The 144,179-nt window shown below is 47.1% G+C and overlaps 1 protein-coding gene across 1 annotated transcript; it reads right to left on the reverse strand.

The window, feature by feature from the left end:
* Nucleotides 1-2,008: 2,008 nt before the first annotated feature.
* LOC135185793 (vasoactive intestinal polypeptide receptor 1-like) lies at nt 2,009-54,853 on the reverse strand. Its single transcript, XM_064162924.1, has 16 exons — nt 54,817-54,853; nt 54,537-54,616; nt 44,501-44,661; nt 44,304-44,386; nt 29,490-29,589; nt 25,656-25,763; nt 23,092-23,201; nt 21,743-21,840; nt 18,543-18,675; nt 17,404-17,557; nt 11,569-11,629; nt 10,048-10,117; nt 8,568-8,659; nt 6,615-6,744; nt 3,917-3,958; nt 2,009-2,506 (listed from the first exon to the last, which is right to left on the reverse strand). Exons 3-16 carry the CDS (start codon nt 44,541-44,543, stop codon nt 2,318-2,320), a joined length of 1,413 nt encoding a protein of 470 aa, XP_064018994.1. The 5' UTR covers nt 44,544-44,661; nt 54,537-54,616; nt 54,817-54,853; the 3' UTR covers nt 2,009-2,317.
* Between the last annotated feature and the right edge of the window lie 89,326 nt (nt 54,854-144,179).

Here is a 144,179-nt window from a genome sequence, read left to right on the forward strand (position 1 = left end):
GACCCACTTTTAGTAGTGGGAAAGCACTACAAAGTCTAAAGATGAACAGCAGAAAGTCTCTTGGGCTGTCCTCACAGCAGAGGAATTCCAGTTACCTGGTCATTTTTGTGGCCTCCTCTGGACCCACTCAAGAAGGTAAAGGGTTGGACTTGGTGATCTGTGAGGCCTCTTCCAACCCTGATGATACTGTGAAGAAGGTCCAAGTCTATCTCACACTGGAAGCCCAGAGCTGACCACAGCACTGCAGGCAGGAGCAGTGGAGTATTCCATCCCTTAATGCATACTGCGGCTGTCCATTTGTAGCCGTTTAAATGGCACTCACAGCCAGCCCTTCTCAGACTGGTGCTGGCTGGGAGCAGGGCAATGCTTCACAGCAGCCAGTGCCCAACTTTCCCCACTGCACACACGCAGAGAATGCTGCAGCAAGCCCAGCCAGGCAGCACACCACGAGATGGCAGTGCCTCCACACAGCACTGCCCAGCAAAGCTGCAGACAACTTTTCTGCTGCCTTCACAGGCTCCACCGAAGCAGCTTTGCTCTGAAGCCTTCCCTACACCTACATACCGCATCCAATCCTCAGGTGTGCTACCACAAGGGACCAGCAGCCTTTTCACTGTGACAAATGGATTGAAGCAGGTTACCAAAGTACCAAAATCTGAAGCAATAGTGATGGTGTCTTGGAAAGGGAATAGAGCATTAAGTCATAGAATCATAGAATCAGCCAGGTTGGAAGAGACCTCCAAGCTCATCCAGGCCAACCTAGCACCCAGCCCTGGCCAATCAACCAGACCATGGCACTAAGTGTGCTTCAACACCTCCAGGCACAGTGACTCCACCACCTCCCTGGGCAGCCCATTCCAATGCCAATCACTCTCTCTGACAACAACTTCCTCCTAACATCCAGACTAGACCTGCCCTGGCACAGCTTGAGACTGTGTCCCCTTCTTCTGTTGCTGCTTGCCTGAGAGAAGAGCCCAACCTCACCTGGCTACAGCCTCCAGGTCACAGGATCATGTAACAGAAATCTTGGAACAAAAAGTCAAAATGGTACATCTCCATTGCCTTCAAAACTCTACCCATAGTGAGGACAGCTACAAAAATGTCCATTTTTTCATGAAGTCTCAAATGAAATATCCCAACTGCCATCATTAAAACTTACAAGCTCAGAACAGTTGTCATTATCACTCACATTTCATAGATGCACATCATATAAATGTGTTCATCTGTATATGCAAGGGAACAAACTTCACAGGAACAAAGGTTACTTCTACAAAGAAAACTAATAAGAAGGTCAGAATCGACAAAATTACAACTCACAGAGGACATCTGATTCATTGGGACAGGAAAACTGAGTGTCTAATTCATAGAAGACTGACTTGAATTATGTTTATAGAAATCTGGATAATTCCTCTCTGCTCTAAGAGTGGAAATGGAGAAGAACCTGTCAAGAATTTCCTCCTAACATCCAGCCTAGACCTCTCCCAGCACAACTTGAGACTGTGTCCTCTTGTTCTGCTGCTGCTTGCCTGGCAGAAGAGCCCAACCCCACCTGGCTACAGCCTCCCTTCAGGTAGTTGTAGACAGCAGTGAGCTCTGCCCTAAGCCTGCTCTTCTCCAGGCTGCACACCCTCAGCTCCCTCAGCCTCTCCTCACAGGGCTGTGCTCCAGGACCCTCAGCAGCTTTTTTTGCCCTTCTCTGGGGGCACTTTCCAGCACCTCAGCATCTCTCTTGAATGGAGGAGCCCAGAAATGGACACAGCACTCAAGGTGTGGCCTGAGCAGTGCTGTGCACAGGGGAGCAATGACCTCCTATGTCCTATTGGCCAAACTGTTCCTGAGCCAGGCCAGGGTGCCACTGGCTCTCCTGCCCACCTGAGCACACTGCTAGGTCATATTCAGCTACTCTCTACCAGTACTCCCAGCTCCCTTTCTTCCTGACTGCTCTCAGCCACTCTGTCTCCAGCCTGTAGCACTGCTTGGGATTGTTGTGGCCAAAGTGTAGAACCCTGCACAAACAGATATGACAAACATGATGAACCTGGCAGAAGTTAGCATTTTCTGGGGGATGCTAACCTATTGATTTACACAAGCTCAAAATCTGGATTCTCAAGACAAAACAAGTGGAATTCATATGCTTAAGGGAAGAGAGAACTTGGGTTGAAATACTGATGTGACCCAGTGAGGAAAAGCAGCTCACATTCATAACAACAAATTCACAGAAGGCTCTTAATGCTATAGAAAAGTGTAAAAGCTCCAAGCTGGCCAGCTCTTAGGTAGTGTGTTAGGATCTCACAGCAACTCCTCCTCACAGAAGAGCTCAGACAGAGGTGACACCATTCTGGCACACAGATGTTTTTCTTGTTGGACTGATTTTTTCAAGCAATGACAACTGAGTGACATAGTTGACTGGACTGTTTTCTCTGGACAAAGCCCTGTGTTTGTGTATGAAGTTCAGGTATTCTTGATACTGCCATTTGCACAGCTGTTTCTTCAGCTCGCTTTGAACCTACAGAAAAGGAATGTAAAACCCAAAGAGTCAGCACATTCCAACTTAGGTGACATTGAAGGTAAAATATGCCACAACACCTGCCTGATTTCTTAACTCAGATGCACAGAAGCACCCAAATCAGTCAGGATTAAGCCTCAATACATTTTTAGAAGAACCTGAACTATGCCTCTATTGAGTTTTGAAAATAAGCAGACTTAATTTCCAAAATTCAGAGGAGGACAGAATCATAGAATCATAGAATCAACCAGGTTGGAAAAGACCTCCAAGATCATCCACTCCAACCTAGCACCCAGCCCTAGCCAGTCAACCAGACCATGGCACTAAGTGCCCCATCCAGGCTTTTCTTGAACACCTCCAGGGATGGTGCCTCCACCACCTCCCTGGGCAGCCCATTCCAATGCCAATCACTCTCTCTGTGAAGAACTTCCTCCTAACATCCAGCCTATACTTTCCCTGGCACAACTTGAGGCTGTGTCCCCTTGTTCTGCTGCTGCTTGCCTGGGAGAAGAGACCAACCCTCACCTGGCTACAGCCTCCCTTCAGGTAGTTGCAGACAGCAATGAGGTCACCCCTAAGCCTCCTCTTCTGCAGGCTAAACACTCCCAGCTCCCTCAGCCTCACCTCATAGGATTTGTGCTCCAGGCCCCTCACCAGCTTTGTTGCCCTTCTTTGGACATGTTCCAGCACCTCAACATCTCTCTTGAATTGAGGAGCCCAGAACTGGACACAGCACTCAAGGTGTGGCCTGAGCAATGCTGAGCACAGGGGCAGAAGAACCTCCCTTGTCCTGCTGGTCACACTGCTCCTGAGCCAGCCCAGGATGCCATTGGCTCTCTTGGCCACCTGGGCACACTGCTGCCTCATCTTCAGCCTACTATCTACCAGTACCCCCAGGTCCTTTTCCTCTTGGCTGCTCTCAGCCAGTATATCCCCAGCCTGTAGCACTGCTTGGGGTTGTTGTGGCCAAAGTGCAGAACCCTGCACTTGGCCTTGTTCAATCTCATCCCATTGGCCTCTGCCCACCTATCCAGCCTGGCCAGGTCCCTCTGCAGGGCTCTCCTACCTTCCAACAGATCAACACCTGCTCCTAGCTCGGTGTCATCTGCAAACTTGCTGATGCTGGACTCATCATGGTAACTATCAGACACAAAGCAGAAAAGTCCCCTGGCAGGAAAGTCACCAATCATTCATAAAGGGTCATTGTTTCAAAGCTTATTTGGTGTCCTTCTGCATGAATACAAATAAAGCCAACAAAGGTACTGAGGAAGAAAGATACTTGGGTATTTCATGCTTTCAGCAGTAGATCAAAGCACAGATCTGTTCTGGAAATAGGGGATAATAAAATGCAAACTAAGAGATGCCCAGGAGTTTAATATGCTTTGATAATCTTATCTGCTAGCTACTCACCTCTGCGTTTGAGAAGCAATACAGGAGAGCTACAACGAAACCCTAAGATGGGGAAAGTAGGGAGGGAAAAAACAACCATCAGGATTTAAAGCAGAAAATCAGAGAAAGACATTGGATTTTGTTAAAGGTTTGACTAAGGCAGAAAAAGAAACAACTACTTTCCACTGTTCTGTTGCAATTTAGGTGATATGGCACTCCTGGGTTTTTGTAGTAGGATTCAATTCCTCAGTGGACTGGCAGTGTTATATCTGTACTGCTGCCCTTGGATGGAGACACTGAGGACTTTTTACTGTATCCTACAAAGATGCAGTCCATCAGGTAAGGTAGTCTGTATTTGCAATATTGTATAAGCTGAGTGAGGACTACCTTTTTTACTGCTAAATTATCTCCTTTCACTCACAAGAGTGTGGCTGTGTTCAGCCAACAGCTTACTGGGAACTTTGGGTTCTATTCACCCCTTGGGTTCTATTCCCCCAAACTAGTCAGCCATTGCCTGGGGAAATGGTAGTGAACTGGGAACCAAGTCATCTCACAGGCTGTGCTAACACAGGCAGTGCTAGGCTACATCTGTGCTAGTGAACTGAGCAAGACACAGCCCTGAGGACTGGCCTTGGCTCCTCCATATTATTCAAATGTCAATGTGGTGCAAGACACAGCTTTGGCTTGGATCAGTAAATATTTTCCCACACAGACTCTGGCTGTGGTTGAGAGGTAAGCATGGAAGAAGCATCATATTCAACCCATTTCAACATGGACAAGTCATTATAGAGTACAGGGGAAAAGGGGATGGAAAATGATCTCAGCTGTCTATTACAAAGTGTGGCCGTTTGAGCTGATCCTCTAGCTCAGACATAGGGGAGAGACAGTCGGTAGAGCATGAGACTCTTAATCTCAGGGTCGTGGGTTTGAGCCCCACGTTGGGCGCCAAAAAATTCTGTCCCGGGTTTGGGCTGATCCCTCCCCTGGGAAGAAAATTCACAACACAAACCCCCTTTTTTTTGAAAGTCAGGGAAAGATGAAATTGTATTTTCTTATAGTATAACAATGTAAAGAGAGATAATAACTACAGAAGGAAAGAAGGGGGAAAAAAATACAATAACCTTAAGGGAGATGGGGGAGGGATCAAGCGGCGGCGAAAGCAGCAAAGCAGCAGTAGCCAAAACAGCAGCCAGGGGACGACAGGTGAAGCTGCAGCAGCAGAAGCCAGTGGGAGAAGGGCAGAACAAACTGTGCTTCTGGACATTAAGTTCTTGATGCTCCAATGAAATTATATTAATTTATCTATTGTTGCCATTTATGTGACCTATCCCTGGAATGTTCATCTCTCCGCTATGTCTGAGCTAGAGGATCAGCTCAAACGGCCACACAAAGGACACCATACCCAGGCCCTGGCTCCCTCAAAGCTGAGATATTGCTCTTAACAGACATGTGGAAAAGTGGAAGAAACAAAGAAGTTATTAACTTGATGGATTCACTACTTCTTAACAGTAAGGGCAGAAGAGGTTGTTATATATTATCCTTACTTGTCATCACCTTTATCATATGTGTAATTACTTTCCATCAATTTACCTTAATCCATAGACTGATCTTCATGGCACTCTGTCATTGTTGTTCAATAAGGGTAGAAACTGTAATCTTTTTTGTGATTATTAATGTGGGGGCTGAGTCAGAACTCAAAAGCAGTGTGAGATTCCAAACAATAGGATAAGGCAATGACCTTGACTGCCTGGACAGATGGGCAGAGTCCAAGGGGATGGTGTTCAATAGCTCCAAGTGCAGGGTGCTGCACATTGGCCACAGCAACCCCATGCAGAGATACAGGCTGGGGTTGGAGTGGCTGGAGAGCAGCCAGACAGAGAGGGATCTGGGGGTGCTGATTGATACCTGCCTGAACATGAGCCAGCAGTGTGCCCAGGTGGCCAAGAGAGCCAGTGGCATCCTGGCCTGCATCAGGAATGGTGTGGCCAGCAGGAGCAGGGAGGTCATTCTGCCCCTGTACTCTGCACTGCTTAGACCACACCTTGAGTGCTGTGTTCAGTTCTGGGCCCCCCAGTTTAGGAGGGACATTGAGATGCTTGAGCGTGTCCAGAGAAGGGCAACGAGGCTGGGGAGAGGCCTTGAGCACAGCCCTACGAGGAGAGGCTGAGGGAGCTGGGATTGGTTAGCCTGGAGAAGAGGAGGCTCAGGGGAGACCTCATTGCTGTCTGCAACTACCTGAGGGGAGGTTGTGGCCAGGAGGAGGTTGCTCTCTTCTCTCAGGTGGCCAGCACCAGAACAAGAGGACACAGCCTCAGGCTGTGCCAGGGGAGATTTAGGCTGGAGGTGAGGAGAAAGTTCTTCCCTGAGAGAGTCATTGGACACTGGAATGGGCTGCCCGGGGAGGTGGTGGAGTCGCCGTCCCTGGAGCTGTTCAAGGCAGGCCTGGACGTGGCACTTGGTGCCATGGTCTGGCCTTGAGCTCTGTGGTAAAGGGTTGGACTTGATGATCTGTGAGGTCTCTTCCAACCCTGATGATACTGTGGTACTGTGATGCTGTGATACAACAGAAAGAGCTTGTGAAGGAGTAAGATGGAATGTGTGTGTTGAATGCAGGCATGTAACTAACTCCTCTACTGACCAGCCCAAAATGTGAAACTCCTGAGAGCATGGCCCTTCAGAGCAAACCTCTTGGGAGTGAGGAACATTTTGTCCAGCTTACCTGGAAAGAACCCAAGCCCAGCTCAATATAAAGGCGAGCTTCCAGACCAGTGCTTTCTGGGAAAAACGCAAACACAACGTAGTGCACTCCAAAGAGGGGGATTAAGAGCAGGGTGGATTTAGCAAGTCTCCTGGCAGAGCAAGAATTAGAGAGCAATGCACTGTTAGAAGTACAGAATTAAGGGTAGCCACGTTGAAACAAAGTTTAGTACTGAGGGCAGCTTCAGAGCGGAGATAGCTACACCCAAGGAGGTTAATGGAGAGATTGCTTTCTGCTGCTCCAACTGTCAATACCTGGTGTTGTGGTAGGCCTGGCAGGCCCAAAATAGGCTTACATATGTCCTGCCTTGCCTAGGCATGTTCTTCTGCTCCTCTAGAGAGGCAAGTGTGGAAATGGACACAAAAGGACCTGTTATCATTGAGTCTGGCTTGCCCAGGGTCCTGTGGTGTAAGGCACACACTCAGCTTGTGCCTGCCTAGTGCCAGGCCTGTGCTTTGCCCAGGTTAGGCAAAAGTGAGCCTGTGGCTTTGCCTCATATGGTAAGGTTTGGCTAACTGCCATCCTGAGTGGCTGTTCTGTGTCCAAAGGGCAATGAATCTCAGCCCACATTGATAAAAGGAGATATGCAGGTGAACAACCTGCTTTGCTTCCCTGCTTTGCTCCCCTGCTCTGTGCCTGCTCTCTCTGCTGTGCCCAGCCCTGCTGGCATTGCACACTGCCTTAGTGCTGCCTGCTAAACTCCACTGCTGCAGTTACCAGGAGCAGACCCTGGATGCCTGCACATGATCAGCCTGTGTGGCCAGCGTGACACCGTGCTGAGACTGCACCACATCTGCCTCTGCACCTGAAGGTCCTGCCTAGAATCCCTGCACATATACACAGATGGTCCAGGAGCAGCCAGGAGACAAGGGCAGAGATTGTCTGCGTCCTGTCCCCAGGAGCCAGGAAGATTCAAGCCTCAATGTCCAACAAGACAGAGTCCCCTGAGAGCATTTGGGCACTGTCTGGGCTGTGGCCAGCCCCCACGAGGGGAATAATAATAACCTGTGAGTAAATGCTCAGTGCCTCTTTGTGATTCTCTGCTGCCTTCTGCCATAGAGCAGAGAGAGCTCCTTGAGCCCAGCTACTGGACAAGCAGCACATTGACTGCAAGCAGCGTTTGACTGAGGGAACCTTCTCTTCCAGTTCAATTACTGTTCATGTATTTTGCTGGTTATATCAGATGTAGATATTATCCACAGAATGTTTCCATGACTGTGTAAGAACCAAAATATTATTAAAATTAGTAGTGGGGAGTGGCAGAGTTCTGAATAGCACAAATAATAAACAGTATTAATTTTGGAAAATAGCATCTCACATCAATTGATTTCCCCTCCCCAACACCTGGTGAACAAAGATGAACAGGTCAGAGTGCAATTCATCTGGACTGACCATTAAAGGTTCTTCTGCCTGTTGTAAATGCAAAGCCAGGGGCACCAAACTAACTAATTGCCACCTACACTCCTGAGACTAATCTCAATTACACATAGATATCCCTGATTGAAGCATCTCAGCTTCCAAAATGATGGAGAGCTGATCATCACCATCCCTAAGGATTGATTCAGCTGCTTAATCAGCAGTGAGGCATTACCTGACATTTAGCATTTACAGTTTCAAGATGAGCTATTTGGGAGTTGTAATATTTTATGGTTTACTTTTCTCCTTGTTCCAAATACATCCACCCCACCCTTCTTCCCCTGAGGAAGACCAACAAACAAAAAGTGACATTTGGGATGCAAAGGAAAGTTTTACATTGTTGTTTCTTCTTGGAATTTTTCTTCCAATCAGTAAGGAGTATTACACTTTCTGCTCCTGCCCATAAAACATTTCTTATAGAAGGCAGAAGAATATTAGTATCAAAAGACCCAGAAATGGCAGAAGAATATTAGTATCAAAAGACCCAGAAATGCTTACACAAAGTGGCTTGAATGGCTCCATCCTCCCTCTTGAGTCTTCAATTTATGGACTAGAATCCTGATCACATTAATAAATATAATGAAGTTAATCTAAGGAGAACAAGACAAAAACCTGTAAACACACTAAAAATCAGAATGTTTCTTCAGGCACAAATTAACCAAAACTCCCCAGTCACAGGAGCTTCACTGCCATAAACCAGCACAGCTCTGCTCTCAGATTGAATCAATAACATCAGAAATAGAATTAATTTTCCCCACAGATATAGAGTTATACATAAAGACATGATGAAATTATGTTGAATTCATGTAGATCTACATATCTCAATAGATCTACATATCTCAATGTGATTTGATGTCTGATGTTAAACCCTTGTACTTATCAAAATCATAGATTCATAGAATCAAGCAGGTTGGAAGAGACCTCCAAGATCATCCAGGCCAACCTAGCACCCAGCCCTGGCCAATCAACCAGACCATGGCACTAAGTGCCCCAGCCAGGCTTGGCTTCAACACCTCCAGGGATGGTGACTCCACCACCTCCCTGGGCAGCCCATTCCAATGCCAATCACTCTCTCTGCCAACAACTTCCTCCTAACATCCAGCCTAGACCCGCCCTGGCACAACTTGAGACTGTGTCCTCTTCTTCTGTTGCTGGTTGCTTGGTAGAAGAAACCTACCCCACCTGGCTACAGCCTCCCTTCAGGGAGTTGTAGACAGCAATGAGGTCTGCCCTGAGCCTCTTCTTCTGCAGGCTGCACACCCCCAGCTCCCTCAGCCTCTCCTCACAGGGGTGATCTTATTACTGTCTACAACTACCTGAAGGGGCATTGTAGCCAGGTGGGGGGTGGCCTCTTCTCCCAGGTAACCAGCAATAGAACAAGGGGACACAGCCTCAAGTTGTGCCAGGGCAGGTCTAGGCTGGATATTAGAAGGAAGTTCGTCACAGAGAGAGCGATTGGCATTGGAATGGGCTGCCCAGGGAGGTGGTGGAGGCACCATCCCTGGAGGTGTTCAAGAAAAGCCTGGATGGGGCACTTAGTGCCATGGTCTGGTTGACTGGATAGGGCTGGGTGCTAGGTTGGACTGGATGATCTTGGAGGTCTCTTCCAACCTGGTTGATTCTATGATTCTATGATTCTGCTCCAGGTCCCTCATCAGCTTCGTTGCCCTTCTCTGGACATGTTCCAGTATCTCAACATCTCGAATTGAGGAGCCAGAACTGCACACAAAAGGACATTATGTCCTGGGATGACTCTAGAAATTCCAGGATTTACTCTTTAGTTTGTGGTTTCTGGTGCTTTGAGAGGGAAAAACCCAACAAACCCAAGAAAATCAAGAAGAAATCCACATGCTATACAGTAATTCCCAACTGCCTAAAATCCCATGTGCTATTCTTTTTCTCCCAGTTTGCTGGAAAGAGACACTAACTGAGCTTTCACATTTCAAAAGACACTTAAGACAATATGAACACAACATACTAATACAGTTAGCAGAATGGGACCTTTGATGATCCATAACACCACTCCATTTTCATCATCATCCCAACACCTGAAACAGCAAACAAAACCAGTGGCATTATCTGTCTTGGGTGAGCTTTCCACAACACATCAATGTATTTCTGTCACAGAGCAGGAAAGTGATGGATGCTAAGTTTGACATCACTATTTAAAGGCTACTGCCTGTACTGGTACTCTGATACCAGTACCTCAGAAGGCAGCAAGAGTTGAAGAATCAAAGCAAAGTCAAGAAATGAACATTTGTGTCTTCAGGCTTATTTCTTGCTTTTCTGTGAAAAAGGTGACTAAGGTTCTGTTCATACACAAATACAGTGACTTTGAGGTCATGAGGTTTTGGCAGGGTGCTGGGCCATCTTATTTAAACTATATTCTTACCTCAAAAGGTTGGACTAGATGAAACTTGAGGTCCCTTCCAACCTGGTATGATATAAATCTATGAAAGAACCTACTTACAAGGACATAATATGCTTTTTTCTAGGGAGGTGCTTGTTTGAATAGATTAAGGTTACCAATTTGTGGCTGGTTTTGCACAGAAGCAGTGATTTCCTAAAAATATAGTTATTTCAAAGGCTGGACATTAGGAAACTAAATGACATTTTGATGGTTACTGTAATATTTCCAGGTTTATCACTCTGTTACACTTAAAACTGCTTTCTCATTTGCATATGGAGTGTAAAGACCAGAGGCTCAAATTTCATAGAATCAAGCAGGTTGGAAGAGACCTCCAAGATCATCCAGGCCAACCTAGCACCCAGCCCTAGACAATCAACCAGACCATGGCACTAAGTGCTCCATCCAGAGTTTGCTTCAACACCTCCAGGGATGGCAACTCCACCACCTCCCTGGGCAGCCCATTCCAATGCCAATCACTCTCTCTGCCAACAACTTCCTCCTAACATCCAGCCTAGACCTCTCCTGCCACAACTTGAGACTGTGTCCCCTTCTTCTGTTGCTGGTTGCTTGGTAGAAGAAACCTACCCCACCTGGCTACAGCTTCCCTTCAGGCAGTTGCAGACAGCAATGAGGTCTGCCCTGAGCCTCCTCTTCTGCAGGCAGCACACCCCCAGCTCCCACAACCTCTCCTCACAGGGCTGTGCTCCAGGCCCCTCAGCAGCTTTGTTGCCCTTCTCCAGACACCTTCCAGTGTCTCAACATCTCTCTTGAATTGAGGAGCCCAGAACTGGACACAGCACTCAAGGTGTGGCCTGAGCAGTGCTGAGTACAGGGGCAGAAGAACCTCCCTTGTCCTGCTGGCCACACTGCTCCTGAGCCAGGCCAGGATGCCATTGTCCCTCCTGGCCATCTGGGCACACTGCTGGCTTATGCTCAGCTACTGTCTACCAGTACCCCCAGGTCCCTTTCTTCCTGGCTGCTCTCAGCCACTCTGAGGTTTGTACCTAATTTTTTTATTTCTCCAGCATAAAATCAAAATACACCACAAAACATCATGCTCTTGGATTCCTTTTCCAAGCTCTGACTTACCCTGTATTTTGTTGGTGGATTCTGGTTAGGACCCAAGTAAATATCACAGCAGTGGGAGCTCCTGGAGAAATCAACACAGAATACAACACAATTGTTTTCATAGAATCATAGAATCAGCCAGGTTGGAAGAGACCTCCAAGATCATCCAGTCCAACCTAGCACCCAGCCCTAACCAATCAACTAGACCATGGCACTAAGTACTGTGTCCCATGGAAGCTTTGTTCCAATAAAGTTCACAGTGTTGCAGTTTGGATGGACATTGGAGGTCACACATTAGGTCAGATAATTTAAACTGAAAAAAAAACCAACCCCACAAAACATTATGAAATATCTTGGACTACAGGAAGAAAGAAAAAAGGAAAAATAAATGCAATGAAAAATGGCAGGAGAATGAAAGCAAAATGAAGGAAAATTGGGGATGTTTTGAAACTGTGTTTTAAAACAATAACAGTTAAGAGCTATTGAATGGTTTGGATATGAATTTGAAGCACTGGCACTTATTTAGCTAGAGCTTTTTTATCTGGCCAGCATACAGCTTATTGTATACTAGCTGGAAAGGCTCACACTTCTCCTGGGGACCAATTCCACTATATTTACCAGTTTCTTCCTGAGGACCAATTCCATTATATTTATCAGTTTCTGAGCATTCCACAAAATTCCAGCTAAATCCAGGAATTAGTGATCTTTATCCTCACTTTATAACTGCTTAGAATTCTACCTTAATAGCCAAGAAGTTATTCCTTTTTACAGTCCTATCCATTAGCAATTGTGTTTGTTCTTCTTTTGCACAACTGAATTGCCAAAGATCAAATGATTTTCAAGTTGCCACAAAAAGGATTCTAATCTGAAGCATTTTCTGAGTATTCCATAAAATCCAGCTAAATCCAGGAGTTAGTGATCCCTATACTCACTTTATAACTGCTTGTAATTCTACCTTTATGGCCAAAAAGTTACTTCCCTTTTATAGTCCTATAAATTAGCAATTGTGTTTGCTTCTCTTCTGTGCAATCGAATTGCCAAAGTCTAAATGATTTTCAAGTTGCCACAAAGAAAAGATTCTCATCTGAAGCATTTTCTGAGCATTCCACAAAATTCCAGCTAAAGCCAGGAGTTAGTGATCTCTGTACTCACTTTATAACTGCTTAGAATTCTACCTTTATGGCCAAAAAGTTATTACCTTTTCACAGTCCTATCAATTAGCAATTGTGTTTGTTCTTCTTTTGTGCAATTGAATTGCCAAAGACCAAATGATCTTCAATCTGCCACACAAAGGATTCTAATCTGAAGCATTTTCTGAGTATTCCATAAAATCCAGCTAAATCCAGGAGTTAGTGATCCCTATACTCACTTTATAACTGCTTGTAATTCTACCTTTATGGCCAAAAAGTTACTTCCCTTTTATAGTCCTATAAATTAGCAACTGTGTTTGCTTCTCTTCTGTGCAATCGAATTGCCAAAGTCTAAATGATTTTCAAGTTGCCCCCAAAAAAAGATTCTCATCTGAAGCATTTTCTGAGCATTCCACAAAATTCCAGCTAAAGCCAGGAGTTAGTGATCTCTGTACTCACTTTATAACTGCTTAGAATTCTACCTTTATGGCCAAAAAGTTATGTCCTTTTCACAGTCCTATAAATTATCAATTGTGTTTGCTCTTCTTTTGTGCAATTGAATTGCCAAAGACCAAATGATCTTCAATCTGCCACACAAAGGATTCTAATCTGAAGCATTTTCTGAGTATTCCATAAAATCCAGCTAAATCCAGGAGTTAGTGATCCCTATACTCACTTTATAACTGCTTGTAATTCTACCTTTATGGCCAAAAAGTTACTTCCCTTTTATAGTCCTATAAATTAGCAATTGTGTTTGCTTCTCTTCTGTGCAATCGAATTGCCAAAGTCTAAATGATTTTCAAGTCACCACAAAAAAAAGATTCTCATCTGAAGCATTTTCTGAGCATTCCACGAAATTCCAGCTAAAGCCAGGAGTTAGTGATCTCTGTACTCACTTTATAACTGCTTAGAATTCTACCTTTATGGCCAAAAAGTTATGTCCTTTTCACAGTCCTATAAATTATCAATTGTGTTTGCTCTTCTTTTGTGCAATTGAATTGCCAAAGACCAAATGATTTTCAAGTTGCCACCAAAAAAAAGATTCTCATCTGAAGCATTTTCTGAGCATTCCACAAAATTCCAGCTAAAGCCAGGAGTTAGTGATCTCTGTACTCACTTTATAACTGCTTAGAATTCTACCTTTATGGCCAAAAAGTTATTTCCTTTTCACATTCCTATAAATTATCAATTGTGTTTGCTCTTCCTTTGTGCAATTGAATTGCCAAAGACCAAATGATTTTCAGGCTGTCACACAAAGGATTCTAATCTGAAGCATTTTCTGAGCATTCCACAAAATTCCAGCTAAAGCCAGGAGTTAGTGATCTCTATACTCACTATATAACTGCTTAGAATTCTACCTTTATAGCCAAAAAGTTATTTCCTTCTTGTTTTTTTTTTCCTGAGCAGTCCTATAAATTAGCAATTATTAGCAATTGTGTTTGCTCCTCTTTTGTGCAATTGAATTGTCAAAGACTAAATGATTTTCAAGCTGCCACAAAAAGGATTCTGATCTGAAGCAGGTGACATTTTGACTGATAAATCTATTGAAATAATACAGCTAATATCTTTCTAAGTATCATTTGAGATCTGTAGGAAAGACCCAGAAGTTTCCTTCTTAATTTAGACCTTTGTTTAAGGCATTTAAACTGAGACTACATTCAGATCAAGCTGTCTTAAGGCATTTAAACTGAGACTATCTTCAGATCAAGTTGTCTTTTTAATTAACAAAGAGAAATATTTATACCCATATTATCTGAGGTACCCTTGAGATGACTCACTTGATGTTGATTACAAAAGCAGATGAGGATTAGTAGGTTATTGAGATGGTTCCTTTATTATCTCAAGTTAGCTGTGATTAATCATAGAATCATAGAATCAAGCAGGTTGGAAGAGACCTACAAGATCATCCAGTCCAACCTAGCACCCAGCCCTGTCCAGTCAATTAGACCATGGCACTGAGTGCCTCATCCAGTAAAATTAGGAGAGGCTGAGGGAGCTGGGATTGGTTAGCCTGGAGAAGAGGAGACCCAGGGCAGACCTTATTGCTGTCTACAACTACCTGAGGGGAGGTTGTGGCCAGGAGGAGGTTGCTCTCTTCTCTCAGGTGGCCAGCACCAGAACAAGAGGACACAGCCTCAAGCTGTGCCAGGGGAAATTTAGGCTGGAGGTGAGGAGAAAGTTCTTCCCTGAGAGAGTCATTGGGCACTGGAATGGGCTGCCCGGGGAGGTGGTGGAGTCGCCGTCCCTGGAGCTGTTCAAGGCAGGACTGGACGTGGCACTTGGTGCCATGGTCTGGCCTTGAGCTCTGTGGTAAAGGGTTGGACTTGATGATCTGTGAGGTCTCTTCCAACCTTGGTGATACTGTGATACTGTGAAGTGTCTAGTTTCAGGCAATCTACTTGGAATAGCTCCAAATCAACATCTCCTTTATAAAATGCAGACTTTTCAAATTTGATTACATGATAAAGAAAAGTCTCAGACTCTGAAGATGAAGGAGAGCTTAGATTTCACTCCTAAGGCAACAAATGTCAATGTAACTACTCAATTTGGGTGCCTCTACTTTAAAACAGACAGGCTGAGATGCAAGGATATCTGAGAGCCACAAGGAACAATTCTCAGCAGCAAAAGGAATTTTGGGTCTAACATGTACACATTCTGACAACTACAAATCATTTTAACTACTGTGCAATCTTGAAAGATTCTTTAGAGCCAGAAAAGCTCAGAAAACAAAACCAAACCAAAAATCCCCTAACCCAGAATCGTTTGATTCTGTCCTCACATTGTTTAAGGTTAATTTATCTAATTAGAATCCTAGAATCACAGAATCAGTCAGGGTTGGAAGGGACCACAAGGACCAGGGGAAATTTCGGCTCGAGGTGAGGAGAAAGTTCTTCACTGAGAGAGTCATTGGGCACTGGAATGGGCTGCCTGGGGAGGTGGTGGAGTCGTCGTCCCTGGGGCAGTTCAAGGCAAGGTTGGATGTGGCACTTGGTGCCATGGTCTAGCCTTGGGCACTGTGGTAAAGGGTTGGACTCGATGATCTGTGAGGTCTCTTCCAACCTTGGTGATACTGTGATACTGTGACCACCTAGTTCCAACCCCCCTGCCATGGGCAGGGACTTCTTTTTAATAAAAATCAACCTTTTTTATTTTGCAATAAACCAATCTGCAGCAAGAATAAAGTGAACTCAAATCTAAGTTTGGATCTGGCTCATCTTGGAGTGCTTGCCTGCATGCTGACCATCTGCTCATGCATGCTTTTTGAGAGCCCCATTTTGCCAAGAGGTGGTGGTGGTTAAAGGAACCCAAGTAACTGGGCAATCTGACAGTGGTCACATCCATTGAGACCAAACGGCCACAGTGACCTTTCCTTCCAGATGTACAACCACAGCCTCGGCTGCTCCACACTTGAGGACACAGAAATGGAATTATTCAAGAGTAGCCACACGAAAAACACTTCCCAGCACTGCTGTTCCCTCTCTGCCTTGCTCCTGCCTTGCCCACTGCCCCTTTGCTTTAGCAGGTGAGGCACCTGCAGAGAAAATCATCAGCACATGCCCCAGGAACGCTGTTCCTGCTTCTTGTCTGTCTCAAGCAGGCATTCTCCTGACTAAAAGCAAAATGTTGACTTAAAGTTAGCCACCCAACTACTTTAATCATTGAAAGAAGTCAACAGGTTTCCAGGGTGCTGCCCAGTCACAATACTCATCTTCTGGAGGACTGGATTAATGACTACTTCTCTCTACTCTCTGCAGGAGAGACCTGAAGAGATAGTTTAGATTAGATGGCTTTTACATTAGTTTAGTTGCATGACTTTAATTTCAGTCCTAAAGAGGAATCCTGTGGTCTTTCAAATAGATGTATCATAATGCTTCCAGTAACCCATCCTATCCTCCCCTTTAAAGATGTGAGTGGTTAAATATCTAACAAGATACAGAGACAGAATAATGCTATGGTTTTGATGCAGTATTACTGCAGGAGGGACCTAGAGAGATAGTTCAGTTTAGATTAGATGGCTTTTACATTGCTTTAGCTCAAGGTATAGAATCATAGAATCATAGGTATGCTGTAGTCTTTCAAATAGATGTATCAAAGTGCTTCCAGTAACCCATCCTATCCTCCCCTTTAAAGATTTAAATGGTTAAATAACTAACAAGATACAGAGACAGAATAATGCTATGGTTTTGATGCAGTAGTACTGCAGGAGAGATAGTTCAGTTTAGATTAGATGGCTTTTACATTGCTTTAGCTCAAGGTATGGAATTATAGAATCATAGGAATGCTGTAGTCTTTCAAACAGATGTATCAAAGTGCTTCCAGTAACCCATCCTACCCTCCCCTTTAAAGATTTGAATGGTTAAATATCTAACAAGATACAGAGACAGAATATTGCTATGGTTTTGATGCAGTAGTACTGCAGGAGAGATAGTTTAGTTTAGATTAGAGGGCTTTTACATTACTTTACTTGCATGACTTTAATATCAATTCTAAAGAGGAATGATGCAGACTTTCAAATAGTGCTTCCAGTTCCCCTTCAAAGTTTTGAATGGTTAAATATCTAACAAGATACATACAGAGAGAGAATAATGGTATGGCTTTGATGCAGTAGCACTGGATGAATGGGCAGTTAGCATCAGAGAAGTGGCACCTTTCATCTCAGAACAAGTGTTTTATTTAGTTCTGAATGTAAATACTAAATAGTGTGAAGGGGGAAAAGAGTACTAACCCCAGCCAGTAACTATGAACCACCATACATACTGCTTGTCTGAGACAAAGGTCAGCAGAAGCAGTGTTTGCAGGTATATCCCTTCTATAAGAAGCCAGAAGAAATTTGCTAAAATGCTGAACTGGAAGAATGCCACAGCAGCCTTACAAGCAACCTGGAAATGAAGAGGAAGGAAAAAAACCAGTTAGATCTGCTCTTCATTGTGTGAGGTTTCTCTACAAGTACAGACAACACTCAGTGTTACCACACAAGAATGAAGAAATTAGGACAGGCTTTCAGTAGGTTTGAGATTCCATCATTTAAACTGGTTTTGTTTCACTTTGTTTTATGAAAGGGGAAAATGGACTCTCTCTTACAGTCGAAATTCCTTACTGATAGGCAGTTCTGTTGTGTCATTCGAGTCAACAGACCTGTACTTTAAATATCAAAGCTCCTAGAACTAGGAGCTCCTATGTGGCTCCTAGTATTTGGGTTTGTGTGGTGTTAAGATTTCAGTTATGGCAAACTGAAGGGAAATGAAATGAAGGGGTAGCTATTGTCTCTTCAGGTAAAGAATGGAATGTTACATCTATGAGAGATAAGAGAGACAGGAAGCTGTCTTGGGTTCAAATGCAAGTTCCCAGAGACTCTAATAAATTTAGTAGACCCAATGACAATTTATAGAATTTATAGAGTGCCCTCCCCTCTTCCCCCTCCTTTTCCCAAAAGACAGGGAGAGAGAGAAAGGAAAGGACACCCAAATAAATCAATCTCACTCAATTTGGAAGTTAAAAAGGAAAAGTTTAACAATAACTTAGAAAAGGTATTGGAGGTAGGGGAGTTTACAAAGGATAAGGAAGGGAAAACAGCAAAATACAAACAGGGATGGATACAACCCGAGCAAGGTGATGGTGTCTCTGCCTCGTGGCTGCCACGTGGTGTGCTGGTATGCAGGATGAGTGTGTGGGTCAAGAGGGAGCCAAGGAAAGAGAGAGAGATGAGGAGCAGGAAGTGCTCCTCTTTTATACCACAGGAAGTGGGGGGAGTGGGCTAACCATCACCTGGAGTGTGGCCCACCCCTGGGGAGGGGCCAAGACCCCTAGGGTCAGGTTCAGGGTTACGCCCCCCTGGAGTGTTAACCCTATACAGAAGCTTAGTACCGTTGACATTAGGCAATGGTCCATAGTTTCGTCTGCAAACAAAACAGCATCTTTGGTGAAAACAGCAACTGCTCTCAGGATAAAGGAGACAAAGAGGTGCATGTGGATGTAGTTCCGTGTACAGTGGAATTTCCTGGTGTGGAAAGAGAAAATAAAAGCTGTTCTTCAATTGCATCAGGAACAGTGTGGCCAGCAGGACAAGGGAGGTTATTCTTCCCCTGTGCTCAGCACTGGTCAGACCACACCTTGAGTACTGTGTTCAGTTCTGGGCCCCTCAATTCAAGAAAGATGTTGAGGTGCTGGAACATGTCCAGAGAAGGGCAACAAAGCTGGTGAGGGGCCTGGAGCACAAATCCTATGAGGACAGGCTGAGGGAGCTGGGCCTGTTTAGCCTGGAGAAGAGGAGGCTCAGGGGTGATCTTATTACTGTCTACAACTACCTGAAGGGGCATTGTAGCCAGGTGGGGGTGGCCTCTTCTCCCAGGCAACCAGCAATAGAACAAGGGGACACAGTCTCAAGTTGTGCCAGGGTAGGTATAGGCTGGATATTAGGAGGAAGTTCTTCACAGAGAGAGTGATTGGCATTGGAATGGGCTGCCCAGGGAGGTGGTGGAGGCACCGTCCCAGGGGGTCATCAAGAAAAGCCTGGATGAGGCACTTAGTGCCATGGTCTGGTTGACTGGCTAGGGCTGGGTGCTAGGTTGGACTGGATGATCTTGGAGGTCTCTTCCAACCTGGTTGATTCTATGATTCTATGAATTCAATCCAAAATTCAGACAGGAATACAGGGTGACTTCAAACAGCTTCCAAAGGAAGTAAATAATTTGTCACTGTTTGAGAGGGAGTCAGGCACAAGGGATCTGCTTAGTTATTATCTGTTCAAGTTAATAAAAGTGTCAGTATAATTGTCCTTGAATCTCCACATGTTGAAAAGAGTTGCCAGAACCAGTAGCTAACTTTGGGACTCTTGGGCTGTGTAATGTCTTTGAATTATTCTAAATAGCACTTCTTATTTTTTTGGCTGAAGTTTGTAACAGGATTTTCAGTCCTTTTTTTGGCCAGAGAAGAACATAATATTGAGTGGTTGTTAGTCACATACTGAGGGATGGCTTCCAGAGAAGAATTTGCCCTACCCTAGAGAATATTTTGCCCTACCCTAGACTGCATTAGTGTTCTGAGAACTGGCTAAGGGATTTGGGGTTGTTTAGCCTGGAGCAAAGGATGCTCAGGGGAGACCATCTCACTCTCTGTAAGTCTGAGAGGAGGTTGTAGCAAGACAGAGTTGGTCTCCTATCCCACCATAGCACAAGAGGAACCAACCTCAAGTTGCATCAGAGGTTGAGGCAGGGCATTAAAAAAATTCTTCACTGAAATTGTCATCAAGCACTGGAATAGGCTGCATAGGGCACTGGTGGAATTACCATCCATGGAGGGATCTAAAAGCTGTGTAGATGTGATGCTGAGGCACATGGTTTAGTGGTGAACTGCCAGTGCTGGGTTAATAGCTGGACTTCATGATTTAAAGGTCTTTTCCAACCTAATTGACTCTACATTCCTAGCCTGCCCTGCCCCGTTTTACCTTGAGCTAAAGGAATCTCTCACAGTTTAGAAATATTAGTCTCTTGTTCTTGGCTTTCTCTCTGAGATATGACATTTGAGACTGTCAATCCACTCCAGACAGGAAGCTGCTTCTATGCTCCTGTCTGCAGGCTGCTGTCTGCAGAGTAAGATTAGAGCTTTTGTCCAAGTGCATCGGAAGCAATTAAACCCAGGCTCCATTTCCTAATATCCAACATCATCAAGCAGGACATGTAAATGTCTTTAAATCTCTTTCCATAGCTCCCCATTAAGGAAGCAATGGTCTTTCATAGAGGGAATGGACAGTCTGGAATTACTGCAGGTTCAGGGGAATGAGACACTCAGGTTTCTGCAGAGCATGTCCTGCTATGCCCTGTTGTTCTGTATTGTTAATGGTAAGAGGCTGGAGCATTTGCACTGCATTAAAGTGGAATTAAAGAGACCAAGACTGATTGCCCAGCCAGCTTTACTGCTTTAATTGCCCTGGTTTTTTACTGGTTTAACATCTGCAAGAAAATCCTGCAACACAAATAGAGAGGGACCCCTTGTCACCAACAGTGTTACGTCTGAGAAAGATCATAGGATGGTTTAGGTTGGATAGGACCTGAAAAAGATCATCCAGTTCAAATCCCCTGCCATAGGCAGGGACACCTCCCACTAGAACAGGATGCTCAAGGCCTCATCCAACCTGGCCTTGAACACCTCCAGGCAGGGAGCAGCCACAACCTCCCTGGGCAACCTGTGCCAGTGTCTCACCACCCTCATTGCAAAGAAGCCTTTCCTAACATCTAGTTTGAATCTCCCCTCTGCCAGTTTAAACCCATTTGCCCTTGTCCTATCATTACAAGACCTTGTCAATAGTCCCTCCCCAGCCTTCCTTCTTCTCCAGGCTGCAGAGCTCCAACTCTCTCAGTCTGTCCTCAGAGCTGAGCTGCTGCAGCCCTCTCAGCATCCTCATGGCCTCCTCTGGAGTGGCTCCAATACTTCCATGTCCTTCTTGTGCTGGGGGCTCCAGAACTGCACCCAGGACTGCAGGTGGGGTCTGAGGAGACCAGAGCCAAGGGGCAGAATCCCCTCCCTTGCCCTGCTGCCCACACTGCTCTTGCTGCAGCCCAGCACAGGGTTGTGTCTGGGCTGCACTCACCCTGCAGGCTCCTGTTGAGCTTTTCACCAGCCCAGACCCCCAGGTCCTGTTCCTCAGGGATGCTCTCAGCCATTTCCCACCCAGCCTGGAGTTGTGCTTGGGATTGCTGTGACTCAGGTGCAGGACCTTACACTTGGCCTTGTTGAATGTCATGAGGTTGGCCTGGGCAAACCTCTGCAGCCTGTCCAGCTTCCTCTGTAGGAATCCCTGCCCTCTAGCAAGTCAACTGTGCCTCACAGCTTGGTGTCATCTGCACACTTGCTGAGGGTGCACTGATTCCTCTGTCCATATCAGTGACAAAGATGCTACACAACACTGCTGCCAGCACTGACCCCTGAGGGAGCCACTTGGCACTGGTCTCCAGATGTGAAAATAAGAACGTTTAGAACCCCATAGAACAAAACCACATAGAGCTTGAAAGGAATTAGAGCGAATCTGTTCTCAAGACATCCTGAAAATGATACCATTGAGTTTTTACCTGAAGGCAGCAAAGACAATTAGAGCTGTAATGAGTGAAGCCACAGATGCTGCATAGCCAGCAGTGTAGACACTCCAAAATGCAGAATAATATGATTTCTATGAGAAAAAGAGAACACAGACCAGTGCTGGTGGTTATGCAGCATGCATGCTGGTGTGCTTATTTTACTCAAGTACATTTTGCTTCCCTAGTCAGTCCCATCACCTATGTGCTATTTTGTGTGCTTTGGGTTTTACTTTCCATCATTAAAACAGCTTTCTTTTCTACTGAATCATCCTTAACCTTGTACATGAGACAAGTTTCATAGCCCACAAGCACATCTGCAATATTCACCCCATAGAACATTTCCTTTTCAACAGGAAAATGTTCATTTGGTCACCTCCTTATAGTTTCTCCTATAGGTACACATTTTCTCCAATAGGTACACAAAATCCCAAGGCACTGATGACTTCCTGATGAGAGTTTTGTGAATCCATCCATTTTTACCCAAACCACATTCAATAAATACTGGTTTTCACAAACAGAAGAAATAAAACTTACACTTTGAAGGCGAAGAAAGACACTCTGTGCAAAAGTCACATCATATTGTGGAGGTAAGAAAGTTAAAGCCAAGGGAAAAAAGCCCTTAATTTGCTGGAGAAACAGTTCATTGAGTTTCCATATACTGTAACAGTGTAGATTCTTTCTAGTTTGTTTGCTTTACATTTAAATATCCTATATCCTAAGAAAAATGATGCATGCTTATCTTGCTTTATGTATGCAAATTTCATTCCCATTCACTACAAAATTACCTAATTATTTAGAATGCCAAGAAACTAAATTCTCATTCTCCTATTAAGATGCGAGTGATAAAGAAATGCTGCTGGAGACAAAGTGAGTACCAGTGATGATCATCACAGAGGCACAAGAGATGTTCACATCCTAGTCCACTGCACACCTGAGTGTGGAAATAGTGACATCCAGGAGCTCCCTCTTGAAGATGTACATTGAAAGCAATGCTGTGAGGTTAAGGACAGGTTGGTAAGGCATGCTGGGGGAGATGGCTGTGTGCATGCTGGGGATCCAAGTCACATTTACCACAGAACCAAAGGCTTTGTTAGGCAGGACAAGTGAATTAATGGTGAGTCTGCTCATTAACACCAAGAGGAGGCAATTAGATGGAGAGGAAAGTACCACCTACTACTCTTTTGCTTTATATCAAACCTAATCTGTTAACCAGACTCTAAATACACTGAAAGTTGGGCAATTACTAGAGTCTGACAGGGCTCATAGGTGTGGAAGCATCCAACTACACAACATGTTCAGACCATACCCTAGAGATGTCTATGAACAGCAAATAAAAAACTCACCTGCTCCTCAGGCCCTTTACTGGAACTTTCATCAAATCCACAAGCAACAGTGTAGGGTGGGAATGGTTCTGACCAGTATCCCTCCTCTGTACAGTTTCTCAGAAGGAAGCCTTTAATGGTGAAATATATCAGAATGAATGGGGTGAGGAAGATGTTGATGAGAAAAACAAACAAATATTTATTCTTACATGATTCTTAATGTGGGCACTTACAGGTCTAGTCACGTTCAGCTGAGATGTATAAGAAGAACATAAACATAGATAAGGGAGTCTGTCTCTGGGGCTGCATGAACTTCTCTCTAACCTAACCTGCCATCTGTGTGACTAATCCATTTGCTTCCTAAGCCCCCTGGCTGATCCTCCAAACTCACCCTGAGCATAAGGAAAAGTCTGGGGCAAGACAGTGGGGTGGGGAGAAGGCAGAAGGATAGTTGAGAGCCCTACCTGGGGACTCTGCTTTCTGGGAGGGCTGTTGTGTTTCTGTATTACCTTTTTAACTTGTATATTTCTGTCTGTAGCTGTATAGATTGTAAATATCTGCTTGTATATTGTGCTAAGCTGTAAATGTAAAGCTTCATTCAATTTCCAGAGCTGCTAAGTCTAGTCTGGGTGATTTTTCATAGGGGGGGGGGGGGCCGGTAACACCCAAACCATCACAAACTAGTTGTATTTCTCAGCAGAAGAATCATAGAATCAACCAGGTTGGAAGAGACCTCCAAGATCAGCCAGGGCAATCTAGCATCCAGCCCTGTCCAATCAACCAGGCTATGGCACTAAGTGCCCCATCCAGGCTCTTCTGGAACACCTCCAGGCATGGTGACTCCACCACCTCCCTGGGCAGCCCATTCCAATGGCAAATGGGTGATATAGGTACATGTAATTTTCTTTCCTTTCCTCTCACAGCTAAGGATTTAATTCCTCTCAGAAAATATTCCAGTTATCCTCAAACCAGCACAATTCTACATGTGCCTCATTTGAAAATGTCCAGATGCAGTAAAACATCAATGTTTCAGGACTCCTTGTCACCAACAGTGTTATGTCTGAGAAAGATCATAGAATGGTTTAGGTTGGAAGGGACCTCAAAGATCATCCAGTTCAAATCCCCTGCCATAGGCAGGGACACCTCCCACTAGAACAGGTTGCTCAAGGCCTCATCCAACCTGGCTATTCAAGGCAAGGTTGGACATGGCACTTGGTGCCATGGTCTGGCCTTGAGCTCTGTGGCAAAGGGTTGGACTTGATGATCTGTGAGGTCTCTTCCAACCCTGATGATACTGTGATACTGTATTTCTTCCACACAAGTCTCTTTTTATCCGGTGGTCTCTCTGGTGGTCTTCAGTGATGAAGTAAGGGGTCTTCTTCCAGTGTCCTTTCCATGAACTCCAACCTCCTTTGTATTCCTCTGTTTGCTCATGCAAGGAGGAATGCAGCTCCATTCAAATCCCCCTTTCCTCCCTTTGTTTATGCAAAAAGGTTGTCTCTTCCAGAGACCTCTCTCTCCACCAACCTTTCTAGTTTCTAGTTACTTATTACTGATATCTTAAGCCTATTGCATACCTTTGCAACGGTGGTCCAAAGAAGAATGTAGCTCCATTCAAAGTCCCCCTTCCTCCCTGTCTGTGACCTCTTGCCACAAATTACAGTATCACAGTATCACCAAGGTTGGAAGAGACCTCACAGATCATCAAGTCCAACCCTTTAGCACAGAGCTCAAGGCCAGACCATGGCACCAAGTGCCACGTCCAATCCTACCTTGAACAGCTCCAGGGACGGCGACTCCACCACCTCCCCGGGCAGCCCATTCCAGTGTCCAATGACTCTCTCAGGGAAGAAATTTCTCCTCACCTCCAGCCTAAATCTCCCCTGGCATAGCTTGAGGCTGTGTCCTCTCGTTCTGGTGCTGGCCACCTGAGAGAAGAGAGCAACCTCCTCCTGGCCACAACCTCCCCTCAGGTAGTTGTAGACAGCAATAAAGGTCACCCCTGAGCCTTCTCTTCTCCAGGCTAACCAATCCCAGCTCCCTCAGCCTCTCCTCGTAGGGCTGTGCTCAAGGCCTCTCCCCAGCCTCGTCGCCCTTCTCTGGACAATTGATTGGATCAAACATATATTTCTCACAGGGAAAGAGGATTTAATCTTTATCTGTGTTGATGAACGAGAGGATTTAGACTCTCACACAGCCCTAGGACCCTGACCTTTGTTTGTCACCAAATAAAGCAAGTTGCAAAACAAGGCCAAACATGGGGTCTGGGAGAGACTGAGAGACTCCAAAGCTTTTGTCTGCTTTTCTGCTTCTTCCACCTGGGCAAGAGAAGCAGGAAGGGGGGCAAAATGGGTATTTGGGCAGGCGTGTAGGGCATGGGATGGATGTGTGCTCTGGGCATCATTTGGACCTTCCCCCACAGATTCGCACCTTGGTTGATGGTCTAAATAATTACTGTCTGTGAAGTGATAGGAGTTAGTGTTGTGAACCAGAACAATACACAAGTTACTGAATCTTATATCTATTAGATGTTTGGGTTCTTTTTATTTTTAGAGATAAAAAGAGTAGGACAAAAGAAGTCTTGCCATGGATGTTGGTGATTTCTTCAAAAAATGTTGGACAGGGAACTTGAACCACTTCCCCAGAAGCAGCTCTGGGCCAGCAGGTTAGACCATCCCAATCTCTGGCACATCCTGAAAAAGAAAGTGCCTCTAAATAAAGAACCACACAGGGAGCAGCACATCATTATCTTCCATCCTGAGATTGCCTCTGGCTTTCCCACTAATTCCCACTGGAGCCATAGCAGGACACGCAGTTCTGCCAATGAAAGAGTGTATTGTTTCCCTCTCCTCTTTGAGTACTTTGGTGCTCACACAGGCATCTGGCACTCCAGATGGACCTCCCCCACCTTGTCTCAGAGAAGGCACCTGAAATACAAGCAGACACTGTCTGAAAGCCAAGCAAAGCAGAGTTCTTTCTATTGTCAAAACAGAAGTCATCAAAATAAAAATGCTGCACTATTAACACTTGAGATGTCTTATTACTGGTTTCAGAATCTGACTGAAAAACCTCAGACTTAAAAATTCAGATTTAATCTCTTGATTCCATGCTTTGTGTCTTCCAATTTCAGAAGAGATACAGGAAATATAGTGCTAAGTTTAGGCAATCAGTGTCATTTTTACAGTGGGCTTGTTCTCAGTGTACCTGTGTCAGGAGGAGGGTTGGAGTAAGTGATCTCCAGAGGTCCCTTCCACCCTCCTGTGTTCTGTGATTTCAACAGGGATTAGCTTCATCTCAAGATAGAAGGACAGCTCCCAGCATCATGTAAAGCAGCCATCACCAGGAATAGATCATAGAATCAACCATGTTGGAAGAGACCTCCAACATCACCCAGTGCAACCTAGCACCTAGCCCTGTCCAGTCAACATGACCATGGCACTAAGTGCCCCATCTAGTCTTTTCTTGAATGCCTCCAGGGATGATGACTCCACCACCTCCCTGGGCAGCCCCTTCCAACAGCAAATCACTCTCCCTGTGATCTGACCAATTGGCATTCATGAGGTTTTTTTAAACCAGAGATTGCAGGTGATGACTCAGGACAAGTTGTGCGGGGGGAAGGTATAAGCTGGATGTAAGGAGGAAGCTCTTCACAGAGAGAGTGATTTCTCCAGGCTGCCCAGGGAGGTGGTGGAGTTGCTGTCCCTGGAGGTGTTGAAGAAAAGAGTGGATGAGGCACTTAGTGTCATGGTCTAGTTGATTGGACAGGGCTGGGTTGGAGTGGATGATCTTGGAGGTCTCTTCCAACCTGGTTGATTCTATGCTTCTATGTGTTGACATTCTATGCTTCTTTGTGTTGACATGCTACTAGCTATAAGGCATTAAGAAGGGTCTTCAGAAGTTATAGGTAATCACAGTATTGCCACAGATGCATCACAGTGAGTCTCAAGCTGTGGTCACAAAGTGTCTGTTGGCATGTAGGTGTGGGTGCAGCTCAGAAAAATAATCAGTGTGTAAAGGTTGTCTGAAGCAAGAGAAAAAAAACCAGCATGATGTAACTGGAACTGATCTCCAGGTAGTCGTAAAGTGGATATAAAGCAGTGCATGAGTTTCATTTTAGAGGTGTTATTTTCTTTCACTGATGCTTTTTTGTTTCCTCTGTGACTGATGACAAGGCAAATCTAAACTTGTCAAGAGCTGAAATGTGGAAGCAATATTACTGAGGAGTTACTCTCTGACTTCCAAAAGGACAGTCCTGTTAATAACCCAGAGTGTTACATCATCTTTGGAGGATGAAGTTCCTGGTATCCCAAATTTTCCAGATGGGTAAATAGAAACCCTGACTCATTATCTTTAATTTTAATTGTCTGAAATATGTTAGCTAATCTTAACTGTGTTCCCTCTGTAATCAGTAGAAAGGGACGGGGACTTCAAACACATGATTCAGCCCATGTATTAGTGGTGCCTTTCTGAGGACAGGATGAATCACTCACTGCAAATACTCAGGTCTCTCTGATGTTTGTAGCCTAAATTAGGCTGCTAATTTTTGGATGAATAAAGTCAGGTAATGTAAGTCCCACTTAGAATCATAGAACCAAGCAGGTTGGAAGAGACCTCCAAGCTCATCCAGTCCAACCCACCACATAGCCCTATCCAGTCAACCAGACCACTGCACCAGGTGCCTCATCCAGTCTTTTCTTGAACACCTCCAGGGACAGTGACTCCACCACCTCCCTGGGCAACTCATTCACTTACACATGGCCTGGCCCACACATTTAGACTAAAAGACTTCAGAGTTCTCTCTTAGAGGGACTACAGCACCTCTAAGGAGATAGGTCTAAAAATGTAACCTGTTTGAAAATGGGGTTAAAAATGTGAATCAGGTGACCTTATGTAGGAGTGGAATGTATATGTCTGAAGTCTTCTTAAACCTGGCTTCATTTCCAGTGACACCTTCAGCTTAGATCAAATAAACCACTTTGTCCAGAGGGAGAAAGAGCATTTTACATGCTGAGGATTTCAAGAAACAAGTGGTTGCCCAAGACACCTGGCAGTCCATAAAAACAACTAGAGCAGAAATTACATCAAGAAGTGTCACCATCAGAGACATTTAAGTCTTTGTTCAACAACTCAGGAGTGTCTCTTTTAGACAGTGGGGAAAATAAAAGGTTTTTAGAACTTGATTCTACTGGCTTGTTTTACACATCTACTTCATGATGAGAGGAACTGCACCTTGGGCTCTACTGATGACACTCATTAGGCACAACTCTGCACCATTGCAAGAACGTGGAACTACTTCAGATTGAGACATTTGCATGCTGAATGAGTTCGTGTTTTTCAGTGTCTTCTGTGGATGATTCTTAGGAGGTTTGAATATCAATTAAACAGGACACACAAATTATTTCAGCAATGTGAAGACATTTCAAGCAGGTTTTTCCTGCCCTAACTGAGCATCTAAACTTGTCAGTGTCTGAATTTATCATTCTGTAGTTTGCAAAGAAAAATAAGACTCCAGAAAATTATTAATCTCATTCTAAAGGAAGAATCTTAACCAGAGGCAATTAAATATGTTCTAAGGGCAACCATCTTCCTCCATTTACTTTAAGGGAATCTAGGAAGGCAAACTGACTTTGACATTGAGCATTTAAAGATAACTAAAATAGATGAGGCAAAGTCCCAGTTCAAATATTAAGAAACCAAATGAAACAGAAATCAAATTTTGACTCAGGAAAACAAATGGTATTATAAAATCATAGAATCACTCAGGTTGGAAGAGACCTCCAAGATCATCCAGGCCAACCTAGCACCCAGCCCTGGACAAGCAACCAGACCATGGCACCAAGTGCCCCAGCCAGGCTTGGCTTCAACACTTCCAGGGATGGTGACTCCACCACCTCCCTGGGCAGCCCATTCCAATGCCAATCACTCTCTCTGCCAACAACTTCCTCCTAACATCTAGCCCAGACCTCCTCTGGCACAACTTGAAACTGTGTCCCCTTGTTCTATTGCTGCTTGCCTGGGAGAAGAGCCCAACCCCACATGGCTACAACCTTTCTTCAGGTGGCTGTAGACAGCAATGAGCTCTGCCCTGAGCCTCCTCTTCTGCAGGCTGCACACCCCCAGCTCCCTCAGCCTCTCCTCACAGGGCTGTGCCCCAGGCCTCTCACCAGCTTCATCTCCCTTCTCCAGACACGTTCCAGTTTCTCAACATCTCTCTTGAATTGAGGAGCCCAGAACTGCACACAATACCCAAGATGTGACCAGCCCAGTGCTGAGGACAAGGGAGGTTATTCCTCCCCTGTACTACAGGCCACACTGTTCCTGATACAGGCCAGGATGCCATTGTCTGTGTCTAGACATGATGTCTCTGAAATAATATACATGAGATATTCATATCAGACCTTGAAAGCCAGGAGAGTTACCTTTAAGATCAGCTGAAACAGATTCATTCTTTTCTAAGCAGAGTGCCTCCTCTTTCACCACCTGCTGGAATATCTTGCATTCTGGATGGATTCCCGCAACCTTAGTAAAATACAAACCAAACCAAGAAGTTCTATGATTATCACAATGAGAAGAGGCAAATTTCCTTCTAGTTTTTACCTCGTGGTACTTGATATTTCAAGGTGTAAGAATGTGAAAACTCCAGCTGAAGTTATTTCTGCAAGTAGGATAAGTGGCAGAGCGAAGATGTGATCTCATACATTGATCAGTTTATATATGTCTGGAGATGCACACTCAGGTGGATTCTCCAGTGCACCATAACAGTCAAGTTCATAGAACAATAGAATAGTTCTGATTGAAAAGTTATTTAAAATGATCAAGTAATGTAACACCTCCTCTCCAGTCACAGGTTCACAGGATATTAGGGGTTGGAAAGGACCCAAGGAGTTCATCCAGTCCAATCCCCTGCCAGAGCAGGACCACACAATCTAGCACAGATCACAGAGGAACACATCCAGACAGGCCTGGAAAGGCTCCAGAGAATAAGACTCCACAACCTCTTTGGGGAGCCTGTGCCAGGGCTCTGGGACCCTTACAGTAAAGAAGTTCTCCCTTGTGTTGAGCTGGAACCTCTTTTTCTGCAACTTACATCTATTGTTCCTTGTCCTATCCCAGGGAGCAGTGAGCAGAGCCTGTCCCCCTGCCGCCCCCCCAGCAGCCTTCAGATACTTAAAAATATTTATCAAAGCCTCTCTAAGTCTTGTCTTCTCTTCTCCAGACTAAGTAGCCCCAGGTCCCTCAGCCTCTCCTCATCAGCCATGCCCTCCAGTCCTCTAATCATCCTCATAGCCCTCTGCTGGATCCCCTCCAGCAGATCCCTGCAGTATTCAAGATGAGGTCTCACCAAGGCAGAGTAGAGGGGGAGGAGAACCTCCCCTGATCTGCTGGACACACTCCTCCTAATACACCCCAGGATCCCATTGGCCTTCTTGGCCACAAGGACACATTGCTGTGCCATGGATGTTATCCACCAGGACCCCCAGGTCCCTCTCCACAGGGCTGCTCTCCAGCAATCACATCCCAGCCTGTATTGGTCATTGATGAATATGTTGAACAGAACTGGTCCCAGTACTGACCCCTGTGGGACCCCACTAGCTTCCAACTAGACTCCATCCCATTGACCACAACTTTCTGGCTTCTTTCCTTCAACTGGTTCCCAGTCCACCTCACTACCTGATCACCCAGACCACACAGCCTCAGTTTAGCCAGAAGGATGCTGTGGGAGGCAGTGTCAAATGCTTTACTGAAATGAAGACAGAGTTGTACATGGACCAGAGCACAAAGTTTGCTCTTTTACAAGCTATGCTCTTCAAGGCAAAGCCAAGGGCTCAGCAGGTAGTGGTTTTAATTGAAGTGATGTATTGGAGGCTTTCTGAGACATCTCTGATGAAGACCCTAAGCCATTCTAAACCTCTAATGATTTTGAAAACACAGAACAGATGAACACATCACTGCTACATTGGATGCTCAGGAAACTGATTTACTGTCCATAATGTTTTCAGCAACCAGTTGTGCTGGAGCTGTGAATATCCCCAAATTCCTCTTCCTCCATGGTTTAAATGGCAGAGGAAATGCATGGAGTAAGCTGAAGATGAGCCAGCAGTGTGCCCAGGTGGCCAAGAGAGCCAATAGCATCCTGGCCTGCATCAGGAACAGTGTGGCCAGTAGGACAAGGGAGGTTCTTCTTCCCCTATACTCAGCACTGCTCAGGCCACACCTTGAGTACTGTGTCCAGTTCTGGGCTCCTCAATTCAAGAGAGATGTTGAGGTGTTGGAACATGTCCAGAGGAGGGCAACAAAGCTGGTGAGGGGCCTGGAACACAAATCCTATGAGGAGAGGTTGAGGGAGCTGGGCCTGTTTAGCCTGGAGAAGAGGAGGCTCAGGGGTGATCTTATTACTGTCTACAACTACCTGAAGGGACATTGTAGCCAGGTGGGGGGTGGCCTCTTCTCCCAGGTAACCAGCAATAGAACAAGGGGACACAGTCTCAAGTTGTGCCAGGGTAGGTCTAGGCTGGATGTTAGGAAGAAGTTCTTCACAGAGAGAGTGATTGGCATTGGAATGGGCTGCCCAGGGAGGTGGTGGAGGCACCGTCCCTGGGGGTCTTCAAGAAAAGCCTGGATGAGGCACTTAGTGCCATGGTCTGGTTGACTGGATAGGGCTGGGTGCTAGGTTGGAGTGGATGATCTTGGAGGTCTCTTCCAACCTGGTAGATTCTATGATTCTATAAAACCTGTTCCCCTCCCCTGCCCTGCAGGCTTGAAGCAGGGGGAGCAAAGAGTCCTTCTTGCACAAGGGGTGCCCGTGCAGTGCCCACGCTGGGATTGGGTCAGGGATTGGCTGTGGACTTCATGCCTAGGCAGTGGTAACTCTGCTCTTTGTCTAGGAAAGGGATAAATATTGGGGTGCTTCCTGCCTTAGAGTTCTCCCCCACCTGGATAATTCCTGCAGAGAGTCCCCTGGCGCTGCAAAGGACAAGCTCCTGAGGGACCAGACCGTCCCTGCTTTGAGCAGCTTCCCACCATAAGCACCCTTTGTGCAAACCTAATAGGCCTAAGGAGGCTCAGATGTCTTTTGAAGGAGAGAGCTGACAAACATCTGCACTGCCTTTTCTCTCAGACCTGTGAGTAGTAAACTGTCTGCTCAGCCTGATTGGCACTGGGAAAGCTGTGTTTATAGCTTAGCCTTTTCCATTCCCTGACTTCTAGAATAGCCAAATTTATCTCTAGCATCCTTTGTAAGATGTTCTCAATGAAACTGAGTCTGCTAATTAAACTGAATTAATTTCTGTGTATAGTTTTGGGGGTGGGGGTTCAGGAACATAGAATAAATCTATTTGTATATGTATTCCTGATTCAGCCACATTAATTCCCTGCCTCCACAACATCCAGGACTTCTTTGAGCCTCCACAGAAACCTCAGTGGAAGTGATGTAGAGTATTGTACCTTAGTAATAATATCTGCCATGGGGGGGGAGGGGGAAAATTAGAACCCAACTTTAAATACCTTCAAAGATTCTACTTAAATTTGAGGTTTTAAGTAGCACAGACTGACTGCTTTTAATGATGAGGCCCCAGACATGGCTCATCCATCCTAACATTAGAACAGAAAGCAGGTTAAGAACACTAATTGAGAAGAAAATTAAGACATGGCTTTCATGATTTATATTCCTCCAGTGGGGAACTCCAAATGCATTGCATAAATCATCATGAATGACCTCTAAAATAGTCCTTCTTGCTGTTCAGCTGTAGCAACACAATTCCAAATTGCAGATTTTCAGGTATTAATCTGTTCCCTGCTCATTGCTTTATCTTTTAACATATTTCATTTCACTTTTGACCTACTTAAATGAATTGTTTCAGTAAGAAAAAAAATTGCTTCATAAATCTCTCACTGTTTCAGTTCATAGAGTGAGATTCATCTGAACAAGAAAGAGGTAAATTTTCTCCTTTCTGGGATTTCTGCTCTCTGTTACTGCTGACAATCTTTATATCTGGAATATTCTTAGGCTTGATATTTGAAAGTCATGGCCACTTGATATCATAGAATCAGTCAAGGTTGTAAGGAACCACAAGGAGCAGACAGTTCCAACCCCCCTGCCATGCCCAGGGACACCCTACCCTAGAGCAGGCTGCACACAGCCTCAGCCAGCCTGGCCTCAAACACCTCCAGCCATGGGTCCTCAACCACCTCCCTGGGCAACCCAGTCCAGCCTCTCACCACTCTCATCATGAACAACTTCCTTCTCACATCCAGGCTGACTCTCCCCACCTCCAGCTTTGCTCCATTCCCCCCAGTCCTGTCATTCCCTGACAGCCTCAAAAGTCCCTCCCCAGATTTTTTGTAGCCCCCTTCAGATCCTGGAAGGCCACAAGAAGGTCACCTGGGAGCCTCCTCTGCTCCAGCCTGCACAGCCCCAACTCTTTCAGTCTGTGCTCACAGCAGAGCTGCTGCAGCCTCTCAGCATCCTCCTGGCCCTGCTCTGGACACACTCCAGCATCTCCACATCCTTCTTGTAATAGGGACTCCAGAACTGCAGTACTCCAGGTGGGGTCTCAGCAGAGTGATGTAGAGGGATAGAATCACCTCCCTGGCCCTGCTGGCCACACTTCTGCTGCTGCAGCCCAGGCTCTGCTTGGCTTGTCTGGGCTGCAAGTGCACACTGCACTTACATTATGTAAATTAATCATTGCTAGAGTCTTCTCATTAAAGACTTGAAAATAATGGCCAGTCAGAACTAAAAATTAAATCAAAACCACACAAACACACACACAAAGGGGAAAAAAAAAAAAGACCAAAAATAGAAACCAAAACCAAAACCAATCTACACATTAAAAAGGAAAAAGACAAAAAACCCACCAGGGAGGTGCATTTCCTTGGTCTGACACAGAGCAACAGAGGGTGATGCATTTTAAGTTTTAAATGAGGCACTTTCACAGAATTATAGAATGGCTTAGGTTGGAAGGGACCTCAAAGCTCAGCCACTTCCATCCCCCTGCCATAGGCAGGGACACCTCCCACTAGAACAGATTGCCCAAGGCCTCATCCAACCTGGCCCTGAACACTTCCAGGGAGGGAGCAGCCACAACCTCCCTGGGCAACCTGTGCCAGTGTCTCACCACCCTCACTGCAAAGAACCCTTTCCTAACATCTATTTTGAATCTCCCCTCTGCCAGTTTAAACCCATCACTCCTTGTCCTGTCATTACAAGAGCTTGTCAATAGTCCCTCCCCAGCCTCCCTGTAGCCTCCTTCCGAACCTGGAAGGCCACTCCAAGGTCTCCTGGAAGCCTTCTCTTCTCCAGGCTGCACAGCCCCAGCTCCTGTAGCCTGTCCTCATAGCAGAGCTGCACCAGCTTTCTGAGCATCTTCATGGCCCTCCCCTGGACTCACTCCAAAAGTTCCTTCTTGTTCTGGAGTCCCCAGCACAGCACACAGTACTCCAGGTGGGGTCTCAGGAGAGCAGAGTAAAGAGGGAGAGTCATCTCCCTTACCCTGCTGTCCTTACACTGCTCTTGGTGGGTTAACTTAACTCCCTGCTCACGCCAGAAGTGTTGGGAATGGTGGAAACAAACACAAAATGAGTTATGTGAAGTTTCAGAGAAGAAAGGGTTATCTTTCTCCAAAAGTCAATGTAGCAACACATTCAGCTGATGCAAGTGGAATATAAATGAGGAGCTAAGCAGGGGAGCTGTCCCAAATGCTAAATGCGTGTGCCAGACTGCCTGCTGCTTGATGTAAGATGTACCTCTTTTTTTTTCCCTCTTTCCTGTGGTACATCTACACCTGCTGAATCAGACTCTCAGTCACCATAATTCAGCACTGAAATCAGTGACATTCATTTGCAGTGGCTGGGGAAGCCCATATCCTACCTGACATGTGGTCTGACACACAGCAGAGCAATTACTGTAAGAGATCAGAACCCAAGTCCAGGTAGTCATAGAATCATGAAATCATAGAATCAGCTAGTTTGGAAGAGAGCTCCAAGCTCAACCAGGCCAACCTAGCACCCAGCCCTGGCCAAGCAACCAGACCATGGCACTAAGTGCCTCAGCCAGGCTTGGCTTCAACACCTCCAGGGACAGCAACTCCACCACCTCCCTGGGCAGCCCATTCCAATGCCAATCACTCTCTCTGACAACAACTTCCTCCTAACATCCAGCCTAGACCTCCCCTGCCACAACTTGAGGCTCTGTCTGTCCCCTTGTTCCATTTCTGGTTGCCTAGGAGCAGCAGAGCCCAACCCCACCTGGCTACAGCCTCCCTTCAGGCAGCTGCAGACAGCAATGAGCTCTGCCTGGAGCCTCCTCTTCTGCAGGCTGCACACCCCCAGCTCCCTCAGCCTCTCCTCACAGGGCTGTGCTCCAGGCCCCTCACCAGCTTCGTTGCCCTTCTCCGGACACCTTCCAGCACCTCAACATCTCTCTTGAATTGAGGAGCCCAGAACTGGACACAGCACTCAAGCTGTGGCCTGAGCAGAGCTGAGCACAGGGGCAGAAGAACCTCCCTTGTCCCACTGGCCACACTGCTCCTGAGCCAGTCTGGACTGCAGCCTCTGCAAGCAGTGATGAATCACCAGAAAAGATGATTTTTGTGGCTTGCTCTAAAAATCCTGACTAACTGCTGGTCACAGTCACCAGTGCTGAGACTGCATTCAATCTCACTGCCACCAACAGGTAAGCAATTGACCAGCAGGCTCACATTTCATCTGATACTGGCTTACTGGCCGTGGGGTGGGGGTGGCTATAGCCATCAGTGTCCAGAGTTTTTGTTATGTCCCAGTTAATACATCAACTATTTTCAGTCCTTCAGTCTCCAAAAAACATCAAATGCAATTCCAGATGTAACCTGCAGCCAATCCCATCAGAAGCAAAAGCAAAGCTGGTGATGTTAGTTTGCATCCATGTAGGTAATCCTGCTATTTAGAGAAACAAAATGGGGGGAGGGAAAAGACATAAAAAAAAGAAATGGAATACTGTGAGGATGCTTCAGTGTGTTGGTTTTCCTCAGGCTTAAAGAAAAAGAAGAACACTAAACTATTTTACAGTTAACCAAAAGCCTCCTGGGCAGAATATTACTCTTGATTTGTTGGTTATGGCTTACTTATGTTTTGTTATAAATCTCACAATGCCTTGAGGGGGAAAAAAAAGCACCTGTTGTTGGTCTCATCTGCCTGCAGAGGATAGGTGGTGTGCTTTCCAGAAAGCAAGGGCTCTGCATTTGTTGCAGGGACAGAGAGCTGCAGTTTGTGAAGCATCTGCTGTAACAACTCAGCTGTTGTAGAAGAGCAGCTCCTGTTCAGCCTAGGAAAGGATCATTTAGAAAGCCAAACAGAGCAGTGATTCCTGAGACGAGAATGTCCAATGTGCCAGAGTCTGCCTTAATAACTACAACAGTCTGGTTTAAAATGTTACTTTTCAAATCAGCATTTCACAGTACCACAGTATCATCAGGGTTGGAAGAGACCTCACAGATCATCAAGTCCAACCCTTTACCACAGAGCTCAAGGCCAGACCATGGCACCAAGTGCCACGTCCAATCCTGCCTTGAACAGCTCCAGGGACGGCGACTCCACCACCTCCCCGGGCAGCCCATTCCAGTGTCCAATGACTCTCTCAGGGAAGAACTTTCTCCTCACCTCCAGCCTAAATCTCCCCTGGTGCAGCCTGAGGCTGTGTCCTCTTGTTCTGGTGCTGGCCACCTGAGAAAAGAGAGCAACCTCCTCCTGGCCACAACTACCCTTCAGGTAGTTGTAGACAGCAATGAGGTCTCCCCTGAGCCTCCTCTTCTCCAGGCTAACCAATCCCAGCTCCCTCAGCCTCTCCTCGTAGGGCTGTGCTCAAGGCCTCTCCCCAGCCTCGTCGCCCTTCTCTGGACACGCTCAAGCATCTCAATGACCCTCCTAAACTGGGGGGCCCAGAACTGAACACAGTACTCAAGGTGTGGTCTAACCAGTGCAGAGTGCAGTAACCTGGCATGAACCTTACTGAAAAGCACAGTGAGTGGTTTTCACCCCACGGCTTACACAAAAAACCATGGAGGTCTTCAATACTTTCAGGGATGAGGCATCCAGGGTTCCTCTGGGCAAACCCAGTGTCTCACTACCCACACAGTAAAGAAACTCTTCATAATATTTAACACCCTGCTTTAGCTTAAAACCATTGCCTCTTGTCCTACCACCATAGGTCCTTCCAAAAGTCCCTCACCAGCTTTGCTATTAGACCTTTTCAAGTACTGGAAGGCAGCTATAAGGTCTCCCCAGAGCCTTTTCTTCTCCAGGCTGAACAAAACCAATTCCCTCAGCCTTTTCTCATAGCTGAGGTGCTCCAGCCCTCTGATAATCTTTGTGGCCCTGCTCTGGATGCTCCCCAACATATCCATGTCCTTCTTGCATTGGGGACTCCAGAGCTGGATACAATACTCCAGGTGGGATCTCACCTATTACAAGAGGGCTGTGCAGATGCTGGAGCATGTCCAGAGCAGGGCCAGGAGGATGCTCAGAGGCTGCAGCAGCTCTGCTGTGAGCACAGACTGAAAGAGTTGGGGCTGTGCAGGCTGGAGCAGAGGAGGCTCCCAGGTGACCTTCTTGTGGCTTTCCAGGATCTGAAGGGGACTACAAAAAAGCTGGGGAGGGACTTTTTAGGCTGTCAGGGAGTGACAGGACTGGGGGGAATGGAGCAAAGCTGGAGGTGGGGAGATTCAGCCTGGAGGTGAGGAGGAAGTTATTGAGCAGGAGAGTGGTGCGAGGCTGGAATGGGTTGCCCAGGGAGGTGGTTGAGGCCCCATGGCTGGAGGTGTTTCAGGCCAGGCTGGCTGAGGCTGTGGGCAGCCTGCTCTAGGGTAGGGTGTCCCTGTCCATGTCAGAGGGATTGGAACTGTCTGATCCTTGTGGTCCCTTCCAACCCTGACTGATTTTATGATTCTATGATCATGTCCAACCATTAGCCCAACTGCCAAGACTGCCTGAATCAAAACAGGAAAACCAAGCTAATGACAGTTTGGGCTTACACTAGAGCACATCACTTAGCAAGCACTGGGAAGAGAAGTTTTCTAGCAACATCCTGCTGCCTTACTGAGTGCAGCCTAGTTCAAAGCACTTTTCTCCTCAGAGCCCATCCAAAGATGGTGCCCCTAGGCTGTGGCAGTGGTGGAAAAACTGTAATTTAGAAGTCACATAAAAGACAGATCTTCACTCATTAAGAAGTCCATTAACACACTTGGGGAAACGCAAGGACATTTCCTATGCTCTCTGAAAACAAGGGGAATGTTTCAAAGATGGGCATCAAATACATTAGTCCCTATTGAAAAAAAGAGCAATTCTGTGGGATCAAAGAGACAGAATTAAATTGGTAACACTTAGGCTTTTTGAAAATTAATATAAAAAAAAAAAATCAAAGAAGTGACTGAGTTCATTGCCAGGATAAGAAGGTTTCAAAACTTGAAGGGTCTTTCCAGAGATGTGGTTCAGTGTCCAATGCTGTATAATCCTGAAGACCTCATTAATAGGTTTTGCATTGAGTGTATCAATCATTTCCTGAGAGTAGTCATCACTGTTCTTTCTGTCTCTGTCTCTGCAGCTTGCATTCATGCCTCAGATCTCATCTCGGACCTGCTCTGAAGTCAGCTCTGCACTCCCTGCTCTCACTGACTGCGCCTCCTCCGCTCAGTTTTTGTGATACAACTCTGGTGCCTGAATATTTCCCCTCTCTTCATACAAAACTAGAGTCTTCTGCCATTCGTGTCAGACACTGACTCCCAGCTTGGAAGATGAAAACTCACCTGGCATTTCAGGATACAGAAAAGCACAGCAAAGACATCAAAACCTCCTGCATCCTCTGCCCGTGTTTGGCCATGGAATGAAGTGGACAGTCAGTGCTGAAAGCTGCCCATTGATGCCACAGGCATTGTGGAGAGAGCCAGGATGTGCACTGAAATGTATGCCTATTTTCCAGCTGAAATTCTGATGAACAGGAAGGGCTTATAAAGATGGAAGAAGGCTCATGAAAAGTGTTGAACACAGGTTGAAGAACTGAAGGAGACAAAGAAATTCTCAGCCTTTTTCATGAACTTTTCAGTCTTTTGTATATCTCTCTGAAAAATCTTCCATAAAGTCTGCTTCTTTCCATCTGCTTAACAACTTTTCTCACAAAGCCAAGTGCTAGTCAGGAAATCTTCAGTCTGAGAAGGCAAGGGTCACCAGGTCAATTTGCACATGGGCTTTGAGGGGACCTGGAACTGACCTCAACCTCCAGAAGCTCTTCTCCATTCAGCGCAGCTACTTTCACAGTCAGTGCACTACAGACCACCCTCCCCACGGTGCACTAGAAGCAATTCTGTGATATTCACAATGTAATTTAGGTAGTCTCATGCCCTGCCAGAAAACTACACAAAGCAATAAAAAATAATCAAAGATTTCTCATGCAACAAAAAAAAATCCACCAGTCAAATGTGCTTGTAAGAATAGATGAAGATCCAAGTCATTTCTACCTTATCAAAGCCATGTAGACCACTCTTGAGTCTGGGTAACTGTAAAGCTTGAGGGCATCACAGCAGGAACATAATTCTGATCATCAGCAGCTTATTTCATAGAATCATAGAAGCAACCAGGTTGGAAGAGACCTCCAAGCTCAGCCAGGCCAACCTAGCACCCAGCCCTGGCCAATCAACCAGACCATGGCACTAAGTGCCTCATCCAGGCTTGGCTTCAACACCTCCAGGCACAGCAACTCCACCACCTCCCTGGGCAGCCCATTCCAATGCCAATCACTCTCTCTGACAACAACTTCCTAACAACATCTAGCCTAGACCTTGCCTGGCACAACTTCAGGCTGTGTCCCCTTCTTCTGTTGCCTGGCAGCAGAGCCCAACCCTACCTGGCTACAGCCTCCCTTCAGGTAGTTGTAGACAGCAGTGAGCTCTGCCCTGAGCCTCCCTTTATCCAGGCTTTTTTACCATAAATAATCCTACCCTCTATTCACAAGCTCTGGCAGTCTTGAACTCAGAAGCTTTCAAGCCCAATGGTAAAGACTTATTTCCAGTCTTTCTCTTCACCCAGTTAAACAGATTATTTCAGAAGTATTTTGGCTGAAAATGACTACCTAGAGGCCATTTTCAGTGCTTGTTTTCTCTTTCTAACTCAATTACCTATGGAAAAAGAGAAGCTGAGACACTGATTGCCTTGCAGTCATTTAGAGGTATATCTCTGTCAGGCTTGTTTTTAAAGCATTGAAGTGATGCTTGAATGCTCCTCTGTGTCTTGGATTGTATTTATCTGACTGTATTTAACTGCAGAGTGTTACACAGAACAGCAGATGCTGTACATACACATCCATGTATATCACTAAATGCATAGGGAGGTGGTGGAGGCACTGTCCCTGGAGGTCTTCAAGAAGAGACTGGATGAGGCACTTAGTGCCATGGTCTGGTTGACTGGATAGGGCTGGGGGATAGGTTGGACTGGATGAGCTTGGAGGTCTCTTCCAACCTGCTTGATTCTATGATTCTATATACAACCATACTGCTTCTTGTTCTTGTTTATAAACCCTGTGGAATGAATATTATGTTGATAAAGATGAAAATTAATCAATTAGCTCTGTGCTAAATTTGGTAGGCCATTTAATTATCACTAGCACTTAGAAAACAACAGAACACAAGTAGCTGAGTCTCTTCATTTTCTACTGTCATCACTTTCCCTTCAAATTTAAGGGAAAATTCTCCCTTTCTGAGACTGCAGAATTTCTGTCTAAAGGTGGGGTTCATGCCACCTAATCCCTAACACCTAGGTGTCCAACCAGCAAATTCACTCCAGTCACAGCCATTCTTCTTGGAGTGTTTCCATCTCTCCCCAGTAGTACTGAGAGAAGGCTAAATGAGTTGCTTTAGACTCAATTCCTAATTTTAGAGAGGTGATTTTTGATGATTAATCTAAACTCCCCCATCAAGCTCTCCTTAATGATCAATAAAGGCAGACAAGTAGTTCCAGGGAAGGATTCCTCCTACCTCTCTCAGTCCCCTGTTTGAAGACAGTGACTCACTGTACAGGAGGGTGTCTCCCTCCATTAACTCCCTGCAGGCTAATGAAACACCTAAACAGACAGATACTTCCACACCTTCAGCTCCCTGTGGAATGGAAGTTCAGGTCTTCAGGGACCAGATTCATAGAAGAAATAGGTATTTCCCTCCAGCACAAATCAGCACAGAGTAGCTAGATGAGAAATTTAGGCACACAGCTCAGCATCTTGCCCTGGATTTGGATCTGTATACCTATTACCACAAGAAAAGCTTTGCTAAAGCCAATGTACAGCTCAGTGAAAAGCCATTTATGTTTCCATTCTCACCTCCATCCACCAGATCAGACTCTACTCCTTCCTCAGAAATGTGAAAAGCTGAGCAGGAAGGGCAGAGAATGCAAAGTCTTTTCTGTTCCACACCCTCTGTTTGCTGAGATACTGAACTCTTTATCATAGAATCAAGCAGGTTGGAAGAGACCTCCAAGCTCATCCAGTCCAACCTAGCACCCAGCCCTATCCAGTCAACCAGACCATGGCACTAAGTGCCTCAGCCAGGCTTTCCTTGAACACTTCCAGGGATGGTGCCTCCACCACTTCCCTGGGCAGCCCATTCCAATGGCAAATCACTCTCTCTGTTTAAGACAGGAAAAGTCATTCTTATGCATTTCAGCACCCACTCCTCTCTGTTCCTTGTCATTTACAAGCAAATGATAATTTTTAATGCCAAGGATTCAGGCTTGCAACACACAGAATATCTCTTGCAATAGACAGCTCCCCGTGGAGCTGATGGAAGGTAGAATTACCCAGTTTCACAGGGGACCTTTTCAGGTTTATTCTTCTGGTTTAATCAGCTATCTGAATAATGAATTATTTGCAGAATCCACCCTAGAATTAAACCTCTGCAATCTGAAAGGACTGCTTACTTCCAGAGATCTCCAAATATCCCTGACAGTCGAATTTAAGATGTAAATCTTCCCACAAGACCTATTTTGAGACATAAAAATCACTGATACTTAGAGCATTGACTCTTAGTAGGCATGCAGCTGAAGTTCATCTATGAGTAACACTTTGAAGGCAAAAGTTACCTAGAGCAAAAACAGTCTGTAGGATTCTTTCTGGGCAGTCTGCTGCAATATGCTAAACCATTAAAATGATGGATGGCAGCCCACAGGTGGGCATGATACAACCCTTCAGGTTAGCTCCACTCTGGTGACAGCTACAAGAAAAAGTTCTGCCTCTACTACATGTTAAAAGGCTACTCCAGACTCCAAAGTCACTCTGCCTGGAGTAGTGCAACGATTTGGGCTGACTAGTTTTCCCTGAAAGAAGGGTATGATACATCACAATATCACCAAGGTTGGAAGAGACCTCACAGATCATCAAGTCCAACCCTTTTACCACAGAGCTCAAGGCCAGACCATGGCACCAAGTGCCACGTCCAATCCTGCCTTGAACAGCTCCAGGGACGGCAACTCCACCACCTCCTCGGGCAGCCCATTCCAGTGCCCAATGACTCTCTCAGGGAAGAACTTTCTCCTCACCTCCAGCCTAAATTTCCCCTGCCACAGCCTGAGGCTGTGTCCTCTCGTTCTGGTGCTGGCCACCTGAGAGAAGAGAGCAACCTCCCCCTGGCCACAACCTCCCCTCAGGTAGTTGTAGACAGCAATGAGGTCTCCCCTGAGCCTCCTCTTCTCCAGGCTAACCAATCCCAGCTCCCTCAGCCTCTCCTCGTAGGGCTGTGCTCAAGGCCTCTCCCCAGCCTCGTTGCCCTTCTCTGGACATGCTCAAGCATCTCAATGTCCCTCCTAAACTAGGGGGCCCAGAACTGAACACAGCACTCAAGGTGTGGTCTAACCAGTGCAGAGTACAGGGGCAGAATGACCTCCCTGCTCCTGCTGGCCACACCATTCCTGATGCAGGCCAGGATGCCACTGGCTCTCTTGGCCACCTGGGCACACTGCTGGCTCATGTTCAGGTGGGTATCAATCAGCACCCCCAGATCCCTCTCTGTCTGGCTGCTCTCAGCCACTCCGACCCCAGCCTGTATCTCTGCATGGGGTTGTTGTGGCCAATGGTAATACTTGCCAAGGTTTATATAGCAAGGACCTATATTCTGTCACTTGTATGTAAAGCTGTGTAAATACAGAAGAACAATGTTCTGGAGGATGTGAGGTGCAGGTGTGAGAAATTACATCTCATCTTTCACCTTTTAAAACTGCAGGACCAAGACCAATAATCTAAGCTCTCACAATTATCAGCAGACAAAAACAAACCCTGGGAGAACACTCACCTCATGTGTCTTTCACAGGACAAGATGAATTGCCTCCCAGGAAGGTGATTGTCTTCCCTTGACTACAGCAGGAGCCCAAATCCCAGCCTACACTAAACATTTAACTATGGAATGACTAAAGTTAGAATGAATGAGTCCAGCCATAGGAAGCTTCTGTCAGGCTGCAGATTACAGCCTCACACTTACCCCAGCTTTTGCTAACCAGCTTAGGCAATGCCAGCACTGGAGCATGAGACTTAAGGAGGGATGTAACTACTTGAAATGCATCCCTATGCTTATTCACCATCCCTGATGTTTAATGTTACATCTTCAGCTGCTGCTTCCAGTGCACAGCAGACACAAGTTAGCTCATGATCTTCATCAGTGATACTATAAGCACATGCCTTCAACAATGAAGAAAACCAGTGTCCTCTCCAAGAGGTAAACACCCCAGATCCATCGGGGGGGATTGCTCCTTTTTAGTTATCCTTCTTCTTCAGCAAAGTTGCCTTACCAAGGACAGCTGGGACGGTAGAATGTCTCCTTCTGTCCCCCTAGAGCTATGCTACAGCTATTCTGATTTAGGGATGCTTTTCTGTCCTTCGGAAAGTGCAATTCCAGTAAATAGAAAAGACATCTATTGATAGCATCTTACAGCTGAGCATGTTTAAAGAAAACACCTGGCTCAAGCCTCTAACTCAGGAAGATTTTTTTTCTTTCCCCCCTTCCTGCATCCGCATCCCTCTCCCCCCCTCTTTAAAAAAACCTTCCTTTATTTGGAATTCTTTCCCCTTGATAAGAAAAGTTACCCTGCTGCAGACGTCTCCCCCCTCTCCCCGGTCCCTGCGGGGCAGCTGCAGAGCCATCCAGCTGTGGGCAGCGTTGTAAGGAGGCAGATGTGCAGCGCCCCGCTCCCCGTCCCTCCGGCCCCCGGCGTGACCGTTGCCGGGCACTCACCAGCGGCAGCAGCAACCAGCACAAACTTCGCATCCTCCGCAGCATCTGCCGAGTCTTCCCCGATCCTTCTGCCTGTTGGGAAACTGCCAAAAGCCGAGACTCAGCCCACCCCAGCCTAACCTGCTCAAGACCCGCCCCGGAGAGCTTTAGAACCTCCCTTCCCGGACACCCGGGGTTCTCCCGGGAGAGCCTGGCACCTGCCTGCCCCGCTGGACCAGAAGGGACGAAATGCTCCTGCATCCCTCCTGGGACTTTGGACTGGCGTCTGTGATGCTGTCTTCTGCTCGCCCGCCTGTAGAACTGCAGGTAGCTGGAACACTGACTGGTCTTTTAGGGTGCATACGAAGGCAGATGTTCCCTGGGCAAGAAGAGAGGATGTATTTACCCTAACTGGACCTCAGCTGTGGCCAGCAGCAGCACAATTTCAAAGGTTCTGGGGTTCCAGTGGGTCTGACAGCGTGGTATTCCCTGGAGACTTTCAGAGATGGAGTTTCTGGGGTTTGGCATACCCTTCCTGTCAGATAAAGACGTGTGAAGAGTGGCAGAGGATTTCCTCCACAAATTGTGTAATGCCTTTCTGTCTGTCCTGTCACAAAAATGCTCCCAATGTAGCACTGTTTCTGGGTACCACAGATAAAAGCTAAAGCCCTTCTTGTCTACAGCTTAGATTTTGTGGGGAAAAAAAAACCAACACAATTTATTTTACTGTCAAGGGTCTGTGATGGTTTGGGTGTTTCCCACTTAGGAAAATCACCCAGAGTAGGCTCAGTCAGTCTGGAGATTGAATGAAGCTTCATCTTTACAGCTTAGCACAATCTACAAGCAGGTGTTTGCAATCTGTACAGCTATAGACAGAAACATGCAAGTCAAAATGTAATACAGAAACACAACAGCCCTCCCAGAAACCTGAGTGCCCAGGAGGGGCTCCCAACCACCCTTCCACCTTCCTTCTTTCCCTCTACCTTACCCCAGACTTCGCCTTGCACTCAAGGTAGTTTGGAGGGTCAGCCAGGGGGGTTTGGAAGGAGAAGGATTAGTTAGCAAGTTAGGGAGAGAAGTGCCTGCAGCCAGAGCCCCAGCCCAGAGAGAGACTCCCTTATCTATGGTAATGTTCTTGTTCTTATGCATCTCAGCAAGCCTTATGAGTGCAGCAGACATGCCCATTGTTTCCTTTTCACAGCCTGGAGTCTAATTCTTCTCAGCAAAATATCCCAGCTAGGCTCAAACTAGCACAGAGTCATAGGTCTCAGGCACCAGTCTGTGGTTTTTCATAGTAAATATTATCACAGTATCACCAAGGTTGGAAGAGACCTCAGAGATCATCAAGTCCAACCCTTTACCACAGAGCTCAAGGCCAGACCATGGCACCAAGTGCCACGTCCAACCTTGCCTTGAACTGCCCCAGGGATGGCAACTCCACCACCTCCCCGGGCAGCTCATTCCAGTGTCCAAGCTCTTCTCAGGGCCTGTTAGAGCAGGAATTGTAGACATGACAAAGCCCATTTTTCTTGATAAGATTTAAGTGCTGCTTCATATCCTGGGTTTTAGTCATTATGTCCCAATGGTGACAAACACAAAAGGTCTGCATAGTCAGAGGAGACTCAGGACTCACCTAAGTTACTCCAAAATAAGCATCTAATACCATTAGAGGAAAAATATTTCTGCAGCTTCCTTCTTAAGTCTATAACTTTCCTGTAAGTCCTCACATTTACCAGCCCCACCTAAATATTTCAGGTGCACAAGGGCACTTTACTTATGTTTTAGAATCTGAGTCATGCCACTGGCAGCTATTAATTTCTCTCTTTGCATCCTGATAGTCCCAAACAAATCAGTCTGTTGGAATATGAATCTGGGCACTGCATAACCATGTCAACAGCTGCATCAGAATGATGAAATGTGGGTGGCTTGTATCAGGATTTATTTCACCTTACTCTTGCAAGTCAAAGGCAATCTGGTCTAAAAATCAAATAGTATCCCTGGTCTCGTCCTAGAGAGATAGAGCAGAATAAAGAAGAGGACAAAGGCATAGATTTGTGGGATAACATTTGTAAACTAATCCCCATTTACCTTACCCTGTTCTATTTGTTTCTCTTTCATTAGTGCATAATGGCATCTGGTCACTTCCTAAGCCTCAAATGCTACTCCAAAAATCAAGTTTCTTGTAAAATAGATTAAAACAAAAAATAAATAAATTTACATCTGATTTGGAGAGTTTTCCCTCATCAATAATGAATGAGCTAAAAGCTGGAGACAACTCTCACTAGTCCATAAGGATCCCACTACAAGGCAGACACCACATGGTATCAGACAGCTTCTGATTCCATTGCAATGGAAAATGCAAAGCAGAGGCTTCTTAAATACCCTGATTGTAAATCCTCCTCAGCAGTATTCAACTTGAGTGTGTAAGGTGGTAGAATAACAGAAAAATTTAGGTCAGAAGGGACCTATGGAGATCTTGACCATTTCTTCCCTCCCAATACCCTGAGGATAGGCACAGATTATAAATCCTCCTGAACAGTATTCAACTTGAGTGTGTAAGATGGTAGAATGAGGAGCCCAGAACTGGACACAGCACTCAAGGGGTGGCCTGAGCAGTGCTGAGCACAGGGGCACAAGAACCTCCCTTGTCCTGCTGCCCACACTGCTCCTGAGCCAGCCCAGGATGCCATTGGCTCTGGTGCCTCATCTTCAGCTACTATCTACCAGCACCTCCACATCCCACTCTGCCTGGCTGCTCTCAGCCACTCTGTTCCCAGCCTGTAACCTTTCTTGTTTCTCTAGAACACCACTTTAGGCTCAGAATGCAACCCTGAGGTGCTTAAAAACATCTTCTTGTTAGCATCAAGCAGTCTAGCCATCACAATGATATGAAACTTAATCAATGAAGCAATAGACCTGAGATTCTTCCTAATCCCCATCAAGGATATTCTGAATCAATTGATGTCATTTAATGGAAATGGTTTGACATTTGCTGAGCTGCTTAGAACTTCTGTAGAAGCTGAAGAATATTTCTCATAGCACACACTGCCCAAATAAAGCTTTTCCACAACATAAAATCTTCCTGCAATGCAACTGCCTTTCCTCTTCGTGTATGTTCAAACACCTCCCCAGGCAGTGAAAGTGCAGTGCACCTGCACCACACTGCATTTTGAGCCATCAGGCAGAGAATAAAGGTGACTCTACTGACATTTCTAAACAAGCTTTTCAAATATCCAAAGAGAGATGCCAAAGAAAAAGCCCTAAGAGCATGGGAAGAAGGCTGCAAGTCCTGAAAGCTCATAGTCCAGCTGTTAGATGGAACATGGCAACTAGAATTAAAAGCAGAAGTCTGCTCTACTTAAAAAATGGAGGATATATAATAAGTGGAAGCTGAGGGTGACTTCCCTGTGATGTTTGAGTGGGATAAAAGCAGGAAAGGCACAGAACCACAGAAACATTCAGGTTGGAAAAGACCCTCAGGATCACAAAGTACAGCCTATACCCCTCCTCTACAAGGTTCACCCCTAAACCATACCTCCAGGCACCACATCCAAACAGCTTTTAAACATGTGCAGGGCTGGTGACTCCACCACCTGCCTGGGCAGCCCATTCTAATGCCTGACCACTCTTGCTGGGAAAACATTCTCCCTAATGTCCAGTCTAAACCTACCCAGTTGCCACTTGGAGCCATTCCCTCTTGTTCTGTTGCTATTTATCACAGTATCACACAGTATCACAGTATCATCAGGGTTGGAAGAGACCTCACAGATCATCAAGTCCAACCCTTTACCACAGAGATCGAGGCCAGACCATGGCACCAAGTGCCACATCCAGTCCTGCCTTGAACAGCTCCAGGGACGGCGACTCCACCACCTCCCCGGGCAGCCCATTCCAGTGTCCAATGACTCTCTCAGGGAAGAACTTTCTCCTCACCTCCAGCCTAAATTTCCCCTGGCACAGCCTGAGGCTGTGTCCTCTTGTTCTGGTGCTGGCCACCTGAGAGAAGAGAGCAACCTCCTCCTGGCCACAACCACCCCTCAGGTAGTTGCAGACAGCAATGAGGTCTCCCCTGAGCCTCCTCTTCTCCAGGCTAACCAATCCCAGCTCCCTCAGCCTCTCCTTGTAGGGCTGTGCTCAAGGCCTCTCCCCAGCCTCGTTGCCCTTCTCTGGACACACTCAAGCATCTCAATGTCCCTCCTAAACTGGGGGGCCCAGAACTGAACACAATACTCAAGGTGTGGTCTAAGCAGTGCAGAGTACAGGGGCAGAATGACCTCCCTGCTCCTGCTGGCCACACCATTGCTGATGCAGGCCAGGATGCCATTGGCTCTCTTGGCCACCTGGGCACACTGCTGGCTCATGTTCAGGTGGGTATCAATCAGCACCCCCAGATCCCTCTCTGTCTGGCTGCTCTCAGCCACTCCGACCCCAGCCTGTATCTCTGCATGGGGTTGTTGTGGCCAAAGTGCAGCACCTGGCACTTGGAGCTATTGAAGCCATCCCCTTGGACTCTGCCCATCTGTCCAGGGGGTCAAGGTCCTGCTGCAGAGCCCTTCTGCCCTCCAACCCAGTCACATCTGCTCCCAGCTTGGTGTCATCTGCACACTTGCTGATGACTGACTCCATGCCCTCATCCAGATCATCAATGAAGATGTTAAAGAGGATGGGGCCCAGCACAGATCCCTGAGGGACACCACTAGTGACTGGCCGCCAGCTTTGAGGAGAGACCAATACCAACTACTAAAGATGCAGACAGGTTTTGAGACACCAAAGAATGCATGAAATACCAGAAAATAATTACTTAGAGCTTCGTTAGGATGGTTTAACTGAGTAATTTTCTTTATAGATACTCTGTGTTTTATCTACTTTCTGATTTTCTTGGCTAAAATGGACTCCTGCTGTTTTCTAAGCCTTTGGCTCTATATGCACCTGGGTTCTGTTACTTTAAACATACTATCTGTTCTAATAGATAGTATCTGTTCAACTGATATCTGATTAGTTTTCTTTATAGATACTCTGTGTTTTATCTACTTTCTGGTTTTCTTGGCTAAAATGGACTCCTGCTGTTTTCTAACCCTTTGTCTCTATATGCACCTGGGTTCTGTTACTTTATACATACTATCTGTTCTAATAGATAGTATCTGTTAAACTGATACCTGTCTCTTTAACTGATTAGTTTTCTTTATAGATACTCTCTGTTTTATCTACTTTCTGGTTTTCTTGGCTAAAATGGACTCCTGCTGTTTTCTAAGCCTTTGGCTCTATATGCACCTGGGTTCTGTTACTTTATATATACTATCTGTTCTAACAGCTAGTATCTGTTAAACTGATATCTATCTGTTTAACTGATTAGTTTTCTTTATAGATACTCTGTGTTTTATCTACTTACTGGTTTTCTTGGCTAAAATGGACTCCTGCTGTTTTCTCAGCCTTTGGCTCTGTATGCACCTGGGTTCTGTTACTTTAAACATACTATCTGTTCTAATAGATAGTATCTGTTAAACTGACATCTATCTGATTAATTTTCTTTATAGATACTCTGTGTTTTATCTACTTTCTGGTTTTCTTGGCTAAAATGGACTCCTGCTGTTTTCTAAGCCTTTGGCTCTATATGCACCTGGGTTCTGTTACTTTATACATACTATCTGTTCTAATAGATAGTATCTGTTAAACTGATATCTATCTGTTCAACTGATTAGTTTTCTTGATACTCTGTGGTTTATCTACTTTCTGGTTTTCTTGGCTGAAATGGACTCCTGCTGTTTTCTAAGCCTTTGGCTCTATATGCACCTGGGTTCTGTTACTGCTGCCTGGCCTGACTCCAAGTAGCAGAGAACTCCAGAGAGTTTTGTCGTGTGATCATGGACCCTGAGCTCATGTGGATTCTATGCCACATGCAAACTTAGCCCACAGGTGTAAACTTAATTCCATCTCAAGTATCTAAAGTGCTTTCTGATGCTGAAATAGATTTTTTTATCTCTATTTACCTGCTTCTAAAATACTATTTGAAGTCTTTTGTAAATAAACTCATTGAATCTTTTCAGCACTTCTACTTAAAGAAAAAAGGGAAGTTAATCTGTTAGTGTTCTCTTCTCCCTTTCCATTGTCTCTTATTTGCTGAATAAGAAAGTCAGCTTTCCAGACCTAAGGGAATTTACTTCTCTGAGTGACAGACAATGCAATCTTCATTCCTATTAATAGCCTCCAAGGAGCTGACAAAACAGCTGCTCCTATTCTCAGAAATAGCTCTTTGCATTATATTATTCATTTGTTTTCTTGCTTTTCTTTGGCCATTTCCATGCAAATTCATTCCTCTGTGGTTTGCAAGGTAAATAGAATGCTGATTTTTATTCACTAAAGGGTTGGTTTAAGATTAAGCTTGATGACACCAAGTTAGCAGCAGGTGTCAATCTGCTGGAAGGTAGGAGGGCCCTGCAGAGGGACCTGGACAGGCTGAATGGATGAGCAGAGGCCAATGGGATGAGACTGAGCAAGGCCAAGTGCAGGGTTCTGCACTTTGGCCACAACAAGCCCAAGCAGCACTACAGGCTGGGGCCAGAGTGGCTGAGAGCAGCCAGGCAGAGAGGGACCTGGGAGTGCTGGGAGAGAGGAGCTGAACACAAGCCAGCAGTGTGCCCAGGTGGCCAAGAGATCCTGCCCTGGCTCAGGAATAGTGTGGCTGGCAGGACAAGGGAGGTTATTCTGCCACACCTTGAGTGCTGTGTCCAGTTCTGGGCTCCTCAATTCAAGAGAGATGCTGAGGCACTGGAAGGTGTCCAGAGAACGGCAACGAAGCTGGTGAGGGGCCTGGAGCACAGCCCTGTGAGGAGAGGCTGAGGGAGCTGGGGGTGTGCAGCCTGCAGAGGAGGAGGCTCAGGGCAGACCTCATTGCTGTCTGCAGCTGCCTGAAGGGAGGCTGTAGCCAGGTGGGGTTGGGCTCTTCTGCTCCTAGGCAACCAGAAATGGAACAAGGGGACAGACAGAGCCTCAAGTTGTGGCAGGGGAGGTCTAGGCTGGATGTTAGGAAGAAGTTGTTGTCGGAGAGAGTGATTGGCATTGGAATGGGCTGCCCAGGGAGGTGGTGGAGTCACTGTCCCTGGAGGTGTTGAAGCCAAGCCTGGATGAAGCACTTAGTGCCATGGTCTGGTTGATTGTCCAGGGCTGGGTGCTAGGTTGGCCTGGATGAGCTTGGAGCTCTCTTCCAACCTGGTTGATTCTATGATAAGGTCCAAGAAAAGATGCATATTTCTCCTAGGTATAGATTGAGCCTACAAAATAAAAGATAGCTAAGTGTGAACAACCTACTTTTAATGACACAGAAGCTGAGTTACTGGTACATACTGATCTCTGCCTCTTTTATGTTTAACAAAGAGAACAGAATCTTTCAGCCAGCTTCGCTTTGATTCTGCCAGTGTGTCCACTGATTGAAAGGGGGGACCAGGCAGGTAGCTCATCTCACACCTCTGCAGTAGTACTTGTCTCATTTAATTTCAGACACTAAGAGTGTAAATGTGCACTGATAATTGCAAGTTATTTTCACAGACAGCCGTGAACACAATTTGCCAGATATAATTTACATGTCTACAGAGGAGAAGATAATCAGTTCCTCAGGGCAGACTCCTCTCCACCAGCTCTAAAAAGAGGCTAAGATGATCATTCAGATGTAGATACTTGCTTTAGGGGTGAAATTCCACACACTAGTAGAAATACCTAATGTGTAGGCATCTGGATGTATAAGCTGGAGAAGTGAGCTCCTGCTGTGGCTAATAGCAAGGCTAAACTCATTAGCCAGGCTTCTTTCACAGCTATGGAAATGACATAGGAAGTTCCTGTTAGAAACTCACTTGTACTCTGTTGTGGTGGGAGGAACCTGAATTGCACACAGAACAGGACTGCAGGATGCAAACACTCCTATTTACTGGTTTATTTCTTTTTAATGGATGGTTATTAGAAAGAAATCTGTGAAATACTTAAATCTTTATATATAAATCTTTATCTATATATATAAATATAATAATATATATATATAAATCCATCTAACTTTGCTGTCTACAACTACTTGAAGGGACATTGTAGCCAGCTGGGGGTTGGGCTCTTCTGCCAGGCAACCAGCAACAGAACAAGGGGACACAGTCTCAAGTTGTGCCAGGGCAGGTCTAGGCAGGATGTTAGGAGGAAGTTGTTGTCAGAGAGAGTGATTGGCATTGGAATGGGCTGCCCAGGGAGGTGGTGGAGTCACTTTTGCTGGAGATGTTGAAGCAAAGCCTGGCTGAGGCACTTAGTGCCATGGTCTGGTTGATTGAGTAGGGCTGGGTGCTAGGTTGGACTGGATGGTGTTGGAGGTCTCTTCCAACCTGCTTGATTCAATGATTCAATGTCTCCAAGGACTGGAGATACTGAGAGGCTTGCAGGAGCACATTACCATTGGGGCTGTAATTTCTGAACTGAGGGCAGAGCTCTGACCCTTGAGTGGAAAGCAGCACAAGAGGAGAAGTCAGGGGGAGCAAGGCTTGAGTTCTCCTCTCTAGAACTGTATGTTCAGGCATGTTCCACAGAGTCATTGAGTCATTAAGGTTGGACAATGACCTGGAGGAGGGCACAGCATGCACTGTCAGCAAGTTTGCTGATGGCACCAAACTGGGTGGAGTGGCTGCCACACCAGAGGACTGTGCTGCCATTCAGTCAGACTTGGACAGGCTGGAAGGGTGGGCAGGAAGCTACTTAATGAAATTCAACAAGGGCAAGTGAAGAGCCTGGCACCTGGGAAAGAACAAGCCCAGGTATCAGTATGGGTTGGGCACTGGCCAGCTGGAAGGCAGTGAAAGGGAAAAGGATCTGGGGGTCCTAGTGGATGGGAAGTTGACCATGAGCCAGCAATGTATTCTGATGGCCAGGAGGGCCTCTGGCTAGGCAGATCAGGGCCATTCTGTCCACTCTGTGGCTATGGTCACCTCCTCATGTCCTGGTCTGACAGTTTGTACTTGAGCTGACCATGGTGGGAGCAGCTGGGTCAGGACCATCCTAATTTTCACACTTCTCATGAACAGCAGCACAGCTGAACCAGTCACTGGTGCTGTTTTTCACTGGCACCTACAGGCTGTCATTTGTGACCAGGCCTTTCTGGGGAGTTCAGGGGTCACATCCACCCCATCTAGGCAATCACACTGTGCACTGTGCCACATTCCAAAATGCTGGCATGCTCTCTGCAGAAGCACAGAACTGCATTGCTGCCCAAGTGCTCTGACCAGGCTGTGGGGATGCTCTCTCCTCACATCTCTTCCTCTTTACTTCAGCTATAATTAGACAGGAGAATGGGATGCAGGGGAGCCAAACCCTCTGCTCAATCAGCTGGTGTGTCTCAGAATGACAGAGAGTGAATACATATTAAAGGAATGCAGGTTAAAAAAGCACAGATGATCCTCTTCTGGCAGGAGGGTTGGACTGAATGGTCTAGTTGACTGGATAGGGCTGGGTGCTAGGTTGGACTGGATGATCTTGGAGGTCTCTTCCAACATGGTTGATTCTATGATTAAAGGAATGCAGGTTAAAAAAGCACAGATGATCCTCTTCTGGCAGGAGGGTTGGACTGAAAGGTCTAGTTGACTGGATAGGGCTGGGTGCTAGGTTGGACTGGATGATCTTGGAGGTCTCTTCCAACATGGTTGATTCTATGATTAAAGGAATGCAGGTTAAAAAAGCACAGATGATCCTCTTCTGGCAGGAGGGTTGGACTGAAAGATCTAGTTGACTGGATAGGGCTGGGTGCTAGGTTGGACTGGATGAGCTTGGAGGTCTCTTCCAACATGGTTGATTCTATGATTAAAGGAATGCAGGTTAAAAAAGCACAGATGACCCTCTTCTGGCAGAAGGGTTGGACTGAATGATCTTTCAAGGTCCCTTCTAGCCCCTGGCATTTTGTGAAACCAGAAAATGAGCAATTGAGGATAAGTCCAGTATTTATTCTTACTAATATCAGGTGCTAGCATGAGAAAAAATGCCCTGAAATTGTGCCAGGGGAGGTTTAGGTTGGACACAAGGAACAATTTCTTTGCTACAAGAGCAGTCAGGCATCAGAATAGGCTGCCCAGGGAGGTGGTGGAGTCACCATCACTAGAACTGTTCAAGCCATGTGTGACCATGGCACTTTGGGACATGGTTTAATGAGCACAGCAGTGTTGGGCTGAAGGTTGGGCTTGATAATCTTGGAGAGCTTGTCCAACCAAAACAACTCTGTGACAACACAAATCTACTCACCCATGAGCTTCCAGTCCAGCCAAGGCTTCAGCTAATCATGAGCGAGCAGAAAGAAGCAGTTAAACCCAGAGACACTCAGCCTAAGTAAGGACACCAAACCAGCACCAGTGAGTGATGCTAGAGCAATGATGCTAGAGCAATGATGCTAGAGCAATGATGCTAGAGCAATGATGCTAGAGCAATGAGGTTCCCTATCCTACCTAGCCGGGGGGCCCACCAGGCCCCCCGGCCTTTAGATCCCCTCCACCATTCACCCAGTGATGCACCACAGGGGACTCACCGGTGATGATCTGAGGAGGATCCCTCTGCCCAGTTGGGCAAGCTTGGGGCTTGCCTTTCCTGGGGCCACTTATAAAGGGGAGTGGGTAGGGAGGGCTAAGTGGTCACACCTGGGGTGGGAGGAGACTGCAACCCAGATCCAAAAGGGGAGTGGGTAGGGAGGGCTAAGTGGTCACACCTGGGGTGGGAGGAGACTGCAACCCAGATTCAAAAGGGGAGTGGGTAGGGAGGGCTAAGTGGTCACACCTGGGGTGGGAGGAGACTGCAACCCAGATCCAAAAGGGGAGTGGGTAGGGAGGGCTAAGTGGTCACACCTGGGGTGGGAGGAGACTGCAGCAGAACCCAGGTGCTTTGGGGAAAAAAAAAGGAAAATGCAGAGTGAAGTGAGAAAGGAAGAGATATGTTGGAAGCAGGAGGTGGTGCTGAAAGGAGAGAGATGAAAAGAAGATGGGAGGAAAGGAAGGAGATGGAGAGGGAAGGAGGAAGAGGGGGGAGAAGTTGGATTAATGAAAAATAATAAAGATGAAAACTGGACTGTAAAAAAATAAAAGGGCCCTGGTCTGTCAGGAGGGTTAGACTTGCTGATCTTTTGAGGTGCCTTCCAGCCCCTCCAATTCTGTGATTCATTCTGGGGTGGATTAAAAGGGCTGTGGTTAGTAAGTGGAGAGAGGTTCTCTTGCTCCTCTGCTCTGCCCTGGAAAGACCACATCTGCAGTACTGTGTTCAGTTCTGGGCCACATAGCTCAAGAGGGACATGGAACTGCTTGAGAGAGTCCAGTGCAGAGTTGCAAAGATGATGAAGGGAGTGGAGCATCTCTCTTACAAAGAGACACTGAGGGAGCTGGGGCTCTTTAGCCTGGAGAAGAGAAGCCTGAGAGGTGACCTCATCAATGTCTATCAATATGTAACGGTGAGTGCCAGGAGGCTGGAGCCAGGCTCTGCTGGGGGATGGCTGGTGACAGGACAAGGGGCAATAAGTGAAAGCTGAGGCACAGGAAGTTTCATTTAAACATGAGGAACTCTTTTTTCCTTGGGAGAGTGACAGAACACTGTAACAGGCTGCCATGGGGAGATATTCAAGGCCTGCCTGGATGTGCTCCTGTACGATCTGGTGTAGGTGATCCTGCTCTGGCAGGAGGGTTGGAATGGATGAGCTTTGGATGTCCCTTCCAGGCCCTGACAAACTGTGATTTTGTGAAAAGGCCTTTGAGATGATTCAGCTTCAGCTGTCAACCCAACACCACTATGGCCACTAAACCATGTCCTGAAGTGAATTGCACACAGAACAGCACTGCAGGATGCAAACACTCCTATTTACTGGTTTATTTCTTTTTAAAGGATGGTTATTAGAAAGAAATCTGTGAAATATTTAAATCTTTATTTATAAATATTTATCTATATATATAAATAAAATTATATATATATATATAAATCCATCTAACTTTGCTGTCTACAGCTACCTGAAGGGACATTGTAGCCAGGTGGGGTTGGGCTCTTCTCCCAGGCAAGCAGCAACAGAACAAGGGGACACAGTCTCAAGTTGTGCCAGGGCAGGTCTAGGCTGGATGTTAGGAGGAAGTTGTTGTCAGAGAGAGTGATTGGCATTGGAATGGGCTGCCCAGGGAGGTGATGGAGTCGCCATCCCTGGAGGTGTTCAAGAGAAGACTGGATGAGGCACTTAGTGCCATGGTCTAGTTGAGTGGCTAGGGCTGGGTGCTAGGGTGGCCTGGATGATCTTGGAGGTCTCTTCCAACCTGGATGATTCTATGATTCTATTTATTTCTTTATAAATCTGTATATATATATTTATATAAATACAATTAAATACACTGAGAAGGAATGTATGTCGTAACAGAAATTGTGCCTAAACACTTGCAGTAGTTGGTTCTATGCTTCACCAGTCAGATCTTGGAAATCACAGTGATATTCTTGGTGATTGTGACTGAAGAGACATGGCTTTTACTAGCATGAGCTGTAGAGTCACCATCCCTGGAGGTCTTCAAGCAAAGACTGGATGAGGCACTTAGTGCCATGATCTGGTTGACTGGATAGGGCTGGGTGCTAGTTTGGACTGGATAATCTTGGAGGTCTCTTCCAACCTGCTTGAATCTGTGGTTCTATGATTCTATGGTTCTATGATGCTCTAATTGGAAAAAGGCAACTGCCTTCCCCAAAAGGTTTTATCTGACATCTAACTTCAAGTGAATGAAAATAATCAACAACTCAGCACTTTAATATGAACTGACTTGAAAGGAGTTAGTACAACAGCAAAGCATTTTTTGATGAGCTGCTATTCTACTTTTAAATAGTATCACTATTTGCAGCACTTTGATTAAAAAGGGCCTCTAACATTTAACACTGTGTTATGTCACCATTGTGAATCAGCATGAGTAACAATGGGAATGTCATTAGAAGGAGTGTAAGGCAGAATGTAGGGCTGAGAAATGATGGAATCTTAGTTTTCACCAGTGGCACACAGATCAGACAAGAATTTCAGTCTTTCAACTCACTTTCTCTACCTTTTAAGGTGATGCTAACTTTGTAATGGTTGGACTTGATCTTAAAGGTCTCTTCCAAGCAAAACACTTCTGTGATTCTCAAGGTCGCATTGTCACAGGCTCACAGGATGTTTGGGATTGGAAGGGACCCAAGGAGATCATCAAGTCCAACCCCCTGCCAGAGCAGGACCACACAATCTAGCACAGATCACAGAGGAGCACATCCAGACAGGCCTTGAAAGGCTCCAGAGAAGGAGACTCCACAACCTTTCTGGGCAGCCTGTGCCAGGGCTCTGGGACCCTTACAGTGAAGAAGTTCCCCCTTGTGTTGAGCTGGAACCTCCTGTGCTGCAACTTACACCCATTGCTGCTTGTCCTATCCCAAGGAGCAGTGAGCAGAGCCTGACCCCCACCTCCTTACCCCCAGCCCTCAGATATTTGTAAACATTGTTTAAATCCCCTCTCAGTCTTCTCTTCTCCAGACTAAGCAGCCCCAGGTCCCTCAGCCTCTCCTCATCAGCCATGCCCTCCAGTCCCCTGCTCTGCTGGACCCTCTCCAGCAGATCCCTATCTCTCTTAAACTGGGGAGCCCAAAACTGAACACAGTATTCAAGATGATGTCTCACCAGGACAGAGTACAGAGAGAGGAGAACCTCCCTTGATCTGCTGGACACACTCCTCCTAATACACCCCAGGATCCCATTGGCCCTTGATGGTAAAAAACCCATCAATAAATACAAACCCACAACTGTGCTCTACTTTCAGCTACCATCTTCAGGGAATGAATTCTTCCACGATCCTAGAAAACATGAAGGTCTTCTCTCCTTTTTTAAGTTTTTATGTTGCAGGTATGGCCATCTGTGCTTCTCATGTCCTGGTTTGATTTGCAATGTTTAGATGTCTCTTTTTTTCCCCCTGGTTTGTTGGTTTTGGGTTTTTTTTACAGTTATCTTTTTATTTTGACACTGGGCCATTGGCTATAATGATTAAATCAATCCAACATATAAACTCTTTATGTGTTCTCTACCCTGAGACTCACTATTCTGAGTGTTGGCATTTCGGAAAGGGAGAACTAAAAAGGAATTAAATCATAACAGGAACCTGAAGTTTTCCTGAGAGGGAAGCTTTGTGTGTTCAAGACTAAGCACATTGAGTGATGTGTAGGGGGGAAATTAGTTGACTCCATTTCTGGGAGTGCAAAATATTGTAGCTAAAGCTCTCTGAGTCACAACCCACAAATGGGGCAGAATCAAGTCTGATAAGGATGAAACATTCTTGTAAGTCCTTCACCTACAGGACACCTCAGACCACTGTTGTATTGGAAATGAATAATAGTTATGAATGATGGATATTAATTTCTCCATGAATGTTATTTTTTTAATTGATATTCAAAAATTGGCAACATTCCCTGAGATTCTTTGGGTTTTGGATCATCAGGAAGTAATTGCACAGAATTAAATAGTTTGAACAAGCAGAACTTGGAAAGTAGGAAAGTGAAAACAGGAAAAATTCTAACTGTGCTTATGGAGTCTTGGCGTTTACTCCAGCAGAGGTACTCACAACACTTGTGGTCCCTGAGTAAGTCTCCTATAACAAAGACACTTTCAAACTCGTGATAATGATCCCAGGATAAGATACAAAATATTCCAGGCAGAGGGAAGGAGATGCTGCTCAGCTGGTGGGTGTGAGCTGCATCTAAGTAGCCACCTTTAACAAGCCATAAATGCTGAGAGGCAGGAAAGCTCTGTGCAGAAAGGCTTAATGCACAGAAAGGCTGAATGCACAGAAAGGCTGAATGCAGAAAGGCTGAATGCACAGAAAGGCTGAATGCAGAAAGGCTGAATGCGCAGAAAGGCTGAATGCATAGAAATGCTGAATGTTCAGAAAGGCTGAATGCACAGAAAGGCTGAATGCACAGAAAGGTTGAATGTACAGAAAGGCTGAATACAGAAGGGATGAGTGCACAGAAAGGCTGAATGCACAGAAAGGCTGAATGCACAGAAAGGCTGAATGTTCAGAAAGGCTGAATGCAGAAAGGCTGAATGCACAGAAAGGTTGAATGTGCAGAAAGGCTGAATGCACAGAAAGGCTGAATGCAGAAAGGCTGAATGCAGAAAGGCTGAATGCACAGAAAGGCTGAATGCAAAGAAAGGCTGAATGCAAAGAAAGGCTGAATGCAAAGAAAGGCTGAATGCACAGAAAGACTGAATGCAGAAAGGCTGAATGCACAGAAAGGCTGAATGCACAGAAAGGCTGAATGTTCAGAAAGGCTGAATGCAGAAAGGCTGAATGCACAGAAAGGCTGAATGCACAGAAAGGCTGAATGTTCAGAAAGGCTGAATGCAGAAAGGCTGAATGCACAGAAAGGCTGAATGCAAAGAAAGGCTGAATGCACAGAAAGGCTGAATGCAGAAAGGCTGAATGCACACAAAGGCTGAATGCAGAAGGGATGAGTGCACAGAAAGGCTGAATGCACAGAAAGGCTGAATGCAGAAAGGCTGAATGCAGAAAGGCTGAATGCACAGAAAGGCTGAATGCAGAAAGGCTGAATGCACAGAAAGGCTGAATGCACAGAAAGGCTGAATGCAGAAAGGCTGAATGCACACAAAGGCTGAATGCAGAAGGGATGAGTGCACAGAAAGGCTGAATGCACAGAAAGGCTGAATGCAGAAAGGCTGAATGCAGAAAGGCTGAATGCACAGAAAGGCTGAATGCAGAAAGGCTGAATGCACAGAAAGGCTGAATGCACAGAAAGGCTGAATGCAAAGAAAGGCTGAATGCAGAAAGGCTGAGCACAGAAAGGCTGAATGCACAGAAAGGCTGAATGCACAGAAAGGCTGAATGCAGAAAGGCTGAATGCAGAAAGGCTGAGTGCACAGAAAGGCTGAATGCACAGAAAGGCTGAATGCAGAAAGGCTGAGTGCACAGAAAGGCTGAATGCACAGAAAGGCTGAATGCAGAAAGGCTGAATGTGCAGAAAGGCTGAATGCAGAAAGGCTGAATGCAGAAAGGGTGAATGTGCAGAAAGGCTGAATGCAAAGAAAGGCTGAATGTACAGAAAGGCTGAGCACAGAAAGGCTGAATGCACAGAAAGGCTGAATGCACAGAGAGGCTGAATGCAGAAAGGCTTAATGCACAGAAAGGCTGAATGCAGAAAGGCTGAATGCACAGAGAGGCTGAATGCAGAAAGGCTGAATGCACAGAAAGTCTGAATGTACAGAAAGGCTGAGCACAGAAAGGCTGAATGCACAGAAAGGCTGAATGCAGAAAGGCTTAATGCACAGAAAGGCTGAATGCAGAAAGGCTGAATGCACAGAAAGGCTGAATGCAGAAAGGCTGGATGTACAGAAAGGCTGAATGCACAGAAAGGCTGAATGCAGAAAGGCTGAATGCACAGAGAGGCTGAATGCAGAAAGGCTGGATGTACAGAAAGGCTGAATGCACAGAAAGGCTGAATGCACAGAGAGGCTGAATGCAGAAAGGCTGAATGCACAGAAAGGCTGAATGCAGAAAGGCTGAATGCAGAAAGGCTGAATGCACAGACAGGCTGAATCTCTAGGATTAAGCAGATAATTATTTTGGTATGTAGATGAAACATATGACCACCAGCCTACTTTCTTCAATATACATATTTGGCCCATGGAAGGAGAACTGTGGGATACCTCCATTTACATTAAACTTGGATAATAAGGCTTGGATAATAATTTCCTCTGGCCGTGCCCAAGTTAGGTTTCTGCCTTGAAGTATTTTGCTGAAGGACATCTCTTCCCTTTTCTAATGACTTGAGGTCCTCAAACTATGGATATGGCCTCCCAGGGTCCTCAATCCAGCTGCTGGTATTTACAGAAGCTCCCTGCCCCCTCCCCACCAAGGGTTGGGGGGGAAACCAAGCAGCCGCTTGCTGCCACTTAAATCCACTCCTCAGCCTCTGCAGCCCCCAGGCACTTGCCAGGACTGGGCTGGAACCAAACTATAGCCCGGCCCCTGACAAACTATAGTCCAGCCCCCAACAGTGTCTGAGGCACAGTGAACTGGCCCCCTGTTTAAAAAGCTTGAGGACCCCTGCTAATGACTATCAGGTATCAAGGGAAACCTTCACCTCACATAACATACCTAAAGTTTGGCAAAGTGCTTGTTGCAAAGTGCATTCCCTAAAGATGACTCCAAGGAGCACAGAGAAGTAATTTACAACCTAAGCTACCACACATAGAATCATAGAATCACAGAATCATGGAATCATAGAATCAACCAGGTTGGAAAAGACCTCCAAGATCATCCAGTCCAACCTAGCACCCAGTCCTAGCCAGTCAACCAGACCATGGCACTAAGTGCCTCATCCAGGCTTGGCTTCAACACCTCCAGCAAAAGCAACTCCCCCACCTTCCTGGGCAGCCCATTCCAATGCCAATCACTCTCTCTGACAACAACTTCCTCCTAACATCCAGCCTAGACCTGCCCTGGCACAACTTGAGGCTCTGTCCTCTTGTTCCATTTCTGATTGCCCAGGAGCAAAAGAGCCCAATCCCACCTGGCTACAGCCTCCCTTCAGGGAGCTGCAGACAGCAATGAGCTCTGCCCTGAGCCTCCTCTTCTGCAGGCTGCACACCCCCAGCTCCCTCAGCCTCTACTCACAGGGCTGTGCTCCAGGCCTCTCCCCAGCCTTGCTGCCCTTCTCCAAACACCTTCCAGCACCTCAACATCTCTCTTGAATTGAGGAGCCCAGAACTGGACACAGCACTCAAGGTGTGGCCTGAGCAGTGCTGAGTCCAGGGGCACAAGAACCTCCCTTGTCCTGCTGGCCACACTGCTCCTGAGCCAGCCCAGGATGTCATTGGCTCTGCTGCCCACCTGGGCACACCACAATCACTGCACAGTTGTTGTGCTCTTATAGTTTCACTCAGCTTTCTGTGACAGCTGCTGGCAGGAAAAGAGTCATCTATCAATGTCTTTGTGATGGACTCTGCCACTGATTCTCAAGCTCTGAAGCTTTAAAACAACCCAGAACCAAGCCCCTAACAAGCCAGGGTGTTTCCTCATTTAAAATACTTCAGGCCTGGAAGGTTGATTCTGCTATTTAGATAAAAGCTCTTTGAGCAGTACAGACCTTGGATTTTTCACTGAGATATGATAAAGGAAATAATCAACCAACCACACTTGCATTTGCACTTGCCACTAAGTCTGAAACACTTGGCTCAAATATTAACTAGGAAATGCAGTGTAATAGAAGAAGGAGGTGGTTGAAGGTGAATGCCTGAAGCAAGGCAGCTCTGTGGTGAAGGTGAATGCACAAAGCAAGGCAGCTCCGTGGTGAAGGTGAATGCACAAAGCAAGGCAGCTCTGTGGTGAAGGTGAATGCACAAAGCAAGGCAGGCTCCGTGGTGAAGGTGAATGCCTAAAGCATGCAGGCTCTGTGGTGAAGGTGAATGCACAAAGCAAGGCAGCTCTGTGGTGAAGGTGAATGCCTAAAGCATGCAGGCTCTGTGGTGAAGGTGAATGCACAAAGCAAGGCAGCTCTGTGGTGAAGGTGAATGCCTAAAGCATGCAGGCTCTTCTGCATTGTTAGTTTTCTCTTAGCATTTCCTTTCAGGAGGGCACATAAACCCTGAAAAGATCCATGGTTGCATCCTTGACACATCCTGGGTACACATCTTCAGCTCTTTTCTTGGAATCGTTGCCACCTTAATTCAGGTTGAAATGATCAGGTGATTAGTAGGTTATTTCTGCAGCCTCCTATCACCAGGGATGTAACTATCAACTGCAAATACAATTCTCTCCGAGAATGATGAAAACAGCTCCTGTGGCTGCTGTTAATTAATAGATGGCAATGATCTTTGTATCATGGACTTAAATGTTTCCTCCTGATGCAGGGTTTGTTGTTATTATTGCTCCTTCTCCTGACAGTGGAAGGCTTATTATAGTGCAAAAGCTACTGAGGTAGAATCACCATAATTAAAAAGACATTTGATGAAGCATGAACAGGAAGGCTGTCCTCTTTGGGGCTGATTACATATGAAACTACTGAGTGGCCTCAAGAGTCTGAGGAGCTGGTGCTATGTGCCCAGCTGCTTGGGGTGCTGTACTAGTGAGTTAAGAGATTTACACAGCAGAGGATTTGAGAAAGCAAACACAGCCAGGCAAGCAGCAACAGAACAAGGGGACACAGTCTCAAGTTGTGCCAGGGCAGGTCTAGGCTGGATGTCAGGAGGAAGTTGCTGGCAGAGAGAGTGATTGGCATTGGAATGGGCTGCCCAGGGAGGTGGTGGAGTCACCATCCCTGGAGGTGTTCTTGGAAAGGTTGGATGAGGCACTTAGTGCTATGGTCTAGTTGATTGGCCAGGGCTGGGTGCTAGGTTGGACTGGATGATGTTGGAGGTCTCTTCTAACCTGTTTGATTCTATGAAAACTGATGAGCAATCATCTTTGCTATGGAACCCATTAGAGAAATTCAGGCACACCAAGAAGCACCAAGGGAATGTACTTTTAGAAACTTGGTAAATGTCTGTACAAGAACAACTCTTCAAACATCTGCTGGTGTATAAATATTCATGACAATTCCATGACAAAGGAAGAAGGAATAGATAAAATGAAGTCACAGATAAAAGAATCCAAGACAATAGTTGGGTTTTGTTTGGTTGCTTGGTTGGTTTTTGTTGAGCAAAGCCAATTAGCCCAATAGCAAAAGGTTAACAATAAGATTTTTATTGCTGTCTGAGCTTTAGAGAAAGGATGCAGATATCCTATCCATGGAAAATGTTCACTCATAGTTTGAGTCTTACACATGTAACCAGATGGAAAAGGTCTAAATGTAGGTGATCACCAACAAGGTGATAACTGGGGAGGCACTCTATGGACTATGGCCTGCTCATAACCATACTTCAGAGTATGAACTCTATTCCAATCACAGAATCCCAGAAACATCCAGGTTGGAAAAGACCCTCAGGATCACCAATTCCAACCTAGAACCCTACTCTACAAGATTCACCTTAAACCATATCCCTAAGCACCACATCCAAATGACCCTCAAACACATCCAGGGTTGGTGATTCAAGCACCTCCCTGGGCATCCAAAGCTCAGTCTGAAGGCAATGGAAGGAATTCACAGGACCACAGGATTAGGGGTTAGAAGGGACCCAAGGAGATCCAGTAAAACCCCTCTGCCAGAGCAGGACCACACAGTCTAGCACAGATCACACAGAAACACATCCAGACAGGCCTGGAAAGGCTCCAGAGAAGGAGACTGCACAACCTCTCTGGGCAGCCTGTGCCAGGGCTCTGGGACACTTCCAGTAAAGAAGTTCCCCCTTGTGTTGAGCTGGAACCTCCTGTGCTGCAACTTACACCCATTGCTGCTTGTCCTATCCCAGGGAGCAGTGAGCAGAGCCTGTCCCCTGCCTCCTGACCTCCAGCCCTCAGATGTTTATAAACACTTATTACATCCCCTCTCAGTCTTCTCTTCTCCAGACTAAGCAGCCCCAGGTCCCTCAACCTCTCCTCATCAGGCAGTGCTCCTGTCCCCTAATCATCCTTGTAACTCTCCACTGGACCCTCTCCATCAGATCCCAGTCCCTCCTAAACTGGGGAGCCCAAAACTGAACACAGTACTCAAGATGAGGTCCCAGCAGGGCAGAGTAGAGGGAAGAAGAACCTCCCTTGATCTGCTGGACACACTCTGCTTAATACACCCCAGGATCCCATTTGCCTTCTTGATCACTGGGGCTCATTGCTGTGCCATGGTTAATTTGTTACCTTTAACTTGTTAGCATTTTTTTGGTAACATAAATGTAAGTAATTTTTTTTCCCACTGAATCCAACAAAAGGAAGGCATTCTATAATCTAAATTAAATGCCCTTTCACCCACATTCCACTTCCAAAATGACTCTAACCCACCAACTGTGGATTATTTGAAAATAGATTACAAAATTTCCAACTAGATGCAACTTTTGTTTTCTCTTTTTGTCTTCTCCCTGAAGTACTGTAACTTGTTTTGTTCTTTAAGGTAGTCCAGTGTGTGCTTTTTTTCCCTTAGGAAAAATGTTTGCTTTAAAACAACAACTCTTTCAAGAGCAATAGGAGTGCCTAAGGATGGACATCTGGCCTCATTTGAGATACACTAGGACATCCCAGGCAACCAGCAATAGAACAAGGGGACACAGTCTCAAGTTGTGCCAGGGTAGATATAGGCTGGATATTAGGAAGAAGTTCTTCACAGAGAGAGTGATTGGCATTGGAATGGGCTGCCCAGGGAGGTGGTGGAGGCACCGTCCCTGGGGGTCTTCAAGAAAAGACTGAATGAGGCACTTAGTGCCATGGTCTAGTTGACTGGCTAGGGCTGGGTGATAGGTTGGACTGGATGATCTTGGAGGTCTCTTCCAACCTGCTTGATTCTATGATTCTATGATTGTGTCTGGCCTCCAGCTGCCACTCCAAAAGGACACAAAATCTCTGTTGAGGTTTAACCTCAGGATCTTAGCCCTGCACAGCCACTCACTCCCTCCTTCTCAGTGGGATGGGGAGGAGAAGCAGAAGAGTAAAAGTGTGAAAACTCATGAGTGGGCATAAAGACAATTGAGTAGGGAAAGCAAAGTGCACACATGAAAGCAGAGCAAAGCAGAGAATTCACAGAGTCAAGGAAACGTCAGGGTTGGAAGGCAGCTCAAGGATTAGCCAGTTTCAACCCCCCTGTTATGGACAGGTTGACCAGAGTAAATCCTTCAGTTATGTCCAGCATAGTAGGGCTTCATCATGTGTACCAGTGACCTGGGGAGACAAACTCCAATCATAGAATCATAGAATCAACCAGGTTGGAAGAGAGCTCCAAGCTCATCCAGTCCAACCTAGCACCCAGCCCTATCCAGTCAACCAGACCATGGCACTGAGTGCCTCATCCAGGCTTTTCTTGAACACCTCCAACATTCCAAAAATAGAAATGCTGGGGGTGTGGGGGTGTTGGGTCCATTTGTTTGGTTTAGTTTGTGTTGTGTTCATTTGTTTGTTCCTTTTGAGGTTTGTTTATTGGGTTTTTTTTAAGTAATTACTCACAGATTAAGTAATTACTCTTAGATTGGCAAAGCCCTTCAAGCTCATTGAATCCAATCATTAGTTTCACACTGACATCTCCTTGACTAACCCAAAGCCCTCAGCACAACATCTCATCACTATGGATCGCTATGGTTGGAAAGGACCACCAGGAGCAGCCAGTCCAATGTTCATCCCAGCATCCTTCATCACTAGAGCATAGCCTCAAGCATCACAGCCACTCTCCTTTAAACACCTCCAGGGATGGTGACTCCACCACTTCCCTGGGCAGCCTGTGCCAGTGCCTGACCACCTGCTCAGGAAAGAACTTCATCCCAACAGCCAACCTAAACATGCCCTGATGCAACTTGAGGCCATTTCCTCTTGTCCTATCATTAGTCATTTGGGAGAAGAGACCAGCTCCAGCCTCACTGCAACCTCCTTTTAGGTAGCTGTAGAGGGCAATAAGGTCCCCTCTCAGCCTCCTCTTCTCCAGACTGAACACCACCAGCTCCCTCAGCCGCTCCTCATAGGTCAGGTTTGCCAGACCTCTCACTCCAGTTTTCTTGTTTTACTTTGTCTTTTGTAATATTTGAGAACTTCCAAACCTTCCATAGATCTGAAGAAGTGAAGAAGATATTAAAATCAAAAGAAACCTCTTCTCTACATCTTTTAAGATGTAGGGGGGGGGGGGAAATATCAGGTAGATTCAAATTTGACTTTGACTTCCTAACTTCTCACTAATGAAAACTAAACACAAAGTCAGTTATTTACATAGCTGTATTTGCACACACTGAACAAACACCACTGGGTCCAAAAAATCAATGTTCTCAAGTCCTAAGTCCCTTAGCCTACCTCTATGGATCTCACACAGAAATGCTTATGAACCTCTGTAATCCTTGGAATCATAGAATCAACCAGGTTGGAAGAGACTTCCAAGCTCATCCAGTCCAACCTAGAACCCAGCCCTATCCAGTCAACCAGACCATGGCACCAAGTGCCTCATCCAGGTTTTTCTTGAACATCTCCAGGGATGGTGCCTCCACCACCTCCCTGGGCAGCCCATTCCAATGCCAATCACTCTCTCTGACAACAACTTCCTTACATCCAGCCTAGACCTGCCCTGGCACAACTTCACACTGTGTCCCCTTCTTCTGTTGCTGCTTGCCTGGGACCAACACTTTCAGGACACGGTTTAGTGGCCATGGTGGTGTTGGGTTGACAGCTGAAGCTGAATCATCTCAAAGGCCTTTTCACAAAATCACAGTTTGTCAGGGCCTGGAAGGGACATCCAAAGCTCATCCATTCCAACCCTCCTGCCAGAGCAGGATCACCTACACCAGATCGTACAGGAGCACATCCAGGCAGGCCTTGAATATCTCCCCATGGCAGCCTCTTACAGTGTTCTGTCACTCTCCCAAGGAAAAAAGAGTTCCTCATATTTAAATGGAACTTCCTGTGCCTCAGCTTTCACTTATTGCCCCTTGTCCTGTCACCAGCCATCACCCAGCAGAGCCTGGCTCCAGCCTCCTGGCACTCACCGTTACATATTGATAGACATTGATGAGGTCACCTCTCAGGCTTCTCTTCTCCAGGCTAAAGAGCCCCAGCTCCCTCAGTGTCTCTTTGTAAGAGAGATGCTCCATTCCCTTCATCATCTTTGCAACTCTGCACTGGACTCCCTCAAGCAGTTCCATGTCCCTCTTGAACTATGTGGCCCAGAACTGAACACAGTACTGCAGATGTGGTCTTGCCAGGGCAGAGCAGAGGAGCAAGAGAACCTCTCTCCACTTTCTAACCACAGCCTTTTTAATCCACCCCAGAATGAGTCACAGAATTTCAGGGGCTGGAAGACACCTCGAAAGGTCAGCAAGTCTAACTCTCCTGACAGACCAGGGCCCTTTTATTTTTTTACAGTCCACTTTTCATCTTTATTATTTTTCATTAATCCCACTTCTCCCTCATCTTCCTCCTTCCCTCTCCATTTCCTTCCTTTCCTCCCATCTTCTTTTCATCTCTCTCCTTTCAGCACCACCTCCCTGTTTCCAACATATCTCTTCCTTTTGGATCTGGGTTGCAGTCTCCTCCCACCCCAGGTGTGACCACTTAGCCCTCCCTACCCACTCCCCTTTTGGATCTGGGTTGCAGTCTCCTCCCACCCCAGGTGTGACCACTTAGCCCTCCCTACCCACTCCCCTTTTGGATCTGGGTTGCAGTCTCCTCCCACCCCAGGTGTGACCACTTAGACCTCCCTACCCACTCCCCTTTTGGATCTGGCTTGCAGTCTCCTCCCACCCCAGGTGTGACCACTTAGACCTCCCTACCCACTCCCCTTTATAAGTGGCCCCAGGAAAGGTAAGCCCCAAGCTTGCCCAACTGGGCAGAGGGATCCTCCTCAGATCATCACCGGTGAGTCCCCTGTGGTGCATCACTGGGTGAATGGTGGAGGGGATCTAAAGGCCGGGGGGCCTGGTGGGCCCCCCGGCTAGGTAGGATAGGGAACCTCATTGCTCTAACATCATTGCTCTAACATCATTGCTTTAGCATCACTCACAGGTGCTGGTTTGGTGTCCTTATTTAGGCTGAGTGCCTCTGGGTTTAACTGCTTCTTTCTGCTCGCTCATGATTAGCTGAAGCCTTGGCTGGACTGCAAGGAAGCTCCTGGGTGAGTAGATTTGTGTTGTCACAGAGTTGTTTTGGTTGGACAAGCTCTCCAAGATTATCAAGCCCAACCTTCAGCCCAACACCGCTGTGCTCATTAAACCATGTCCCAAAGTGCCATGGTCACACATGGCTTGAACAGTTCTAGTGATGGTGACTCCACCACCTCCCTGGGCAGCCTATTCTGATGCCTGACTGCTCTTGTAGCTAAGAAATTGTTCCTTGTGTCCAACCTAAACCTCCCCTGGCACAATTTCAGGGCATTTTTTCTCATGCTAGCACCTGATATTAGTAAGAATAAATACTGGACTTACCTTCAATTGCTCATTTTCTGGTTTCATAGAATACCAGGGGCTAGAAGGGACCTTGAAAGACCATTCAGTCCAACCCTCCTGCCAGAAGAGGGTCGTCTGTGTTTTTTTAACCTGCATTCCTTTAATCATAGAATCAACCAGGTTGGAAGAGACCTCCAAGATCATCCAGTCCAACCTATCACCCTGCCCTATCCAGTCAACTAGACCTTTCAGTCCAACCCTCCTGCCAGAAGAGGATCATCTGTGCTTTTTTAACCTGCATTCCTTTAATATGTATTCACTCTCTGTCATTCTGAGACACACCAGCTGATTGAGCAGAGGGTTTGGCTCCCCTGCATCCCATTCTCCTGTCTAATTATAGCTGAAGTAAAGAGGAAGAGATGTGAGGAGAGAGCATCCCCACAGCCTGGTCAGAGCACTTGGGCAGCAATGCAGGTCTGTGCTTCTGCAGGGAGCATGCCAGCATTTTGGAATGTGGCACAGTGCACAGTGCTAGCCAAGTGATTGCCTAGATGGGGTGGATGTGACCCCTGAACTCACCAGAAAGGCCTGGTCACAAATGACAGCCTGTAGGTGCCAGTGAAAAACAGCACCAGTGACTGGGCCAGCTGTGCTGCTGTTCATGAGAACTGTGAAAATGAGGATGGTCCTGACCCAGCTGCTCCCACCATGATCAGCTCAAGTACAAACTGGTAGACCAGGAGGTGAGGAGGTGACCATAGCCACAGAGTGGACAGAATGGCCCTGATCTGCCTAGCCAGAGGCCCTCCTGGCCATCAGAATACATTGCTGGCTCATGGTCAACTTCCCATCCACTAGGACCCCCAGATCCTTTTCCCTTTCACTGCCTTCCAGCTGGCACCAACCCATACTGATACCTGGGCTTGTTCTTTCCCAGGTGCCAGACTCTTCACTTGCCCTTGTGGAATTTCATTAGGTAGCTTCCTGCCCACCCTTCCAGCCTGTCCAAGTCTGACTGAAAGGCAGCACAGTCCTCTGGTGTGGCAGCCACTCCACCCAGTTTGGTGCCATCAGCAAACTTGCTGACAGTGCATGCTGTGCCCTCTTCCAGGTCATTTTCCAACCTTAATGACCTAACAATTCTGTGGAACATACCTGAACATACACTTTTAGAGAGGAGAACTCAAGCCTTGCTCCCCCTGACTTCTCCTCTTGTGCTGCTTTCCACTCAAGGCTCAGAGCTCTGCCTTCAGTTCAGAAATTACAGCCCCAATGGTAATGTGCTCCTGCAAGCCTCTCAGTATCTCCAGTCCTTGGAGACATTGAATCATTGAATCAAGCAGCTTGGAAGAGACCTCCAACATCATCCAGTCCAACCTAGCACCCAGCCCTATCCAGTCAACCAGACCATGGCTCTAAGTGCCCCAGCCAGGCTTGGCTTGAACACCTCCAGGGATGGTGACTCCACCACCTCCCTGGGCAGCCCATTCCAATGCCAATCACTCTCTCTGACAACAACTTCCTCCTGACATCCAGCCTAGACCTGCCCTGGCACTACTTCAGACTGTGTCCCCTTCTTCTGTTGCTGGCAGAAGAGCCCAACCCCCACTTGCGAATCCGCGGGGATAAAAAAACGACCTGCCGCTGCAGTGCGGTTCCGAGGACAACCCTTTCCAGCAGGGCAGACCCCTCTCTGTTCTGACCGAGGCGTGCTTCGCGTCCCGAAGGCTTTTCCTCCTCCTATTGCCTTCGGCTCCGGGCGCAGCTTGGTGGCTCTGCGCCGCTAGGTGGCTCTGCGCCGCTAGGTGGCTCTGCGCCGCTAGGTGGCTCTGCGCCGCTAGGTGGCTCTGCGCCGCTAGGTGGCTCTGCGCCGCTAGGTGGCTCTGCGCCGCTAGGTGGCGCTGCGCACCTGCCGACGGCACCGCGCTCGTCCCTCCCGGTGCCCGCAGAGGGCACCCAAGCGCTGCCCGCAGCCGCTCCTCCCGGCCCGCCGCCCATCAAAAGGCAAGCCCGGTCCTGCCATGCAGCAGTGAAGCATCCGAGGAGGTCCGACAGGAGGCTTGATGCAATCCCTCTGAAAAACGATGGCCTCGGGGTGAGTTGGTTTGTTTTAGCTGCATCTTGGGCGCTCTGGGTTTTCGGGAGGAGGCAGAGATGGGGACAGGCAACAAGTGCAGGGCAGAGAGTCTGTGGATGTAGTGTGTTGTGGTAAGCATGGGTTCGGGATGCTTTCTCCAGGTTAGCAACGAAAGATGGGAAAGGCAGAATTGGAGAAAGCAGAGCTTTTGAGAAGCTGCACCTTGCTCAAAAAGCAGGGGACAGGCATGTTCTTCTTGGAATCACAGAGTGTCAGGGGCTGGGAGGGACCTCAAAAGCTCATCCAGTCCAACCTCCCTGCCAGAGCAGCACCACATACACCAGATCATGCAGGAACACATCCAGGCAGGCCTTGAGTATCTCCAGAGAGGGAGACTCCACAACTCCCCTGGGCAGTCGGTTCCAGGGTTCTGTCACCATCACAGACAAAAAAATCCTCCCCACGATTAAATGAAACTTCCTATGCCTCAGCTTCCACCATTGCCCCTTGTGCTGTCATTGGGCATCACCCAGCAGAGCCTGGCTCCAGCCTCCTGGCACTCACCTTTACATCTTTACAGACATTGATGAGGTCACCTCTCAGCCTCCTGCTCTCCAAGATAGAGCCCCAGCTGCCTTGGTTTCTCCTCATAACAGAGATGTTCCATTCCCTTCAGCATCTTTGTGGCTCTGTGCTGGAATCTATGTCCCTCTTGAACTGGGGGGGCCCAGAGCTGAACACAGTACTCCAGATGTGGCCTTACCAGGGCAGAGTAGAGGGGCAGAGGAACATCTCTTGGCCAACTACCCACAGCCCTTTTAATGCACCCCAGAATGGCATTGGCTCTCCTGGCCACAAGAGCACATTGCTGGCTCATGGTCAGCTTCCCATCCAATAGGATCCCCTTTGCTGCCTTCCAACAGGTCAGTCCCCAACCTCTACTCATCCCTGGGGTTGTTCTTGCCCAGATGCCAGACTCTCCCTTGCCCTTGTTGAATTTCATTATATATCTCCCTGCCCAAGTCTGCCTGAATGGCTGCACAGCCTTCTGCTGTGCCAGCCACTCCACCCAGTTTGGTGTGATGTCTTCCTTGCTTGCTGCTACCAGAACAGCTGGGGAAAGAGCACAGAAGTGTCAGACTGATGCCTTTGATTTCACAGAAACAAAGAATTGCAGGGGATGGGAATCATCCAGTCTGACCTCTCTGCTAAATGGGACTGCTCAGGGAGGTAGTGGGAGCTACCATCCCTGAAGATGTGAAAAAAGTGTGTAGACATGACACTTTGGGATCAGGTTTAGTGGGCATGGTGCTGTTAGACTTGATGCTCATAGAGGTCTTCTCCAGCCTTAATGATTCTGTGATAAAGGAGGATCACCTAATTTATATATTCCCTCCTCTCTATTCTTTATCACTTTGCACCAAACTACAGAGGCAACTCTTTCAAATCTCTGATCAGATCTTCACCCTCAGCTCCCTTACTTGTACAGAACTTCTCTAGAAATCCCAAGTGCTCTCCCAGCCAAATGCCAGAAATGCTCCATTTCAAAAGGAAATGAGTTTACCTGACCTCTGCTGCTTATCACTCAGCTCTGTATCTAGTCCTCCTACCATGTAGTTAAGGGAACTTAACAATCAATGAAGTATCTTACAGAATCAAGCAGGTTGGAAGAGACCTCCAAGATCATCCAGTCCAACCTAGCACCCAGCCCTGGCCAATCAACCAGAGCATGGCACTAAGTGCCTCAGCCAGACTTGCTTTTTGTACACCTCGAAGGACAGCGACTCCACCACCTCCCTGGGCAGCCTGTTCCAATGCCAGTCACTCTCCCTGGGAAGAGTTTCCTCTTAACATCCACCCTAGACCTCCCCCAGCACAACTTGAGACTGTTCCCTTGTTGTGTTGCTCCTCAGCTCCCTCAGCCTCTCCTCACAGGGCTCTGCTCCAGGCCCCTCCCCAGCTTTGTCACCCTTCTCTGGACACCTTCCAGCACCTCAACATCTCTCTGCAATTGAGGAGCCCAGAACTGGACACAGTACTCAAGGGGTGGCCTAAGCAGTGCTGAGTACAGGGGCAGAAGAACCTCCCTTGCCCTGCTGGCCACACTGCTCCTGAGCCAGGCCAGGATGCCATTGGCTCTGCTGCCCACCTGGGCACACTGCTGCCTCATCTTCAGCTACTCTCTAGCAGCACCCCCAGCTCCCTCTCTGCCTGGCTGCTCTCAGCCACTCTGTCCCCAGCCTGTAGCACTGCTTAGGGTTGTTGTGCCAAAGTGTAGAACCCTGCATTTGCCCTTTTTCAGTCTCATCCCACTGGCCTCTGCCTACCTATGCAGCCTGTCTAGGTCCCTCTGCAGGGCTCTGCTCCCCTCCAACAGCTCCACACCTGTTCCTAGCCTGGTGTCCTCTGCAGACTTACTGATGATGGACTCAGTGCCCTGGTCCAGATCATCAGTAAAGATATCGAGCAGGACTGAGCCCAGCACTGATCCCTGGGGCACACCACTAGTGACAGCTGCCAGCTGGATGTGGCACCATTCACCACCACTCTCTGGGCCCAGGCCTCCAGCCAGTTTTTGACCCATTTCAGAGTGAATCTGTCCAAGCCATGAGCTGCCAGCTTGGCCAGGAGCTTGTTGTGGCAGACATTGTCAATGGCTTTGCTGAAATCCAGGTAGACTACATCCACAGCCTGCCCTGCGTTCACCACCAGCTTCAAAAGGTTGACCACAAACGGTTTGAAGCTTCCAGGTACTTTCATAGCAACATCCTACATGATGATGGTAACACAGAAAATAGCTTTTCTAAAGCAATGGTTAAAGGTTATTTCCCATCTTCAAAGTAAAATAGGCAGATGCATTTCTCATCTCACAGCAGGTGATAAAACACTGTGGCAAGATTTAATGGCAGTTGACCCCAGTAAGCCATACACTCTGTGTAAATAGTTGCTTGGAGAAAAGGAGGGTGAGGGGATACCTTCTCTCTTCAACTCCCTGAAAGGAGGTTGGAGTGGGGATGGGTGTGGGTCTCCTCTCCCTGATAAGAAGTGATGGGGTGAGAGGAAATGGCCTCAACTGGCATCAGGAGAAATTTAGACTGGATATTAGAGATAAACTTTTCCACTGAGAGGGTTCTCAAATGCTGCAACAGCCTCACCAGCAAGATGGTTGAGTCCCCATCCCTGGAGGTGTTTATAAGACACAGATGTGGTGCTTAGGGACATGGTTTAGCAGCAGACGTGGCAGAGTTTGAGAGTGGGTGGACAGGATGATCTTACAGGTCTTTTGCAACTAAAATCATCTGCTGCCCACAGTTACCTGAAGGGAGGCTGTAGCCAGGTGGGGTTGGGCTCTTCTGCCAGGCAAGCAGCAACAGAAGAAGGGGACACAGTCTCAAGCTGTGCCGGGGGAGGTCTAGACTGGATGTTAGGAGGAAGTTGTTGTCAGAGAGAGTGATTGGCATTGGAATGGGCTGCCCAGGGAGGTGGTGGAGTTGCTTTTGCTGGAGATGTTGAAGCAAAGCCTGGCTGGGGGTGCCATGGTCTGGTTGCTTGGCTTAGCCTGGGTGCTAGGTTGGGCTGGATGATCTTGGAGGTCTCTTCCAACCTGGTTTATGCTATGATTATCTGACACTAGTTTATAAGCTCTGTAAAATCTATATGTCTGTGTGTGCTTTTACCCAAGTCTATACATGTTTGTACATGTTGACCTTCCACCAAAGGTAAACTTTGCCATCTTTACTACCCATTCTGTCTACAAACAGCAGTCACTAATTAGAGGGTATGTTTGTGGAAAAGAATTAATTGACTATTTACTGCTCTATCATGAAAATAAAGCTAGGCAAATATCACAGCTGTTGGGGAAGACTTTTGGGTGTTTGTTTTTTCCCTTTCTCTCCATTTTGCAGTATCAATCCAATTTATTTGTTGCAATAATGTGTAGGAATCTGCATTCAGGATGATTTTTTTTTTTGCCACTGCCTTCACAAACAGCAGATCTCTGCTTTAATAAGGTCCAATCAGCCTTACTTTGAAAAGAGCCTATTTGTGAGTAACTTTGACTCACGTGTCCCTTATCCGCTTTGTGTATGATGACAGCATCAAAAATCCAACCTTGCTCAACAGCAAGATTGCTTCCAGCTCTAATGAAGCAAAGCCTGGAAGCAGAGGTGGTAGCTGTCATTAAAACAGCAGACATAAGGCAGGAAAAGGCAAAAGTTTTAGGCACATTCTTTCCTCCCCATCTGAAACAGCAGCAGCAAGAATGTTCAGTCTCAACAGAGCTTGGGGATAATTGTTCCGTGATTAACTTTGTTGTGCTAATCAGCCTTAACACAACAATGATCAAGCCCTGGGAAAAGGGACAAACTTGGGTTCTCCATGCAAATCTCCAGGCATTTCTTTGCTAACTTGCTGGGAAATTAGATGCCTGGGAAGCTGTACCTTTCCCCCCTACACCTAAAATGTGTTATTTTGTTTACTATTTGGAGAAGATGACGTCAAACCTCTTTAATCAACCCAACTTTGGTCTCCAGGCCAGAGCAGCAGTGCTGGATAGTACCAATCCAAGTCGTATTTGCCTTTCTGATATGTAAAGGAAATAATGAGTCATAGGAATAAAGTTCCTGTAGAAGAAGGGGAAAGGAAGAGATGTATTTCAGCAGAGGCTTGAAGAAGCCATCAGACTGGTTTAGTGTCTTCTAGACTAGTCCAGTGCATGATTAGAAAGCCACACATGTTACTGTAGGCACCTCAGATAGACAACCAAAATCAGGTTATTTGTCCCATTTTGAATCATAGAATGGATTAGATGGAAAGAGACTTCAAGGATCATCCAATTCCAAACCTGCCTATGGCAGGGACACCTCCCACTAAAACAGGTCACTCAAGATCTCATCCGACCTGGCCTTGAACACCTCCAGGCAGGGAGCAGCCACAACCTCCCTGGGCAACCTGTGCCAGTGTCTCACCATGCTCACTGCTAAGAACTTCTTCCTAACATCTAGTTTGAATCTCCCCTCTGCCAGTTTAAACCCACTTCCCTTGTGCTGTCATTACAAGACCTTGTCAATAGTCCCTCCCCAGATTTCCTGTAGGTCTCCTTCAGATACTGGAAGGCCACTCCAAGGTCTCCTTGGAGCCTTCTCTTCTCCAGCCTGCACAGCCCCAACTCTCTCAGCCTGTCCTCATAGTAGAGCTGAGCTGCTGCAGACCTCAGCATCTTGGTGGCCTCCTCTGGACTGGCTCCAACAGTTCCATGTCCTTCTTGTGCTGGGGGCTCCAGAACTGCACCCAGGACTGCAGGTGGGGTCTGAGGAGAGCAGAGCCAAGGGGCAGAATCCCCTCCCTTGCCCTGCTGCCCACACTGCTCTTGCTGCAGCCCAGCACAGGGTTGTGTCTGGGCTGCACTCACACTGCAGGCTCCTGTTGAGCTTTTCACCAGCCCAGACTCCCAGGTGCTGTTCCTCAGGGCTGCTCTCAGCCATTCCCCACCCAGCCTGGAGTTGTGCTTGGGATTGCTGTGACCCAGGTGCAGGACCTTACACTTGGCCTTGTTGAATGCCATGAGTTTGGCCTGGGCACAGCTCTGCAGCCTGTCCAGGTCCCTCTGGATGGATCCCTGCCCTCTAGCAAATTGACTGTGCCACACAGCTTGGTGTCATCTGCAGACTTGCTGAGGGTGCACTGATTCCTCTGTCCATATCACTGACAGAGATGTCACACAGCACTGCTGCCAGCTTTTCTGAAGTGCTGAAGCCTGATAACTCCTTGGAAGGAGAGATCCAAGACATAGACTGGGGAAGGTTCAGAAAGAAAAAAAAAAAAAAAAACCAACTTTTTATTAAAGAAAAATTTGTTTTGTATTTCTATCAGTCTGAGAGAGAAGGAAAGATGCTTCTGAGGCAATATAGCAAGGGCTGAGCAAATGTGTATAGCAAGGGCTGAGCAAATGTGTATAGCAAGGGCTGAGCAAATGTGTGGTCTCCCTGCAGCAGGGCTGCTCCTGTGCCTTCACTTTCTGCTCTCCTGGGACTAAGCAGATAGCAGAGCCTCAGGTTTTATTTTTTTGCTATGTGTGTATGTATGAAGATGTTGTTTGCCTTTGGAACACTTCACCTATGCCTTCTACATAATAAACCTTACTAATATTTGGAGGCTGTTTGATCTTCCTTAAAAGCATCAGGTAACATTTTCTTTAGTGAGTAGGGTTTGGGGTTTTTTTTCCCCCTTGCCTTTTTATTGTGTGAGCATTAAAACACAAAATCCAACTCTGATGAGTAAGTCAAGCTGTGAGCTTGTGTTATCAAGTTAATTAGAGAATAATAATTAGTAAGGTGTTACATGAGACGTGCTCAAAACACAAGGATCACAGAATCAGTCAGGGTTGGAAGGGAGCACAAGGATCAGACAGTTCCAACCCCCCTGCCATGAGCAGGGACAGCCTACCCTAGATCAGGTTGGCCAGAGCTTCATCCAGCCTGGCCTTAAACACCTCCAGGGATGGGATGATAGAGAAAAAGGATAGGATCATAGAGAAAATTCCATCAACAAACTTATTCATCAAGAACAAGTCTCAGTTTGTTCTAATTCTAATGAGAACATTTCTACCCTCTCTCTCTTAAATCCTCCATCTCATTGCTTTAAGTACTTTTGATGTGCCTACTTGATGGCAAAGTGGCAAAGTATCTTCTTTTAAGAGCCTTTCCTTGCATTAAGAAGTCATTTATGCTTTAAGCTATGATGACCACTGATGGTAGAAGGAGTGGAATTAAGGCCCTAATTATGGGATTACCATGCTGTGGCAGGCAGTGATTTTGCTTGCAAGCAAGTCTCTCAGAGATCGTTTATGTTTCCACTTACCCTGCTGGCGATTAAGGGCAGGTTGGCAGAAGAGACTGAGAAAGAGACCAAGCTGATGAGCTAAACCCATTAACTAGCACAGTTGATTAAAGCAAGGCCTCTGGGGACTTCTATTTAATTTATTTTGCAGACCTTGTTATAAAATGTTTTGATTCAGGCAGTATTATTTTCACAAGGTTTTGGTAAGCACAACCAATTTTGCAGTCTAGCTGATTTTCTTTCCCCCTTCACATTTGCCCCTGTGTTTTCACAGTATCACAGTATCATCAGGGTTGGAAGAGACCTCACAGATCATCAAGTCCAACCCTTTACCACAGAGCTCAAGGCCAGACCATGGCACCAAGTGCCACATCCAACCTTGCCTTGAAGTGCTCCAGGGACGGCGACTCCACCACCTCCCCGGGCAGCCCATTCCAGTGTCCAATGACTCTCTCAGGGAAGAACTTTCTCCTCACCTCCAGCCTAAATTTCCCCTGGTGCAGCCTGAGGCTGTGTCCTCTTGTTCTGGTGCTGGCCACCTGAGAGAAGAGAGCAACCTCCTTCTGGCCACAACCACCCCTCAGGTAGTTGTAGACAGCAATAAGGTCTCCCCTGAGCCTCCTCTTCTCCAGGCTAACCAATCCCAGCTCCCTTTTTATGGAGATGTGAGGGTATTTTTTACTGTATATCTGTTGTGGAGGCAATATCTTGCCCCAGAAAGAATAAAGTCCTCCTGTCGTGTCCCAGTGTTATCATAGCTACAGCACCAAGCTGCTGTAGAAGTGGATTGTTACAGAATTGTTCCTTCCTTTGTCAAAATGCCTTCAAGGTATTTCCTATGAATTGGCAGATCAGAAGTTCCCACTGAGTTGGAGCTCTTCAGCCTGGAGAAGAGAAAGCTTTGAGGAGACCTTAGAGTGGCCTTCCAGTCTGAAGGGGGCTACAGGAAGGCTGAGAAGGGACTATTGACAAGGTCTTGTAATGACAGGGCAAGGGGGAATGGGTTTAAGCTGACAGAGGAGAGATGGAAACCAGATGTTAGTGTTGTGGTACGCTTGATAGGCCCAAAATAGGCTTACACATGTCCTGCCTTGCCTAGGCATGTTCTGCTCCACCAGACAGGCATGCATGGCAAATGGACACAAAAGAATCTGGAGCCACTGAGTCTGGCCTGCCCAGGGTCCTGTGGTGTAAGGCACACACTTAGCTTGTGCCTGCCTAGTGCCAGGCCTGTGCTCTGCCCAAATCAGGGAAAAATGAGCCTGTGGCTTAGCCTCATATGGTCTGGTTTGGCTAACTGCCATCCTGAGTGGCTGTTCTGTGTCCAAAGGGCAATGAATCTCAGCCCACATTGATGAAAGGAGATACACAGGTACCTGCTTTGCTCCCCTGCGCTTTGCTCCCCTACGCTTTGCTCCCCTGCTGCCATTGCACACTGCCTTATTGCTGCCTGCTAAACTCCACTGCTGCAGTTACCAGGAGCAGACCCTGGATGCCTGCACACCATCAGCCTGTGTGGCCAGTGTGACACTGTGCTGAGACTGCACCACATCTGCCTCTGCACCTGAAGGTCCTGCCTAGAATCCCTGCACATATACACAGATGGTCCAGGAGCAGCCAGGAGACAAGGGCAGAGATTGTCTGTGTCCTGTCCCCAGGAGCCAGGAAGATTCAAGCCTCAACATCCAACAAGACAGAGTCCCCTGAGAGCATTTGGGTACTGTCTGGGCTGTGGCCAGCCCCCACGAGGGGAATAATAATAATCTGTGAGTAAATGCTCAGTGCCTCTTTGTGATTCTCTGCTGCCTTCTGCCATAGAGCAGAAAGAGCTCCTTGAGCCCAGCTACTGGACAAGCAGCACATTGACTGCAAGCAGCATTGACCACAGGAATAGTCTCTTCCAGTTCAATTGCTGTTCATGTACTTTGCTGGTTATATCAGATGTGGATATTATCCATAGAATGTTTCCATAACTGTGTAAGAACCAAAATATTAAAATTAGTGGTGGGGGTGGCAGAGTTCTGAATGGCAACATTAATAAACAATATTAATTTTGAAAAGTATCATCTTGCATCAATTAATTTCCCCTCCCCAACAGCTAGGAAAGGGTTCTTTGCAGTGAGGGTGGTGAGACACTGGCACAGGTTTCCCAGGGAGCTTGTGGAGCACAGAATCACCCAATGTGATCTGTGGAAGTGTTCGAGGCCAGATGGGATGAGACCTTGAGCGACCTGTTCTAGTGGGAGGTGTCCTTGCCTATGGTGAGTGGTTGGAATTCAGCAATCTTTGAGATCCTTTCCAACCTAAACCTTTCTATGATTGACATTGCAAAGAATCCCAGCTCCAAGATTTGTCTTCCATGTTTTTTTTTCTTCACTGAACTGAAGACAATCAAACCTAAACCTACCCAACCAGCCTGTACTTGGGAATTTTTTTTCTGCATTTGTTTGGCTTTTTTTTCTAAGTAAACCAAACTAGGAGCAGGTGTGGATCTGTTGCAGGGTAGGAGAGCCCTGAAGAGGGATCTTGCCAGGTTGGATGGGTGGGCAGAGGCCAATGGGATGAGACTGAACAAGGCCAAGTGCAAGATTCTATGCTTTGACCACAACAACGCCAAGCAGCACTACAGGCTGGGGACTGAGTGGCTGAGAGCAGCCAGGCAGAGAGGGACCTGGGGGTACTGGTAGAGAGTAGCTGAAGATGAGGCAGCAGTGCCCAGGTGGCCAAGAAAGCCAGTGGCATCCTGGGCTGGCTCAGGAGCAGTGTGGGCAGCAGGACAAGGGAGGTTATTCTGCCCCTGTGCTCAGCACTGCCCAGGCCACAGCTTGGGTCCTGTGTCCAGTTCTGGGCTCCTCAATTGCAGAGGGATGTTGAGGTGATGGAAGGTGTCCAGAGAGGGGAAATGAAGCTGTTAAGAAGTCTGGAGCACAACCTTCTGAGGAGAGGCTGAGGGAGCTGGGGGTGTGCAGCCTGAAGAAGAGGAGGCTCAGGGCAGAGCTCATTGCAGTCTGCAGCTTCCTGAAGGGAGGCTGTAGCCAGGTGAGGTTGGGCTCTTCTACCAGGCAAGCAGCAACAGAACAAGGGGACAGAGTCTCAAGTTGTGCCAGGGGAGGTCTAGGCTGGACGTTAGGAGGAAGTTGTTGTCAGAGAGAGTGATTGGCATTGGAATGGGCTGCCCAGGGAGGTGGTGGAGATGCTGTCCCTGGAGGTGTTCAAGAGAAGCCTGGATGGAGCACTTCTCTATGAGCAGCTCTTCTCCTCTTGTGCTGTCCCCAAAGCCTCAAAGACAGACTTTACACCACTTAGACTAACCAGTAAATTTAAAATCACAAAGTTCCAAGCCCCATCAGCTGTTCATGAAAGGAGAGTAGAAGTTGTTTCTTTGTGAGCCTTTGACCCTCATTTCGAAGGAAAAGCTGAGTAAGAACTTTTGGGGCTGAAAAAGATGTTCAGCAGATCCATCAGAGTGCTCATGCTGGAGCATGAACACACAGTGGGGATCATGCTGGCTACCCTTAAAGATTCAGAGATGAATATATGGCAGCATGGCCTGAGTGGCAAAAGGCTCATGCAGGAGAAAATCACTGGAGCCCTTAAAATATAGATTCTTGGGGGTTTTTTTCTGCCTTTCAACTGACAGTAACTAATTATTCCTGTCTTGCTGCTATTGCCTTGATCATAAATAGCCTACACTGGTTCTGTGGGGCACAATGTTGTTCTCTTCAACGTCTGTTGTTTTCTAAGCACACACAAGTCTACTACAGATTTTTTTCTGCTGCCATCCCCACTGGCCAAAAAAAAAACATTCAAGCTACTGATAATGGCTATGTTCTTCTGTTTTGCTCTCGTTCAGAGAGTTCCTGCTACTGTGCCTTTTGCTGTACAGCAGCCCATCTGGTGACCCAGATTAGCTGGCTTTCTCCCAGGTTTATCTTCTTTCTGCCTCACTTGCCTAAAATATCCAGCCATGCTGAGGGCATTGTCTCTTCCTCCACATGCAGAGTAGGCTTTTGTGGATGGCTGCAGCAACATGCTAGGACTAGACACATTTTTCCTCCCCCCAGATTAAATCCATAAACCCTTAACCTCCTGGGTTGCAGTTTGTATCCATTGCCCCTTGTCCTGTCACCACTGGCAAGAGCCTGGCCCCTTCTTGGCACCCACCCCTAGACGTTGATCATGTCCCCTCTCAGCCTTCTCTTCTCCAGACTAAACAGCCTCAGGGCTCTCAGCCTTTCCTCACCAGGCAGATATTCCAGTCCCTTCATCATCCTTGTACCCTCAGCTGGACTCTCTCTGGTATTTCCCTGTCCCTCCTGAGCTGGGGAGCCCAGAACTGGACACCATATGTCAGATGTGGACTCACCAGGACTGAATAGATAGGGAGGAGTTGAAGTTCCTTCTAGCAGCATCAAACCATCCTCCTGCTTCTACCTTTACAGGAATGGGCTGCCCAGGGAGGTGGTGGAGGCACCATCCCTGGAGGTGTTCAAGAAAAGACTGGATAAGGCACTTGGTGCCATGGTCTGGTTGACTGGATAGGGCTGGGGGATAGGTTGGACTGGATGATCTTGGAGGTCTCTTCCAACCTGGTTGATTCTATGATTCTATGATCTAATTGTAAAGGGTTAAGGCTGATCTGGCTACAAAAGGAATGGCAGATAGATACTCTCTATGAACATTTTTCCCTTCCTGGAAGGGAGAGAGAAAGGGAATAAAGGAGAGAGACTGATGGGAAAGAAACCACATCTCAAACAGCTTAAATGAAGCAGTAGCAATAAACAGCTAATAATATTAACAAGAAAATAATTGAGTACATCCAAAATCAGTATTGAGTTCCCTAAGTGATTAGCATTGGTGCTGCAAGGCAGGCACTGGGGAAATCCCAGACTGGACTCAGGAACACTCCAAATGCCATGGAAGACAGAAGAATGTACAGAGGTGTTCTCAGACACTGGCTGTTCAGGAGAGAACTTGACCCCTGTGATCCCTCAGCTTTATCCCAGAGATGACAGCAGTGAGGTGGAATTCCTTGTTGGTCAGCTTAGGGTCACCTGGACTGTCTGCTCCTTCCCACAGGTGCCAGCTCTTGCTTTGCAACACCCAAATGTGTCACACAAGATTTAGCAGTGCCCTTGGTCTCCATAGAACCAAGCCTAAGCAAAAGCCTTTCTGCAGTCCAGCCCTTGGCAGTAACTCTCCCTATCAGTGTTTTTACTGCCAGAAACAGCCCTGGCTGTGAAAACATTCCCTGAACTTCAGCAAGTGACCTCACTGAGCAGATAATGAGATAAGAAGTCAAGTCACTGACCAGAACTGGTTCTGGTTTAGCTCAAACCGAAGGCAGTAACAAATGATGAATAACCATCAAAGCTGCAACAGATGTGAGCAGAATCACAGAAGTATCAGGGTTGGAAGGGACCTCAAGGAACACCTACTTCCAACCTTCCTGCCATGGGCAGGGACATCTCACACTAGGTCAGATTGCTCAGAACCACACCCAGCCTGGCTTTAGAAACTTTCAGGGGTGAAGCTTTGAAGACTCTCTACTCGTTCACCCATTTCACTTGTTTTCAGTTCTGATCTGTGTGTCTGTCTCAGCTGAGTCACCAGCTGAACCTGTTATACAAGCTAAACGTTTCCCCAGGGAAACTACCTATTAATGGCTTGTTAATAAGCTGTGTGTAATAGCCTCTGAGACAAAATCAGCAAGGAATCCTGCAGAGAAGCCACTAAAAGGAAAAATAAAGGGTTGCCAGGACTGGTTGAGACTCATTGCACTATGTCAGAGCAGGAAAAGAGTTTGGCACTAATGTCCCCAGTGCTTTAGAATACAAATAATGACATTAAGGAACAATTAAGCCTGATAGAAGTCATAGAATCATAGAACCATAGGTTGGAAGAGACCTCCAAGCTTGTCCAGTCCAACCTAGCACCCAGCCCTGGCCAATCAACCAGATCATAGAATCACAGAATCAACCAGGTTGGAAGAGACCTCCAAGATCATCCAGTCCAACCTATCACCCTGCCCTAACCAATCAACCAGACCATGGCACTAAGTGCCTCATCCAGTCTTTTCTTGAAGACCCCCAGGGACAGTGCCTCCACCACCTCCCTAGGCAGCCGATTCCAATGGGAAATCACTCTCTCTGTGAAGGCTTGGCTTGAACACCTCCAGGGATGGTGACTCCACCATCTCCCTGGGCAGCCCATTCCAATGCCAATCACTCTCTCTGACAACAACTTCCTCCTCACATCCAGCCTAGACCTCCCCTTGCACATCTTCAGACTGTGTCCCCTTGTTCTGTTGCTGGTTGCCTGGCAGCAGAGCCCAACCCCACCTGGCTACAACCTCCCTTCAGGGAGCTGCAGACAGCAATGAGCTCTGCCCTGAGCCTCCTCTGCTGCAGGCTGCACACTCCCAGCTCCCTCAGCCTCTGCTCACAGGGTTTGTAGTTTCTGTCTGCTAGTGAGACTGGGGAAGGGACAGTAATGCTTTGCCCCCTACCATTGCAATGTGGATCAGTAGATAGCTTCATAACAAACAGACTTCAGCAGACTACTCCATAACATGCTGAAGCTCAGAACTCCTGTATCTGTCTCTGGCATTTAGATCCCAGCCTGCTCCTGCTGTGTGCTGCCATTAGTAGTTCTCTAACTCCACCATTCCGCTTACCACCTACTGGTCCTCCACTTGTGGATGTTAATGGGTATTTTGGGGGAGCAGAGGGGCTGACTTATCAGGCCATTAGGCTTCTCTTAGTGAAGCTTCCTCAGCTATAGGATCTACTCTATTTAGTGACTTCTCTCCAGGCTTTTGGTCATAGTAGTTTAAAGCACTCAGCAGGGTAGGGAGGAGAGGCACATGCTGAGCTAGGAGATAGCTCTAATTATGGCTGTGGACATGGCTGGAGGGTTTGTAGTAACAGGGACCTATCATCTACATATTGCCACAATAATTAGTTTCTTATCTATCTTGTTTAGCCAATGAAGTGGTCTTTGCTGTCTGGGGGACCCTGATAACATTTCATATCTGCTCTTTCATTTTTTCATTTTCATTAAACTGCTCCATTTCCATCTATTTACAACTCTTTATCCCTTCAGTCACAAGTTGTGTTTGCATCTCTGACCCAGGAATTTCATAGAATCAACCAGGTTGGAAGAGACCTCCAAGATCATCCAGCCCAACCTAGCACCCAGCCCTAGCCAATAAACCAGAGCATGGCACTAAGTGTCCCAGCCAGGCTTTGCTTCAACACCTCCAGGGATGGTGACTCCACCACCTCCCTGGGCAGCCCATTCCAATGCCAATCACTCTTTCTGACAACAACTTCCTCCTAACATCCAGCCTAGACCTCCCCTGCCACAGCTTGAGACTGTGTCCCCTTCTTCTGTTGCTGCTTGCCTGGCAGCAGAGCCCAACCCCACCTGGCTACAGCCTCCCTTCAGGGAGTTGTAGACAGCAATGAGGTCACTCCTGAGCCTCCTCTTCTGCAGGCTGCACACCCCCAGCTCCCTCAGCCTCTCCTCATAGGATTTGTGCTCCAGGCCCCTCAACAGCTTCGTTGCCCTTCTCTGGACACCTTCCAGCACCTCAACATCTCTCTTGAATTGAGGAGCCCAGAACTGGACACAGCACTCAAGGTGTGGCCTGAGCAGTGCTGAGCACAGGGACAGAAGAACCTCCCTTGTCCTGCAGCCCACACTGCTCCTGAGCCAGCCCAGGATGCCATTGGCTCTCTTGGCCACCTGGGCACACTGCTGCCTCATCTTCAGCCTAATATCTACCAGCACCCCCAGGTCCCTTTCTTCCTGGCTGCTCTCAGCCACTCTGTCCCCAGCCTGTAGTGCTGCTTGGGGTTGTTGTGGCCAAAGTGCAGAACCCTGCACTTGGCCTTGTTCAATCTCATCCCATTGGCCTCTGCCCACCCATCCAGCCTGGCCAGGTCCCTCTTCAGGGCTCTCCTACCTTCCAACAGCTCCACACCTGCTCCTAGCTTGGTGCCATCTGCAATTTGCCACTTGCAGCTCTTTCTTCTAATCTCAGAAGGTTATGTTCTGCCATAACCAGAGTTAAAGCTGATTTCCTTCCCGTGCTGGAGGTGATTCAGGGTTGGTGGGCAGGTTGAAGACATGCGAATGAATTCACTGTATTTTCCTCTTCTTGGAGAACAATGCAAAGATGTGAAGTACTTGTCAGCAGGCAAACACTTGCTGCACTCAGCCTTTTTAGTGCTGCTTTTTCCTGTCCTACTCTATTTATGCCATTATTGATACTGACTGTGAGAGCACAACTCTGGATGAGTCAGACCCCCCCTCTGGCTTGGGGTCGGAGTGGCTGGAGAGCAGCCAGACAGAGAGGGATCTGGGGGTGCTGACTGATACCCACCTGAACATGAGCCAGCAGTGTGCCCAGGTGGCCAAGAGAGCCAGTGGCATCCTGGCCTGCATCAGCAATGGTGTGGCCAGCAGGAGCAGGGAGGTCATTCTGCCCCTGTACTCTGCACTGGTTAGACCACACCTTGAGTGCTGTGTTCAGTTCTGGGCCCCCCAGTTTAGGAGGGACATTGAGATGCTTGAGTGTGTCCAGAGAAGGGCGACGAGGCTGGGGAGAGGCCTTGAGCACAGCCCTACGAGGAGAGGCTGAGGGAGCTGGGATTGGTTAGCCTGGAGAAGAGGAGGCTCAGGGCAGACCTCATTGCTGTCTGCAACTACCTGAGGAGTGGTTGTGGCCAGGAGGAGGTTGCTCTCTTCTCTCAGGTGGCCAGCACCAGAACGAGAGGACACAGCCTCAGGCTGCACCAGGGGAAATTTAGGCTGGAGGTGAGGAGAAAGTTCTTCCCTGAGAGAGTCATTGGACACTGGAATGGGCTGCCCGGGGAGGTGGTGGAGTCGCCGTCCCTGGAGCTGTTCAAGGCAGGACTGGACGTGGCACTTGGTGCCATGGTCTGGCCTTGAGCTCTGTGGTAAAGGGTTGGACTTGATGACCTGTGAGGTCTCTTCCAACCCTGATAATACTGTGACACTGTGATACAGGAAGACCTGTAAGGATACAGAAGACTCTGAAGTTGGCCAGTGAGAGTAACAGGGACAAGTCATTTAACTTTCACATGTCTCTAACAGGACTTCTGTTTGTCCAGCTACCTGGTAAGTTCATAGCGCAATGTGAAGTTACCTTCAAAGATGAGTTTTGTTCTCTTGAAGAAAAGAACTTACTTTTCTGGAAGAAAAATGATAGTAACTGCAGGACATAAATGTTGCTAGTGTGAAAGCTGCACCAGATGAAGTGTTCTAGCCTGTGTCATAGGGCACACAGGCAAAAAAAAGACTGAGCAATGTGCTATTTTGAGCAAACACTGTTGACCTGTCAGCTTCTGTAGAGAAAAACAAGCCTGAAGGAAGCTTTCCTGAAGATAAGATGATTTAAGTGCAAGGTCCTGCAGCTGGGTCGAGGCAATGCAGGCTGGGCAGTGAGCGGCTGGAGAGCAGCCCTGAGGAGAGGGACTTGGGGGTGCTGCTGGAGGAGAAGCTCCACAGGTGCCAGCAGTGATGTTTTGGTATGCAGATCTCTATTACATTTTTCCCCCTAGTACTAAGGACACCTGGAGAAGAGATGAGTCCAGGGAGACCTTATTGTAGTCTTACAGTATTTAAAGGGGCCTGTAAGAAAGATGGGGAACAGACTTGTTAGCAGGATCTGTTGTGACAGGACAAGAGGTAACGGGTTTAAACTCAAAAAGGGAGATTTAGAATAGATAGAGGAAATATTTTCACTCTGAGGGTGGTGAAACACTGGCTCAGGTTGCCCAGAGAGCTGATACATGCCCCATCTCTGGACCATGCCAGGTCAGGTTGTATGGGGCTCAGAGCAACCTGCTCTAGCTGAAGATGTCCTTGCTGAGTGCAGGGTGGGGGTGGAATAGATGATCTTTAAAGGTCCCTTCCAACACTAACCACTCTAAGATTCTATGATTGTTATGTGGCTCTACTCTTCTAGATAAGCTTGGAATGAAGCTTTCAAAGTGCTTTAATGTAAGCAAAAAGTTTCTGCCCTGAAACACCTGTGGTTCCTTCAGGTTTTCCATAGGGACACCTCTGTGGTTCCTTCAGGTTTTTTATAGGGACACCTCTGTGGTTCCTTTAGGTTTTTTATAGGGACACCTCTGTGGTTCCTTTAGGTTTTTTATAGGGACACCTCTGTGGTTCCTTTAGGTTTTTCATAGGGACACCTCTGTGGTTCCTTCAGGTTTTTTATAGGGACACCTCTGTGGTTCCTTTAGGTTTTTTATAGGGACACCTCTGTGGTTCCTTCAGGTTTTTTATAGGGACACCTCTGTGGTTCCTTTAGGTTTTCCATAGGGACACCTCTGTGGTTCCTTCAGGTTTTTTATAGGGACACCTCTGTGGTTCCTTTAGGTTTTCCATAGGGACACCTCTGTGGTTCCTTCAGGTTTTTCATAGGGACACCTCTGTGGTTCCTTTAGGTTTTTCATAGGGACACCTCTGTGGTTCCTTCAGGTTTTTTATAGGGACATCTCTGTGGTTCCTTTAGGTTTTCCATAGGGACACCTCTGTGGTTCCTTCAGGTTTTTCATAGGGACACCTCTGTGGTTCCTTTAGGTTTTCCATAGGGACACCTCTGTGGTTCCTTTAGGTTTTTTACAGGGACACCTCTGTGGTTCCTTTAGGTTTTCCATAGGGACACCTCTGTGGTTCCTTTAGGTTTTTTTTATAGGGACACCTCTGTGGTTCCTTTAGGTTTTTTACAGGGACACCTCTGTGGTTCCTTTAGGTTTTCCATAGGGACACCTCTGTGGTTTCTTTAGGTTTTTTTATAGGGACACCTCTGTGGTTCCTTTAGTTTTTTATAGGGACACCTCTGTGGTTCCTTTAGTTTTTTTACTGGGACACCTCTGTGGTTCCTTTAGGTTTTTCATAGGGATACCTCTGTGGTTCCTTTAGGTTTTTCTTAGGGACACCTCTGTGGTTCCTTTAGGTTTTTCATAGGGACACCTCTGTGGTTCCTTTAGTTTTTTATAGGGACACCTCTGTGGTTCCTTTAGGTTTTTATAGGGACACCTCTGTGGTTCCTTTAGGTTTTTTATAGGGACACCTCTGTGGTTCCTTTAGTTTTTTTACAGGGACGCCTCTGTGGTTCCTTTAGGGTTTTCATAGGGACACCTCTGTGGTTCCTTTAGGTTTTTCATAGGGACACCTCTGTGGTTCCTTTAGGTTTTTCATAGGGACACCTCTGTGGTTCCTTTAGGTTTTTTTCATAGGGACACCTCTGTGGTTCCTTTAGGTTTTTTTCATAGGGACACCTCTGTGGTTCCTTTAGGTTTTTTTCATAGGGACACCTCTGTGTTTCCTTTGGGTTTTTCATAGGGACACCTCTGTGGTTCCTTTAGGTTTTTTACTGGGACACCTCTGTGGTTCCTTTAGGTTTTTTACTGGGACACCTCTGTGGTTCGTTTGGGTTTTTCATAGGGACACCTCTGTGGTTCCTTTAGTTTTTTATAGGGACACCTCTGTGGTTCCTTTAGGTTTTTATAGGGACACCTCTGTGGTTCCTTTAGGTTTTTTATAGGGACACCTCTGTGGTTCCTTTAGTTTTTTTACAGGGACGCCTCTGTGGTTCCTTTAGGGTTTTCATAGGGACACCTCTGTGGTTCCTTTAGGTTTTTCATAGGGACACCTCTGTGGTTCCTTTAGGTTTTTTTCATAGGGACACCTCTGTGGTTCCTTTAGGTTTTTTTCATAGGGACACCTCTGTGGTTCCTTTAGGTTTTTTTCATAGGGACACCTCTGTGTTTCCTTTGGGTTTTTCATAGGGACACCTCTGTGGTTCCTTTAGGTTTTTTACTGGGACACCTCTGTGGTTCCTTTAGGTTTTTTACTGGGACACCTCTGTGGTTCGTTTGGGTTTTTCATAGGGACACCTCTGTGGTTCCTTTAGGTTTTTTACTGGGACACCTCTGTGGTTCCTTTAGGTTTTTTACAGGGGCACTTCTGTGTTTCCCATAAGGCTAAAGACTGAATATTAATTTTCTTTTCCTTTTTCTAGCCTTTTAGACTCCATAGGTCTTTCAGGCACTCTCCATACTTTCCTAAAATCATTTTCTCTCTAGACAGTGGAGCTAATAAAACAATAGACCTGATGAAATAATGGAGCTAATTATCACAATTCTGCCTCTTAACTCTGCCTACAGCTGCATCAATACCTACTTCTCACTGTAATCCTACATCCATACCTCCCAGACTCTACTTGCTAAACTCTAGGAAAGTAAAAACTGCATGGTGGTTAATTCCAAGTTACATAAGTATTGATTGGATTGCTGGCACTTGCAAACTGGTTGATTAGATCAGATGAAAGAAATAATATCTGAACTCACAGGGAGGTTCTTTTTCATTTTCTCACGCTGTAAGAGGTAGGTTTGAGTCTTTGTTCTTCGATTGTGTCCTTATCTCTAAGAGTACAATAAGGTAAGATGTATGAGTGCTCACTAAATGGGTTTAGTGGTGCTTGAGAAGCAGCAGTGTGTTATTGCAGCTCTCTGAGTGTGCTTTGTAACAACTGTTTGTCGTGGAGGCAGGGAATTAACATGGCCAAGTCAGGAATTAGGAAGAATAGAATAATTTTGTTTTTCCTGGAACCCTGCCCCCAGATTATAGACAAAAGTTAGTTTAGTTTATTAACAGATTCAGTTCAATCAGGAATTTCTTCAAAAAAAAAAAAAAGGATACTATAGATAAGCTTAGATATTTAGGAAGTCAGTGTCAAGATCCAGAGAAGCAGAGACTAACAGTATCTCTGTCCAGAGGAGCAAGATCTGTTCTTATGGATTTCTGTGTTGTGAAATTAAGGTGCAAACGAGACCAGAGATCACCACAAAACTATTTATGAAAGGATAAAGTTGGGCAAAACAGAGGGAGAGAGGGGAGAAGGGAGAGAAAGAAAGAAAGAGAACGATGGGGAAGAGAAGAAGGAGCAGGGAAGGAAAAAAGCTGTGATCATATTACCCTCAGTCACAGATGGAGGGGAAAGAGATGGGTGCGTGGCCCAGGGAGGATCTGCTGTGGAGTTCGTCAGGGATTCTTTGGGTGGTGTGCAGCTCTGGTGGTCTGGTGGAGGTGCCACTGCTGGTCCGCTGGGAATGGCACTGGTGGTCTGTTGGGAGTGCCACCCTTTGGCAGCCATTCCTCCTGCCCTTTATACAGTTTTCTGCTCCGTGTCTGGCTGCAGCTCCCAGGAAGTCTTCCTGTGTATCCTCCTGCATTCGCAGGGGTCTGGCACCACCGGGGAGAGGGCATCTGCCCCCTTCCTGGCTGCACCTGTCCATACCCTGAATACACAGAAGCCTTTTCTCTTCAGAGTAGCTAAGATATATGCATTCTGGGCACTCCAGCCAGGCTGAGGTCCAGGAGTTTCGAAGGTGTTGCCTGTTGATTTGCATCCCTGAGCTTCAGGCCAAGCCCCAAGTCTGAGTGCCAGAAGTTAACAATCTTTATCTTTGTTGATTAGGGACAGACGATGCAATCTTTATCTGTGTTGATGAACCAGAGAGAGGATTTAGACTCTCACAGTCAGGAACTGGAAAAGGCTAAGCTAAGCTATAAACACAGCTGTACCCCACTATCCATCAGGCTGAACAGGAGATTAAGGGAACAGCAGGTCTTACAGAGGTGAGATAGGCATTGGGCAGTGACCCCTTGCTGGATGCCTCTGCAGGAGCAGCCTTCTGATGCTGCAGGCAATAGCCAGTAATAGAGATCCACGCCACAGAAGCCTGAAATGTCTCAAGCACTTCTTCCTGAGTGGGATGGTCATGGAATGATGCTGCCTTCACAGTGACAGGGGCCAGCCAAAACTGCTAGTGTTTTTGCCAGTCTGGGAGGCAGCCAGGAAGTTGGCTACTGATATGGTCTGAGAGAGGGTGGTCCAGATGCTGCCAATGACTCTCAAAGGACCTCAGGGCTTACCAAGCCTGCAGGTTTGCACAGAAGGGTGCAAAAGTGGGGAGAACTGTCCAAAAGCAGGGACAGAGTAAAACCAAAAGCCATACAAGAAGGTAGGAGCTGTGTTGGGAATAGTAATATTAAAGGTAGTGATTCTGTAGAACTGTCTGAATATTATACACTGGAACATGAGCCATGGACAGGCAAGAGTGCACAAGCTCAGTGAGTGCTGAGATGAGATAAAGTGGAAGGTTGGAATGACCTTAGAGATTGGTGTAACAGATATAAACAAATGTCAGGCTGTGGTTTCCACCTGTCTCTGCTGACTTAGATTGCTCAGACACAATGTTAGGTGTTGCTGAGAGAGTATGATGAATGTCTACACTAATTAGTATGGAATTCCTCACACAAGTACAGGGAACCAATTCTAATTTAATACAATTGGTAGTCTTCTGATGAAAGGTATAAAAACACATGTTTGGAATGCAATAAAAGGACTGCATTGGATTGTCTTGTATCAGGCCTTTGCCCTGCCTCTTCTGATGCCCATGGCATTGAAGCCCATGGCAGAGCTGTCCAAAAGCAGGGACAGTCCAGGCACAACAGGAACTTGTTGTTTGCAGTGGCAGGGCACTCTCAAGATGACAAGTCTCAAGGGAGGAACTCTTGCTCTGTTTATCCTTCTCTAGACAAAGTGTCCACTTACCATTTATACTGGGTACAAAAACCCAGCCAAGCACCAGCCTGATTCCAGCACAGGCTTCCACATGGGTCAGCCCACATGTGGAAAGGCTCCTTGTGCTGCCCCTCTTCAAGTCCACGGGGCAGGTAGAACAGTGGGTAGAATCAACCAGGTTGGAAGAGACCTCCAAGATCATCCAGTCCAACCTAGCACCCAGCCCTAGCCAGTCAACCAGACCATGGCACTAAGTGCCTCATCCAGGCTTTTCTTGAAGACCCCCAGGGACGGTGCCTCCACCACCTCCCTGGGCAGCCCATTCCAATGCCAATCACTCTCTCTGTGAAAAACTTCTTCCTAACATCCAGCCTATACCTACCCTGGCACAACTTGAGACTGTGTCCCCTTGTTCTATTGCTGGTTGCCTGGGAGAAGAGGCCACCCCCCACCTGGCTACAATGTCCCTTCAGGTAGTTGTAGACAGTAATAAGATCACCCCTGAGCCTCCTCTTCTCCAGGCTAAACAGGCCCAGCTCCCTCAGCCTCTCCTCATAAGGTTTGTGCTCCAGGCCCCTCACCAGCTTTGTTGCCCTTCTCTGGACATGTTCCAGCACCTCAACATCTTTCTTGAATTGAGGGACGCAGAACTGGACACAGCACTCAAGGTGTGGCCTGACCAGTGGTGAGTACAGGGGAAGAAGAACCTCCCTTGTCCTGCTGCCCACACTGCTCCTGATGCAGGCCAGGATGCCATTGGCTCTCTTGGCCACCTGGGCACACTGCTTCCTCATCTTCAGCTTACTATCTATCAGTACCCCCAGGGGTGGGGGGGAAGCAGTTTTCATGCCTTCTCCCATTCCAACCCACAGAGTGGGAGGGAGAAGAAAGGAATTTGGGCTACCCCTGCACATTGATACATTCCAACCTATATGTTTCCTGTGTACCTTGATCTGTACATTGCCCTTTTGGATGTCGATTGAGGCATGTAGAAGCTGACGTGGTCTAAAAGAGGCTTTGGTGCAAGGTGTTACTGTTTTCCACTCTGAGATTCCAGTCTAATTGATAAACTGAAGCTTCTGGGTACACCTGGTGCAGCTCTCAGCATTGCAACAGGAGAGTGATGACTTTCTTCTGGAAGTTGATGGACATACTTCCACACTGCTGGATCTTTCTGGCGCTGTCAGTGCAAATACTGACTGTTTCAGGTGAGGCTGCTGCTGGTGAAGATGAATTAACTTGACAGTACAAAAGGCTCAGAAATCTGAGTGCAGTTCTTCCTGCAGAGTTTTCTTCCTATCACTGTGCCATTCTCTGCTCCCTCCACTGGGGATAACAGCTTCAATATTTTTTTATGTTGCTGTACACTCACAGGTGTCTCCAGCTTCTTTTGTTTTGAAGCAGCTAGCTAGTCCAGGTGAATTGCACACAGCCTGCACACTTGCACTTTTCTTACCACCTGTTAGGCTCAAAATGTGTTAACTTCTGTTACAGAACCACTTTACTGTGCAAACAGTAAATTGACGGAACTTCAGGCCTGGCATTTCAAGTGTGGTTTAGAATCACAGAATCATAGAATCAAACAGGTTGGAAGAGACCTCCAGGATTATCCAGTCCAACCTAGCAACCAGTCCTGGACAATTAACCAGACCATGGCACTAAGTGCTTCATCCAGGCTTTACTTCAACACCTCCAGGGACAGAGACTCCACCACCTCCCTGGGCAGCCCATTCCAATGCCAATCACTCTCTCTGACAACAACTTCCTCCTAACATCCAGCCTAGACCTCCCCTGACACAACTTGAGACTGTGTCCCCTTGTTCTGTTGCTGCTTGCCTGACAGAAGAGGCCAACCCCACCTGGCTACAGCCTCCCTTCAGGGAGTTGTAGACAGCAATGAGCTCTGCCCTGAGCCTCCTCTTCTGCAGGCTGCACACCCCCAGCTCCCTCAGCCTCTTCTCATAAGGTTTGTGCTCCAGGCCCCTCTCCAGCCTTGCTGCCCTTCTCTGGACACCTTCCAGCACCTCAACATCTCTCTTGAATTGAGGAGCCTAGAACTGGACAGTACTCAAGGAGACACAGTACTCAAGATACAGCACTCAAGATGTACTCCTCTTAAGAACTTTTTAATATTAGAAAGCAGAAGCTGCATATCCTTTTTTCTGTCATCTTTTGTTTTCCATTTTAACATTGCTGCTAATATTGGCATCTACCCATGTAATCTAAACTCAGTCTGATCTTGCTAGATTGTTTTTTTTCTTTTTACTGAGAGTAACACTAGGAAAATATTTGTGTAACCTACGTCTGGATCCGTAGAGACAAGCTTTACTATTCATACAATCTCTATGTAGTTAGCCAACATTGTCAGTTCTTCTTATCTGATGCTGACTCTGACATGATCCCCATTATTGAGAGATCTGAGCAATGGCATCCTGGCCTGGATCAGGAGCAGTGTGGCCAGGAGGACAAATGAGGTTACTCTGCCTCTGGACTCAACACTGCTCAGGCCACACCTTGAGTGCTGTGTCCAGTTCTGGGCTCCTCAATTCAAGAGAGATGTTGAGGTGCTGGAAGGTGTCCAGAGAAGGGCAACAAGGCTGGGGAGGGGCCTGGAGCACAGCCCTGTGAGGAGAGGCTGAGGGAGCTGGGGGTGTGCAGCCTGCAGAAGAAGAGGCTCAGGGCAGAGCTCATTGCTGTCTACAATTGCCTGAAGGGAGGCTGTAGCCAGGTGGGGTTGGGCTCTTCTGCCAGGCAAGCAGCAACAGAAGAAGGGGACACAGTCTCAAGTTGTGGCAGGGGAGGTCTAGGCTGGATGTTAGGAAGAAGTTCCTGGCAGAGAGAGTGATTGGCATTGGAATGGGCTGCCCAGGGAGGTGAAGTCTCTGTCCCTGGAGGTGTGCAAGAGATGCCTGGCTGAGACACTTAGTGCCATGGTCTAATTGATTGGACAGGGCTGGGTGCTAGGTTGGCCTGGCTGATCTTGGAGGTCTCTTCCAACCTGTTTGATTCTATTATTCCAGGTTTTCTTCATAATCTTGATAGCCCCCTTAACAGATAAGGATCTAGTGGAGTCTCCTTTGCAGCTGGATGAAACCCATAAGATAAAGCCTGGATTTGTTAATTTCTTTTAGGGAATGTCTCTCTGACTCAGCTCTTTGCTCATTTAGGGACCACAGACCAATTAAGAAGCAGATTCTTAAAGGTAAGGAGATTTGCAAAGGATGTGATAGTGAAATATTTATGTGGAATTTATTGGAAAGAAAACTTCAAATCCTATTGCTTTGTTGGGGATTTTTAAGTGGTGTGGGAAATGGGATTTAGGCCTTTAGATTACTTGGGGTTTATAATGCTGCCTGAGGAAGCAGTGTGTGTTCTCTAAAGAACCTAGCATCAACTGGTTTGCACAGAATCATGTTGATAAATCCATTCAAAGGAGCTGAATCTGCATGTTCAGACTAACCATTGTCCCAGCCTTTGCTTACCCATACTTATTAAATGGCCCTGGGTGATAAATTGTGTTGTGTCAGTGCAGAGTCTACAATTTCCCCACTTCAGAACAGGAAAAAGACAGAAACATATCAAACTTTCCTGTTTCCCAGTCCACATCATCAGGAGGAGTTTTCCTGTTTGCAGCTACTTACTTCTTTCTGTAGGAAATTGCATGAGCTGAAGGAAGAAATTTTTGGTCCTGCAAAGAGGTGATGCAGTTGGGGAACACAGAATCATAGAATCAAAGAATGATTTAGGTTGGAAGGAACCTCAAAGTTCATCCAGTTCCAGCTCCCTGCCATAGGCAGGGACACCTCCCACTAGAACAGGTTGCTCAAGGTCTCATCCAACCTGACCTTGAACACCTCCAGGCAGGGAGCAGCCACAACCTCCCTGGGCAACCTGTGCCAGTGTCTCACCACCCTCACTGCAAGGAACTTCTTCCTAACATCCAGTTTCAGTCTCCCCTCTGCCAGTTTAAACCCATTCCTCCTTGTCCTGTCATTACAAGACCTTGTCAGTAGTCCCTCCTCAGCCTTCTTGAAGGCCTTTTTCAGATACTGGAAGACCACTCCAAGGTCTCCTTAAAGCCTTCTCTTCTCCAGCCTGCAGAGCCCCAACTCTTGTAGCCTGTCCTCATAGCAGAGCTGCTGCAGCCCTCTGAGCATCTTGGTGGCCTCCTCTGGACTGGCTCCAACACTTCCATGTCCTTCTTGTGCTGGGGGCTCCAGAACTGCCCCCAGGACTGCAGGTGGGGTCTGAGGAGAGCAGAGCCAAGGGGCAGAATCCCCTCCCTTGCCCTGCTGCCCACACTGCTCTTGCTGCAGCCCAGCACAGGGTTGTGTCTGGGCTGCACTCACACTGCAGGCTCCTGTTGAGCTTTGCATCAGCTCAGACCCCCAGGTCCTTTTCCTCAGGGCTGCTCTCAGCCATTTCCCACCCAGCCTGGAGTTGTGCTTGGGATTGCTGTGACCCAGGTGCATGATCTTACACTTGGCCTTGTTGAATGTCATGAGTTTGGCCTGGGCACAGCTCTGCAGCCTGTCCAGGTCCCTCTGGCTGGCAACCCTGCCCTCTTGCAAGTGAATTGTGCCACACAGCTTGGTGCCATCTGCACACTTGGTGAGGGTGCACTGATTCCTCTGTCCATATCAGTGACAAAGATGTCACACAGCACTGCTGCCAGCACTGACCCCTGAGGGAGCCACTTGGCACTGGTCTCCAGGTGGACATTGTGCCCTTGATGACCACTCTCTGTGTGCCACCATCCAGGCAATTCCTTATCCAGCAGTGCTCCACCCATCAAGTCAGTGTATTTTAGTTTTGTGGCCAGTAATGTTGTGACAGAATCAAGGAAAAACTTTTGCTCCAAGATACAGTGACCTCCTGAATCCTAGCCTACAAACAGAAGTGAGTCAAATATTGTACACAGTCACTCACAGCAGTTAAAAATACAGCTAGTACAGTGCAGACATTTTTAATCTCAACTTCCAGCAATAGAACAAGGGGACACAGTCTCAAGTTGTGCCAGGGTAGGTATAGGCTGGATATTAGGAAGAAGTTCTTCACAGAGAGAGTGATTGGCATTGGAATGGGCTGCCCAGGGAGGTGGTGGAGGCACCGTCCCTGGGAGTCTTCAAGAAAAGCCTGGATGAGGCACTTAGTGCCATGGTCTGGTTGACTGGTTAGGGCTGGGTGCTAGGTTGGACTGGATAAGCTTGGAGGTCTCTTCCAACCTGGTTGATTCTATGATTCTATGATTCTGCTGCAACTCCAGGTTTTGTTCCATCAAGGCAAACCTGGAATCTGAGGACTGGGGATTCCTTCTCCTGAGTAGACAAACTACTCAAATAAACATGTTTTGAAAGATTCCCCTCAGTTGTAATGTTGTGGAAAGGAAACTGATGACTATGTTTAATTGTGGGTATCAAACCCTTCTCTTTGTGCCATGTTGCACCAGCTTGCAGCCACAGCTGTGTTGGGGAGGGGAAGTCAATTGATGTGAGATGATATTTTCCCCAAGTTAATTGTGTTTATTAATGTTGCCCCTCAGAAACCTGCCACCCACCACCACTAATTTTAATGATATTTTGGTTCTTACACAATCATGGAAACATTCTGTGGATAATATCTACATCTAGTAACAACCAGCAAAGTACATGAACAATAATTGACCTGGAAGAGAAGGTTCCTGTGGTCAAACGTAGCTTGTGGTCCATGTGCTGCTTGCCCAGTAGCTGGGCTCAAGGAGCTCTCTCTGCTCTATGGCAGAAGGCAGCAGAGAATTACAGAGGCATTGAAGCATTTGCTCACAAATTATTATTACCTGACTTGTGGGGCTTAGTCACAGCCCAGACAGTGCCCAAATGCTCTCAGGGGACTCTGTCTTGTCAGATGTCAAGACTTAATTCTTCCTGGCTTCTGGGGAAAGAGGCAGACAATCTCTGCCCTTGTCTCCTGGCTGCTCCTGGACCATCTGTGTACAGGTCCAGGGATTCTAGGCAGGACCTTCAGGTGCAGAGGCAGATGTGGTGCAGTCTCAGCACGGTGTCATGCTGGCCACACAGGCTGATCATGTGCAGGCATCCAGGGTCTGCTCCTGGTAACTGCAGCAGTGGAGTTTAGCAGGCAGCAATAAGGCAGTGTGCAATGGCAGCAGGGCTGGGCACAGCAGAGAGAGCAGGCACAGAGCAGGGGAGCAAAGCAGAGAAGCAAAGCAGGTTGTTCACCTGCCTATCTCCTTTTATCAATGTGGGCTGAGATTCATTGCCCTTTGGACACAGAACAGCCACTCAGGATGGCAGTTAGCCAAACCTTAGCATATGAGGCAAAGCCACAGGCTCACTTTTCCCTAACCTGGGCAAAGCACAGGCCTGGCACTAGGCAGGCACAAGCTGAGTGTGTGCCTTACACCACAGGACCCTGGGCAGGCCAGACTCAGTGGCTCCAGGTTCTTTTGTGTCCCTTTCCTGTGCTTGCCTGTCTGGTGGAGCAGAAGAACATGCCTAGGCAAGGCAGGACATGTATGGGCTCAAAATACACTTATGAGGCCTACCACAACAGCTGCTCAACTCCTCAACCAAACAACAGGACTTGGTAGTTAGTAACTACCATTCAAAGCTGGTAACTCTTGACTTGATGATGGTCAGTATAGAATCATTGAATCAACCAGGTTGGAAGAGACCTCCAAGCTCATCCAGTCTAACCTAGCACCCAGCCCTAGCCAGTCAGCTGGACCATGGCACCAAGTGCCTCATCCAGGCTTTTCTTGAACACCTCCAGGGACAGTGACTCCACCACCTCCCTGGGCAGCCCATTCCAATGCCAATCACTCTCTGACAACAACTTCCTCCTAACATCCAGCCTATACTTTCCCCAGCACAGCTTGAGGTTGTGTCCCCTTGTTCTGTTGCTGGTTGTCCTGGAGAAGAGCCCAACCCCACCTGTCTACAGCCTCTCTTCAGGTAGTTGTAGACAGCAATGAGCTTTGCCCTGAGCCTCCTCCTCTGCAGGCTGCACACCCCCAGCTCCCTCAGCCTCTCCTCATAGGGTTTATGTTCCAGGCCCTTCACCTGCTTCATTGCCCTTCTCTGGACACCTTCCAGCACCTCAACATCTCTCTTGAATTGAGGAGCCCAGAACTGGACACAGCACTCAAGGTGTATGCATTTTAGTTTAACATCTCACTTCAACCAATACCCTTTAGGCTCCAAACTTCTGCTGTAAGAAACACTTCTCCCTGCTTGTTTGCAGTACTTATGCAGTGGAGTTCAAACCAAGTTTAGATGCCTCCTGCAAACCACCACCATTGTGGGGTTCATTGTGGAGGTTTAATTGGATCTTTTATTTCTGATAAGAAACTTCATTTTTCTATATGTTACTTTTTTTTCTCTCTCCGTTACAAAAAGTCCTTAAACCCAACCTTATAATTTTGAGAAAATTGAGACTCTGCAGCTGCTGGAACTGACAACAGCTGACAAATACTTTTCCTTCAGGGTTATGACAATTATGTTGTTACAGAACAGGCTGGGCCTGGATCCATCCTGTCTTTTTTTCCCCCCCTTTCTTTCCCTCTTTTTCCTCTTTTTGACATGTTGCTAGGAGCTGTCATTTGCAGTGATGGATGAAATGGTTACATTCAGGCAGCACTTTCTGAGGAAAGTTCTCCCTTCAGGAGAAGGATCAGTGTTTAATTGCAGGTTGGAACCATGGCAGGTTGGAACTGCTGCAGGTCTTTTCATTAAGCATTCTGCTAATCGAGCAAAGATGCCTCTTAATATCTGGGACTCTTTGAGTAGCTGCACTAAAAAAGATTCAGAAGGTTGAATGTCCTTTTGGCATCCTGAAACTACTTAGAAGCTCTTTGAGTTGTTGGTTTTTTTTTTCCCCTCCCCTCCCAGATTTCATAATTTCCAGTCTGGGTTTTTGTAACTTGTAGTTGTGAGACACTACCTACTGATAGTTTCAATTACAGATAGTATTTCATAGAATCAACCAGGTTGGATGAGACCTCCAAAATCATCCATGGTCAAAGCCAAAGAGGTATCTCAGTGATGGAAGCTCAGACTGCCATAGCAAAGGTTGCTTCAGGCAGGGAAGATCATAGAATCATAGAATCAAGCAGGTTGGAAGAGACCTCCAAGATCATCCAGGCCAACCTAGCACCCAGCCCTAGACAATCAACCAGACTATGGCACTAAGTGCCTCATCCAGGCATCTCTTGAACACCTCCAGGGATGGCAACTCCACCACCTCCCTGTGCAGCCCATTCCAATGCCAATCACTCTCTCTGGCAACAACTGATCTGGTTGACTGGACAGGGCTGGGTGCTAGGTTGGACTGGATGAGTTTGGAGGTCTCTTCCAACCTGCTTGATTCTATGATTCTATTCTATGATTCTTTGATCTTGGAGGTCTCTTCCAAACTGCTTGATTCCATGATTCTATTCTATGATTCTTTGATCTTGGAGGTCTCTTCCAACCTGCTTGATTCTATGATTCTATTCTATGATTCTTTGATCTTGGAGGTCTCTTCCAACCTGCTTGATTCTATGATTCTATTATATGATTCTATGATCTTGGAGGTCTCTTCCAACCTGCTTGATTCTATGATTCTATTCTATGATGCTATGATCTTGGAGGTCTCTTCCAACCTGCTTGATTCTATGATTCTATTCTATGATGCTATGATCTTGGAGGTCTCTTCCAACCTGCTTGATTCTATGATTCTATTCTATGATTCTATGATCTTGGAGGTCTCTTCCAACCTGCTTGATTCTATGATTCTATTCTATGATTCTATGATCTTGGAGGTCTCTTCCCACCTGATTGATTCTATGATTCTAAGATAACTCAGTAGCTGTTTTTCTAACATTCCAACTAATTATATTCTGTATATTTATCTCTGCATGAGCACTGGCATATGTTTGGCAACAGTAGGCAAAAAAAATCCTGTAGTTGATCCATTCAAGCTTTTTGATTTCACTTTGGATTTAGAAGTGACTCAGGCTGTAGGCTATTAGAGAGCTTGATGTTTACTGTTTCATAGCTCAGAAACAATGAATGTTTGTGAAGAGTAAATACACTCATCTGAGCCTATCAGTTTCCTCTATTGTGCTTGCAGCTTTCTTTCAAACTGCTTTGGGACACCTTAGTCTAATTTACATCTGGAAAATTCCACTGAAGCACAAATGACCGAGAGAAACCCTCACTGCTAGCTGTTGACATTCATATAGCTGGTATTTGCTTTGTAGGAAACTTAGACCCAGGCCTTTAGTGAGTACAAATCAGCCTGTCCCCACTTAATTCTTATGTCTCTGAAAACCATCATGATGACTGAATCTGGTCTGGGGTTAATGGATTATTTCCTACATCTGTTACTGCTTAAACCAATCATAGAATCATTTGGGTTGGAAAAGTCCAACTGTTGACCTAACACCACCACAGCCATTAAGCCATGTCCTGAATGCCATGTCCACATGTTTTTTGATTGCCTTCAGGGATGGTGACTCCACCACCTACTTGGGCAGCCTGTTTCAATGGTGGATGTGGGGAGGCCTGTGGATGTGGTCTGTCTGGACTTCAGCAAGGCCTTTGACACTGTCCCCCACAGCAAACTGCTGGCTAAGCTGTCAGCCCATGGCTTGGATGGCAACACTCTGTGCTGGGTTAGGAACTGGCTGGAGGGCCGGACCCAGAGAGTGGTGGTGAATGGTGTCACATCCAGCTGGCAGCTGTCACTAGTGGTGTCCCTCAGGGATCTGTGCTGGGCCCCATCCTCTTTAACATCTTCATAGGTGATCTGGATGAGGGCATGGAGTCAGTCATCAGCAAGTTTGCAGATGACACCAAGCTGGGGGCAGATGTGGCTGGGTTGGAGGGCAGAAGGGCTCTGCAGCGGGACCTTGACCGCCTGGACAGATGGGCAGAGTCCAAGGGGATGGTGTTCAATAGCTCCAAGTGCAGGGTGCTGCACTTTGGCTACAACAACCCCATGCAGAGATACAGGCTGGGGTCGGAGTGGCTGGAGAGCAGCCAGACAGAGAGGGATCTGGGGGTGCTGATTGATACCCGCCTGAACATGAGCCAGCAGTGTGCCCAGGTGGCCAAGAGAGCCAGTGGCATCCTGGCCTGCATCAGGAATGGTGTGGCCAGCAGGAGCAGGGAGGTCATTCTGCCCCTGTACTCTGCACTGGTTAGACCACACCTTGAGTGCTGTGTTCAGTGCTGGGCCCCCCAGTTTAGGAGGGACATTGAGATGCTTGAGCGTGTCCAGAGAAGGGCAACGAGGCTGGGGAGAGGCCTTGAGCACAGCCCTACAAGGAGAGGCTGAGGGAGCTGGGATTGGTTAGCCTGGAGAAGAGGAGGCTCAGGGGAGACCTCATTGCTGTCTACAACTACCTGAGGGGAGGTTGTGGCCAGGAGGAGGTTGCTCTCTTCTCTCAGGTGGCCAGCACCAGAACAAGAGGACACAGCCTCAGGCTGTGCCAGGGGAGATTTAGGCTGGAGGTGAGGAGAAAGTTCTTCCCTGAGAGAGTCATTGGACACTGGAATGGGCTGCCCGGGGAGGTGGTGGAGTCGCCGTCCCTGGAGCTGTTCAAGGCAGGACTGGACGTGGCACTTGGTGTCATGGTCTGGCCTTGAGCTCTGTGGTAAAGGGTTGGACTTGATGATCTGTGAGGTCTCTTCCAATCCTAATAGTACTGTGAAACTGTGATACTGTAATGCCTGAGCAGTCTTTCATTACAGAAATTGTTCCTAATATCCAATCTAAAATTTCCCTGGTGCCACTTGAAGCCATTTCTTTACATTCTGGCAATAGTTACTTGGGAGAAGACACTGACCCCAATCTTGCCCCAACCTCCATTCAGGTAGTTGTACAGAGCAAGGAGGTCTCTCCTCAACCTCCTTTCCTCCACCCAGTTCTCATAAGACTCTAGGGCCTTCATCAGGTTTTTTTTTTGCACCCCTCTCTGGACCCACTCTATCACCTCAACATCCTTCTTGCAGTGAGAGATCCAAAACTGACCATAGTGTTTAAGGTGTGGCTTCCTCAGTGCCAAGCACAGGGACACAATCACTTTCCTGCTTCTGCTGGCCAGGCTACTGGTACAGGCCAGGGCAAGACATTTGGTTCTCTTTATCAGTCTTACAGCCTCATCTTCCTGACAAAAGATATCACTACCCATCTGTTTCCAGCTTCTACTCTGAAGTATTAGAAACTTAAGAATGACTTTCTGGGAGTAGAAAGTGTTTTCTAGAAGTGAGGGTGTCAGTGATCGTCAAGAAAAGATGCATGGCTCCATCTGATGTGATTTTTGCCTCGTGGCTGTTATCAAGAACAGAACCAAAATTTCTGGGATCTTGGTCAAAAAATTAGCACAACTGCTTACAAAATACATTTGTGCTCCACTTGTCTGTAATGAGCCATGATCTATATCAGCAGCATCTTTATCAGTCTTGTTGCATGTGTCATAATTGGTACATACAGACTGTTGCCTTTCCACGCTGCACGTAGATGCATATGGGAGTGGAAAAGGCTAGAGCCATGCATTAACATCCTCACTGTCATCCTTACAGGCTGCTGACTCTAACCACTGTCATTGTCCTGCCCAGAGCACAAAGGAAATAAGATGTCATGAGACAACCCCAGGGGCCCACAGCTGTGCCAAAGCCAGCACGGTCATATTCCTGGAAGCTATAATTAACTCTGCCTCCCAACAGTCCTCAATCTGAGGCAATAATATACCCCATACCTGGGAAACCCAACCAGTGGTCATTTCTCTTTGCAATTGAAGGTTTTCTCCATAGCTATTCAACCCACCTGCCCATTTGAGGGGAAAGTGGCTTAAAAACACATTAGAGAGGATATCAGGACTCTTGGCTCCTTTGGCCATGTGCTTGTAGTCTGTTAAATGAACCATTTCTATTCTGCTGTACAATCAACCTGGAGAGAGAAAAGTTCATTAAGGATAAGCTTCCTCCTGATTTCTCCCAGCTGCCCTGTGGTAGAGACAAACTTGGGCATTGTTTCACTTTAGGGCTGGACTGCTGGAGTTGGTGCTGTCAGGGAAAGGACAGCATCATTTTCTGAAGAATGAAACACCTCACTTGTGGGATGTGGGGATGAAGCTGTGTAGCCAATTTAATCCTCACAGAGCTCTTGCTTTATCAGCCTACACACTGTTATCCCTTTCACTGCTGGCCAGAGCCTGCATTATAGACTTGTCACTCCAACAAGGACCTGGAGGGATTATATCAATTCTTGGTCTGCTGACAGGCTTCCCACTGCAGAACTCCCACTGACCTAGCAAAACACACATGGGTTGGGTTTTCAGCTTCCTTCTGCACTTGTAAAGGTAGACTCTGCTGTAGTTGAAGGCACTGTCCTTGTCCAGTGCTCCTGCATGTGACCATACAGGAAAGCAGCAGCAGGATTTGAGGTTTTAACCCTCACAGCCTGACCTTGAAGAACAATTTTCTGTTCCTATTGCAGCAACCTGAAATCACAGTTTAGAATCATAGAATCATAGAGTCAGCCAGGTTGGAAGAGGCCTCCAAGCTCATCTTGGGGTGGGTGTTGTGGTGCAGTGGTAGAATTCTCGCCTGGCATGTGGGAAACCCCGGTTCGATTCCCCAGAGGGGAGGATGTGTTTGGTGGCCCAGGTTCAAGTCCTGGCCAATGCACCTAAGAATTGGAAAAAGTGCCAAGAATTGATGTCCCGGCTTGGGGGAGGTGCCCCCCGGGGAGAAGTCGACTCAGCACAACACAAAACCCATCCTTTTGAGCCCAGCTGAAGTGTATCTACACCAATGCACGCAGCTTGGGTAACAAACAGGAGGAATTGGAAGTCCTGGTCCACCAGGGGGACTACGATGTAGTTGCCATTTCAGAAACTTGGTGGGACGACAGACATGACTGGGCTGTTATACTGGAGGGATATAACCTTTTCAGGAGAGATAGGCAAGGGAGAAGAGGAGGAGGGGTGGCCCTGTATATTAGAGAGTCACTCCATGCCATTGAGCTAGAAGTGAGGGATGAAGGGGTAGAGACCCTGTGGATTAAAATCAGAGGTAGGACTAATAAATCTGACATCCTGGTTGGAGTCTGTTACAGACCACCCAACCAGGATGAGGGAACAGATGAGATATTTTACAAACAGTTGGAGGCTGTCTCAAGATCTTCAGATCTTGTCCTTGTGGGTGACTTTAACCTGCCAGATATCTGCTGGGAACTTAATTCAGCAGAGAGGAGGCAGTCCAGGAGATTTCTGGAGTGCATGGAGGACAGCTTCATGACCCAACTGTTAAACGAGCCTACTAGGGGTCAAGCTCAGCTTGACCTGCTGCTCTCCAACAGAGAAGGGCTGGTAGGAGATGTGATAGTGGGAGGCTGCCTAGGGTGTAGCGACCACGAGTTAGTGGAGTTTTCAATATACAGGGAGGTAGGGAGGCACCTCAACAAAACCTACACCTTGGACTTTAGGAGGGCAAACTTCAATTTGCTCAAGGAACTTATTTCCAATGTCCCCTGGGCAGCAGTTCTTGAGAACAAAGGGGTCCAGGATGGTTGGACTTACTTTAAACAGGAGCTCTTGAAGGCACAGGAACTGGCAGTTCCCACATGCCGAAAGATGAGCCGCAGGGGGAGGCGACCAGCCTGGATGAGCAAAGAGCTCCTGAAGGAAGTGGGGGAGAAAAAGAGGGTGTATCGCCTCTGGAAGGAGGGGAAGGCTTCTCCTGATGTGTTTAAGGAGGTAGCCAGACTATGTAGGAGAAAAATTAGAGAGGCTAAGGCTCAGCTAGAACTTAGGCTGGCCACTTCCGTGAAATTTAACAAAAAACACTTTTATAAATTTATCAATGCTAAAAGGAAGGGCAAGAAGACCCTCCACTCCTTACTGGACCAGGAGGGGAACACTATAACTGATGATGAAGCAAAGGCAGAGGTCCTGAATGCCTTCTTTGCCTCAGTTTTCAACAGTAAGGAGAGAGGAGGAGGAGGCAAATGGCCTCTTAAACTGGGGGATGGGGTCGGGGAGCAGTGTGTTCCCCTGGAAATTCATGAGGAATTAGTTCAGGACCTGCTGAGCCATCTGGACACCCACAAGTCCATGGGACCAGATGGGATCCATCCCAGGGTGCTGAGAGAGCTGGCAGCTGAGCTGGCCAAGCCACTCTCCATCATTTTCCAGCAGTCCTGGCTCACCGGAGAGGTTCCAGGAGACTGGAAAATGGCCAACGTGGTCCCCATCCACAAAAAGGGTCGGATGGAGGAACCTGGGAACTACAGACCCGTCAGCCTGACCTCAGTGCCAGGGAAACTGATGGAGCAGGTTCTCTTGGGGCCAATAACTGCGCACCTGAGGGATGGCAAAGATCTCAGGTCCAGCCAGCATGGGTTTAGGAAGGGCAGATCCTGCCTTTCTAACCTGATCTCCTTCTATGATCAGGTGACCCGCTTGGTGGATGTGGGGAGGCCTGTGGATGTGGTCTATCTGGACTTCAGCAAGGCCTTTGACACTGTCCCCCACAGCAAACTGCTGGCTAAGCTGTCAACCCGCGGCTTGGATGGTAACACTCTGTGCTGGGTTAGGAACTGGCTGGAGGGCCGGACCCAGAGAGTGGTGGTGAATGGTGCCACATCCAGCTGGCGGCCAGTCACTAGTGGTGTCCCTCAGGGATCAGTGCTGGGCCCCATCCTCTTTAACATCTTCATAGATGATCTGGATGAGGGCATCGAGTCAGTCATCAGCAAGTTTGCAGATGACACTAAGCTGGGGGCAGATGTGACTGAGCTGGAGGGCAGAAGGGCTCTGCAGCGGGACCTTGACCGCCTGCACAGATGGGCAGAGGCCAATGGGATGGGGTTCAATAGCTCAAAGTGCAGGGTGCTGCACTTTGGCCACAACAACCCCATGCAGAGATACAGGCTGGGGTCGGAGTGGCTGGAGAGCAGCCAGACAGAGAGGGATCTGGGGGTACTGATTGATACCCGCCTGAACATGAGCCAGCAGTGTGCCCAGGTGGCCAAGAGAGCCAGTGGCATCCTGGCTTGTATCAGGAGTGGTGTGGTCAGCAGGAGCAGGGAGGTCATTCTGCCCCTGTACTCTGCACTGGTCAGACCACACCTCGAGTACTGCGTTCAGTTCTGGGCCCCCCAGTTTAGGAAGGACACTGAGATGCTTGAGCGTGTCCAGAGAAGGGCGACGAGGCTGGTGAGAGGCCTTGAGCACAAGCCCTACGAGGAGAGGCTTAGGGAGCTGGGGTTGTTTAGCCTGGAGAAGAGGAGGCTCAGGGGTGACCTTATTGCTGTCTACAACTACCTGAGGGGTGGTTGTGGCCAGGAGGAGGTTGCTCTCTTCTCTCAGGTGGCAAGCTCCAGAACAAGAGGACACAGCCTCAGGCTGCGCCAGGGGAAATTTCGGCTCGAGGTGAGGAGAAAGTTCTTCACTGAGAGAGTCATTAGGCACTGGAATGGGCTGCCTGGGGAGGTGGTGGAGTCGTCGTCCCTGGGGCAGTTCAAGGCAAGGTTGGATGTGGCACTTGGTGCCATGGTCTAGCCTTGGGCACTGTGGTAAAGGGTTGGACTTGATGATCTGTGAGGTCTCTTCCAACCTTGGTGATACTGTGATACTGTGATACTGTGATCTAACCCAACCTAGCACCCAACCCTAACCAGTCAACCAGACCATGGCACTAAGTGCCTCAGCCAGGCTTTTCCTGAACACCTCCAGGGACAGTGACTCCACCACCTCCCTGGGCAGCCCATTCCAATGCCAATCACTCTCTCTGGCAACAGCTTCCTCCTAACAGCCAACCTAGACCTCCCCTGGCACAACTTGAGACTGTCTCTAATGCTGTTTTCTTTTCCTGCTTCAACACCTCTTAGATGGACCTCTTTCTGTGGTTTCCATAACTGCTTTAACCTCAGAAACTTTCCTAATCATTAGTACTTTGTTAACAGACAAAGAATTAAACCATCTGTTGGGTCACAGGAAACCACTAAACCACTTTTTCCTGTCCAACTTCTATTAAAAACAAGCTTCTCACATACATATATCTGTTTAGATTCAAAGTTTATAATACTTAGAATGAAATCTTTACATCTATATGCTTCACAGGGTGGGCTTGGATGAGATAACCTTTAAAGTCTCAAGTTGTGCCAGGGGAAGTCTAGGCTGGATGTTAGGAGGAAGTTGTTGTCAGAGAGAGTGATTGGCATTGGAATGGGCTGCCCAGGGAGGTGGTGGAGTCACCGTCCCTGGAGGTGTTGAAGCAAAGCCTGGAAGAGGCACTTAGTGCCATGGTCTGTTTGACTGGATAAGGCTGGGTGCTAGGTTGGACTGGATGATCTTGGAGGTCTCTTCCAACCTGGCTGATTCTATGATTCTAAGACAGGCCCCTTCCAGCTAGAGCCATTCAATGAGTAATTTGTCATCTCATGCATATATAGATGGTGGTAACTGCTCTGAACTTCTGAATGTTACTCTAACTGTGTAACCATTAGGTCACTTGGATGTAAATACCTTTGTAAGCTAACAGCACTGAACATGTAGACAGATGTACAGGTGTGACCACTGTCTTTTTTCCCCTGCTTGTCTCTTATTGCACCAAACAGCAGAATACCACTCTTCATAAGCTCCCCACTTACAGATCTTAAGGTTTGCTTTGTCTTTAGGCAAAACCAGGCTTGCAGGTGGCTGACTGCTCCAAATAATAGGTCTATGCATTAGATCTATTGTTGAAACAGCCTCTAACACAAGAAAGCCACAGAAAAATCTGGCTTCTTTTTTATGCCTGATCTGTGAAACTGCCTTAGCTGTGAAATTTGGACCCAAAACTGGTGAAAGGCTTGGAGAAGAGGGGAAGGAGAAAGAGATATGGTTGGGAGCTTCTGAGGAGCCAGTAAAGGCTGTGTGCAGGAGGAAGGTGAGTAAGATTTATTAGTATTGGTCTGTGAAGATGGGGAAGGGCTTGTGTGAGCAATGTCCTCAGTGCAGTGCTATCTTAAAAGGGCTTGTTGGGACTGCAGCTGAAACAAACATTCTCACAGAGAGAATATTACTTTAATAAATGTTGACTTCAGTTCTCTGATTAAAGGTTAAAAAAAAATCAATCTTCAGCACTTGATCCCACAACTTCAGTTTGATTATGTAGAGGTGTTATAGATGGTTTAGGGTCTGTAACTTGCTCTTATGCAGAGCACAGTTTAAGGTCGCCTGTTCAGATACAGACTCCTGTTCTAATGACCCCAGCCTAGACACCTAATTTTTGCTGCAGTTGACCCAAATTCTTTTTCATTTGTATGTACAGGGTTAATTAAATTAATTGTCTTGGTTCTAATTTAAATTTCCCAGAGACTCAAATAGAGTTGATAGAAGCAATAACAATTTAGAGGATGCCCTTCCCTCTTCCCCCTTCTTGCCCCATCACCAAGGCTGGAAGAGACCTCACAGATCATCAAGTCCAACCCTTTACCACAGAGCTCAAGGCCAGACCATGGCACCAAGTGCCACGTCCAGTCCTGCCTTGAACAGCTCCAGGGACGGCGACTCCACCACCTCCCCGGGCAGCCCATTCCAGTGTCCAATGACTCTCTCAGGGAAGAACTTTCTCCTCACCTCCAGCCTAAATTTCCCCTGGCACAGCCTGAGGCTGTGTCCTCTCGTTCTGGTGCTGGCCACCTGAGAGAAGAGAGCAACCTCCTCCTGGCCACAACCTCCCCTCAGGTAGTTGTAGACAGCAATGAGGTCTCCCCTGAGCCTCCTCTTCTCCAGGCTAACCAATCCCAGCTCCCTCAGCCTCTCCTCGTAGGGCTGTGCTCAAGGCCTCTCCCCAGCCTCGTTGCCCTTCTCTGGACACGCTCAAGCATCTCAATGTCCCTCCTAAACTGGGGGGCCCAGAACTGAGCACAGCACTCAAGGTGTGGTCTAACCAGTGCAGAGTACAGGGGCAGAATGACCTCCCTGCTCCTGCTGGCCACACCATTCCTGATGCAGGCCAGGATGCCACTGGCTCTCTTGGCCACCTGGGCACACTGTTTTGAACACCTCGTGGTGGTGATGGCCACCTGGTAGGACAAAGAGCAGCAGGAAACAGGAATGGTGATTTCTCGTGAGCAGGAAGACAGGGGAGCCCTAGAACAGGAAGAGGGAGTGGACTAACCACCACCTGGTAGTGTTCGGACCCACCCCTGGCGAGGGGTCAAGACCACCTGGGGGTCAGGTTCCAGATCTCTCCCCCCAGGAGGGTTAACCCTGTACATTGTATAATCAGCAACTCAAGCCCAGCCCTTCCTTAGTATCTCCAGATGAGCAGAATGTGGTCCTCTCCTTGAGCAACCATTTAATTCTATATTTATCCATGTTTCCAAACTGGAATTTGTCCTCACTGGACAAAAGACCTGGGGCTGCTTAGTCTGGAGAAGAGAAGACTGAGAGGGGATTTAATCAATGTTTATAAAAATCTGAGGGCTGGGGGTCAGGAGGGGAGGACAGGCTCTGCTCACTGCTCCTTGGGATAGGACAAGAAGCAATGGGTGTAAGCTGCAGCACAGGAGGTTCCAGCTCAACACAAGGGGGAACTTCTTTACTGTAAGGGTCCCAGAGCCCTGGCACAGGCTGCCCAGAGAGGTTGTGGAGTCTCCTCCTCTGGAGACTCTCAAGGCCTGTCTGGATGTGTTCCTCTGTGATCTGTGCTAGATTGTGTGGTCCTGCTCTGGCAGGGGGTTGGACTCAATGATCTCCTTGTGTCCCTTCCAACCCCTAACATCCTGTGAGCCTGTCATCTAATACTTCTCTGGGTAACCTATGCCAGTGTTTTGCCACCCTCAGTGTATAAAATCTCTTCCTTATATCCAGTCTGAATGTCCCCTCTTTTAGTTTTTTGTGCCCTGTCACAAAAGGCCCTGCTAAAATGTCTGTCATCATCTTTCTTATAGGTCCTCTTTAAATACTGAAGGTACAATAAGGTCTCCCCAGAGCCTCCTTCAGGCTGAACAACCCCAACTCTCTCAGCCTGTTCTCATGGCCTGCCTGGATGTGTTCCTGTGTGATCTGTGTTAGATAGCATTGTCCTGCTCTGGCAGGGGGGTTGGACTGGATGATCTCCTTGAGTCCCTTCCAACCCCTGACATCCTGTGATACTCCATTGGTGCAGATCATTACAGAGTCACTCCAATAAACAGGACTCCACATAAATCTGTTAAGGATGTGACTACTTCTCTGAGGCTTTATGTTTTGCTCCCCCTCATCATGCCAATTTACATCAGTTCCAGTCTCCAAGCGTTAATGGGCTTGTGCCCAGTTTACAATGGTGTGGCACTAAAATCAAACTGGGAATCTGTAAAACCTTTCATTCATCACTTTAACATGCAGTATTCAACGTAACCTACTTCTGTGTGAATTGTTTTGCTTAGACAAATTGATCATCATACATTAATTCTGTGTTTCTTCAAGATAAGAATAGCTGCAAACTGCTTACTGTGTGCCCATGGCACTGAAGGACTCTGCAACACTTCTGCTTATTCCTTATCTGCTGCAATTGCTTTTATCCACATTTGTGCACCTTCAGCAGTCTGCAAGAACTGACCTGAGCTGTGTTTCAGCTTCCTTGACATCAACCTTCCACCTCACTCCACCACTTTTGGCGTCCACTCTAAGATAATAGAGATATCTGATCGACTGACAGTGTTTAGCCTGGAGAAGTGGAGGCTCAGGGGAGACCTTATTGCTGTCTACAACTACCTGAGGGGTGGTTGTGGCCAGGAGGAGGTTGCTCTCTTCTCTCAGGTGGCCAGCCCCAGAACAAGAGGACACAGCCTCAAGCTACACCAGGGGAGATTTAGGCTGGAGGTGAGGAGAAAGTTCTTCCCTGAGAGAGTCATTGGACACTGGAATGGGCTGCCCGGGGAGGTGGTGGAGTCGCCGTCCCTGGAGCTGTTCAAGGCAGGACTGGACGTGGCACTTGGTGCCATGGTCTGGCCTTGAGCTCTGTGGTAAAGGGTTGGACTTGATGATCTGTGAGGTCTCTTCCAACCCTGATGATACTGTGATACTGTGATACTGTGTTTGAAGAGACTCATAATTGTTTGGGAGCAAAGAGAGCAAGATAAGAAATTGTGTTTTGGCTTTGTTCTTTAGCCTTGACAACCCTTATGCAATCCTAGAACTACACTGGTTGGAAAAGACTTCAAAGTCTATCCATCAACCTATGTTAAACCATGACACCAAGTGCCATATCCAGGCATTTTTTTACACCCTCCAGGGATGGTGACTCCACCACCTACCTGGGCAGCTTATTTGATCTTCTAACCTTTTCTCAGGCAAACCCCATTCAAGTCATAAAAGCCATTGAGATCTGCTGGCAGGTTGTCTCTTTAACTGATCCAAACAAATCAGTACCCTAAATTTGGGCAGGTTCAGGATACATTACTACAAGGCAACTGAGAAGTTTCAGCTCCTTGTAGGATGGTGCTCGTCATGATCTGGGCTTCCCAGATATGCACTGAGAGGACATCTGACCTCCATTGCTCCTCAGTTTCCAAAATGAATTCTTAAGTTCACAAGAATCAACCAGATGAAGTCAGCAAAGCAGTAAATATTACCCTGAAAGTTGTTTTTATTTATATATATATATAGAGAGAGAGAATCATAGAATCAACCAGGTTGGAAGAGACCTCCAAGATCATCCAGCCCAACCTAGCACCCAGCCCTGCACTTTATCATATATATATATATATTTAATTTCATATCCACATAATGAATCTCATTTCTTCATTGATATTCCAATGCTGTTTCACTTTAGCTAGAGAGGAAAAATCACATTCCTAGTGAACAACTAAAAGTCCAATAGCCAGAGATGCTCTCCAAGCCCCTATGAAAACACGAATCCCAATCTCTCTCCTTCACAGTTGCTTTTACTCTGGGTTCTTTATTTTCTCTTCTCAAAGGACAGAAGCTTCCAAGTCACCTTGGAGAAATTGTTGCTGTTGGAACAATTGTTGAAGTTTTGCTCTGTTAATTCCACTTCACAATTCCCAGCTGTGATTTCTATTATTGCTCTAATCCTTTTCACCAGTAGCCAATGTACTTTTAATTTCCCTTTTCCTTGCTTTCATGGACAGTGAGAAAATACCTGCAGTTGTTCTGGAGAGCTGTGGCACTCCACAACCAAGTAGATGGAACACATCTGCCATGAGGGCAGGCTGAGAGAGTTGGGGTTGTTCAGCCTGAAGGAGGCTCTGGGGAGACCTTATTGTACCTTCAGTATTTAAAGAGAACCTATAAGAAAGATGATGACAGACATTTTAGCAGGGCCTTTTGTGACAGGGCACAAAAAACTAAAAGAGGGGACATTCAGACTGAATGCCACTGAGGGTGGCAAAACACTGGCATAGGTTACCCAGAGAAGTACTGGATGACAGGCTCACAGGATGTTAGGGGATGAAAGGGACACAAGGAGATCATTGAGTCCAACCCCCTGCCAGAGCAGGACCACACAATCTAGCACAGGTCACACAGGAACAAATCCAGACAGACCTTGAGAGTCTCCAGAGGAGGAGACTCCACAACCTCTCTGGGCAGCCTGTGCCAGTGCTCTGGGACCCTTACAGTAAAGAAGTTCCCCCTGTGTTGAGCTGGAACCTCCTGTGCTGCAACTTACACCCATTGCTGCTTGTCCTATCCCAGGGAGCAGTGAGCAGAGCCTGTCCCCCCCTCCTGACCCCCAGCCCTCAGATACTTATAAACATTTATCATATCCCCTCTCAGTCTTCTCTTCTCCAGGCTAAGCAGCTCCAGGTCCCTCAGCCTCTCCTCATCAGCCATGCCCTCCTGTCTCCTCATCATCCTCATAGCCCTCTGCTGGACTCTCTCCAGCAGATCCCTGTCCCTCTTCAACTGGGGAGCACAAAACTGAACACAGTATTCAAGATGAGGTCTCAGCAGGGCTGAGTACAGGAGAAGGAGAACCTCTCTTGATCTGCTGGACACACTCCTCCTAATACACCCCAGGATCCCATTGGCTTTCTTGGCCACAAGGGCACCTTGCTGTGCCATGGATGCTCTCCACCAGCACTCCCAGGTCCCTCTCCTTGGGGCTGCTTTCCAGCAGTCACCTCCCAGCCTGTACTGGTGCAGTTTGTTATTCCTCCCCAGGTGCAGGACTCTGCACTTGTCTTTGTTGAACCTCATTTGGTTCCTCTATGCCCAGCTCTCAGTCTGTCCAGGTCTCTCTGGATGGCCTCACAGCCTGCAGCTGTATCAGATACGCTTCCCAGTTTGGTGTCATCAGCAAACCTGCTGAGCAGACTCTGTCTGTCTGTCTGTCCCCTCATCAATGTCATTGATGAAGATGTTGAGCAGGACTGGCCCCAGCACTGATCCCTGGGGAACTGCACTGATTACAGCTCTCCAGGTCAGATTGGACAGGGCTTTGAGCAACCTGCTCTAGTTGAAGATGTCCCTGTTGATTGCAAGGCTTGGACTAGATGTCCTTTAAAGTTCTCTTCCAACCCAAACCATTCTATGCTAATAGCAGAGTGTAAGTGGCAGAAGGGTGTTTTAAACTGCACCAGAATATTAAATTTTAAGAATATGAATACTGAAAGAAACAAAATGGAAGAGAATCCTTAATATATTCTTTCACTCTTCTCTGCCACCTGTTTTTTGGGACTTTTGGGGGATTTTGTTTCTTTTTTTTTCCTGGAGGAAACACTCAAAGCTCATGTTCCAATAAATAGCAAAAGGTCACTTCATAATTATGATGATCATTTTCATTAAACTCCCCTGTTCTAAACAACCCTGCTATGATTGCTCCAAAATGAATTACCTTTACTAAATTAGTTCTGCCAAAAGCTAAATAGACTCATATAAAACCAGACTGAAAATTAATATCAGAAGGGGTTTGGTATGGTTTGAATAGTGTTATGATCAGCAGTTTTAAGGCAGTGTGTCCCATTTGGCTCTGCAATGTGATAGTAAATGTGAATTGTACTAACAAAGGTAAACAACTGGCAGTCCAGGAAAGCACTTCGCAATCATCTTCCTATATCCACCCCTTTACAACTGTCATGGAGGGCACATAGGTCCAAATAGGCTTGTTCATGCCTTGCCTTGTCTGGATATGTTTTTCTGCCCATAACCAGAGGTAAACACATAGAATCATAGAATCATAGAATCATAGAATCAACCAGGTTGGAAGAGACCTCCAAGATCATCCAGTCCAACCTATCACCCTGCCCTATCCAATCAACTAGACCATGGCACTAAGTGCCTCATCCAGTCTTTGCTTGAAGACCCCCAGGGACGGTGCCTCCACCACCTCCCTGGGCAGCCCATTCCAATGGGAAATCACTCTCTCTGGGAAGAACTTCTTCCTAATATCCAGGAAGCACAAAGGGGCACAATAGGCCTGGTGCCATAAAGTCTGACCTGCCCAGGCTTTAGGTGTGTAAGGTGGTTGTGTATGCCCCACATGCCCAGCTCATGCCTGCCTAGTGTAAGGCCCCTGTGATTCCCATATTTGGAAGGTCCAGGCCTGTGGCTTTTCCCTGTTATGGTAAGGTTTGGCTGACTGCCAAGCTGATTGGTCATTTTGGTGGCCAAGGGGCCATTAATCTTGACCCAGATGTGATAAATAGAGGTACATAGGTGAACAAGGTGCTTGCTCGCTCTCGTTAGTATGCTTAGACTCACCCGCACTGCTTTTTGCTTATGCCTGCCTGCTTGCCTGCCTGCCTGAAGCCTCACCTGCAGCTCATCTACTTTTCTCTATGGAGACAGAGTCTCCCGTGGGTTCCCAGCCAGCTGTGCACACCTGCACGCCACTGCAGTGAGTTCCCAGGACTAGAGCCTGCATTGCCTGTTATTCTGTATGGAGCTCAGCCTCCCACAGTGAGTTCCCAGGACTAGAGCCTGCATTGCCTGTTATTCTGTATGGAGCTCAGTCTCCCATGCAGCCCTGCACCCTATTGCACACCCACTGCCTTATCACTGCCTGGTAGGCTCCACTGCTGTGAGTTTACCAGGAGTAGATGCAGGCGATCAGCCTGTATGGTCAGCACGACACAGTGCTGAGACTGCATGGCATCATACTCCTTCTGCAGCTGAGGTCCTGCCTAAGAATCCCTGGACAGAGCATCCAGAAGAAGCCAGGAGAACAAGGTCAGAGACTGCCTTTTCCCCAGAAGCCAGGAAGATTGTCCTTTCCCCTGAAGCTGGGAGAATTCCAGCCTCACTGTCCATGGGTAAAGCTTCCCTGAAAATTGGACACTTGTGTAGGCCAGCACCAGAACGAGAGGACACAGCCTCAAGCTACACCAGGGGAAATTTAGGCTGGAGGTGAGGAGAAAGTTCTTCCCTGAGAGAGTCATTGGACACTGGAATGGGCTGCCCAGGGAGGTGGTGGAGTCGCCGTCCCTGGAGCTGTTCAAGGCAGGATTGGACATGGCACTTGGTGCCATGGTCTGGCCTTGAGCTCTGTGGTAAAGGGTTGGACTTGATGATCTGTGAGGTCTCTTCCAACCTTGGTGATACTCTGATAGTGTGATAACCCCAGAGGGTGATTGATAATTATTAAGAATTTGTGAGTCAATGCTTTAGTGCCTCTGTAATTGCAATTGCCTCCTGCCATAGAGCAGGAAGGGCTCGAGCCCATCTACTGGGCAAGCAGCATATTGACCTTAAGCAGCATATTGACCACAGGAAAATTCCTCTCTCTTGTTTATAGTTTGAGTGTTTGCTAGTTAAAAACAAGTTACTGTCTGATATTATTCCTAGAATGTCTTTCATGACCATGTAAGAACAAATACTAATATTAAAATTCAGTGGTTGGGGGTGGAAAGAGTTCAGAATATTGAAGTTAATAAATGATATATGTTTATAGAATATCTTCTTACACCAATTAATTTCTCCCCTTCACCACAATTGGCCAAGGGAGCAGAATCCACTCTGTGACAATAACATGTTCATAGAATCATAGAATCAGCCAGGTTGGAAGAGACCTCCAAGCTCAGCCAGTCCAACCTAGCACCCAGCCCTGGCCAATCAACCAGACCATGGCACTAAGTGCCTCGGCCAGGCTTGGCTTCAACACCTCCAGGGATGATGACTCCACCACCTCCCTGGGCAGTATTAACAGCATTGGCATTGCTTGGAAAACTATTCCTTACACTGAGGTATATTTGTTGAGGAAATTCTCTGTGGTTTATTTGTTTGAAGTTGTAGATGAGGATGCCATTTATACCCTAAAAGAAAGGAAGATAACCTGGCTGGTTGTTCAGTTCTATTGGATGTTCTTGCAGGTAGATCATAGAATCACTCAGGGTTCCAACCCCCCTGCCATGCCCAGGGACACCCTACCCTAGAGCAGGCTGCACACAGCCTCAGCCAGCCTGGCCTCAAACACCTCCAGCCATGGGGCCTCAACCACCTCCTGGGCAACCCAGTCCAGCCTCGCACCACTCTCATGCTCAACAACTTCCTCCTCATGTCCAGGCTGAACCTACCCATCTCCAGCTTTTCTCCATTTCCCCCCAGTCCTGACACTCCCTGAGAGCCTCAAAAGTCCCTCCCCAGCTTTTTTGTAGGCCCCCTTCAGATCCTGGAAGGCCACAAGAAGGTCACCTGGGAGCCTCCTCTTCTCCAGCCTGCACAGCCCCAACTCTTTCAGTCTGTGCTCACAGCAGAGCTGCTGCAGCCCTCTGAGCATCCTCCTGGCCCTGCTCTGGACACACTCCAGCATCTCCACAGCCCTCTTGTCCCAGGGGCTCCAGAGCTGGATGCAGCACTGCAGATAGGTTCCTCCAGGTTTCAAAATGTATTTTTGAAGATGAAAGAGAATGAAGCCTCTTAAAATGATGCATGTTCAATAACAAGGCTTAATTACCACGTTCATGCACACTTTGCAGTCTACAATTTCATGTGTGTTGCAGTTCCTTGTTTGCTTTAATTGCTTCAGCATTATCCACAGGTTACAGTGTCAAAGTTTAATGACTACATTATTCTATCCAGTCCTTGCATGTTTGTGTTGTTGAATCTCTCCTTCCCTTTACAAAACTGCTTTCAAGTTGAAATGCTTAGTTGGAGGAGGACTAATTTCTCTCCAAGTCTATTAATGTTTCTAGCAGATCATGCAAAACCTGTTATGGTTGTGTGCACTTGTAGGGAGATTTTGTTTCTAGAGACACACAAGGACAGCAAGATTTCATTCAAATCCTGCAACACAGCAGAGAAATAATTGAAATATTAATAGTGCATGGAATTTCTATTGCACTCTTCATTTTCCTGTACTTGGCACATGTTGCAGTTGATTAAATTCATAACATTGCTGTGGATGCTGGCAGTAAATATTGTCATTCTGAGGATGTGTGAGGGCATGTGAAGGCAAGATTAGTGGGATGCTGCTGGGGGATGCTGAACTTGCAGCACTAACACAGAATCATAGAATTGTTTCACTTGGAAATGCCCTCTAAGATCACAGAGTCTAACCATCAACCTAACACCATCATGGCCATTAGACCACATCCTGAAGCATTTGATCTGTTGGAAGGTAGGAGAGCCCTGCAGAGGGACCTGGCCAGGCTGGATGGGTGGGCAGAGGCCAAGGGGATGACATTGAACAAGGCCAAGTGCAGGGTTCTGCACTTTGGCCACAACAACCCCAAGCAGTGCTACAGGCTGGGGACTGAGTGGCTGGAGAGCAGCCAGGAGGAAAGGGACCTGGGGGTACTGATAGATAGTAGGCTGAAGAGGAGGCAGCAGTGTGCCCAGGTGGGCAGCAGAGCCAATGGCATCCTGGGCTGGCTCAGGAACAGTGTGGCCAGCAGGACAAGGGCTCTCAGGGATTGCCAGGACTGGGGGGGAATAGAGCAAAGCTGGAGGTGAGGTGAGGAGTCAGAGTGGAGGTGAGGAGGAAGTTGTTGAGCCTGAGAGTGGTGGGAGGCTGGACTGGGTTGCCCAGGGAGGTGGTTGAGGCCTCATTTGTGGAGGTGTTTCAGGCCAGGCTGGCTGAGGCTGTGTGCAGCCTGCTCTAGGGTAGGGTGTCCCTGGGCATGGCAGGGGGTTGGAACTGGCTGCTCCTTGTGCTCCCCTCCGACCCTGACTGATTCTATGATTCTAAATGATGCAAATCCTGCAGGCTACAATGGATGTATTTCCAGGAGAGCTTCCTTACTAAATGAAGTTCTGCAACCTTGAAAAAACCTGGGTTTATAACACTTTTGAGGGAACTTACACTGTCTCAGCTTTAGATCAACTTTAAAGGATGCTTTAGATCAAGTTTAAAGGATGCTATTCCCAAGATCCAGCTAACTTGGAGACTGATCTTTATGGCTCCTGTGAGTAGGTGGAGGGGACAGATGCACACCAAATCTTCTTATAGTTTTAAGAAACACAACTGCTGGCACATTCAGACCTCAAACAGTCCAGGGCTGATTTTCCATGCATTTGCTAGCTTCCTTCATCAGGTATTTATGTAGCTTGGAGAAGCAAACTGAATTTTCAGACCCAGGATGCTTCAAAATGTATTTATGCATATTTACTGTTGCTCTATATCACTGGGGAAAAGCACAGGGAGAGATGGACAGAAAGATTTACATCAGCAGGATAAACTTGATTTATAGTAATCATATTATAGTTTAGGAACAGAGGAGAAGAAACTTCAGAACTGAAGACATAGCTGGCTATTGGGTTTTACAGTGCAATGTAATCCTACTTTATTGAAATCCAGGACTGAATAAGGATGCAGTGAGCTTAAAATACTAAGTGCTTGGTGCTTGAAAAATTATAGGCTACCTCTACTTCTTAATTTAGTAAGATCAGTTAATCAACATGAGTGATAGTGCCAAGTACACTTGCAATAGCTGGATGAAGACATTTCAGTTTCAAAGAGGGTTGGATGCAGTGTGATTTCTCAGCTTGCATATTGACACTAATAAAACTCCTCCAGGCCATGCTAAATATGTTTCATGTGGTGTAAGGAGCCAAAAATAGACTTGATGAGCAACTAGCAAAAGTGAACCATAGCACCCTCAGAAGATAAGGATGAACTATTAGCACTATGTGTTCTGTGTGGCCATGAAGCCTGTATGAGGAGCTCCATCAGCTTCTATGGCTTCTTGAAATAGGAGTTTTAAACCATTTTCATATGGATGGACTTCACCTGCCCATGTGTGGCTGAAATGGAACTGATGGTGGGTGTCCTGTGGTCAAAGGGCTCTCTGTTGTAAAACCATGCAGCACTGCCTTCACCTGCATCTGATGGGGCTTCCCCAACCACTCTTCTGTTCATTTAGAGTTGAGATGTTCTGTGGTCCTCTGTTCCACCTATCATCTACCTTTACTGATAATAAACCTTTACTGATAATAAACATATCAGTACCTTTACTGGTAATAAACACCTACAAAACATCTTGTCAAAAATAATTAAGCCTTAGTAAATGTCTCAAACTTACTAACTCCTTGCTAAGGGCTAAGAATCAGACATACATGTTCATAGAGGTCATGTCATGAGCAGTAGAACTGCAAGATGTGACCTTCTTGTGGCCTTCCAGTATCTGAAGGGGGCTACAAAAAAGCTGGGGAAGGACTTTTGAGGGTATCAGGGAGTGACAGGACTGGAGGGAATGGAGCAAAGCTGGAGGTGGGGAGAGTCAGCCTGGCTGTGAGGAGGAAGTTGTTGAGCATGAGAGTGGTGAGAGGCTGGAATGGGTTGCCCAGGGAGGTGGTTGAGGCCCCATGGCTGGAGGTGTTTAAGGCCAGGCTGGATGAAGCTGTGGCCAACCTGCTCTAGGGTAGGGTGTCCCTGTCCATGTCAGGGGAGTTGGAACTGGCTGATCCTTGTGGTCCCTTCCCATCCTGACTGATTCTGTGATTCTATGACTGATTCTATAGATGGCAACCACCAACAGAAGGGGACACAGTCTCAAGTTGTACCAGGGGAGGTCAGGGTTGGATTTTAGGAGGAAGTTGTTGGCAGAGAGTGATTGGCATTGGAATGGGCTGCCCAGGGAGGTGCTGGAGTCACCATCCCTGGAGATGTTCACAAGATGCCTGGCTGGGGCACTTAGTGTCATGGTCTGGTTGCTTGGCTTGGACTCTGTGCTAGGTTGGACTGGATGAGCTTGGAGGTCCCTTCCAACCTGTTTGATTGTATGATACTATGGTACAAAACATATTCTAACACCCTTAGCCACCTGGAGAACACTAGCCTATGTGATTATCTCTGCAGCTGCTGGAGAGGTTTTATTGTTTATTGCAAGCATCTGTGCACAGCAAGAAACTGTCTGGAAATCAATCACTTACTTTACCCAGGATGTTAATCAAGATGTTTAAGCATACAAATTGGACTGTGCTGAGCAGGATGTGGCTGTTTGGAATCTCCAGAATTGTATGGAATTCCCACCTGGGGAGCTCTTGTTAAGTGGCTGATTTTTTTCAGTCAGTCCCTTAGCTCCATTTCTGTCCAATACTTCAGGCTAGTCCATTATCTCAGCTATGCAGACAACTTGTTGGTCAGTCCCTGAAACATCCTAGGAATTAATGGCTTAAATACCATTTAAGTGTATTTTCACACATTCAAGTGTGAAAGAACAGGCACAGTCCTCTACTCAGCTGCATAAAAGTAGCCAAAGAACAAATTTCTTTTCATACCCACAAGTCATTTATGAGTGAAGTCATAGAATCATAGAATCAACCAGGTTGGAAGAGACCTCCAAGATCATCCAGTCCAACCCAGCAACCAGCCCTGGCCAATCAACCAGACCATGGCAGTAAGTCCCTCAGCCAGGCTTGGCTTCAACACCTCCAGGGATGGTGACTCCAGCACCTCCCTGGGCAGCCCATTCCAGTGCCAATCACTCTCTCTGACAACAACTTCCTCCTAACATCCAGACTAGACCTCCCCTGGCACAGCTTGAGACTGTGTCCCCTTCTTCTGTTGCTGCTTGCCTGGCAGAAGAGCCCAGCCCCACCTGGCTACAGCCTCCCTTCAGGTAGTTGCAGACAGCAATGAGCTCTGCCCTGAGCCTCCTCTTCTGCAGGCTGCACACCCCCAGCTCCCTCAGCCTCTCCTCACAGGGCTCTGCTCCAGGTCCCTCACCAGCTTCGTCGCCTTTCTCTGGACACCTTCCAGCACCTCAACATCTCTCTTGACTTGAGGAGCCCAGAACTGGACACAGTTCATGTGTGCAGCTAGAACTTGAGCGGGTGAATAACACCCAGAAGCTTCTTGTTTCTCACTACTTACTCCAGGGAGCCCATAAAAGCAGCCTAACTGCAGGTATTTCCACTGAGTATCCCTCCACTTAGTCTGAGTCCCAGACACTGTAACTTTCAGGCATGACTCAGTGTTAGCTTATGACAACTCTGAACCATATGCTAATGCCAACTGGAAATTAAGGCAGAAGTGTGAAAGTTTTGAACAAACACAGAAGAAAATTGGTGGAAGAGATTTAAGCTGAAAAAGCTGAATCTCATTCTTGCTCTGTCAGGAGCTTTTATTAGTTTTTAAGGTATGATTGTCTGTGTAGTAGGAGTCAATCTGGGTGTTAGGAGGAAGTTCTTCCTAGAAAGAGTGATTGGCATTGGAATGGGCTGCCCAGGGAGGTGGTGGAGTCACTGTCCCTGGAGGTGTTCAAGCAAAGCCTGGATGAAGCATTTAGTGCCATGGTGTAGATGACTGGATAGGGCTGGGTGCTAGGTTGGACTGGATGAGCTTGGAGGTCTCTTCCAACTTGCTTGATTCTATGATTCTATGAATACATGATAATTCCATCACTACAAAACAAAACCTGGTTTGAGGTGCTGGGACATGAAGATGAGTGTTACCAAAGTGCAGGAATGATGCTTGGCAAGTCTTCCTCCTGGGCCAAAAAACAGTCTCTCAGACAAGCCTCAAGGTGAGCCAGAGGAGGTTTAGTTTAGATATTGGGAGCAGTTTCTCCACTGAAGGAGTGGTCAGATACTTGTTGCCCAGGGAGATAGTGAAATCACCATCCCTGGAGATGTTCCAAAGACATCTAGATGGGGAAAACAGAAGGAAGGAAAAGGGAGACAGTCTCTAATAGTCTCACCTGTTGTTCAGGAGTTCACTATAAGAAGGAGAGCTAGAAAGGCATATGAAATGTGTAGATGTGAAGCAGGGATGGAGAAAGAAGGCAGAAGCATGGCTCAATATCTAGAACAAACTTAGCAGTCCAAGACTGATAAATCCACAGAGTTATCCATTCAATTCTCTATTGTGCAAGTAATGTTGTATCAAAACCCTTCACAGGGCTGTGATATATATGTTCTCAGTTATTAGGAAAGAGCTTTAACATGATGGATGTTTGCTGCCTCTGTTTCCACCCAGGCATGCTTCCACCCCTCGGAGCAATCAATGAGAACTGATTTTCTGCAATATAGCAGAAGGAAAACACTTTCTCACACTCCAGTTTTCCTCTCCCTTGTCACTCATGTATTGTGTGACAGCCAAGAAAAAGATCTGCTTTGTTATTGCATTTTGGGTTCTTTTTTAATGATGTTCCTTTATTGTTTTGCCCTGAGGTTCCAATGGGAAAGCAGAAGTATAGAAGAAGACTAAAGAGAATCAAAAGTTTGACAAAGACAAAGGATACATAAAGGCACTGATCAAAGAAAGTCCAATCTTAGTCTTTGATGATGGCAATGAAATACTAAGAGGATCTCATTCTCTCTGGGGCTACATTTATCATCTTAATTCATGTCAAGGGAAGAAATGTCAAGCTGTATTATATCTGGGTTTGCCACCTCAGATCCCCAACTACCTAAGCCACAATCCCACACCTTTCTGACTGCCCTGGGTTCAGCTGGAAATATATAGTTTTTTCCTAGTGTTGTGTCTTATTTAGGATGGAAAAAAAATTGCTGATAACACACTGATTTTTTTTTTCAGTTGTTGCTAAAAAGTGCTTATATGAAGTTGAGGACATTTGGGGTTCTCACATTACCCTGCCAGCAGAGGCTGTGAGGGAACAGGAGAGAGCTTTCTGAAATCTGGGAATACTTTTGCCCATAGGGTGAAAGACTCAAGTACATGGTAAGGGTGACAAAGCTGGTGAGGGGCCTGGAACACAAACCCTATGAGGAGAGGCTGAGGGAGCTGGGGGTGTGCATCCTGCAGAAGAGGAGGCTCAGGGCAGACCTCATTGCTGTCTACAACTACCTGAAGGGAGGCTGTAGCCAGGTGGGGTTGGGCTCTGCTGCCAGGCAAGCAACAACAGAAGAAGGGGACACAGTCTCAAGTTGTGGCAGGGGAGGTCTAGGCTGGATGTTAGAAGGAAGTTGTTGGTAGAGAGAGTGATTGGCATTGGAATGGGCTGCCCAGGGAGGTGGTGGAGTTGCCATCCCTGGAGGTGTTGAAGCAATGCCTGGCTGAGGCACTTAGTGCCATGGTCTGGTTGATTGGCCAGGGCTGGGTGCTAGGTTGGACTGGATGATCTTGGAGATCTCTTCCAGCCTGGTTGATTCTATGGATGACTGCAGAGAAAAAAAACTCGGAGGGGAAAACTAAATAATGACATTTGCATAGAAGAAATTAAATGGAAAATTACAAAATTTGTGAGACTAAATCCTGCTTGCTTCAAAATCAGAGTGAAAACTGCTGTTGAAGAGGCCAAGAATGAACTATAAAAACCCGCTGGGTCTTTATCCAGGGCAAATATATAGTAATTTCCAGAGGAGTTTTGATAGGGTGTGGGGAGTTGAGTGGGAATATCTATTTTAATTAAAGACAGACCCAGTCCCTGCCACATCAGTCACTCCTGCAACAAAATGCTCTGCTGCCAACACTGACTTTCAGCTATTTTAATTCAGACTACAAATATCACTGTAAAACAATATTCCTTACTGCTCTGATCCATGGAGTTGGAAGTTGTCAAACATTTGTTTTCTCTATATTAAACATCTAAAGCTACAATGAACTCTGGAGAGTGAGATGTCATTTTGCTTTGAGGCTGCTGCAGCCTGTTACAAGAGCAGACACAGGAACACACACACATTGGGTTCTGTTTTACCTTAGGTTCCCACTTTCACCTAATCTAGCACCCAGTGCTGTGTTAAACAGAGCAGTGCTGTGTGACATCTTTGTCAGTGATATGGAATTGGCTGGATGGTGGCACACAGAAGTGGTCATCAAGAACACAATGTCCACCTGGAGACCAGTGCCAAGTGGTGTGCCTCAGGGGTCAGTGCTGGCAGCAGTGCTGTGTGACATCTTTGTCACTGATATGGACAGAGGAATCAGTGCAGCCTCAGCAAGTGTGCAGATGGCACCAAGCTGTGTGGCACAGTTGACTTGCAAGAGGGCAGGGATGTCAGCCAGAGGGACCTGGACAGGCTGCAGAGGTGTGCCCAGGCCAACCTCATGGCCAAGTGTAAGGTCCTGCACCTGGGTCACAGCAATCCCAAGCACTTGTCCTGCTGCCCACACTGCTCCTGAGCCAGCCCAGGATGCCATTGGCTCTGCTGCCCACCTGGGCACACTGCTGCCTCATCTTCAGCTACTCTCTACCATCATGCCCTGGTCCCTTTCTGTCTGACTGCTCTTAGCTATTCTGTCCCCAGCCTGTAGTGTTGCTTGGGGTTGTTGTGGCCAAAATGTGGAGCCCTGCACTTGGCCTTTTTCCATCTCATCCCATTGGCCTCTGCCCACCCATGCAGCCTGGCCAGGTCCCTCTGCAGGGCTCTCCTACCCTCCAGCAGCTCCACACCTGCTCCTACCTTGGTGCCATCTGCAAACTTACTGCTGCTGGACTCAATCTCACAGTGCAGATCAATGAAGATATTGACCAGGCCCAGCACTGATCCCTGGGGGACACCACTAATAAACCAGAAGAGACCAACCCCACCTGGCTACAGCCATCCCTAATAAACTAACCTCCTAGATAAAGGTGCAATATAGCCTGAAATGTTGGGGGGGAAAATTCCTTTCCCTGTCTTCTGCACAGACTTAGGCACACTCACCCATAAAAGAAGGGAATGGCATCACCTCTGCACATGGGTGAACAGAAAGAGCATTTTATGGTCACAGCTAAGGGCCACTGAAAGGGAATGCACAAAACCCCTCAGAGGACAAAACTAGTCCCAGTGGCAGATGAAGGATTTATCCCTCATTCTACCCTGAGCTCCTTAAACCATCCCTCTACCCAAATCCTATCTGGTAGGATATGTTTTTATACAGTTTCTTGGGTCAAAACAGTTTTGCCTCTGCTCTTTTGGAGCAAAAAGTTCCACAGAGAGCTGTTTTGGTTTCCATGGGGGGTCACACACGGAGTAAGCTGTCACTCAGTTTGCTAAAGGTGTCCCATGCTGGCTCAGGCTCCAGAAAGAAAACACCTGGAAACAAGCAGAGCATTATCTGATAGTCTCCATCCCAGTCTTGTGCAACAGCTTCTACCTGCAAGCAACACTGGGGCATTATGTGCAGGTGGGAAGAGTGGTGTGGTTTGCTTTGCATCACGTGCCAGAGGATATGAAAGTTCATGCTGGAGGTGAAGCTCAGTCAAGCATGGAGGCTAAAACAGAGGTGGAGCTCTGGGCTTGCAAAAGCAAAATGGCTCAAACCCACACATGCTCACGTAGATGAGTCAGCCTTTTGTATCACAGTATCACAGTATCATCAAGGTTGGAAGAGACCTCACAGATCATCAAGTCCAACCCTTTAGCACAGAGCTCAAGGCCAGACCATGGCACCAAGTGCCACGTCCAGTCCTGCCTTGAACAGCTCCAGGGACGGCGACTCCACCACCTCCCCGGGCAGCCCATTCCAGTGTCCAATGACTCTCTCAGGGAAGAACTTTCTCCTCACCTCCAGCCTAAATCTCCCCTGGTGCAGCCTGAGGCTGTGTCCTCTTGTTCCGGTGCTGGCCACCTGAGAGAAGAGAGCAACCTCCTCCTGGCCACAACCTCCCCTCAGGTAGTTGCAGACAGCAATGAGGTCTCCCCTGAGCCTCCTCTTCTCCAGGCTAACCAATCCCAGCTCCCTCAGCCTCTCCTCGTAGGGCTGTGCTCAAGGTCTCTCCCCAGCCTCGTTGCCCTTCTCTGGACACGCTCAAGCATCTCAATGTCCCTCCTAAACTGGGGGGCCCAGAACTGAACACAGCACTCAAGGTGTGGTCTAAGCAGTGCAGAGTACAGGGGCAGAATGACCTCCCTGCTCCTGCTGGCCACACCATTCCTGATGTATTCTGAGGTGCTCAGTGTCAGGGCAAGAGATACTTGGCAAAAATTAGGATGTGAAGCTCCATCTAAACATGAGGAAGAACTTTGAGGGTAGAAGAGCACTGGAAGAGGCTGTCCAGAGAGGTAGGCAGGTCTCCACTTCTGCAGGCATTCAAAATCTGGCTGGAAGCTATCCTGTGCAACCTGATATTGAATACATCTTGAGTATTGTATCCTGTGTTCAATTTTGGGCACCCCAGTTTCAGAGGGACAGAGATCTGCTGGAGAGGGTCCAGAGGAGGGCTAGGAGGATGATGAGGGGACAGGAGGGCACTGTCTAATGAGGAGAGGCTGAGGGACCTGGGGCTGCTTAGTCTGGAGAAGAGAAGACTGAGAGGGGGTTTGATAAATCACAGAAACATTTTGGTTGGAAAAGACCCTCAGGATCAACAAGTCCAACCTAAACCCCTACTTTACAGGGTTCATCCTAAACTACATCCCCAGGTGCCACATCCAAACAACTTTTAAATACATTCAGGTGACTGAACCACTTAGAATGTTTATAAGTAACTGAGGGCTGGCCAGGAGGTGGGGGGACAGGCTCTGCTCACTGCTCCCTGGCATAGCACAAGGAGCAATGGGTGTAAGTTGCAGCAAAAGAGGTTCTGCCTCAACACAAGGGGAAACTTCTTTACTGTAAGGGTCCCAGAGCCCTGGCACAGGCTGCCCAGAGAGGTTGTGGAGTCTCCTCCTCTGGAGCCTTTCAAGGCCTGTCTGGATGTGTTCCTGTGTGAACTGTGTTAGATAGGATTGTCCTGCTCTGGCAGGGGGGTTGGACTGGATGATCTCCTTGGGTCCCTTCCAACCCCTAACATCCTGTGGTCCTGTGATGTAGATGACTTTGCTCTGGCAAGGGGAGCCAGACTGGAAGATTTCCAGAGGTCCATTTCAGCTCTTATCACTCTGAGATTCTGTGAAGTATTTTGGTTAAATAAATAAATACCCCCCCCCAGAAAGATAATAACTTCTGCTCGATGCACTGAGGAGGCTTGTGAGGTCTTTTAAGTTTAAGTCACTTTCAAAATGCATGAAATAATGAAGGCAGTAGGAGGGGGGATCCAATGCACCAACGTTTCATGTCCCTCCTTGGATTTCAGTTCAGTGATGATCTATTCAGTTTTATAGACTGGAATAGTTTTCTTCAAAGATTAAAAGCTTGAAGCAAAACAAAGGCATCAAAAGTGAGTCTAAAGTTAAGTGAAATGGACTGGATCAGGATGTTCTTAAGACTCAGGTAATCCTGGGAAACAGAAAAGGGATTACCTAGTTGCCAAGGGGAGGATCAATGAACTTTTCTTCATCTTCACCTTCATGTGTACTGTTTCTGACTGCTAGCAGAGTGCTTAATTCCCTTGCCTGAAAGATGTGGAAACATTTGATTCCTGTGGAATGCACTAAAGCCAAGAGGAATGAAACACAGAAATGATCTCAAAGAGCTATGTCTTTTCTGCCTTTGAATAGAAGGGTGATAATTCCCAGCCCCACTGAGGCATGTCAGAAAGCCTGTGATACTCTGGGGTCCTGAGGGGAGCCAGGCTTTGCAGAATGCCAGGTCCATGGGCAGATGACACAAAAAGATTCATGGATCAAAAAGTTCAAGGGGAAGATGCTCATCAGGCTGTGTGTTCCAAAGTCTGTTCCAAGGTTTTGCCTGCAGGCAGCAGTGGCTGCCTAACCTTTCTCAAGGTGATTGATTTCCTCTTCAGGTAAGATAGAATTGTTTGAAAGCTGTCTGGTTTGCACAGAAGTCCTTGTAAGTACTCTCTAAATAATCATAGAATCAGGCAGGGTTGGAAGGGACCACAAGGATCAGACAGTTCCAACCCCCCTGCCATGCCCAGGGACACCCTACCCTAGAGCAGGCTGCACACAGCCTCAGCCAGCCTGGCCTCAAACACCTCCAGCCATGGGGCCTCAACCACCTCCCTGGGCAACCCACTCCAGCCTCTCACCACTCTCCTGCTCAACAACTTCCTCCTCACCTCCAGGCTGACTCTCCCCATCTCCAGCTTTGCTCCATTCCTCCCAGTCCTGTCATTCCCTCAGAGCCTCAAAGGTCTCTCCCCAGCTTTATTGTAGGCCCTCTTCAGGTACTGGAAGGCCACAAGGAGGTCACCTCTCAGCCTCCAAACATTTCAGCCTGGAAGGCAGTGCTGATCACAGACCATTTTGTTGAGTACTCTCATAGAGTCATAAAATGGATTCTAGAGAAACGGACCTTAAAGATCATCTAATTCCAAGCCTCTGCATTGGACAGGGATATCTATGACCAAGCTGTGCCAGGGCAGGTCTAGGCTGGATGTTAGGAGGAAGTTGTTGTCAGAGAGAGTGATTGGCATTGGAATGGGCTGCCCAGGGAGGTGGTGGAGTTGCTGTCCCTGGAGGTGTGGAAGCAAAGCCTGGATGGGGCAGTTAGTGCCATGGTCTGGTTGACAGGATAGTGTTGGGTGCTAGGTTGGTCTGGATGAGCTTGGAGGTCTCTTCCAACCTGGCTGATTCTATGATTCTGCAGATGTAGCCACTACTATTTCTCAATGCCAGAAAGATATTTCTAGGGAAGAAGATATAAAGAAGTGGACTGGAAATTTTTTAAAGAACTCTCAGAAAGCTCAACAGGCCTGAGCTTGGTCACTTGTTCAGATCAGAAGTTCTGTTTCACATCCACTGAACCCAAATTTCACCATTTTTGATAAGATGAAAGCCATTCATACAATCATAGACTCATAGAATCAACCAGGTTGGAAGAGACCTCCAAGCTCATCCACTCCAACCTAGCACCCAGCCCTGGCCAATCAACCAGACCATGGCACTAAGTGACCCAGCCAGGCTTGGCTGCAATACCTCCAGCCACAGTGACTCCACCACCTCCCTGGGCAGCCCATTCCAATGCCAATCACTCTCTCTGACAACAACTTCCTCCTAACATCCAGCCTAGACCTCCCCTGGCACAGCTTGAGGCTGTGTCCTCTTGTTCTGTTGGTGGTTGCCTGGCAGAAGAGCCCAACCCCACCTAGCTACAGCCTCCCTTCAGGGAGCTGCAGACAGCAATGAGCTCTGCCCTGAGCCTCCTCTTCTGCAGGCTGCACACCCCCAGCTCCCTCAGCCTCTCCTCATAGGGTTTGTTCTTCCTTTGCTCTCAATAGCTCACAATATATTCTTTGAGCATAGGAAACACCCAAGGAAACACTAAAATAAATCAAACTGATGACTTCAACCCTCACTCAACATAAACCTGGGGAATGAAGAAATAAGGTACTCTTCTCTGCATTCCCCTTGGCTGGCTGTCAACACTATCACACCATTTCTCATGCAGTATCTTGGTTCATGAAATTTTACATTCCAGCAGATGAATCATCATAAGTGAAGAAAAATTGTGTCTCACCTTGAGATTAAAAAAAACCAAGGAAATAAATCTGAACAACACCAACAAAAAAAACCCCAACCCAAACCAAATCAAACAAAAAATCCAGTTAAAAACTACCTCTTCACAAAAGGAACTCCACAATCAATATGAAAGTTAGTGTCCTTGCTGCAGGGGAGATGCTTAGAACTGAACTGCAACAATGAAATTGATTTTTGCCTCACTTCAGTGACCTGAACCTTACATGTCTTGGATGTTTTCAGTTGCCTGTGTAGATAGAGGCACTTCTTGCAAGGAGAAGGTCAATGGTGCTGGGTCCAGCTGGAGAGCTGTAACCAGTGGAGTCTCCCTGGGATCAGTGCTGGGGCCAGTCCTGCTCAACATCTTCATCAATGACATTGATGAGAGGACAGACAGACAGACAAAGCCTGCTCAGCAAGTTTGCTGATGACACCAAACTGGGAGGCTTGGCTGATCCAGCTGAAGGCTGTGAGGCCATCCAGAGAGACCTGGACAGACTGAGCTGGGCACAGAGCAACCATATGAGGTTCAACAAGGACAAATGAGGAACCAAGTGAGGTTCAACACAGTCCTGCATCTGGGGAGGAATAATGAACTGCAGCAGTACAGGCTGGGAGGTGACTGCTGGAGAGCAGCCTCAAGGAGAGGAACCTGGGAGTGCTGGTGGAGAGCATCCATGGCACAGCAATGTGCCCTTGTGGCCAAGAAGGCCAATGGGATCCTGAGATGCATTAAGAAGAGTGTGTCCAGCAGATCAAGGGAGGTACTTCTTTGCCTCTACTCAGCTCTGGTGAGACCTCATCTTGAATACTGCCTTCAGTTTTGGGCTCCTCAGTTGAAGAGGGACAGGGATCTGCTGGAGAGGGTCCAGCAGGGCTACAAGGATGATGAGGGGACAGGAGCACTGCCTTATGAGGAGATGCTGAGGGACTTCGGGCTGCTTAGACTGGAGAAGAGAAGACTGAGAAAGGATTTAATCAATGCTTATAATCATCTGAGGGCTGGTCAGGAGTGGGAGGAAGCTCACTGCTCCCTGGGATAGGACAAGGAGGAATGGGTGTAAGTTGCAGCACAGGAGGTTCCAACTCAACACAAGGGGTGTAAGGGTCCCAGAGCCCTGGCACAGGCTGCCCAGAGAGGCTGTGGAGTCTCCTTCTCTGGAGCCTTTCAAGGCCTGTCTGGATGTGTTCCTCTGTGATCTGTGTTAGATAGGATTGTCCTGCTCTGGCAGGGGGGTTGGACTGGATGATCTCCTTGGGTCCCTTCCAACCCCTAACATCCTGTGATCTGTGATCCACTTTACAGAGACTGAAACACTTCCTGTTGAGTTGTGCTAGTTTGAGGCTAACTGGAATATTTTAGTGTGAAACATTAGGTTATAGGCTGCACAAAAGGAATCAGTGGTGATGTGTTCTTCACTCAGAGGCCTGCTGAGATGGATACAAACAAGAACACAAAACATGGATAAGACAGAGTGTGTGGGTCTCTGCCACAGTTGGTGCTTGTGCTTTTCTCCCTGGGCTTCTTCTGTGTAATTAATCCTTCTGCTTTCTAACTCCCTCTGGCCCATCCTCCAAACTCACTTTGCACATAAGGCATACTCTGGGGTAAGGTAGAGGGGTGGAAAGGAGGTGGAAGGGTGGATGGAGTCCCTCCTGGGGACTCTGATTTCTGTATCACTTTTATCTTGTACATTTCTGTCTATAGTTGTAACTATTTACAATACATTGTAAGTACCTGCTTGTATCTTGTGCTAAGCTGTGAATATAAAGCTTTATTCCTTAACTTCCAGCTGGCTGAGTCTAGTCTAGGTGAATTCATTGGGGGGGGGGGGGGGGGGGGGGAGGGAAGGTAACTCTCAAACCATCACATGCATTTTTAGCCATTTTAGTTGTTACTAAGAAGTGTAATCAATGGCTGAGGGCTTCTAGCAAAAGCTGTAAACCTGTGATTTTTCTGACTGTGCTCTGCTGTACAGGTCACCTACAGGGCAACCCATGATGGGTGAGAAGAAAGAGCAGATGGTGGGTTGGGCACAAATGCCACTGGGATCCCTGAGCAGGACCAGGACCAGGACCAGGTGGAGATTTCTGCAGACACAGACCTGAATAAATAATTACTCAGTGAACAGCCAATCTTTGCTTTTTCCATTGAAAGGAGATGCTGACATCCCTGGAAAGCATCCAGTGAAACACTTTCCATCAAAAAAAAAAAGAGAACTGGAATCCAATCCAAGCCTTTCATGGAACTGCACAGGCTAACAAAATGTGGAATGGTAAAGGCAATCATTTTGAATCAACTGTTTCTATGATGTCAAAATATTTATGTTTCATTTCAACTGCTACACTTTGGTTCTCTTTTCCCCCCCCCCCCTTCTTTTTGAAATATAAACTTCTATACTGTATACATTTTCTACACATTGTGTATTATATCTTACACTAATATAAATAATGCTTTGACCATTGCAATACTTCTGGAGGAAAATGGGATAGAACTTTTGAGGTACTTCAAGATCTAAAATAGCCTCCTTTTTCTTCTTAAAACCATAATTTTGCTCATAGAAACCCTAAAGAAAAAAAAAAGTTTCTGTTTGCACCTACTTCTTATGTGGGGTTGTTTAGCCTAGACAAGAGGAGGCTCAGGGCAGAGCTCATTGCTGTCTACAACTACCTGAAGGGGCATTGTAGCCAGGTGGGGTTGGTGTCTTCTGCCAGGCAACCAGCAATAGAACAAGGGGACACAGTCTCAAGCTGTGCCCAGGGAGGTTGAGGCTGGATGTGAGGAGGAAGTTGTTGTCAGAGAGAGTGATTGGCATTGGAATGGGCTGCCCAGGGAGGTGGTGGAGTCACTGTCCCTGGAAGTGTTCAAGCAAAGCCTGGCTGGGGCACTTAGTGCCATGGTCTGGTTGCTTGGCCAGGGCTGGGTGCTAGGTTGGAGTGGATGATCTTGGAGGTCTCTTCCAACCTGGTTGATTCTATGATTCTATGATTGTAAAAAACTCATCTCTGACTTAAGAGTGTTAAGTACAGAGCACTTTAAAGCCAGACAAAATGGATTACCTGGCACTTCATTCCATTACTGCTGGAGCAGATTTTATTTTTAGCAGCCTCAGAGAGATTTCCACATCCTTAACAAACACTAAAGACATCTGTGATAGAAGACAGGCCAAAGACATTTTAACCTGAAAAAAAAAACAACAAACCCAACCATAACCCAAAAGCTGTAGCTACTCCATGGCCTTGTTTATGTCTTTCCAAGATAGCTGTTTTCTTGTTAGATCCTAAGAAAGGAGAGAGGGCACAGAGCAGCCAGATGAAGTTCAACAAGGACAAGTGCAGAGTCCTGCATCTGGGGAGGATTCATAAACTGCACCAGCACAGGCTGAGAGGTGACTGCTGGAGAGCAGCCCCAAGGAGAGGGACCTGGGAGTGCTGGTGGAGAGCATCCATGGCACAGCAATGTGCCCTTGTGGCCAAGAAGGCCAATGGGGTCCTGGGATGCATTAAGAAGAGTGTGTCCAGCAGATCAAGGGAGGTACTTCTTTGCCTCTACGCAGCTCTGGTGAGACCTCATCTTGAATACTGTGTTCAATTTTGGGCTCCCCAGTTGAAGAGGGACAGGGATCTGCTGGAGAGGGTCCAGCAGAGGGCTATGAGGATGATGAGGGGACTGGAGGGCATGGCTGATGAGGAGAGGCTGAGGGACCTGGGGCTGCTTAATCTGGAGAAGAGAAGAATGAGAGGGGATTTAATCAATGTTTCTAAGTATCTGGAGGCTGCCAGGAGGGGGGACAGGCTCTGCTCACTGCTCCTTGGGATAGGACAAGGAGCAATGGGTGTAAGCTGCAGCACAGGAGGTTCCACCTCAACACAAGGGGTGTAAGGGTCCCAGAGCACTGGCACAGGCTGCCCAGAGATGTTGTGGAGTCTCCTTCTGTGGAGCCTTTCAAGGTCTGTTTGGATGTGTTCCTCTGTGATCTGTGTTGGATAGTATTGTCCTGCTCTGGCAGGAGGGTTGGACTCGATGATCTACTTGGGTCCTTTCCAAGCCCTAACATCCTATGAGAGACTTTTTGTAGAGCTGGGAAAAGCAAAGAAACTTCTGCTTGGGAAAAAAACAATAAGTAAAAAATCAAAGATTTTTCTCCTGTTTTAGGATTACAAAATCACAGTATCACAGTATCACCAAGGTTGGAAGAGACTGGAATGAGCTGCCCAGGGTGGTGCTTGTGTCACCAATCCAACCTTGAATGTGTTTAAAGATCATTTGGATGTGGTACTTCGAGATATGGTTTAAGGTGAACCTTGCAGAGTGGGGTTATCGGTTGGACTTGGTGGTCCCAAGGGGCTTTTCCAACCTGAGTGTTTGTGTGATTCTGTGATCCTGTGTGTTGCAGGAGTTTGCTTCATGGCAGAGCATCATGTTGTGATTCACCAGAGCTCTGCTTCTGTGGGATGGCAGAAGGGCATACACACACACAAACACACACACAGTGTCATCAGGGTTGGAAGAGACCTCACAGATCATCAAGTCCAACCCTCTACCACAGAGCTCAAGGCTAGACCATGGCATCAAGTGCCACTTCCAACCTTGCCTTGGGCATGTTTCATTCCTCCATTTGAAGTAGGCATAATTGGGGGTGGGAGAAGAACTGTGTGGATGCTGAAGGGAAGCAAATGAAAGGGAGCCAAATTAGACATGGCTCACATCCATAACTGCATGGAGCCAATTGTCTGGAGCCAGGTTTATCTTGCCAGCAGCTTCCTGATGCTCTCCTGAAGGCAATTTGCTGGCTTGTTGTGCAAGTTTGGGCCTAGCTAGAATGTTTTGGTGAGAAGAATTAGATTACAGGCTGTGGAAAGGAACTATGGTGATGTCTACTTCACTCATAGGCTCGCTGAGATGTGTAAGAACAAGAACATAAATATAGATAACAGAGTTGCTTTCTGGGCTCTGTGGGCTGCATCTCTCTCTCTCTAACCTAATCTGCCATCTGTGTGACTCATCCATCTGCTTCCTAACCCTCCTGGCCAACCCTCCAAGCTACCTTGAGCATAAGGCAAAGTCTGGGGTAAGGTAGAGGAGTGGGAGGAAGGTGGAAGGGTGGTTGGGAGCTCCTCCTGGGGACTCTCGTTTCAGGGAGGGCTGCTGTGTTTCTATATTACCTTTTAACTTGTCTGTCTATAGCTGTATAGATAGCAAATATCTGCTTGTCTCTTGTACTAAGCTGTAAATACAAAGCTGCATTCAATTTCCAGAGCCACTGAGTCTAGTCTGGGTGTTTTTAACAAAGTGTGGGTGGGTAACACCCAAAGCATCACACTGGTCCAGGAAGGGAGCCCAGGAGCTTGTGAGTCAGCCCCACAAGGAAGCAAGGCAAAATCAGAGTTTCAGACAGTCCATATAATTTCCTGTAGGTCCCCCAAAAAAAACAGTCCTGAAAAGGGAATTGAACAGGAAGGCTGCAGGATGTCTGCTGAAATAATAACCACTGAGAAGCCTTATTATTTATTGTAGATGTCTGAAATGATTCTAAATCACACTTCCAATCACTGCAGATAGAAATGATTTACTGCATTGTGCCTGTCTTCTGCACTAAGTCACGACAAGAGGATCCTGATTTCTCTTTGATTTTATTTACAAGGCACAGGAGTGCAGAGCTCGAGATTTATGAGCAACTTAGACACAACTTTCCTATCTGCTGACTTTCCTGGAAATTCAGAGCACTGAACAGTCTCAGGAAATGCCTTTGGGGCTGAGCTGGAGGTGCTGGATTTTTCAGAGGAGAGTCCTGGTGGGTTTTGTGTGGAAAAGGAATGCACCTCTAAATGCTGGGATTGGTTAGCCTGGAGAAGAGGAGGCTCAGGGGAGACCTTATTGCTGTCTGCAACTACCTGAGGGGTGGTTGTGGCCAGGAGGAGGTTGCTCTCTTCTCTCAGGTGGCCAGCACCAGAACAAGAGGACACAGCCTCAGGCTGCACCAGGGGAATTTAGGCTGGAGGTGAGGAGAAAGTTCTTCCCTGAGAGAGTCATTGGACACTGGAATGGGCTGCCCGGGGAGGTGGTGGAGTCGCCGTCCCTGGAGCTGTTCAAGGCAGGACTGGACGTGGCACTTGGTGCCATGGTCTGGCCTTGAGCTCTGTGCTAAAGGGTTGGACTTGATGATCTGTGAGGTCTCTTCCAATCCCAATAATACTGTGATGCTGTGATACTATGACTGTGCCTCCCTGGGAACTACTGTGTAATTAGCTTCTAAGAAGTAATAAAAACCTGACCTAATGGTGTGAACAATGCACTTCCACGGGCAGGATTCAGTCTGGGGAATCCTGAGAAAAGAACTCATTATTGTGGCCTTCCAGCATCTGAAGGGGGGGCTACAAAAAAGCTGGGGAGAGACTTTTTGGGCTCTCAGGGAGTGACAGGACTGGAGAGAGCAGCCCTAGTTCACTGCACAGCAATAATATTTTTCCAGGATCACAACTTAGCCCCTTAAAAGCACAGAGAACTAAAGGGGCACAAGCCAACATCAGAAGGTTCAACGAGACCAAGTGCAAGGTCCTGCAGCTGGGTTGAGGCAATCCCAAGCACAACTCCAGGATGGGCAATGAGTGGCTGGAGAGCAGCCCTGAGGAGAGGGACTTGGGGGTGATGCTGGAAGAGAAGCTCAACAGGAGCCAGCAGTGTGCACTTGCAGCCCAGAAAGCCAAACAAAGCCTGGGCTGCAGCAGCAGAAGTGTGGCCAGCAGGGCCAGGGAAGTGAATCTCTCCTTCTACTGAGCTCTGCTGAGACCTCACCTGAAGTACTGCATCCAGTTCTGGAGCCCCTGGGACAAGAAGGATGTGAAGATGCTGGAGAGTGTCCAGAGCAGGGCCAGGAGGATGCTCAGAGGCTGCAGCAGCTCTGCTGTGAGCACAGACTGAAAGAGTTGGGGCTGTGCAGGCTGGAGCAGAGGAGGCTCCCAGGTGACCTTCTTGTGGCCTGCCAGCATCTGAAGTGGGCTACAAAAAAGCTGGGGAGGGACTTTTTAGGCTGTCAGGGAATGACAGGACTGGGGGGAATGGATCAAAGCTGGAGGTGGGGAGAGTCAGAGTGGCCATGAGGAGGAAGTTGTTGAGCATGAGAGTGGTGAGAGGCTGGAATGGGTTGCCCAGGGAGGTGGTTGAAGCCCCATGGCTGGAGGTGTTTGAGGCCAGGCTGGCTGAGGCTGTGTGCAGCCTGCTCTAGGGTAGGGTGTTCCTGGGCATAGCAGGGGAGTTGGAACTAGATGATCCTTGTGGTCCCTTCCAACTCTGACCGATTCTGTGATTCTAAGTCTGAAGAGATATATTCAATGGCTTGCTAGGGTAAGATCTACAAAATTCTAGAGTTCATTTTAATTCAGTCCATTCTGGTTTTGTCTCTCTCAATCACAGAAGCATAAAAAAAAAACCAAAAAACAAACAAACACCAACAGAAGAAGGGGACACAGCCTCAAGCTGTGCCAGGGGAGGTCTAGGCTGGATGTTAGGAGGAAGTTGTTGTCAGAGAGAGTGATTGGCATTGGAATGGGCTGCCCAGGGAGGTGGTGGAGTTGCTGTGCCTGGAGGTGTTGAAGCCAAGCCTGGCTGAGGCACTTAGTGCCATGGTCTGGTTGATTGGCCAGGGCTGGGTGCTAGGTTGGACTGGATGATCTTGGAGGTCTCTTCCAACCTGGTTGATTCTATGTGAAACTTATAGACAAATTGTTGGCTTTTATAGCCTTACAGCATTCCCACACACTGGAATCCTTTGCTGGATAAGGTCAAGGTTGTTTCCCCCCCCGATTCTTGTAGCAAAGAACTTATTTACCCTCTGAGATAGAGAAAAAGGAAGTGGTTCAGTGTATTTTGGTTGTGTTTAACTGAAAAAGGAAAGATTAGTCTGCAAATACCATGAAGTTTGACCTTCCTCAATAAGCAAAGTAGTAGATGTATTTTTCACATTACTGTGATTTGTTTTCCAAATTAATTTCACTTCACAGTCTCAGAAGAGTATTTGGTCATCATTTCTTTTTACAATATCCAGAATACATTCTACCCTTTCCTTTTTAAAATACAATTTACTAAAATTACTGTTGCTTCCACTATTCATAGAATCAAGCAGATTGGAAGAGACCTCCAGGCTCATCCAGCCCAACCTAGAACCCAGCCCTGTCCAATCAGTCAGACCAAGGCACTAAGTGCCTCATCCAGGCTTTGCTTCAACACCTCCAGGGATGGTGACTCCACCACCTCCCTGGGCAGCCCATTCCTATGGCAAATCACTCACTCTGAAGAGAGAGATTATTCGGATGTGCACTTGTCTTTTGAGCAGAGAGGGGATCAAACTTAAAATAGATTATATAGGAAAATTGCTGGTTTGGGTAGGAATCAGAGCAACATCTTTGAAGAAGTTTGTAACTCGGTGTTTAATCAACTCCATTCCACTTGCTGTTATTGCAACCTTCATCCATCTAAGTCCTGAGGGGAGGGGGGGAAAAAAACCCTCCAAACACAAAAATAACACAAAATTGATCAATATTCTTTGCAAGTGCTTTGTTTTGTTTAGAAGTGACAACATTCATTACTGCTCCCCTTATAAATCACTTTACACATTAACATAGCGTGACCGAATTGCTTCTCATTCTCTCTGCAAAGCTCAGGAGGTGGCTCAGGGGAGACCTCATTGCTGTCTACAACTACCTGAGGGGAGGTTGTGGCCAGGAGGAGGTTGCTCTCTTCTCTCAGGTGGCCAGCACCAGAACAAGAGGACACAGCCTCAGGCTGTGCCAGGGGAGATTTAGGCTGGAGGTGAGGAGAAAGTTCTTCCCTGAGAGAGTCATTGGACACTGGAATGGGCTGCCCGGGGAGGTGGTGGAGTCGCCGTCCCTGGAGCTGTTCAAGGCAGGACTGGACGTGGCACTTGGTGCCATGGTCTGGCCTTGAGCTCTGTGGTAAAGGGTTGGACTTGATGATCTGTGAGGTCTCTTCCAACCTTGGTGATGCTGTGATGCTGTGATACTGTGAATAGCAACTCTCCAGATCTCAGATAATTACATGTTAGGGGGTTGGAGTCTTTTAAACAACACCTGTTTCACTTTGGAAGTTTGCTATAGGATGGTTTTTTTGGGGGGGAGGGAGGAACAGAAAAAAAAAGAGGACAACTTTTCAAATCCTGTTTGCATCTGATTCACATCGATTTGCACCTCATGAATTCAGTTGAAATGCAGCAAGGAAATATCTTCACTCACAAAGCTTTATTGGAACTCTCCTTCCAATTGTCAGTGTAATAACACTATCTGTAGGGATCTACAGTTCTGAATACTAAAGATCCCTTTCCATCTCTTCCTGGCTGTTGTTTTGCCTTAAGTTTTGCAGTGGAAAGAAATCTTTCTGCTTTAAATCTGTCTTAGCTTTTGGCTTCTGTTTCTGAAAGCATTAGAAAATGATCCCTTTGCGTACCGAGCTCGTGCAACAAAATGGATGAAGGGAAAATTATGCATAGGCAAAGATCTGTTTCAGGATATTACAAATATATATATGCATATGCAAAAGTCTATATCATAGAATCATAGAATCAACCAATTTGGAAGAGACCTCCAAGATCATGCACTCCAACCTAGCACCCAGCCCTGTCCAGTCAACCAGACCATGGCACCGAGTGCCTCATCCAGGCTTTTCTTCAACACCTTCAGGGATGGTGACTCCACCATCTCCCTGGGCAGCCCATTCCAATGCCAATCACTCTCTCTGGCAGCAACTGCCTCCTAACATCCAGCCTAGACCTCCCCTGCCACAGCTTGAGACTGTGTCCCCTTCTTCTGTTGCTGCTTGCCTGGGAGAAGAGGCCAACCCCACCTGGCTACAGCCTCCCTTCAGGCCCCTCACCAGCTTCATTGCCCTTCTCTGGACATGTTCCAGCACCTCAACATCCTTCTTGAATTGAGGGGCCCAGAACTGGACACATTGAGGGGCCCAGAACTGGACACAATCTGGGACAGTTGCCTAGGGAGGTGGTGGAAGAACAATCCCTGGAGGTGTTCAAGAAACGTGAACATGGCACTTCAGGACATGGTTTAATGGCCAAGGTGGGTTTCAGGTTGACAGTTGGATTTGGTGACCTTGAAGGTCTTTTCCAAGTGAAACAATTCCATGATTGAACGATTTACTGTTCTTCCTACTTATACACTGCTCCCTTTCTACATCTTAGATTTCATAGAATAGAATCAACCAGGTTGGAAAAGACCTCCAAGCTCAGCCAGTCCAAACTATCATGCAGCCCTAACCAATCAACTAGTCCATGGCACTAAGACCCCCATCCAGGCTTTGCTTGAACACCTCCAGGGATGGTGACTCCACCACCTCCCTGAGCAGCCTTCTCAAGAGAGCCAGAAAGGCACAAGAATAATATTCAATATGCTACCATGTAATTGAGCTCCTTGCAAGGAGGAATAAATTACATTTCAGAGAGAGAAAAAGCAGGAGCAGAACTTATCAATAAGCATGCTAACAATTTCTCCTTGTCTCTTTCAATCCATCCACAAGAACAAGGAAGGGTACTTTATACACAGAGACAATGAACACAGGAAAAATAAAACCAAGAGTATTTTACAATCTCAGTTCATTTGCAGAACAAGGAAGAAATTAGTGCAGTGGTGAGAACAAACAGTTCAGCTAGGCTTTTTGGTTTGTGCCAGTGTGTTCTTACAGAATGACTTGCCTTCCCTGTGCTCCAGCTTTCCTGTGTGAGCAGCAGTGAAATCAGCCTTCACCTACCCCTGGCAGCAGCTTTATAAGGCTGATTTGGCATTTGCAATGTGCCCATCTAGGGGAGACTTTTGAGATGCAAAATCTCTCTGCTCTTGTTTCTGACTCGTTTTGTTAATGCATTAGTGTTTCACCTCCAAACTCAATGGTTTAACTAGAATAACCTTGCCTCAATTTGCAATCCTACATGGTTTTAGTTACGCTTCTTTTCCAGTTGTTTGAAGTATGCACATGGCTTGATTGGGGTTTGAAATTCAGCTAACAAAGAGGAGCTGAACTCTGGGGGGGTTTAGGATGGCTGCTGCCATTCAGCATAATCTTGTCTAAGCCCTCCTGGTTTGTCCTCACCTCTATCGCACAGACTCTGACAAGAGCAACCTCTGCTCCATTTAGCTGCCATTTCCCAGGGACAATTGGCAAACCCAGTTCCTCTTCCTCATCCCAACAGGTCTAAAATCCATCCATCTCTACAGCTCCACTAAGGCCAGATGTAGACGTTTGTTGTCCCTCCTCACTGCTGTTTCAAGCTTTAATGCTTTATTAGCTCTCAGAGCACTTTCAGAGAACTTTAGGTCTAATTGTATAGGGTAACCCTGAACCTGACCCTAGGTGGTTTTGATCACTCCCCAGGGGGGTTCTAAACACCAGCAGGTGATGGTTAGCCCAGTCCCCTTTCCTGTCCCATAATAGCAGGGGGACTTCCCCTTCCTCTCTCTCTGCATCACTCCGCTCCCTGCCTCGGTTATACCAGCATCACCATCTGTTCCTGGCTCCTCTTTGGTTCACCATGTGGCCATCACCCACGAGGTGGACAAAGCCATCACCATCAGGTTGCATTCATACATTTTGTATTTGCTATTTTCCCTTCCCTAACCTTTTGTAACTTCCCTACTTCAGATACCTTTTAAAGTTACTGTTAAACTTTCCTTTTTCAACTTCCAAATCCAGTGAGGTTGATTTATTTGGGTGTGTTTACTTCTCTCTCTCTCTCTCCATCTAATCCCTTTCTTTTGGGAAAGAAGGGGAAGAAGGAAGGGCACTTTTATAAAGTTGTTATTGGTTCTATCAAATTTATCTGAGTCTCTGGAAATTTAAACTAGAACTGAGACACTAATAAAATATTGCATTTGCAATATTTTACCTCTTACCCTCTGGCTTGATCAGCCACCTGTGGAGGTGATCCACCACTACTACGATGGATTTGACTTCATTCAAGCTTCTTTCTCTCAGCCTGCACTGCAGCTCTGAGGAAAGCTTCTGAAAGAGGGTGAAGAGACTTTTTAGGTATTTAAAACACACAAGAAGGTCGAGGCAACATTAAGCAGGACTCTTGGCAGGCATTTTACTGGAGACTGATTTTGAGGAAGGGCTGGCTTTCCACTCAGGAAACATCAAGCTCAGAGATGCAAAGCTGCATCCCACCCTTGTTGCCAACTCCTTCATCCTGCCACATTTATTTTACAGATTATGTGAGATGCTCTTCATGATGCTGGCAAAAGCAACACACTATGGCTGTGGCACTGTGGGAGATGATACTTCTTTATTGCTTCTGTTTGTGGTCTCAGATGCCTGCAGCAAATAGGCTGTTCCACCACTCACTGTCATACAAATGCACATCTACAGCCCATGTATCATGACAGGGCCAGGCTTCTTGAACACATGCCTCTTGGACAGCCTGGAGACATAACAAATATCCAGAAGGTCTGCAAAGCTATAAATGCCAACCAACCCACAGCTTGAACTGAAGTTAATGCATTTAGAGGAAGGGGTAGAAATGGCACAACTGATTTTGTGGGATTTAGTTAGCGAAGCCATGGCACTGCAGCAGCAATAAAGAGCCAGATCAATCACAACTGGGTGTGAGAGAAGGCTTCATAGACTGTAAGTGCAGAAGTAAATAATAAAATAGGCCAGAAGCCTCCCTCTGGCCCTGAAAATTAGCAGCATATGAGCTCACATAGATAACTGAATGCAGTGCTTCTCCCCAAATGGATGT

This window comes from Pogoniulus pusillus, chromosome 23 (assembly GCF_015220805.1).
Source record: "Pogoniulus pusillus isolate bPogPus1 chromosome 23, bPogPus1.pri, whole genome shotgun sequence".
Lineage (NCBI taxonomy): Eukaryota > Metazoa > Chordata > Aves > Piciformes > Lybiidae > Pogoniulus > Pogoniulus pusillus.

Excerpts from the sequence above, each read along its gene's own strand:
- LOC135185793 (XM_064162924.1), bottom strand. The coding sequence starts at position 44,543 with ATGCAGGAGCATTTCGTCCCTTCTGGTCCAGCGGGGCAGGCAG. Across the intron at positions 44,387-44,500 it reads TGGTCCAGCGGGGCAGGCAG|TTTCCCAACAGGCAGAAGGA; the intron begins GTGCCAGGCTCT and ends GGCTTTTGGCAG. Across the intron at positions 2,507-3,916 it reads ATTGCTTCTCAAACGCAGAG|GTTCAAAGCGAGCTGAAGAA; the intron begins GTGAGTAGCTAG and ends CCTTTTCTGTAG.